Genomic DNA, 144,179 nt, shown 5'->3' with positions numbered 1-144,179 from the left:
TAAGGAAAGGTACTTGGAATGCAAAAACTTAGAGAGCAAAACTAGCACGAGAGATTAGGAGAAGGTATATTTTAACCAAACAATTGGGCACTGCTCCAGTAGAAGCAACAAGCAGGTATAAGTTAAAGCAGGCCTTCACTACCATCATTGACTTACATAAGTGATTTCTTATTTATGAAGAATTCCAAAATCAGAGTGGTACATTAACATGATGACTCTTGTAATTTAGAACTTTCTACCAGATTAAATAATTCTACCCAGTTAAAAATACACAAATTCCCCAAAAGGCATTTTGTATTACATATTCTTATGTATAATTCCCCATCTTCTCCCATCAAGAGAATTAAGCATATTGGCAGAATAAAAATTAAGGTGGCACAATTTATTATTGTTCAATATTGCTGTTTATACATATGTAAGTGACACATTTAACTCTCAGAAGCATAGGTTTGATTCATACTTACTTTACTAATTAAAGAGAATAAAAAACACAGCACTGCTCAGTCAGGAGGTCTACACCTTTTAAAATTCCTCGGACATGCCATCTTTACATTTGTCTTCATTCTGGATGGAGAAAATATTGAATATACTTATTTGCAATGCCTTAACCTAAATAAAGAGCAAACATTTCAGCTTGCATTAGAACTGCTGCCTCATTGTGCATCCATTAAGCTCTGCATTGCTACAGCTACATGAAATGGAACAGTCTGTACTCCTATGTGATCATGCAGAATGCGAAATAAAAGCTTTGCAGTTACATCAACACAAAAATCCCCAAACACCGAGGGGAAACTGCCTACAGCTAGCCCTATTTCAATGAGGAAGTAATTTTTTCCCCCAAACAACTATGAACTTGTTACTTGGGAAACTGACCCCCACCTGGCTACACGCTCCTTTCAGGCAGTTGTAGAGACTGGTAAGTTCCCCCTGATCCTCCTTTTCTCCAGGCTGAGCTCCCCCAGCTGCTCCTCACAGAACTTGTGCTCCAGACCCTTCCCCAGCTCCACTGTCCTTCTCTGGGCTCACTCCAGCCCCTCACTGTCTTTCTTGTCATGTGGGGCCCAGAACTGGACACAGCACTCGAGTTGGGACCTCACAAGTTCCCAACCCGGGGAACTGCCCTGGTCCCCCTGGCTACACTGTTTTTGATACAGGCCAGGCCACTGGCCTTCTTGGCCACCTGGGCACATGCTGGTTCTCATTTATAATATGTTGGTACTGTACATTTCAATTTTAAACAGAGCTGACAAACTGTTATAAAAAGTCAAACAATAGCTGAACCTTATTCTTACTCCACATTCAAGTGGAAAGAATGACTGAAAATAAATTAACCCTTCTTGCACTGACAAAGCTATTTATAATAAAATACAAAAACTTACCAGGCCCACCCAAGGGAAAGCAGCTGAATAAGGACTGGATGGTTACAATACACTCCTGGAAGGAAAATAAATTGTCATAAGATTGTGAAATATTTGGTCCAAAAACTGTGAGTATTAGAACAGTAGCTCATTACTCCTTCCACAACAGCATTTTAGAGAGCAAACATTCTAAGAGTAAAAGATCTAAGGATCCACAAGATACCACCCCCTTCAAATTATTTACTTGTTCACTATCTGAAAGTTGCTTTTCCTAAAGTAGAGATAAAGTATTGGCCTCTCTCACTGTCCCCTTTCTGAGCACTAAAAGCTTAGAAAAAAAAGCTCAACAGTTATTGCATTTAAGTAAAGTTAAAAGTTCTGCAGCTGAGATACTCTACACAGCTGGGAAATAGCAATTCCTTCAATCACTCCACTTCAACTTCCAAAAGCACATCTCAAATGCCTTTAAAATGAGATCTTTTGATATAATTCTTGTGGTTTGAATATAAATTTGTTGGTATAAAAGCACAAAGAGATACTAAACCCATTCAAATTAAGGCTTTCATTCTGCAAAGAATACCTGGATCACATCTTGACTCAAGCCAAACATGCTTGATTTGAATGTAAACAGAAGAAAATAAACTTTTTTTTCCACTTCCAACTTCAAATTAAAACCAGTCAATTCTTCTTACTTGAACTTTGTTATAAAAATGAAAGACTTGGGAACTCTGTTGAAGTTGTAAAGAACACACTAAGAGATGAATATATTGAACGATGAAAAAAGGTAAGATCAAAAGGTAAAAATAGCAAATTTTTAATAAAGAAAAACACTCAAAAAGTCAAAATTATCACTAAGTTGGCTGAGAGTTTAACATAGTGTGAAAGGTCTACTGAACATGAGTATGGGAGCAATTCTTTTCCTGACAAACATGTAAACCTCATCAGGGACTTGGGGAGATACTAATGTTTTAGGATGATTCATGTAACTAAATGCTTACAGGAGTAAGTAATATATTCCTTGGGGAATAAGGCATACCTATTCAGTACCAAGGACAAAATTCAGAGTATAATAAAACAGTTAACACTCTTTGATAAAGTATTTTCCCTAAAATTTACAAAAAGGAAAACAGAAAATGAAACTTAAGCCAATTCTGTGAAAAGCATATTGGTATACTTGAGAGCTTGCACCACTCAGTACACCTTTTTCAACCAATGATGTAATGCTAATTAAAAAAAAAAAGTGTTTTGTTTTTGTACAGATTGAGAACTCAGGGTGAGACTGACTCATGTAACTTTGTGAAGTCTGTTTCTAAAAAATGCTTTGTCACCTCTCTGCCTTGCAATGGAAAGCTGTTAGTCCCCATCAGAGATTCCAGAAAAAAGACTACATCCTTGCTGTGGTATTATAACACTTTCTAGCAGGAAGTAAATGTCACAGTATTGAGTATTTAAATACTTGAAATCTGGTCTGGTGAAGGGCTACTTTCTGAAGCCTTCCAATGAAGCAGGTGTATCCATTACAGTTCTATGTGTATGAAATAAAGCTTCCCATTGGAGGAGCACGCAGTATAAACAACTGTAATGTAAACATGTGAATTATTGATAATAATTTTGTTGAAGACATTTTTCTTTCAAATCCTATCTGTATGCCAAAAGTGACTAATCAAATGGAATAACACTGAACTGTAATGGATTTGATAAACCTCATCTCCAGCAGCTTTCAACCCATATCAAAGCCATAAAAGCTTTTCAAAGTGGCCTAACTCAATTGGCAATCTTTCTCAGAAGAAGAGAGAATGAAGTTTAGCCCCAGGCAAAATGATGACTTCAGGAGAGTTACGCCAGACCAATACAGAGACACAGGCCAGAAAAATAAAGTAAAAAAGATCACTAATATCTAGGTAATTTTTAGTTACTTCAAGACTTACTAAATCTGATCAACAGAAACATATCCAGAATGTGAGTAAAAGGCTCTCATTTTGAAAAATATTATCTATAAGCATCAGATACCCACCACCACCCCCAGCTGCCAAAAGGGTACTTGGCATTGCATTACTCTGTCGTTTGGTCATTGCTCACATAATTTTTAGGCACATTTAGTTAGGGATATCTTTGCAGCAAGGCAACTGCCTTTCTTGTCCTCCCTCAAGGGTATTTAACTTGTGTTTCCAACACACTAATTTAATCAAGATAGATTTATACAACTAAAGCATACCTTGACAGGTATTCCCATGGCCCCTGACTTGCTTTTTTTCCCTCCCCCTCAAACACAGCCACCAAGTTTTCAGCCAGTCTCTTTAGACTCTTGCAGTTGCTTCTCAAATTAGATAAGGAGATGCTGACACACTATGTACTGTAGCTGTTTTATCAATTTTCTATCAAAAGTCCTTCCTGAACTACAGTACTAACTTAGCTTCTACCTAATTTAAATAGATCACTTTTTCTTCTCAAGTTTTGGATGGAAAATTAAGTCCAATAATAAACTAAACACACAATCAGTTTGGCTTCATAGGCAGTTTTGAGACTCCCCTATGAGATTCCCAGTACCTGCTTATGGTTTCACATGCACAGCCTGAACCTCCACTTGCAAATAAATCCTCATGAAAATTCCCAAAGGGGAAAAAAAATAAACAAATTTTACCCATACACACGCATCACCAAAACAGATCTTTCCTGGCAAAAACTTCTCCTTTTATTGGCACGTTACTGCTTCCTTTCTCAAGTACTCTGTAAACAATGAATAGCCAGGTACTGCAAGAGTTCTGGTGCAAGTGACTCCATAAAGAATGATACTGCCATAGTTACTCGTAGCAGAAGCACTCACATAACTGCCTCTCCCTTTTTCAAGCAGTGATACATGGTCTTTCAGAATCTGTACTTTGGTCACCTGTGTGCACGCACAGACTCAGCTGTAGGACCTTTTTGATAGGGATTGTGGTTTTGAATCTGCATTCCACTGAATGCAGAACAACACAAACAAGATTGGAGAAAGCTTCTTTTCAGCTCATTCTGAAGGAGATCACAGGTGACAATTAAACATGTATAAGTGATTATCCTTTTGTATTTAAAACAAACCCAAAGACATTCCCACACTCTACAATAACCAGCATATTCCTCAACCACTGGATTTTCAACACTACACTAACATTATTACAAGTTTGCCATATCAACCTCTCAAATAATCAAAGACCCAAAGTCCTTCCAAATACTCAGAAATTACAACTACAGACAATCTCAATGATCTGTACCTGGACTGACTAGAGGCCCTTGCCCTTCTTAAACACTCCTGCTCTCAAGACAGCTGAACATAAGTTATAGAATAGTAATAGCAAAGTTTTATGCTGCTTAAGAATCAGTCCTTGCTCTCTCGGGAAGGCTTACATGAGTCTATATAGCCAAGTAATTTCTGAGGGAAAAAACTGCAAGCATAGTTTAAAATTTAGTAAGTTGGGCTACACTAATATTTTTACTTTACAAGACTTACCCTTCTCTGCTACTGCTTCAGAGTTAACTGCACAGCACATAAGTTGATTTAAAAAAACCCTTAAAATTAAGCAACTACTACCTCACTCTACCACTGCCATATCTTCCTCAAGCTGAGAAAAACAAGACTAGAACATGGCAAATATATTTCGGTTTCCTCAACTATCTAAAAGCTTGAACATTCCCAGGTTCAACACAAAAGGTCTAAAAACAACTTAAAGGCAGTTTCACCTTTTTTTCTCTCTCTGGTACACTTAATGCAAGAAAAATACTTTACCTAGTCTAAAGTCTTTATAAAGTTGCAGTCTAATCTTAATTGAAAATATGCTTTACTCCAATTTGATTTGCTTTACAAGCACAAGACTTACTCCTGAAATCTGACTGTGCAGGATTAGATACATTACATTATGCATTTCTTTCCTATGCCTGCAGCACTCCAAAACAGACCAATGTCTTCCTTGAGCCACATTAATTTTGCATTAAGTATTATTGATATGCAAGTATTGAGCGTTTTCTCTATTCAAGGAAGGCCAGTTCAGAGGTAAACTTTGTAAAATATGTCATTGGTCCAACACTCACTAGGGAGATGGACTACATTCAAACATTCCAGTTGCCTAAGTTATTAAAATTACATACCTGTGGGCCACGTTATAGGTACTGAATCACATCTGTTAGGTCTGCCCAAGTGCATGAAGTTACTTAAACTTAATTCTCAATAGCAGATGGGAGGGTAAAAACAAGTCAACTACTTTGAAGATTAAACTCTGTAATGAAGTTGCATTATAAAATTTGTATTTAAAAGTTATGTTGTGTGCTTTTTATATCATACTAGTCTAGCCCATAGAGCAATTTCAAATACAAATTCACATTCAGATACAAATACTTTGACTAGTAAAAACACTTTCTCCAGCCCTCTCCTCAAATTAAGTCCAAGGTGTTAAGGATTGTGTTCTAGCTGAAAAAGGCCACAACCTATGCTTCTAGAAAGGCCTGTACTAGTGAGGAAAAGATTCAGTTTAAACCCAAGTTTAAAAGCAAAGAGATAGGTGAGACAAACAGTTTACACAAAAACCCTACAAAATAAAATGGAGAAAAATTAGTAAGTAGGTACAAACCTAAGTTTCTGAACAAGTATGTTACAGTGTTAAATAGATAAGCCTACTAATGGTAAAAAAATACAGTAAAATGAACAGTAGACCAGCTTTTTTTTCATGTAATTGCATCACCATGATGGATCTCTTTGAGAACAAGCTGTCTACTTGTCCAGAACCTACCACTCCATTCATAGCCATGGTGCTTTCTAAGATCCCTAATGAACCAAGCAGAATCTGGACTCTAAATCAAATGTGAGCATTTCTAGTAAGCACTCTTTTGTACAGCTTTACTGTCTCAGTACTATTTCCAAGATCAGAGATGCATTTTTAAAATATATAAATTAAGGTTATAAGTTAAACTTAAGAGACATATCAGCCTCTAAAATACTGACTACAATGAATATCAACGCAAGCACCTGTTCAGAAGAGAGTGCTTTGTATTGATCATACAATAGAGACATATCTTGTTTCATCCCAATATTTAATTAATAACTTCTGACAGCTGGATCGCTTCATGCAAGTAATTTTACTTCTTTCCAACTCAAACTTCGCAACTGTAAAATCATGGTAACATTTCTGCTATTCTCTAAGAAGTATTTAAATGAAGAATATTATACAGTAATAATTTCTTACTAAGTATTTAGAGAGACTGTTCTGGATTGTACTTGGCTTCTATTAGGTTCTGAGAGCTGGAAGCACACACACTTTTCCTTTTTCTAATAGTAGTCAGACAGTTATCACCTCTGTCCAATCTCAGAAATATTAACTTGTATTTGTAGTCCTCATTCTACCTAGAATAATTCTGTTTCTAAAATATGAACAGTTATCTAGTACAATAACTTAAAATTTCATCATTTGGCCAAAAAAAGGATGCTGATGTTTTTTCAACGTTTATAGACTGCTAAGACCAAGCAGTATTGCCTCAGGATAGCAGGTGTTGAGAATGGAAACTGCAACTGAGGTTACAAAAAATATACACCAAATATATTTTGTCCCTGCAAGATAATTATTACCATGTACAAATATAGCTACAAGATTTAAGAATGGTCAAAAAATAGTCTTTTAGTTTTAAGTTTTCCTGATGCTGCATAAGATTAATGGAGAACTTTCTAGAAGGGAATATTATTACTTCCACAGACAAGAACTTAATTGCATCTAGGAAAATATAATTATCAGGGCAGCAATACAGAAACACATCTGATTTCACTCTATTAGTTCTGACATTGGAAAGCTGATTTGGATTTTCAGTAGCGGCTCATATCTCCTCTCAGAAGCGGCGGGTTTTCATCATGTTTAACAGGAAAGACAGTTACTCTTGACAGCCAGCCTGACAAGCCGAAACACTTGATTCTAGATGTTTGGTCTAAACAGCTAGAACAGAATAATGAGAACAGATAAATTTCCAATTGATATCTGATGCAAACTCAGGCACTCTTTGTATGCCAGTTCTCCTGTAACCCATCTTATTACCTTTTTAAGGAATCCCAGCCCCGCCCCCCCCCAGGTGAGAATAGAAAAAACTTGAGACTCTGGAGTCAATACAAGCCTGCTTGAAATGGAAATTGAATAGGCTTTACCAATCCTCCAGCAGAGTGCAATCTGGCTGCACAACTCCCTCAGTCTCTTAAGTCTCTTCCTATTCATATTACTCTGCATTACGGATTTACTAATAGGACAAAGCAACCAGCTACATCTTCTCTTCTTTTAACAAACGGAACGGGCTGAAAGACAAATTCCCCACTGCACATACTGGGTGACAGTGTCCCAACTGCATGCCTGAACATAACTCTACAGTTCAGAGCTGCCCATATGCATGGGATCAGGAGAGCTGAAAGCCCTGTTGTGCTTATCAGAAGCATCTCCTAGGACAACGCTAAGTTTCAGAAGCACAAACAAGTGATCAGACTTGAATTCTACAGCAAATCCACAGTAATCCTGCTTTGTTTCCTGAACAAACACCAAGTTAGTTCAGGACCTATGTTCACGCGTTGTACTTCCATCAACCCAAGTGTGCTGTGCAAGTCTCCTGCGGCGCAAAATTTCCTTTTTTGAGTAGGCTGTCTTAAGAGACCCAACAGCTGGCCTCACTAGTACAGGCCTTTCTAGAAGCATAGGTTGTGGCCTTTTTCAGCTAGAACACAATCCTTAACACCTTGGACTTAATTTGAGGAGAGGGCTGGAGAAAGTGTTTTTACTAGTCAAAGTATTTGTATCTGAATGTGAATTTGTATTTGAAATTGCTCTATGGGCTAGACTAGTATGATATAAAAATGACAGCAGCATTATCAGAAACACACTTGGGTATGAAGCCAAGTTTAAGAACTACAAAAACAAGAGTCAGGGTTTTATCATCACCTGAATCAATTAAGAACTTTGAAGTAAAAAACATCTAGCTCCATATTTGTAAGAAACTGAATCAAAATTTGAAGCAAAGCAGACACTGCTTTTAACTCCTGTTCAGTAAAGCACTTGAGTATTGACATATCCCATCTTGCTTCAATTAAGCAATAATTTTCCCAACTTTGCAGTCAGTGTTACTGCAAAGTTAGTATTTAAGCAATGTTAATGTTTAATAAAAAGTGTTTACTTGGAAAACAGTTTTCCTGTACTGCAAAGGCACTGGAAAAGTAATAATCAGTTTCACACTTGCATTGGCATGGGTTGAAAATTAAAGTTCATCTTGTAAATAATTTAAACACAGCCTAGAAACAGTTTTTAGTTAAAAATTTTCAAATTCCCTCCCGCCTTCAAATATTTTGGATTACACAACAAATGCACACCAAGATTTTGCTTTCATTCAGATGGAAAAATTAGTTCAAAGGACTAATACTTCAGCATTAAAATCACAATGTGCAATTATTAAATTTTAGCTCAGTAGATCCTCATATTTGGATGCAGATGATTTTATTTAGCTACCAGAAAGTAACTAAGTAAATACTTCACAACCTGAACTACTCACAGAATACTGATATTTTCCCCAGAAAACTAAAGCAATAATGTCTGGGAAATAAGGGGTTACATTTTCTGGGGTTTGAAATAAGAGCTCTAAAAAATCAATGTCACTTTAATTAAGCCTGAATAAACTACATGACTAGTTTTGTAGCTGTTGTGCCACAAAATTGAAACTTTGCTAACTAAAATCACAATTCAGAGTATTATCTCACAAAGAAACAAAATGTTTGTAACAATGTCTAAATTACACTAACAATAAGTAGCAACCAGATTGTGTTACTACCACATTCCTACTGGCATCACTAGACCCCTTACCAGCATTTTTAACCCGTTCAGTTTCTCACAGTCAACTAAATTCTCAGTTTCAGTATAAGAAATTGCATTCCAGTTTACAGCATCCAAATGTACTTAGAAGCTGAGATGGAAATGCAGTCACATAATTTATTTCAGTGTGTGCAAATACATTATTTTGAAACAGAACAACACCAATGAGAATTAAATTGAAAATAGTCCATAACAAGTTCTCCACAATTCGCTTCTGATTGTTGAAAGACCCTAGAATCCTCTCAGGTGTACATCAGAAGAGGGTATGTCAGCACTATACCTCAAACTGCATTTGTAACAGCTTTACTGAGAGTTGCATCATCTGCCTTCCTTCCAAGGTACTACACCACTACAAAACACAGCCTTTTCATATCAGTAAGTTTAAATCAGATAGCTGGGCAAACTACTCATAAGTATTATGACACTTTAGTTCAATACTGAATTGCAGTTTGATTTCAAGTAGCTAAAAATTAAATCCAGAACTCATTTGTAACACACTAACAACTCTTGGGGAAAATAATCCCCAAACCCATGCATAGGTACAATACACTGAAGCCCACTCACCAAGTCTGGTAAAACTCTAATTGGAATTATATAACCTATACCACTTAAACATTAAAGACAACATACGTAAACATTAGAATATTAATTCCACTTTACATTTCTCACCCTTCTACATGGCTACCTAGGATATCTGAACCAAATAGCTTCATAACCGCAGCACTGACTGCTAACTTATCTTTAAAAAGAGTAACTGCAAGAGCAACTGGCAGAATAACACCATTTACAAGACAACAGTTGAACAGCTGTTATAAGGATGCCTAAGGATAAATACAGCCCACAGGTTAGCGCTTAGAATACAGAGAGCAGTGTGAAACGTTTAGATAGGCAGCACTGAGACCCATATAAACCACACCTTATCCCCTTAGTCACATGAAACATCCATTCCTAATCCTAGCTGAGTAAAGCTTTATGGCTTTAGCAGTAGGTATTGTAAGCTGAAGTAGTATTACTGGTGCCACAGTCTCTTTTGCTACCTGTAGCGCATCAGGCAGAGCAGGCACAGCAGCAGCTAAAGCAAGACAAGATTTCCCTCCCTCTTCACCCCCCTTCAGAAATCCCTTAGAAAAATACTTGTTTGACAGTGACATACTGCTCTACGAGGTTCATTTTACAATGCTGAAATATTGATGGATGTTTCTTTAGCACTGTTGGTCCCTCTCTAAAAATTATTCAACATGCTTTCATTAACTTCAAACAACAGCTGTATTGGTAACTTGCAATAAACAAAAGGCAATTTTCTCCCCATGAAAATCTGTTTCCCTGAAAGAGGGGACAAATACAAGTCAGACCAGCAACTCCCTTCTCTCAAAAGTGTAAGGGAGCAAGCAAATTCCTAAAAGTTACATGAATCCTACTGAAGTTGAAAGTCAATTGCATTACATCAATGTAAAATTCAGTAGAATGTAATAATATGTGCTAATGTAAAACTCTGATAAACATTTTGTTATCTGACTACAACAGAATGCTTTAAACACTCCAGAAAACCCTTAAAAAAACCCCCCTGTATTATATACTAACTACTGGTTCTCTGCCATAATCATTCTCCTTTCTGCTCTCATTTCATTTCATGTCCTTTGCCCTGCTCAGGGCCACATATACTGAAGAAAAGCTCCTTAGGATAACTCTCCTATTCCCCACACTGTCAGCTGAGCTACACAGAGTAAAAAAAACACATACAATATAGATAGACAATACTTAATAAATTCTACAAGTACTGTAATATTTCACTACTTAATACTCATGGGTTTTTCCTTCACTGCTCTCTTGAAAGTTTAAGTTAAACAATACAGATCAATAAGGCCTAATTCATTGCCCCCCTGCGAGGAAGGTATGTAAGGAAAAATTCCAAGACACCTGAAATAACTGATGCCTTACCTTATCCTTTCAACAAACAAAGAAAGAAAGCTGTGAGTCAGCAGAGCTTATAGCTTAAATACTTGAAACCAGAAGTGATCACATAGCTTTTAGCTTGTTCTAGGACTACCTCACAGGTATAGTTTTGAATGACCACACTAGAGGCCAAATCAAACACAGTTTACCTTATCAGCATAATTAATAACATTCTTAATATAAAATTAAGCTTTAGGGAAGTCCACTTTAATCACTCCTACATAACTGGTCAACTGCAGCATTCACCAGGGACCCGAAGCCAGGAAAGCTGCCTGAGTTTCACCCCTGAGCAGACGGGCACAAAGTCAGCCTGACGCCACTCGCGCAACTCAGCCAGGGCGCAAAGAGAGGCTGCCACGCAAGGGGCTGCTACAAGATCAGAGCTGCTGAGACGAGAAGTGCATTGGCGAGACAGAGGAAAGGAAGACAACAACAAATAGGACGGTTCTTGTTCGATGTGCAGAACTGTCAGGCCTCAACACTGAGTTAACTCTTCTCTCCCTTGCGGGGAGGCTGGGACTTGGCTCCCGCCTGCCACTTTCTCGAGGGCAGGTGCCGCCTCCACGCCCGGGGCCGAAGGGTGACAGCTGCCGCCCGGACGGAGGAGCCCGGGGCGGGGGAAAGCGGCCCCAGGCGACCTGTAGCGCCCGGGTCACCCGAGGACACGCGCAGATATCGGTTACGCAAAGCACAGAGCGGTTTTCGCCGAGCCCCGCCCGCGGGCCCCGGGGCGGCCACAGACCCGCTCGGCGCCCCGCGCCCAGTTCCTCTCCGCCTCGGCCGGCCCGCGGGGCTACGGCAGGTGAGCGGCCCCGCTGCCGGGCGCCGCCGAGGGAAGGGGCGGCCGCCGCGCAGGCTCACCGGGCCACCGGACGAGCGGCGCCGGGCACCCCGCGAGACGGCAGCGCCCTCCCGCTCCGCTGGCGGAGGGGCAAGCCCGGGAAAAGCGGGGACGGCGAGAGCTGCCCTCGGAAAGCCCCGCTCCGTGCTGCTCCCCCTCCTTCCACCCGTCCCTCCCTCGCACGCCGGGGCCGCGGGGCACCTGTCAGCGGCAGCCGCCCCTCCCTTACCTGCCGCCGCCACCCCTGGCCCGCCCGCGCAGCGGCGCTGGGTCCGCGCAGCGGCGCTGGGTCCGCGCGCTCCGTCCGCGCGGCAGCCGGCGGCGCAGCGCGAGGCACCGGCTCCAACCGGCGCGTCTGGGGCGGGCCCCGCTGGCCGCCGGTGTCACGTTACCGCCCGCGCAGCCAATGGGGCGAGGCAGGCGGCGCCGCTGACGGGCCGGGGGCGGGGGAGCTGCGGCGGACAAAAGCGCCGCGCCCGGCTCCGGCCCAGCCCCTCTGCTCACCTGCGGAGCCGCCCCACCGGCCCTCCGGACAGCTCCCGGCACTGCAGCCGTGCCCGTCCACCTCAGAGCTCCTCGGTACGGCGCCGCGGCCGTGCCGGCTCACAGGCAGCAACCTCCCCCCCCCACCCCCCCCCTCGGGTGCCGGCGTTTAAATAACCCGAGCCGTTGGAGGAGGTGGAGGAAGTGAGAAAGCCATTAATGCTGGCTGCTAGAAAATAAAAATAGAGAAGGTGACACTTGCGAAAGGCAACTTAAACCCCACCGCAGGTTTCGGTGGGACGGGGTGCGGGTCCCGGAGTGGCCCCAACGCCCGCTGGGTCCGAGCGGAAGGAGCGGGGCTGGGGATGCTGGGGAGCGGTACCGCGCGGGTGCATTCGGGATGAGCTCCCGCCCCGCTGCGCCCCAGACTCGGCACAGCCGCTGAGAATGTCCTGCAGCAACGGGGGTCTCCTTCCGGGGCCAGGGACACCCAAAGCCCACCACCCTTTCTGACAGAAACAGGCAAAATTCTGTGCGGCAAAACTCTTCTATGGCTCTTCAATTCCACTGAAAACCTGATACAGATATAATAAAGTTCACAAATAAAAACAGTGTTGTAAAAAAACTTAATCATTGATTCATTTGACTTTCCTACTTCACCCCCTCTTTATCCAGTGGACAGCGCAACTCCCTCCTCCAGATGTCTGAAGAGGCCGGTTCTGCTGGGTAAAGGCATGAAAGCCTGAAGGAAAATTTTGATTCCTACCTAGACTTCTGCAAAGAACTGGGACAAATGGGCTCTGTCTCCCTCTTCTTAGTCGTGCAAACAGCTCAACCTATTCAAGTAATTGTCCTGACATATTTTCATTATTAGTAATTCCATTGCAAGGATCTAGTATAAACTCTATTTACGGTATAATTGCACTCCTTACACTCGCACTGTTATGGTAATGGTTATTCTTTGTCCAGTCACCAATTTTGCAGGAAAAGGGACTATTTTCAAAATATCGCTTTTCCTCCATAAAACACAAGAATCCTTTTCTTCACAGCTGTACAAAACCACCTTCATTTTAAACAGCACAGTCAGTAAATTTTGCAAAAGTTAACAATTTTCAAATTGTATTCACAATTTTCATATGTGTATTCAGTACACATTTAGCTACTAGTATTAGTTTCAATTTAAAAGAGACATTAAAATATATCATACTTTTGAGGAAGCACAAGCATTGCACTGGAGCCAAAAGTGAAAGTAATTAAAGCAAAAGGGAACCTCACTTTTTAATCCAAACATGTAGAAATACCAATGCAAACGTGTGTTGAAAAAAAAAAACAAACACCATTTGTTCTTCTAGTTTGCAGTCATGGTGGTAGCCTAGCAGAAAATTTGCTTTAGGCTGATAGTTTCTACTTAGGGTGATGTACGTTGATAGTAATCTAACCTCAGAGAAGCAGCTATTGACAGCACAAAGATGTCAACATTGTGGCATTGTCTGCAATTTCTGCTCCAAGAGTCATTGGTGAGGTTTGGTAAACAGCAGAGAGCAGGCCAGCCGCTTCCCAGGAGATGAATTCCCTTTCGTCTCGTGACCTGCCGCCTCCTTAGCTGGCTGTATCATCAAGACAAATTCTCTGCTCTATTAGGGTTTCCCTGAGGAATTATTTAATCTGTTTTACTGGGACTATTTCCCCTGTCCGTGAGCAAAATAAATAAAAGTATATCTCATAATCTTGCTTTCTACTAACTCAAAAATGAAAAGTCTGTCTCCAGGACCTGACACATTTTCTTTTGGTCAGCAATATGCTAGGAAGACAAATTAATGTTTGACTAAATTATAAAACCAAGAACTATTTGTGCTAAAAATCAAAGTATTGAATTAAGTCAGAACACAGAGGTTGATGTTCATACAGTTCATAATTGCTTGAGCAGAAGATTGCAACACAATTATCTAGGTTTAATTCTTTATTCTGATACTGAGTAGCTCCTGGGGAAGCACAAGGGGAGGACTCAACCCAGCAGTCACACCGCACCAATCTCTGAGCAATCGTATCTGAGCAAATGAAATATTTTGTTAAGCTCTTACTCAAAACCAGCACTGTTTTAGCAGTGCAGCTCCTGACTGTATACTTAGCAGATCAAGTTCATCATTAAGGTTAGCTTAGTGACAATTATTTCAGGATTAATTTCTTTCAGTCTTTTCCAAGCAACATTATCTGGAAAACGTTCTTCAAGCTCCAACACTCTAGTTGTTTGTGACAGCCATTTTTAAGATACTGAAAAACAACAGCTTGACAATACTGTGAAAGTTGAGCTTCCTTTCACACATCATGCCATCCCCTGATCTTTTTAAACTTGGTATTTAGATGTCACAAACACAACTTTGAATATGCACATAAAAATAATGATTTCAAATGTTATGCTCAGTGTGACTATTTGGTATCCAGAGCATCTGCTTCAACCCCTTCACTGGTACAGTTTTGGGAAATCTCATGAAGTAAGAAAGGGAAAGCTATATAGCAAAGTGCTGTATATTTAAAAGGGTAATACAGTCAACATTTCACTTGGAAATATTTTCTATTGAAAATTCTCTTTAATATTACAGAAATGATATTACACTTGTCTTTTAACCCTCCAACAGTGCTTGGAGTTGCAGAAGCAGCAGCATGTTGATCGGCAATCACACTGGCAGCAGTATCTGAAGCTGAGCCAGTTCTGTGATAGAGCACCCTATGACAACTTGCCTTGTGATCACCAAATGCATTTCTGACTATCTGATTCTCAAGATCCTGTCTTTTGATATGAAAGGCTACAGCTTCATAGTTAGGTGAAGCATGAACAAGCAGATCACAACTCTTTAACTCCTAAAACTCCATACTACCATTTATTCTCCTAAAGAGAATAAAAACCATGTAAGACTCATAGTTATTAATATAATTTAATTTCATTCCCTGGCACATCCTGATTATCATCTCACTTGCTCTTTCTGGAATTTGCTAAAGCTTCTTTGTCTTCTACTGAGAATTTATAAATCACATGTTCCATACGCTCTAGATCATTGATTTCCTGGTGCAATAACGTGGCTCGCAGTGACCAATAAAGGCTCCCTGCAGGGTCGGGTATTTTAGAACAACACTTCCCTCTGCCGGATCTGTGCGCAGTCACAGCTCTGCCTGCATGGAGGGACCTGCACACACCCTGCGCCTCTCGCTCCGCAAGACCCCTGCCCCTCCCAGACTGCGCGGGACAGTACGAAACTAGCAAAGCTCATACTAATTCATTAGATGAATAGGATACTCATAAAAGTTTAATCCAGTATCAACTGGACAGAAATATCAATATACTTTCTTCTCAAGACAGGAGTATCTCAGAGTCATAGATAATGTGAAAGTTGGGAGTCCCAGGGTCTGACCTTCCATATGCACTCCAAAACCCTGACAGCTTTATGTCAGATGAAATTAGAACAATATTTCAAAGCACCTTTTACCCAGATCAGCAGCCATTACTTTCTCAATAGAGTGTAAATATATACGGCCCCACAGAAAGTAAAAAGAACAGGTTTTTTTTAAGAAGAATTGCCCGCACCTCTTATGACTCTAATGAAAACTAGGATGATGCTACAGTGAATTTTAATTGAGTACTACACTTCCTACCTGGACATCTGTTCCAAACTGCTAGCAATAACCAGAGTATGACATTTTACAGGGGGCTTGATGGTAACTACCATATTCAGACACAGCTTTTGCCTTCAAGTCATTCAGTGGTTGGAACATTGTCCTCAGCTGAGGGTGAATGTTAAGAGGAAGGGGAGAGAGAACTGCAGAGACACATGAGTAAGACTGTGCTTAATTCTTGCCCCTCAGGAGGACAGTAACTGGTCCCAGTGCAGTACTACACGTGCTCCTTACTAATTTGTAAAAACACCACTGAAAAACATAATTAAGCATTTTGCTGAACGAAGATTCTGTTCACATACTCTGCTGAATGAAGGCTTTTGGTGGACTTCAAAACACAGGAAGAAAATGAATAAGCTGAAGATGGAAGAAGGGTACTAGAAAATACAGATATAATTCTAAAACAATATTCCATGTCAGTGAAATTTACTTTGAAAAGGCAGACAGAGAGACAGAGACTTTTTCTGTTCCACAGAAGAAAAGTCAAAAGATTGGATCAAGGTGGTACTCAGTGTTGAAAGGTAGAACAGGTAAGAGTGCTGAAAGCCATACTGAGGTTAATTGGAATGAGCCACCATATAAAACACGAAACAGCTAGGTGGTTCTTGATCTGTGTTCAAAACAAAGCCTGTGCTAAGTACACAGAAGTTCTAGTTAGAAAATATCATATGAGAAATATTTCACCTGAAAAAAAGTGTTTTCAAAGAGTCTGGAGAGGAAATAAAAGGCTTGAATAAAGAAACCAGAATGTCAGGATTAAGGAGGCACCCTGAGCAACAACAATAGGGAAAGGAAACAAAAAAGCAAACCCAACAGCATAAGGTGGCATTAGCAATGTTTTCCTAAGCAGGATGTTTTCCAGTCATTGCCTTGTTTTTTAATGCTGAAGAATGGGATTCTCTGTGTCATGTTGATGGTATTGCATTCTTGCCTCCTGGTGATCCTTGCATCTTGTTGATTAATTGTAAAGTCTCTGTCTGAGACTTTCCAAGGAACTTCTAAGGTGGACTCCAAGTAGACGGCATAAGATGAGTATTTGTCTTCCAAGACCTTTGAACACAAAATAAATGTTTGTTGGCTCTAGTAGCCCTACAGGCATTATCAACTCACATTTGACACTTAATAGTGCATTACTAATAATTGCTGTGTGTCTGCTAGAATGCTACTAACAAATAATAATTAAAAAAAAATTAGTGCTTTGGGATTCAAATACCATTCACTCCTATTGTTCACAAATGCCTTGACTCCACTGTACAATTCTAGTATTGCAAGTACAAGTAATAAAAATAAGCAATTAAGAATATAGCACTTGAAACACTACATCACATAATTTTCTGCAGAAAACACAGGAAATACAGTTCAGTGTATTCTTATGCAGATCCTGGTTTCTCTCAACTGTCCTAGGTCTCTTTCACTTATGCTATCTTATTTTTTACATTGCACTCACCTTGCACAGGGGTGCAAGTAAATATTTCATTAATGCCAGCTTCTGTTTCCTCAGCACTCTTGTAAAGTCTTGATTTTCTTGAATTCAGCACTTGTCTGGGGACAACTTCATGCTTGCTAGAAATGAGAAGTCCTCCAGTAGGGAATTCCTTACTGTGTTGTTTTATGTCACCACTGCTCCTTTACTTGTTAGGCCTCACACATGCAGCCATGATTTCAACTGGGACAGCTCAAGAGGGTTACTCCCTTCAAATTTTCTCCTGTTGCTGATTATAGTCCCCAGCTAATTTTTCACCAGAAGTTGCTGCTCCCTCAGAACTGCAGCCTGGTTTGTGTGTGATGTTGCTCCCCCCTTTGGGGCTACCCAGACTAACTGGATCAGTTAAACACTTTTGGTTACAGGGTTTATCTCTGCATCATTTTGAAACACCCACTTTGGGATCAACCAGTATAAGCTCTTTCCCATTTAACTTGCTCTTACAAAAAATCATCTGCTGTGCACCTTGCAGACTCGGATCCTCAGGGAAGCTGTTAGATCGAAAGACCAAAGGAAAATTATTTGTCTTACAGCACACTTTCAATCTGGATCTTTTCCTCATTCCCTTCAGTCTTCTTTCTGAATGTGTATTTTGAGGTTGGTCAGTGATTTATCTGAACAAATTATTCCCCATATCCCTCCAGAAGTGTACACATCAGTTCTTTACTATTTGTAGCCCCTGCAGAAAAAATTTCACAGAATCACTTTCTGGTAACTTGAGGAACCCATAAGAAAAAAATTGTCTCTGCTAGATCTTAACAGAAACTTGCTTTCTTTTTTCTAAAGAACATGGAAAAAATAAGACAAGAAGGTCTGTTATACCAAAGTATCTTTACCTTAATTCAAATACAAAGAAGGTACCTCTGGAATCTGTCAGAAAAGACTTCCATTGTCATACCCTCTTTCACTATTACTAATACCATGATTCTACAAGAAGAAAAACGCTAATTTTTTCCACAAACCCACACAACATAAAAATATTTAATTTTATAAAGAAGTCAAAGATACATAGACACAATTTAAGATCAGATTGGTGGTACAAAAAAAGTCCAAATAAATTAATATTAATTTGTTTATGGATACTGCTAAGAAATGCTAGAGCTTTCCAACACCTGCTTCACTCTGCAGTTGCATTCAATTTTCTTTCTCATACTTTCATTAAAAATGTATGAGGTCATTTAAAATTGGAGTCCTCTCAACACCTTCTAAGATTAGATCTTTAGAGGCAATAAAGCAGTATAATTTGAATTCCAGGATCACATTAATTGGCCGTGATGCCTTTTTTAAAACAGTGCCAAGCTTATACAGTAACTACTATCTGATAAGCAAATTGTAACAGTGCAGCCTACCAGGAAAGAAAAGAAAAACTCATTATTTTTGAATGAGAATCAAAATAAATGCTTACAGCACAGCCTGTTATGTGGAGTTCCTTGGCACACATTTGGAATGTTTAATCACAAAACAATGTAGTCAGACACGAGTCATACAGCTCACCCCACATGACTGAAAAGTCCTATGCATTTGTTTAATGCTCCATACTCTGAGTAATATAGGAAATTCTCACTGAAGTATTTCCAGCTTCCTAGACTTCCCTTATGCAATCCAGTGTTAGTCACACAGTGCGGGAGCAGAGAGTCACATCCCCTTCCCCGATCCAGATGCTGGCAGGACTCAGCCTTTAGGAATAAAGCTGGGCTTGTGAGATATTTGGGCTGTACTTCTTCATGTGTATTATCAGCATTCTTTTTAAGATGGCACACTAATTCCTCAGAACACTTCTTCAATAAAGATTTGCAAAAGACAAGATTCAGACTCTTTCTTGAGCAGGTCTTACAGCCACAACATGGTAGACTGTGAAGTGACAGCATGGCCATGGGCTAGGGGTAAGGATGGTCCCTCCCACCTGAGAGACTCCAAATTATCTATAGCTGAGTGGTGTGTGGGTGTCCTGCCTAACCTACTGCATAGGCATGAGTACAGGACACTGAACTCTGCAAGACACCAGCATGTCTTTCTGTGCTTTTGTTTGAAAAGCAGGACTTGAAAAGCAGAGCTGTGCAGTTCTGAGAGAGAAAGGAATAGAGGAAGATACTAGGAACAGGAATTGTGAGGAAAGAGATTCTCTCATCTGCTGTCCAGCAGATTTTGTGATGAGAAAAACAGGCTTTTGTCCATTTCTTGTTAGTAAACAAGTCTGTGACAAAGACTTGTATGTCCCATCAATAATTTAATGTCTTTTCTTGTTGACAAAAAAAAAAAAATCTTTAGGGCCTTAAATTCATATAAAAAGGAAATTACAACACATACCTGCCTTTTGGAACTGTCACATATAAGGTTTTATTTTTTTTGACTTGTATAATACCACTTTGGAAAGTATTGGCTATATGTCAAGGAAAAGCTGATTTAAATTTTATGTTTTTCATCTCTACTTTGATTTGACCAGGATACAGGTTTATTAGAGTCTTATCTACTGCAGCTAGGGTAGAAAATTCTGATGGATAAAACACAGCTGAAGTCAGCTGATTTTTTATGGACTGTTAATAGCGTGCTTGGGCACCCAAATTCTGCCAAGTAATTTTCTCCTCTTCAATTGAACTGCCTCACTAATGAGTTTTGAAGTGTAGAAACTCCTGACCTCCTTTCCTATTAAAAAAAAAAAAATGTAGCTGGATTATATGAAAAGAAATTAGACTAAAAATGCACTAATTCTTACTTCTAATGAATGAGAATGTGTTAAGCTGCCATGGTAGACTTTTATCAAAAATTGAGGAGGTGTTATTAAGCAGTTACAAAATGAGCGAGATGCTTCTAAACTGAACCTCAGTATGAGATACGTGGGGTGCTTAAAAAAGGTCAGATAAATTCAATCTGGGTGATGGCAAAGTTACTTTTAAAATACAGAAATAGATATTATTTTAATGTATGAAAGATAAATCTAAAAAAGCAAATACCTCACCACACCTAAATTTATTACTTTAGCTGAGCCCTGGGTTTCAGGAACAATTTAATTTTATGCAAACTGTCAAATGCTGCATTCATAAGACAGTGTATTTAATCATTAGGCTCAATGTTCCTGTTTTCCCTGCTGTGCCAGAACTTGTAAAATTCTTTTAAGTTAGTGATCTTTGAAACGTAAGTTTTGGACCTTCACACTGCTCAAAGTGTAGGAAGGCTGGACTGCTTACTCAGTTTCTCTAACACTGATGAGACAGGCCTCCTTCAAGACCTTCTGACTGATATGCAAAGTGAGGATTTCCTGCTTAAAGCACAAAATACCATTACATTAAAAAAAAATAAAAGTAATTTTGGGGGAAGAATTTGAAAAAATTGCTACTGCGCATAGGTAGCAACTACAATTTTCATAGCTGTTCACTACAGCAGACTTTGATTGTTGCAAAAGTTGGACCTCTTATATGTTTTTCATATTACTTCAGTTGAAATTTAGACCAAAACTGTTGCTCCAGATGCTACAGAATTGTAACTAAAAGAACAGACACTACTGTCTTTGCCACATTAGTCAAGCTGCATGGATCCTATTAACTCACATGCTCAAAAGATTGTTTCACCAAGAGGAGTCACAGTCTTCCAAGAGAGGAAATGTCAGTGCTAGCTAGAGCAGACAATATTCAAAACCTCCTGTATTCTTGACTGTGTCTGCTGATCTGGTAAACACTGAGCATCTCTTAGGGTAAGAACTCAAACAGTGCTTGTTTCATCATCTGAGGATGAATCAGGAGTACTTTACCAACATCCCTTCAGCTATCTGTATCACGGGCCGAGAGTAGAAGGGTGGTGCCGAAGCCCGGGAAATATCACAGTGCATGGATTACCCCATGACATCTGCTTTGTACACAAGTCTGTGAAAAATATGTGCATCAATGGAACAAAAGGCCAGTAGTAGGCTAAAATTTCTTTTTTCCCCTTTTTGAAGCTTGTCATGACACAGCAGAGGTTGGGATATGCTGCTCTCCAGCGCATGCTTGCAGAGGTCCTCTCTGCCAGAGGACTGCATTTTGAGACAAGAATTCTCAGAAAGCATTACAGAAAAAATGAAGAAAGTGTTAAATTCTTTGTGTGTCTTATTTAATATCTAAAATAATTGCTGGGACTTGTTTCTTAATTTTGCTGTTTTGTTCTGGCTTTGGCAGAGTATTTCTACATCCAAGCAGAGTGTTCTAGTTTGTTCTATGAAATTGGTTCTCTTCAATCAGCTCTTACTCTTTCATTTTCTATGAATATACACAATGATTATATACATAGCACAATACATATGGTAATAATATGCAAATAGTGTATCTATACCATTTCAGATCTGCATTCTGCCTATAATCCTTTTCTTTGTGATTCTTACTGACACATCAGAGATCCTTCTAGTATCCACATTAAAAGGAAACAATGAAGACTTGCTATAGAAAGTGTTTTCTCATTGGCTTGTACAGTTGTTTAAAAAATATTTATCTGTATTATTGAACATTTTTGAACAAGAAATGAATTTGACACAATGTCATGCCAGGCCCTTATAATATCTGATTTGTGGGTTCTTTCAGCTCTGCAGAATCACAATGGAACTTAGCATACAAAATTAATTGTACAGTCTTTCTCTTAAACAATGATGTACAATGATGTAAACAATCTGTACAATGGTGTTCCTATTAAGGCAAACCAGTTTAGTGAAGATTTATAATAGCAGGAAACGTAGGCTGCAAAGACATTTCAAATATATATACATATTTCTAACTGAATAATCAAATTTAGTGATGATGAGGAGTTGATTAAAGGGAACTTTTTCATTTACAAATGGAGTAAGTCTCTGTTCTGATTGTTAAGGGGAACCTTTAAAAGGCAGATTCTGTGAGTTTATGGAATACTTCAAGAGATCTGGAAAATCTCACTCTTTTCCTGATAAGTGGTTAACTTAGGCATGAGATAATGGTTTACGATTTTGACACTTTATTCCCTCCAGAAAGACCAAAGCCCAAAGAAGGCAACCAGCTGGCCCAGTCTACCCCAACAGAGCGCCAAGTTCTATGATACTTGGGAGATGCTACGTACATGTATGTAACTCCATACCAAGATGTCGTCGAGCACGAAAAGATGAGAAAAAAAATCGTAATTCAACTTCTGGCCCAAAAAAACCCCCAAAACCCACCACAACTTGGTATCGGGGAGACATTTCTAAGCCTTGGTTCAGCCCCGTCGCTGCGCCTCACTACGCGCCGACCTCTCTCCCTCAGCAGCTCCTCACCCGCACGGCGGGACGGGCGGGACGGGCGCTCTCCGGGCCTCGGGACTGGGGGAACAGGAGGGATGGGCGCTCTCCGCCCCTCAGAGCAGCGGGACAGGAGGGACGGGCGCTCTCTGGGCCTTGGGACTGGAAGAACTGGAGGGATGGGCGCTCTCCGCCCCTCAGAGCGGCGGGACGGGCGGCCCCGGCCCCTCCCCATCGGGAGCGATCGCGGCGGGCGGCGGAGGCGGTGTCGGGGCGGTGAGTGTGGCGGCGCCGGCCGGGGCGGAGGTGCTGCCCTCGGCGCCTCTCTCTGCCGAGCGCCTGCGGCGGAGGCGGCTCCCAGCCCGAGCTCGGGGTGGCCGCGCTTGTTGTCCCGCGGAGCGGCCGGGCCGGGCCCGAGGAACCCCCGCGCTGACCGCGGGGCCTGTGGGTGAGGGCGGGCGGTGCTGGTGCCCGGCAGCTTCCGGCCTCCCCAGCTCTGTGCTGCACACGGGAAGTGCTGCAGGCTGAAGACACGCGAGGGTGGGAGCGTAAGTGCAACACAGAGTGGCAAAATGGTAGAGCTGCTCTACGAGGGGGAAAAAAGTATGAGAAAACCCCACAACCTCGTCCCTCTCCTTAATCCATATGGTAAAATTTATTTCTCCGCACACAGTTTGCTCCATTCCTTGTAGATTATGGAAGAAGAAAGGACAAAATGTTGACTACTATGATATATCTTTCTCATACAGCAGGTTTTAAGTTTAGTGCCCTTGCCCAACTTCCCTGAGTACAGTGATTTTGACAACAGTTCTCTTGGCCCAGTAAGCCATCTGTTGCTTATAGATGGTAGGAAAAAAGTTCTGGAGAGGCCTCTACTGGTAAGCTGGCACCTTCTCTTTCTCCAAGGCTTTCATCCTCTAGACAGTAAGAGACAGTCCTTCAAAGGCTTTACAGCATTTAGCTAAGGTGTAACATTTTCCAGGTTTGCATATCCAAAAAATACTAAGCACAACACAAACATAATAGGGATTATATTTACATTATAACACTGTTGTGGTGGCAGACAGGCTTTCAGTGTTTCTAGTAAAGTTTGTCACTTGTAAAATGAGACTATTTGTTATGTGAAAAAATGCAGCAGCTTAAGCGGTCTAACCAAAAGTTGTTGAAGCTCTGTGACATGGTTTTTATAGAGATGGAATAACTGAAACTAAAAAATGAAGGAACAGCAGCATTTGGCCTTTTGTTTCAAAGGAGAATAATCAACTAATTACAAAATTTTAACATTTCATAAAATGCCCCAGAGGTTCAGCAGCATCCCAAGGTCAGAGTGCTGTATGATCAGGAGGTTGGGCAGTTGTGAAGGGAGCAGAAGAGCCTACAGCTCAGAGATTGTATCTGTGCTGGAGCAGTTATAAAGCACAGCATGAACTAAATAATTGTTAGTACAGAGATGTATTCATATACTTCCCATTACAAAGTCCAACTGTATCTTCCAGTCTAGTTTAAGTCACCAAACCTGAGTTTCAACCCCATTAGCAACCAGAATGTGTCTTCCTACTAGTCCCACTAAAAAAACATTTACTGCACTGACCTTTCTGGTAGCCTTGCTTGCTTCTCACTCCCCTAAAAATACAGAAAGCTGCAAGAGTAGTCATTTGTTATCCCTTTTCCTCTAACATGTTAATTTTCCTGTTTTCTCTACGGATATGCAAGCCTGAATCCCAGGAGGACTGACTACATGAATGCTTCAGAGCACTGAAAATTAAATGGGATGAAAAGAATTCCTAATTTAATTTCTGAGTTTAGCAGACATGACTCTTGGCCAAAAAGTTGATGTCTGGCTCCAAAACTGAAAAAAGAAACATTAATAAGACTAAGAAAGAAATTAATATTACCTTTAATTCCCCCACAAAGATCAGTGCATTTTCTGTGTTTGAGGAACCTGACAAATTTTGGAGAGTTGAAACGGGGTTTGCAGTACTTCTGTAGCTGCCCAGCATTGTGTAACTTCACTGATCTGGAAGAAACTTTGTATCCCAATGATAAAAACTTAGCTTAGGACATTATAAACCATCTCACTGATGTGCCTTACACGTACTTGGTTGTGCTAAAACACATACAGGGGTAATCATTGAGAGCGCATCCTAGAAGTAACAGGAAATAATTCTCTTTAGCCTGTGGTATGTCTTAACATGCCATATAAAATTATAGTGGGAATGTGTGTGTTTGGAAAAAATGAGTGGGCCTTGCTTCTTCTTTTTTTTTTTTTTTTTTTTTTTGAGATCAGTGTGTGGTAGAGTATCTGGTTATATTAAGGAGGCCTTTCCCTTTACATCCTAGAGTAGCTTAAGTGGAGGCACTCAGTTACAGATGAGGGAAGAGGCATTTTTAGAAATAAAAAAAAGTCATAAAAGTATTTTATAGGAGGCTTTTTCATTTAATGGCCAGTAGTCTTGTCTTTTGGTTCTGAACAAATGCTGTTCAGTTTTCACTGGAAAAGTGTCACAAAGATAGAAACGGTGGGAGAAGTGTTACATGCCAATGTCCCTTCTTACAGAGCCTGTTGAGCAAAGTCTTTTCCATTATGTTCCTCATAAAGTTTTCACAGTTTCTACATTTCTCTGGTATTAAAAGTGGTTATAATTTTTTCTTCAGGTATTTTAGGTGCTTGCAGAGATTGACCACGCCACAGTTATACAGGTCTGCTGCTGCTCATGCCGTGGGGCACTTTTGTATGATTGCCTTGTATCGAACAATGGGTCTGTTTTTCCGTGCACCATGGCGCTAATGCTGGAAATATTTACAACAGTCAATAATTTTTCTTACAAAACTTTCAAGTTAGTTTTGCATGTAAGGCTTGCAAGTTTTTTATTTAATTTTTCTATTTCTCAATACAAAATGAAACAGGCAAAGATATGCATATTTGTCTCTCTCAGCTAAATAACTACTGCAAGTGTTCAGAGCGGGCTGCAAGAGTAATGCTGTCGTTGGTCTGACCCTGGGGAATAGCACCATTGTCATGGTCATGTTTTAAGATAGTATCATTATGTTACACAAGTAGTTTTTGTAAGCTTAAACAAGGAGAGAAATAGAGACCTTCATAATCTTCTTGATTTTGCATAGTTGTTCCCAAAGATAACCTTGAATATGCTAAGTGGTATTATTAGAAGTCACTTAAACTGGATTTTCAGGTCTTTTAAAAACACATGTGTTTCTTCTATGTCTTTCAGAGTATCTGCTGATTAGTGTCAAAGATTTAATTGTTGTTTACTTTTGTTAGTCCTCAGCCTAGCAGAGTTTCTTCTTGTAAATGAACATCAACTGTTTACTTGCAGATTGCTAAATACTGTGGGATTATGGGGGTATTTTTGAAGGTCTAATTGAGTTAGCCACAACTCAGTACTGTGTGAGAAAGACCCTAATTTCAGAAGTGAGACTGAGTTTGTAGCACTGGATTAAGAGAAAGGCAAACTCAGCAGACTTTTAAAACTTATTCAATGAGGCATCTTTGGCCATTTCTATTAATTAATAAGTGTAAAAGACACTTTCTTGTTGGACTAAAAGCATTCTTAATGAAAACATAATATTTTATTGTGGTATTAATTTAACTTTTTTCTTTCTGTTTGCGAGGCTTGCATGGTATTATTTTAAGAGACAATGTCATTCCTTTGTTTCTAATAAAAATAGTATTTTTCTGTTGTTCTCTTCTTCTTCTCAGGTAGTCAAATCAGGGTGGAACAGGAGTTATATAGCCTTTAATGAGTAAACTATGGAAAACAAAGTTAATAATTATAATGCTATGGCTACTGTGTTTCTGACCTAGATTTGTGAGTTACAGATTTCTAACACACTCCAGTCATTGTGGCAATGTCATCTAATATTTATGTTTTAAAATGTCTTCTGGAAATAGTTGCCTGAAGTACCAATTCTTACTTCTTTTTTTATAGTTATTAATTAACAGGACACATTTTCTCCAGTCAGTGAATGATCTGTTACTCTACAGAGAATGTATTTTCTAGCTGTTTTCAGCCATGGGAGATATTTAATGTTTGCCAAGGCACTGTGACAAAACTTAGTGCAGTTACATAATGTGCATAGGCCTCCCTCTCCAGTGTGACTGGTGATCTTAATTATCCTGATTTCAGCATACCTGATTTGAAATGACTTGGAAATGGAGACCAGTTTTAAAGATGTGTAACTTCTTAAAAATTCATCTCTTTTTCTATTCTGTCTATATTGGCAAGTTTAATAGCAATTTTTATTACACAAACACATTTTCACTAGAATTCTAACAGACTTTGAAGCTTGAATTTCATTTAGTCTTAGTTGCTATTCAAAGAAAAGAAGATCAGTGTTGTCAAATAAAGAAACCTTCCTTTGAGATGACATTCAGAAACATCTTGCAGCCCTGTCAGTTAGAGAGCATCATCCTCTATGCTTACAGCTGTGCTGAGGTAGTAATTTACTAGCGCTTACTTAATTGGAACAAAATCACTGGAGGGAAGAGGAGAGGATCTTATCTTAAAATTGCTTAGTGATGTGTAGGAACTCATTCCTAGAATCTGTAAGGTTTTTCAGGTCACTTATTTATTATGCAGGCATGTTTCTTGCTTCACGAAACTTCTGTTGCCGTGGCATTAGAACATGCCAGCTAAGAACAGATTTGCTTTCCAGATCCATCAAACATTCAGCCTCTGCAGTAAGTATTCCTTCAGCTTCATAGAGAAAACCATTTCATGCAGTATTTTAGAGATGCACTAATTTTGCAATGTTGCAAATATATATGCATTAGCTGTGTTTTCTTTATTCCTTGTTATAGATAAAAACATTTACTATTAAAAACAAAATAAGATATTTGAATCAGTCAAATATTAACCACACTAGCGTAACAGAATTTGGTGATTATTGCTTTGTGTATACTTTTCAGTCTTTAAAGCCACATCTAGCACATATCACATCAGAAAGATTGCCTAGCTTTTAGAGAGAAGCTTGAGATACAGGAGACAGGTTCAGTCTCAGCTTTATCACAGGCTTTTGGTAAGACAATTTATTTCTTTTTACCTCAGTTTTCCTTTAATGATATGAGAGTAATGTTGCTTCTTGATGCTGCAATAACAAGGGGTCTATAAGTACCTCAAACTTAATTTTATATATAGAATCTTCTCAGTTTCCCATCTTAACTGCTTGTAAGATTGTGTAACTTCATTTTAAGTCGTCCAGTTTTGTTGAGAGAAAACAGCTTTGAAACATGGCAGGCAGTTGGAGGTGACGCTCTGCGTTCCATATAGAACACTGGAATGTAAATTGTGTTCCCAGTTCATCTAGTCAGCAAATTGGGTCAACTAAGGCACATACCAGATCCTTCAGAACAGATGCTTGAATCATTGTACTGGACAGTTGTAACATATTTTGTCCATATGAAAAGTTTCTTTTAGTGTGCAAGCCACTTTGCAGGTCAGCTTTGCCTGAGTCAGTTTTTCATATGCTGTATGTATTTCTATTGTATTTAATTGAGTTGGATATTCACATTAAATGTCCTCAAATGTGTTTTGATTTTTTTTAATTTTTATTTTTCTTAAGATGTTGGCTTAAGTTGTAGCTTTTGACATTGAATTCTACAATTTATTTATGTACCATGTAAGAGTATTTGCTTCCAATATTATTAAACTTATTGCCATTCAATTTCATTACAAGTTTCTCTGTATTAAGCATAAAGATAAATACAAGCAGCACCTGGCTTTCTATCAGGTGCTTCCCTTGTTAGGAAGTGTTAGGGAAAGCAGAAGGTCAGTTAGAGCTTGATGAAGACCTAGCTCTCCTGCGTAACACCCATCTTTGACTCATGGAAATCCTAGCCCTGCACCTAGAGATTATCAGGTGATGACATAACTGGGCTGAAAGAAAAAAAAACTTTTAACATTTGTCATGACCTTCTGGGAAAAAGAAGGCCATTGAAGGTTTCATTTTAAAATCTCAGTTAATTAGTTGGCTTCCCCAAAGTAGTGAGGTTCACCTGAACCCCACTGTAAACTGAATCTGTGAAAACCTGAAAACTAAAGTAGGTCCTGCTATTCTGTTTTAAAACTAGTTCCAAGGCACAAGAAAGAAAGAAACAGAAAGACTTGTATTGTTGAATATTTAAACTTATATAGTATGGAACAGTAAGGCGAAGGCTTATTCTATTGTCAATACATTTTTAGCTAGGGAAGGTTACTCAGTGCAGTTAAGATTTATATTATAGTTAATTATAAAAGTCCTGCAGTTGATAAGCCTTTAGCTTTTAGCAAATTGAAGCAATTTAAGAAGAAGTAGTCCATGGAACAAATTTACTCATGGCAGCATACAGAATTCTCATTGTTAATTAGCAGGATTCAAGGTGAGTCTTACTCCTTCCACTACAAGAAGTAGTGTAGCATGTAAAAAAAGATGTGTGTGTGTGTGTCTTAGTGTAAGTAGTACTGTGTTGTTTGTATTTTTAAAAGTACAGCCAAACATTAATCGTATTTACCAAGACATCCACTGTAAAACTGGGTTACTCTTCTAAAAAATATGTGTGTTTAAAAACAAATGCAATACAGATTACCTAGTCAGGATTTTCCCTTAACTCCCTCTTGTTCTATGTTAAAAAATCTGACTTGACCTGTCTAGTTATCTTAAATGTTTTCTTCCTGAGGACAAATAAGAGGTGTCCTGGTTTTGATTCCTCTGGTGTTCATGTCACACAGATGAGGTCAGAATCAGATCTGTTGAGAAGACATAGGAGCAGAGAAGTATCTGTATAATTTTATAGCTTCCCATTCTTCCTATCACAATGTATGTGGTGGCTTCATAACTGTAAGCAGGTTGAGTGCAAACATGGACCTGCTGCATACTGCGTCTAATGGAAGTCATTTCCATGGACTCAAAGTTGAAACTTGAGTGTAATGGTAATGCAGACATTTTCTTGGAGTGTGGTGGCTAGAATATGGTTTTTTAATCTTTCTGGTAGTAATACCACAGCTGGCAGTGGTTAAAGTAACTACAAATCAGTAGCTTGACTCAAAGAAACAGGAGTGTCTGGGGTGCTGAGTGACTATGTAATTTCTATGTAATTTTTTTTGGTATCAAGCTAGTTTGCAAAGATAGATATGAACTTACACTTTTTTTGTTTGCACATAGAAATAAATTTGGTTTTCTTTTTCCTAACTTCCTTTCCATTTTTAGCTTAAAAATATCACAATTGTCAGTAGGTTTTTCTCTGCCTCTGTATAGAGTAGTCATTGCAAACCTATTTTACAGAAGTTTTCCAATACCTTAATTGAAGGTCTGAATATACAGCAAAAATATGTTCTGATGTGGTTTTGGTGTGCTCTAAGGTAGATACTTTAAAGTTTTAAAAATCTGAATGAAAATAGGAAATGTCTGTGCTATTTTCCTCTTATGCATGAATTTAACAAATAAAATTACATTGCAAATGCATGCTTTCCAAACTGGATTGAGCAGGAATTGGACTAGAAATAGCACAGTCTTTAAGCTGTTAGCGTATCATAGAAAAGAAAAAGAAAGTATGTACGCTGTTTTTTTTTTTTTAAGGTCATCTTTTAAAGTTTTTGAGCTAAATTATGCCCCTCCTCCATCCTTGCTAAAAGTTTAGTGGATTTAGATAATGATGAATGAGAATTTAGGACGTTTTTGTGTATTTTCTTGTTAGTCTGAATTCAAGCTATTATGGAAGCTTTAATGAAAGAACATGTCTATAATTTTGTGTAACTACTGAATTCAGCTAGCAACAGTATATTTGAGAAAGCATGAATGAGGTTTTTCATGCAGAATCCAACAATATCATACATTGTCTTTCTTAACAAAACCCTTCTGTCTATATTTTGATCTTGCAGACAATGCCATTCAGACACAAAAATACAAGACGAATTGAAGGCCTTGATAGCAATGTGTGGTAAGTAAGAGGAAAATATCTTCAAATTTCAGAAAAATGTCCTTGGCTGATGTATTTTCTTTCAAGAAGATAATTATTGCCAATAATAAGATGCATGGCAGTTGCTATCTCTGCTGGAATATATTTGGCACCTGTTCAGAAGCAGCGAATGAAATTCAATTAAAGGTATGATTAGTTGTTATTTTTGAGCTCTAAGTATTAGGCTTGGGCTTCTCTTCATCTATTAAACCACATAAGACAAGTTTAACTCATGGGTGGTAGTATAGCTGATTTTCAAATTTAAATGGTAATTCTGTTGAGTAATGTATTTCAGTTACACCTGATTTGTGCTTACCAAGCAAGTCAGATTTTTTTTTAAAAGCCATTATACTTGTCTTTGTAATTTAGCTCATTATTTTTAATACATCTTTTTCTAGGTATTGGTCTTAAAGCACTGTTGCCATCACTGATAAATATGGAATTTTCTTAGTTGGTGAAAACATTATTTTGGGCTTACATTAGTTGTTTATGTGTGTTGTATTAGTTGTGTGTACATGTATACAAGGTGTTTTGATTATTCAGCCTCAAGCTAATTTTTAGCAATTTGTATTCATTTTTGACAGAACTGTGATGCTATGTGGGGAGGGTTATGATGGGGGGAGGGTTGTTTTGTTTTTTAAATCCTGTTAACATTTTGGTAGGGAGGAAAGAGTAAAATGTAAAGCTGACCTGTGAAGGGAGGAAGGAAAAATTGTTCAAGGATCCTGCAGGCTACTAGGAACAGTTAATAAGCAGCTGGAAACAGTCTGTTGCCTAAAATTACTTAAAAATAGCACTCCAAGGTGACTGGGTAGTTTAAATGACACCTTCAGATGGCTGAATTTAACCTTTAAGACATTTAATGTGCCTGGTATTCCGTTTCTGCCTATATCCAGAGTAACTGTGTATGCATGTGCACATCTGAGCACACTTCTGCTGGCAGAAAAGTTATTCTGTAGATGCAGAACATAAACCTTTTCTTGGGTGCCCTCTGACTCCTGTGGTCACTTACCATTATTTCAGCCCTCAGCTCTCCACGTGAGCACTCTACTTAAACCCGTTCCCACTGCTGTAAATTTGGCAAACTGAAATACTTTTTTTTGCCTTTTAATGATAATGAATTAAAAGATAATTTTATCTGGTATGTTAACTTTAAGATGTTTTTCCCTCCAGGGTTGAATTTACAAAAGTGGCAGCAGATCCCTCAATTGTTAATCTCGGTCAAGGCCTTCCTGATATATCCCCTCCCAGCTACGTTAAAGAAGAGCTGGCAAAGGTAGCAGCAGTTGACAGACTGAACCAATACACCCGAGGCTTTGTAAGTATTGTGGAACTCGAGAGCCAAGTTCAGTGGAAAATGTGCTACAGGGAAAAAAAATTGACTTTAAGTTAGTTTTATCTGTAGATCATAGTGTTATATCCCAAATTAAGTTGATCTTAGTAGCCTTATCTGTTACTATTGAAATTCCTCTGTGTAGGCTTCTTCAAGGCAGAATCCTTCAGCAAGAGCAAAATGGTAGAGCAGATGTGGGATAGACTGTCTCTGAGGAGTTGATTCTGTTTAAAGAGTGTAGGTTATACATTTACCTCTGATTTTGGTCAGTGTAAACATGAATCAGACAGTACAATGGGAGAATGAGAAAGAAATACTTGATACCACTTGGGACAGCACCTCTAGGATCAAGAAGAGATTCACCAACAGAACTTAGTAAGTTTCAGTGGAAACTAGGAAGGGATGAAAACAGGAAGTTTTTGCCCCTGGAATATATTCATTACCCATTCTGTAAGCTGGCTTGTAGAGTTTGTGTCTTGAGCCAGGTGTGAATATGTGGCATTTATCATTGTCCAGTGCAGGGTATTCCAGTGGACTATCACTGTTTCAGTATGACCACTTCCTTGTTTAGTTTGTCTGTATTCTGTTTTGTGATAAACTGTATTGCCCAAATGAGAATCATGTCAGGACTGCTACATGACCCTAAGGACTCTATCTAATATTTTTCTAGCTGACCATGTTATGCAACAGGGGCAAAAGAGCACAGTAGGCCAGCACCTGTGTTGGTAGTTCTGGCACCACTGTGTGCATATTCCAACATAACTTTTTGCCTGTTCTCTGAGAGTCTGCATGCATTAGAAGTGGCAGGGAGCAGTGGTGGCCAGCCCTTTCCTAAAGGACAAGCTCTCGCAGTGAGCAGAGTGGAAGTCTGGGCAGCCAGGCCCCAGGGAGCAAGGCATGCCCAGAGGTACTGGCTGAGGCAGCCCAGCTCACCTGAGATCAAGCCAGGAGTCAATCCACAGGTCAGACCCAGCAATGCTAACCACAGCCAGACATGACCCAGTCATCACTGGGCAGCTCCAGGGTGACACGGCAGGTCTGAGGTTAAGCTACAAAATCAACAGGGACCTTTAGCTATGTACAAAGAGTCTCTGCAAGTGTGAGATACGTACATAGAGATAGACAAACACATAATAAAAGAATAAAGCAATTATTTTATGTCAGATACACACAAAGGATATCCTGAATTAAGTGAACTTCTGGGCTAAGCATTAGTATGTTTATCACCCACAATAAGATATCTGAAAAGTCTTTTCTCACCAAGCAGACAAGGTTTTGGAGGAGCCTTGGCACAGTGGAAAAGGTTACAGATAACATAGGCTGCAGTCTTGTCTGGCTGCTGTACTTTAACAGACTTTACCAGCTACTGAGAAGAACATTAACTCTATCTCAGCTGAAACCAGGTCAAGTCTACCTTCTGAGAAATATTTACAGACTGATTCTCTAAAACTATTTGCAAATCAAGCATAAATATAATTTTCCTAACACATGCAATTATTCAGTATTTATTCCTGTCATTTTGTTCTTTATATCTAAATGGTTTGATAATTCCCATGATAATTATTAATGTTGACAGATATATTATACTGCAGATAGTAATTAAAGAGGAATTTTTACTAATGTTCCCATCTTCAACCTTTGTACTTCGTATTTGTGGTAGCACACGTGGGAGGGATGAGAATGAATGATGCCGATCCATCTGATAATTGAGCCATTGTCTCAGCTAACTTGGAGCTCTCAATGACTGTAGGGCTGTAGAGTGGCCTGATGTGGCTTGGGTGCTGCAGCATTCCTGTCTTGCTGACGGGCTCATGGCAAGAAATGGCTGTCATTTGAATCAGCAATGACTTGTAAGCCTTAATTTATGGTAATGTTTTTGTTTACAGAAGATGCACGATTTAATGCCTTGTGTGTTGAGGTATAATGTTCAATATTTGAGAGGATTTTTGTTACATAGTTACATTTTCTCAAGGAGCTGTTTTCTATTTCGACCAGGTATCCCAAAAGAAAAAGATCTTTAAAGTAAGAATCCTGCAGTTTTCCTGAATAAACAGAATTTTGCCTTCTTATTTCCATATTGTATATGATCTTTGTTGCACGTTTGTTTTCTTGTTCTTTGCACATTTTGAGGAGAGTATGTTAACTGCCATGTCCCTGGAGGGGACTCTGAGATTTGGGGTGTGACTATATGAATAAATATTTTGATCACAAGTGCTGTTTATCAGCCATATATAAATAAAATAAAAAGATCTCCCTTGCACCAAATACTTTTAGTTGAAAGATAAGGAAGGAAACAAAAGGAGCCGAAAGAGACTCAGAAGGAGGTGAGGGTGAATTGGTGTCAGAGTATTCCCGTCTCTCCTCCTGTTTCTTGTCCTTGCTCTGCTATAGGCTACCTGGACCTACTCCGAGATGTGATAATACAAAAGAAATTAAAAAGCACCAGATAGAAAAATAATTTCCTAGTAGATACAAATAAATTGAAAACACTCTCCTAGTGTGCAAAAGTTCAAGCCCTGATACCTGTTAACAGCCATTAACACTGTTGTATTTTTGTATTTCACAATATAATAGTTTGATACATGTGGAAAAAAGTCGAAACACAGGCTTTATACATTGTCAGGAACACACCAATCAGTTACTTTTTTTTTGTTTTGAACAGGGACATCCATCACTGGTGAAAGCCTTGTCTCAAGTGTACGAGCGGGTTTGTGGAAGAAAGATAGATCCTCTCACAGATATCCTGGTGACTGTGGGAGCTTATGGATCTCTCTTTAGTACAATACAGGCACTAATTGAAGAGGGAGATGAAGTAAGTTATTATTGGAAGTATTCACATATACTCGCAGACATGAGACTCTTTCTCTTTTTCTTACTTGTCCACTTCTAAATATAAGTTAATGTTGGGGCTTCTTTCTGTCCCCATTAGTTTGATTTTTTATAGTTGTACATCTAATTTATGGTTTCTGAAGCTGTGATTAGGAGACTATCCTTTGGATGTCTTCCTATCATTCATCAACTTACAAATACGTTTTTTTCCACATGTAGGATATCTGTGGCAGTTTCTTTATCGCTGTTACTGTTAGGTGACACAATACACACTAATTTCTTATTTGAGAAAATGTGGGCTGTTGTCTGCAACAGACAACTAAGGGTGGCACAAAGAATTGTTGGTGTTTGGGTAACCATTGTGTATCAGGCTCTGTTTTGGGCCATTGCATGGTAGCAGCATGAATAGCAGAAAGGCTTGTTAGTTTACTGTACTAGCTGTGATGACTCAGCCCATCACTATGTCCGCCTTTTTGACAATGATAATAAAAGTCATTTTACAGAAATATTTCTGTCCATAGTGGACAAAACCTTTTTGTATTTTGCTTTCAGTGTTTTGTTTGTTTCACTTGTATATTGTATTCTCATCTTGCTTTTCTATTGCTCTGATAGTCACTTCTCTTTTGTTTGGAATAGTTCTATTAGCCTTTGTTTTTGGTGGGGTTTTTTGTTTGTTTTATTTTCCTATTGTCTAGCCTTTTTGCAGTTTTTATTGAATTTGTCCTCTTTCTTTACCTGAGAATTTTTGTCTGATAAAATTTGAGGACTTAACTGTTCTTCTGAGATTTCTAGATACTTGGAAATCTTGGCATTTCATGGGCAGAATTAGAGCAGCTCTGCTGTGGTTCAGTAATTTGCCATTGCTATTTCCCATCTTTGCATCTTTACCTTGCACCTTCAAATCTGTGTGTAGGACTCAAACATTCTTCTTATTATAACTCAACAGTTGTAATGTGAAACTATAGAAGAACAGCCTGTGTATGTTGTCAAAAATGCGTAGTGCTTATCATACTTAGCCTGAGGGCATTATTGTGTTATACTCTGAAAGGAGGAATATTCTGCAATGTTATAACATTACATCTGGAGTGCCAGAAACATTATCAAGTTATACCACCAAGGTAAATGTAGAAATATGATGGTATCATGCATGGTAAACTCTTTGTTTCTGATACTGATGATTTTCATTTCAGGTAATAATAATAGAGCCATTTTATGACTGTTATGAGCCAATGGTAAAGATGGCGGGTGCAAAGCCTGTTTTTATCCCACTAAGATGTGTGAGTAACTTTTAAAAAACTACTGATTATATAAACTTTCTCATCCATATTCAGTACAGTTTAATGAACACCTTCTATGTGATGCTTTTCTGTATTGTTTTTCATCATTTCAAATTACGTAAAAATGAGATCGATTGCTATAGTGCAAGTCTGAGACAATGATAATCCAAAACAGATTATTTTATTAGTGTTGGAGAAGGTGCAACAATATTTCTTATTTGCTTTAATTTGTGCATTCTGAAAGCTGATTAAAATTGCTTTCTTCAGTTTTCAGTGGAAATTATGGAAGGGGGATCACATATCAGTTCAATTCTTCTGTCAGTCGGTTTTCAAAAGATTTGGTTTCTGATCCCTTCAGCAGAATGACAGAATACAGTTTCTTTTCCAAAATATGCTTGCTAAATAAGGACTGATCGTGCAGTAGACATATTTGCTATACATACAAGAATCACTGTTTCCTTTATTGTTAAAAAGGCTGCGAGTTGTGAACTTGTACAGCTGGCATTATGCCCACAGCTTGCAAGGATTGTTCTGGATGCAAACTGTGCCTTGTGCAACTGGCAGCCTTGCTTGGGAAGGGCTCTTTGGGCAGGACTATTGTAGGAATGTGTCGTGGTTTGAAGCTGGCTAAGTGCAAGGCACCCACGAAAAAACTATCTACTTATTTTCTTTTGCTATAGCTGAGCAGAGGAGGGGGAATTGAAAACTTCATTTTCATGAGTTGAGATAAAGATTATTGAAAAAAAAACCCCACCCACTTTAAGGCAAAACAGGTTCAAAACTTAAACAGTATAAAGAAGATTATTAACAGAATTAAAAGTAAAAAGGGTAATGAGAACCAAAGCAAATCTTCAGAACACCTTTCTTTCCCAGTCCCTCCCTCTTTTCCCTTACCGTGCAAGGGAAAAAACATGGGGTTTTGGTCAGTATTTCACTTCTTAAAAATCTTTCTTCAGTATGCTTAAGGAAAAGAGTTTCTTCCACTGTGCCGTGGGATCCTTCCCATGGGAGATAGTTCTCTGTGAACTTTTCTAGCATGGTTTTAGCTTCCACAAGCAGCAGTCCCACCTGAACCTGCTGCAATGTGAATTCTTCCCACAGGCCAAGCAGTCTTCCCTTAACTGCCTAGCGTGGGTCATTTTAGTTCATGAGGTTTAGTCTTTTAAGGATGAGCTGTTCTAGTTTGGAAGCGAAGGCTCTCTTCCTCTATCTCTAAAAGCAAGGGTCATCTCTCCCTGTTTGAGTTCCTCACTAGATTACAGCTTTTCAGCATCCACGCACTCCAGCGTGAGTACTCTTCTTCACGGGCTGCGCATGGATCTCTGCACCCCTCCACGCACCTCATGAATTATAGGGAAACAGTTTGTTGTATTATCATCCTCACCATGGCTTGCAGGAGAATCTCAGCTCCGGTGCTTGGAGCACCTCCTCCCTCTCCTTTTTTTCACTGGCCACGGTGCTGCCATGTTGGTTTTCCTCACGTGTCCTCACTTTTCCTTTCTCTCTGACTTGGAAGAAAGTTGGTGTCTGTAAGTTGTAGTTGAGAGGTTGATCTCATCTGGGCTCCGCATTGGGGAATTGCTCGCCACGTCTCTCGCTGCTGCCCATGTGGTCCCTGCCGGCACCACCAGAGTGGCTCTGGCCTCAGAAGGGCCCTGGCCATGTGGTCCCGGCCCTCGGAGGGCCCCAGCCGTGCGGTCCAGGCCTCAGGAAAGCCCCAGCTGCACAGCCCCTGCCGGGATGGGTCCTGGCAGCTGCCTCACCACCCCTCAGGAAAAGAAAAGAGAGCTTCCCATGGTTTTTCCTTTCTTAAATATGTCATCACAGAAGCGTTACCAACTTGTCTAATTCGGCTAGTAACCTGCCCATTGTCAGAGCCTTCAGCAACCGGCTCTGTGCCAGACATAGAAGTTTCAAGCAGCTTTTTGTCCGTCCCCACCAAAAACCAGGCTATGTTAAACCAACACAGAACACCATGAAATCAGAATGACACAGAGTGACAAAACCTCCGGGGCTATAGTGGGACTAGGTGAGACTGTTCCTCTGGATGCCCACCTTCTAGGGATGTTTTGAATGACAGGGCACCTCCAAGTATTTTCTGTTTCACACCCGTGTTTTCAGTCTGGCCCTCTCCCAGTCATTGCAGGTGTCAGAAGGGTAGTGTAGCCATGCTCCCGTGTTCTCTGTACCACTGGCCCAAACTTCTTCTCCATTCATAATACCTCAGGGACACTTGTGCTGTGTAGTATATAAATCCCAAAGCCTCAGTCGTGCAGATTTTTAACTCTTTGGCCATTTTCATTAGTTCAAGGAGGAGGAAAAGACCTTGAATCTCCAGTGGTGATCAGTCTTTCCAGTCAACCAGGCACACACTTGCTCTACTGTCTGGCAAGGCTGTAAACTCTCCTGACCTTGTGACTGGGCTTTCTGCATTACACGCTGTAATAATCAGCAGGTGTGCAGTGAGATCCTGGAAACCAATTCCTGCTGGGGCCTTAAGACAGTCAGTGGCCAGGAGAAGACAGCCACTGTCATAACAGTTTACCTTGCTCTTAGCCTCCCTGCCTGTTCCTAGCAAGACAAATTGGATAGGTTGTCACATATGTTTATGAAAGTGTTGAAGGGTGGTAAGTTGAGCACCTCTCTTTAGGCTGCAACATGTATTAAAGTAATGTATAAACTTATTGTAGTTTTGGGGTTTGTGTTTTCTTTTTTTAGAAAAATGATGGAAACTCTGCATCTAGTGCTGATTGGGTCTTAGATCCTGCTGAACTTGCAAATAAATTTAATTCCAAAACAAAAGCAATTATTCTGAATACCCCACACAACCCTATAGGCAAGGTAAGAGTCCTGCTTTAACACCACTTTAATTTCAAAGATTGCCTTAAATCCTGTGATTAATGCATTGTCCCTTACTTTTTCTGTATCCCAGGTGTTTACCCGAGAAGAGCTCCAAGTAATAGCTGATCTCTGTATTAAACATGACGCCCTGTGCATCAGCGATGAGGTGTATGAATGGCTGGTGTATAAAGGGAATAACCACATTAAAATAGGTACTGATTTTTTGTGGCATCTTAGAAGTGGTTGTGGAATGATGCTGTGAATTTGTCTCCCAAGGATAATGCTTGCTGGAAGAACCTCAAAATTCAAGCTTTGAGTATTTTTCAGTGTTCGGGTTCTAAGGATGAGAGCCTTAGAACTGAACTAAAAAAGTCCAAAACTTTTTTAAAAAGTACTTTAAAGAATAATTTCCAAATAGAATTTCCAAAGCTCTTAAGTGACTTTGGAGCAGATATCCATAGAAACCAGTGGGAGTGATGCTTGTAAGTCAGTTATGATCATATAAATTTGCCATCCCTATTCAGTTACTTTGTTGGCCATGACAAGTATAGCTGCTGGTACTGTATGTGTATTGGACAGTGCTTTGCTGAAGAGCTAGTAGAAGGAACAGGAATTAGAACTTCCTTCTCAAAGCTTTGTAGAGATAATCAGTGAGGGAAATGAACAACAGGGAACACAATTATTTTTGCTCCACTAATTATAAAAACTAAAAAATAGTATATAGGTCATTGTGGAGATAGTGCATGAGCACTGTCCCTCTGAAGTGCAGAGACAGGGTTAAATAATGGCCATTGAATTCAGTGAAGTAAGTCACTGCAAGTGCAGTATGAAAGCCTGTTGAATCTTCAGGCAGTGTTGCTACAGGGGTAAAGCGCCACTGCAAGAAAAAAACAGAAAAACAAATAGTGGTGTTATGTTCCTGATCCTCTTGTTCTACTTGATCCAAGTTTCACTGAAGTTACTCTAATCACTCCCACTGTCTCAGAACAATTTAATCTGGTGCAGGTTACTGAAGTCCTTTCCTTACTTGAACACCAGTTCTATAATGTTGCAGCTGTGCATTTCTGTGAAAGTTTCTAGTGTGCTGGCCTTGAGTTGGCTCTGCTGATGTATTTGAAAAGTCCAAAACTTCCTTCTCATGTGTACAGATGTTTTGTTTCTGATGGTAGCATCTTGCATGAACTACCTGTTCTGATGTACTTACTGTTGTATTGAAGGTACATTTCAGTCGTGTGCAACAGAGGCATGTAGTTGAGATTAAACAATGAAATCAAGACGTAAGTATAAATTAGACGTGAAAGGACTTGCCTTTTTTCCTGGCTCTGCCACTGGTTGAATGCTTTTCTTCTATGCTTCAATTCCGTGTTTGTAGAGTGGCAATAAAAGAAACTATCCATTGATGGGGGCTACATTATTGTAAAAAGAGATTCTTATGAATAGAAAGAAAATTATATCTAAATGATCTTGCAATAGTTGTTAACTCAGCTGCACAGTTGCTGATCATCCAGCTGCAGTACACTGAGTCTGTTTTGAGGATGACCTAATTCCATGGCTGTTGTGGTTGCCTTGATAGTGATTCCTTCTTGAGACCTTCAGACATGGAAGAAGGAAAAGGTTTTGGGTACATTAATGTGACAGTAATCTGAGTCACTGGATCCTGACAAGTTACCTAACAGTAACTGATGTGTCCCCGTTGTAAAGTGAAGTCAGTTAAAGATTTCTACATGGGCTTAGCAGGTGTTTTGTGGCCTTAGCATTTCATACAAGGCTGTCTTCAGAATCAAAATCTCTGTGTGTGGTGTAAGGTAATCCATTTTCAGCAGCAGCAGGGCCAAACGTAGTCAGTTACTATTCATCTTATGGACAACTAGCGAATTCTTAAGATTCAGTAACTCCATTGTCATCAGCATCTTAATGCTTCAAACCAAAACATTTCCAGTAGAACAAAAGGCATTCTGTAATTTAGCATAAAATGTAAAAATACTGTATAAAGAAAAAGCAAATTAAAGCCTAAGAAGTTAATCAACTAGGTTTAGGTACATGTTCTCTAACAGATCCCATGACATTATCTTTAACTTTAGTGTTAAAAATACTCTAGAACTTTCAGGGTTAACACTATAAACAATAACATTATTTCAGTGAAAGAAACAAGACCTGGGTTTTTTTTACTTAAGTTTCTCATATTTCCTAGTATTTTTAAGTCTACAAAAAAAATCAATAAAAAATGAGTGTGTTACTTCACTATTTATAAACTCTTGTGTTTCCATAATAACCTCTACATATTCTATCCAATGCAGTGACACTTGTTTTGTGGGAGATACAAAATGGATATTGCGTCAATTTACAGGATCTGATAGTGGTTCCTTGATACAATTTAGCAGTGGTTGCTAGCCACAGATCATAAAATTAGTACAGTCTTTGTGCTGTCACTGAAGCAGTTTTCTGTAGCGTAGAACACTTCATCATATTTCTCATCATCTGACTTCTGTAAAAACGTGGACTTCCTCTGCATAATGATTAGGGTTGCACTGACAGATTTAGAGATTGCACCTCATAACTGAGGATTCTGAACAAGCCACTCAACAAGCTAAGTGCCATCCCAGGTAACAGGCTTATTATATGTGTTAGTTTGCACTTCATTAGTTTTTAAATTGTAGTCAGACTTGGTTATGGTGTCATATGATGTCATATGATGTCATATATGGTTGCCATAGGGCATAGAGAAATTACCCTCTCGATTTTTGTTTTCAAAAGCAATGGAGCTGCTTCTTTCTCTGTGCCCTTGTACTGCTGCTATTGTTTGAAATGCTGTCACATTCTATCTCCAAGGTTGAATTCCTGTGACTGTGAGGCAAAACAGACTTGCTGGAGGCCACTAGCTTTGAAAGCCAATTCTTTTTGCAGTCTGTGAGAGCTAGTTTGGGTGCCTTTAGGAAGTGACCTATATTCTTGGCCTAGCTTGGTAGAAGACACATCTGTTCAAACGCCCTTTTTCTTTTCAAGGTCACACAGTAGCTGAGTATGGGTAGGGTAATAGGAAAATCAGTTTCTTTCATGCTGTTCAGTTTTCTTCTTGGTAAGTTTGCTCAAAAAATTGCAATACATGTTTTCAAATAACTGAAAGACTTATACCATGTCTAATGCTGATAACTGCTGCAAAAACTTCCTTGTGAAGTTCAGTGGTTTCGTTTGGAAAATCTTTGTTCATTGGTCTCGCTAGAGAGAGGATTTAGCAACTGACAGATTCATTGGTAGTGGTTCTAGTATACAAATGAGGTGAAGACACATGTTGGTGACTACTGCAATTGCAACCTTGTCTAACTTTGTGTCTCAGACTTGTGTGTGTCTAGATTTATCTGTTTCTCTTGAAATTAAGTTAGAGTCCAAGTAGAGCTTTGCAGAAGCTGTATACAGAAAAATATTTGCAAACTACAGGAAGAGACCTTTGCTCTGTCATCTCCTTGGAAAAGAAACAAAGGATTTTGGTCTCCTACCAGATACAACTGCAAAGACAGAGACAGGCCTCTGTGGGTCCCTTAATACTTACAGATATTTTAGCTAACTGCTATTGTCAGTCAGTCTCAAGCCTGTTCAAATTGTACAATACAGCATAATTTATTTACTTTGCTAGTTTTCTGATGTTCTTTTGTTTGGTTCTGGGTTAGAAGTCTTAGAAGTTTTTTCTTTTTCTGATGTCTGAGACAGCCAATGACACTGAACTGGACAATTCTAGTAAGGTGGGTTGCAGTGCCTGAGTGAATGCTGTGTATAGTGCTGTTATCAGGCATCAGAAATAAACTGTCCTGAGGTGAATGGGTAGCCACTCCTTAGGTCATATCTTTCTTATGGATAATTATGCATTTTTGCTGAGGATAACTAATATGTAGTTTTCAAACTGTACCTCTTATTTTCTGTCTCTTCTTTCTCCTTTCGTTAATCTGTACCTTTTTTTTTTCATGCTAAAAAAGCACTGGCCCATATATCCTTTCTCATTTGTTACAATTGCTATCATTTTAGAATATTCTTGTTGTTTGCTTAAGATGCTGCAATGAACATACAGCTCTGAGCTAGGGACAGTGTAGTTCTTCAAACTGCATGGAATATATGAGTGCACCTGTACCAAATTAATTTTATTTTATGTACAGCTACGTTGCCAGGTATGTGGGAAAGAACAGTAACCATAGGAAGTGCTGGGAAAACATACAGTGTAACTGGCTGGAAGGTAAGGGGAATCAATATAAATGAGTTAAGTTACATAAATAAGAGAATACATTTATTACTCTAAAAATGCCTCTGTTTTTATGACCTGAGTTCTGAAAGCTTCTGGCAAATCTCCATGTCTCCAAAATGTGACAATACCATTCAGTTGGAGCAATTACCTATCTTTAACACCCATGTCTTAATTATCTTCTTGTCTCTTGCGAGCATAAATTACTAAAAAAACCACCACAGTACGATTTGTTCAAAATCAGTAAAGATTCTTGGAGAAAACATGGATATTATGATATTTTGAGTTCCCAGTTTTCCCATCTTGACTTTTAAATATGTATCAGAAAGTAAACAAAAAATATTTAACTATTTGACAACTAAATTCTTCTTCATCACTTGTGTTCAAACTAAACCACAGCATATATGATTCAGTAGTGAGCTTTTGTTTTATGTCCAAACTGGCTTTGACACAGGAGCTTAAGAGATGGAGAGGTTCTAAACTGATTAGAAATAACATTCCTAATAAATGCTCAGTTTGATTTCTAACCCTTGTTATATGAAGAGTTAAAAGTTTGCTCAGCATCCTATCATGGATAGGGATAAGGGAAACTATAACTGTTGTCTCAAATCCACATTTTTTAAAGGTATCATATACCAAACTTTGTGTAAACCAGCTCTTTTTAACATTATTTATCAAAAGAAATTCTTAAAATAGAAAAACTCGAGGCATTGGCTAATTTTTTAGGATTTTTTACCTTTTAGTAGCACCACTGCCGTAAGTATAATATATGCATGCTTTCCTCCCTTAGCTTGGTTGGTCCATTGGTCCTGAGTACCTGATTAAGCATTTGCAAGTTGTTCACCAAAATACACTATATACTTGCCCAACTCCATTACAGGTAGGTACAGATGGGGCAGAGGAGGTTGTTTTCTGGTGTAAGAAAGCTGTTGGCCTCACTGTAATAAAACAATAATCACAACAATGAATTTTTAGTTGTCCAAATACATATTCTGGGGTATAAGAAGAGGAAAAAAATTTGATCAGCTCACCAGACATTTAAAAAAACCCAACAGTCTTGCAGATTCTTTCATCTTTTGCCTACAAACTACTTCTTGCATAAAACATGACAATCTTAGTGGTTTCCTAGCAAATACAAATGAAAGTTCTGTCTACTAGTGTGTAGTATTCTATGGTACATTATTATCAAAAATTTAAATTGAACTTTAATTCAGATTGTAAACCCTTGTGTCAAGGACTCTGACTTCTGTATATGATAGGGCCTAGCAAAAGGTTGGGTGTTCTGGATGTTGCCAAAGCACAAAGTAACAAACAGATTACAGATGTAGCTTGTGTGATTTGTGTGCTGATATGCTTAATAAGGGCCAGAAGAAAAATCCACATGATTTCAGTAGGAAGTGTGTGAGTGTCTGTGAGTTTACTGAGTGTTCACAAGTACTTTGGACCTTATGTTTCCAGGAGGCTTTGGCACAAGCATTTTGGATAGACTATAAGCGCATGGATGACCCAGACTGCTATTTTTACTCACTGTCTCGAGAGCTGGAAAGCAAGCGTGATCGGATGGCTCAGCTACTGAAAGAGGCTGGACTAAAGCCTGTCATTCCAGATGGAGGATACTTTATGATTGTTGATGTTTCTACATTAAGTCAGTATAAAATTTATTAAAGAGTGTGTGGAAAGTAAATTTGATTTATCTGAAAGCACAGATTTCATTTTAAACTATATTCTCATTTCATGTGTGGATAACGTTGCCAGGTGTGCTAACTGAGATTGAAATTTTCAGTTTCACCTTAGCTGGTAAGGTGGATTTTATGAGCTTCAGCAAAGAATTTGTGATCCTAACTTCTGTCCATGTCTTGCAAAGCTTTGACAAGTTTTTAGAGAGGCTAAAGGAGGTAGATAAACATTTTTATTTTCAAAATGTCTGTGATTATGAAAATGTTTGAGAGGCAAGCACCTGGATAATATCTTGAGTTTATACCATTTGTATTTTCCTCTTTCTGGTCTTTTTTTGTTTCTTTCTTTGTTTTTCTTAATCTGAAGTCATACCCTAAAGGCTTTTTGAAGCATTCTGATCTCTAAACACTGTAAAATGCTACTACAATTTATAAGCCTTTTGAAAATTCAGGTTATGGGAACTTCAGAGGAAGAATTCCCACAGGGGAAGGTTTTTTTAGTTCCACATTTTTTCACTAACTGGTCTACATGTGACTTGTCATTCAGACAAATGTTTAAACACAGCAGGATCTCACAGTTTGATCATGTGTCAGAAAGTTTTAGGTACTCTGGTTTCACAGATGAGAAAACTGCATTTTCAGGGAGTATTGCTGTCCATGCAATAAATGCACTCTTCACTACCCTCCATAGCCCTGATCCCCCAATAGCCCAGACTTCAGGACTTCTTGGAATATTGCTTTCTTCCAAGCTGCATATCTGAATTTGCTCTGGATGGAAAACAAGTGCTCAGATCAGAATGGAAAGGTTTGATCTGTTGGCCTATTTTACCTCTTATAGTATAATTTAAAAATTAGATATTAAAATAAAAACATATATCTTCATTCTTAAGTATTAACTGTAATAAAATGCTGTTAATGAATGCCTTCCCATTGGAGTCTAGGAAATCTTACAACATACTTGTTTTAAATTTAGATGTGGATCTCTCTGATGTAAATGAGAAACAACCTTATGATTACAAATTTGTCAAATGGATGATAACATCTAAGGTAAGACATCTTAGTCATACTGTAGTTTTAGAAATGCTTTTCTATTGAAAGCAAGAGCAGTGCAACTGTAGTTATTAAATAACGTTGTAGAGATGTTTCATTCAAAATATTTGGTGTTGCTGATAATGGTATGACTAAAATATTGCTAAATATGTTGAAAATGTACGCTGTAGTTTGTGCTACATCCCAGCATTTTTCTTTCAGCACACGTGTTAGTTGTACAGAAGTACCTCTGTAATATTTTGCCTAAGAAAAGTAATTTGAATTTAGTAAGGCCTAGCTAGTGCATACAAAACTGAACCTTGTCTTTCCCTCGTGTTGGGAGGGAGAGTTCTAGAAATAGAACAGTAAAATCATCATGCTTAAACCAGATTTTTTGTACACATTTAAATAAGCAAATGCTATTTCTGTTTTATGTTTCAGAAGCTATCAGCAATTCCTCTTTCAGCATTCTGTGGTCCTGAGACAAAGAAACAGTTTGAAAAATATATACGTTTTTGCTTCATTAAGGTAAACTTGCGTTCTGAAAATCAATGCAGTACAGAAATCTGCAAGAGACTGACTTGTTACATTTTTCCTGGGATCTCTTGTATTGAACGTTTTTAGGAACAGAAAGCTTGGTGTAAAATTCAGCAATTGTGTAAAATTCTTCAATTGTCTTTTTGCTGAGAGACTTTACACCATCAGTGTGGGTGGCATGGCTGAGAAGGGCAACTGCAGAAAACAACTGGATGGGTACCCCATTTTTAATTTACTGTATTGATTTTTAAAAACATTCTTGACCAGTGGTGACAGTAAAAATTATTGAGACAGGTAAGCTGTCAATTAATGTGATATCTATAATCCAGAGCAGAGAAAACCGTATAGCAGAGTATGTGCCCCATGCCCATTCAGTGTCCAACAGCAAAAGCTCGCTTGCTTGAAAATAAAGAGTTTAACACGAGCTTCAAATTACAAAAGAAAACATGTTTTTCTGTGAATTGGCTGATTTTTGCCATTTTGTGAGCACCTTCTTTGCACATATTCTTCCCACTGTTACGTCTGTTCTTGAAAAGACTGAAAGACTTTGGGGACAGGTACATAAACTTTGATAAGCCCAAAGCTCTAAGATGTTTCCCAATTGTTCTGTGACAGAGCCAGCATAATGGAACATGTGCAAACCCTGAACTGTTCTGTGTAAAGATGAGAGCCTTAGCCTGAACCAGGCTTTTTTTTCCCTTTTGTTACTTACTTCTTTTGATGAGGTGTGAAGTCTGTGATGTAAACTGAACCAGTAACAACCAGGATGAAACTTACTGGTTGTACACGTGGCTGATAAACAGCACTAATTATTTCAAGTTAGGCTACCTTTATGACTCACCAGGCTGGAGGCAAGCTACGCAGTTTGGAGGGGTTATGTTTAAGTAGTTCACAGCATAACATGGTTGCGTGGAGATTAAAAAATCCCAACTGTACTCACAGGGATTAGGAAAGTGTGCTAGCACGTCTCCAAACCAGAGCTGCCAAATTACATCACTGCATTAATGCCACGAATTTATGTAAGTATTGCTTTCATTAAATGGGATAGTATGAATGCTGAGATGACATCTTTTAAATATATCTAATAAATACTTTCACGGAATCAGCATTGAATTCTTCGTGTAGTCCAGATTTCTACCTAGTAACTGTCAATGAAAAAGTGGCTAACAGGATATTTACAGGATGCAACTGAAACAACCAAATACTGATTTGAGATGATATAATCATGACTGACTCTTTTTAAGAAATCCATACTTGCAGTAATAGTGTTGTTCCTTGTTTTGCAGAAGGACAGCACACTAGATGCAGCTGAAGTGATCCTGAAGAACTGGAATAAACAGACAGGCTGATTTTTCTTATTAGCTTTTCCATATGGTATAACTATCTAATAGTAGGGATTTTTTACTGGAAATTTAAGAACAAATTACTTAATACAGTACAGAATTAATATGACATTGTAAATAACTTTTTGCTGCCACCTGCTGAGGAGTTAAAACGATTTACAGAAATAGGTGTAATGCAAGTCAGAGGTATTTTTCAGTCTTTTAGAAATAACTTGCTTTTCTCTTAAAGAAACCCCAATGGGATTAATTTCTTTTACTGAAAGAAAAGATTTATAGGACTCTGTGTAAAATAAATAAATAAATGATATAGGTATTTTAAAACTTACAAGTAAAAAAGGGGAGGTGTTTTTGGTATGAGATAGCATGGGAACTAGAGAGAGACTTACAAACATTGTACTTTGTGAAACCAAAAAACCTACAGTAGAGGAAGATTAAGACATGGGTCATATTAGATACTTGCAGTGACTTTCTACATACCTGTCTACCTACTCTTGTCTGCAGAAATTGCATCAGTTTAAATAAAGTGAAAAGTGCTAAGTTACATAATTACTATTTTATTTTCCACAATAGTCATGTGTGGTGTTCTGAAAGTAGTCAGTCCTCAATAAAATTATAAAAGTAGCATCTAGAATAGGAATTCTATTTACTTATGTCTACCTATATATTTATTACATGGATGGATCTACAAAGCAAACTATAGAAGACTTTGCTTTAGAGGCTCCTTTACAATCAGATGTACAGTGACATAATTAATTGCGTCATTCTTTTTCTTTCCATGTTACAACACTGGCAATTTCACAGCACACTTACTTCAAACTCTTTAGATCTAGGGGTCCATGGAGGTGAGCCTAATGCTGTTCTATGGAGCTCAACTAGCTTGATTTCAAGCACAGTAGATAAAGGAATTGTTTCAAAAGAAGTCAATATGGAGAATTCCTTTCTAGCTGCCACCTTTTTCACTTCTTTCTGCAATCTTTTAATCTGTAGATTAAAATCTGGGTTTCCAGGCAGGCGACTTTTTAAGGCTGTGTGCTTTGTCCTCCATGATCTTTCTATGTTCTTCTCACAGGCTGTCCTGGTTTCTGAGGGGATAGAGTTAATTTTCTTCTCAATACCTAGTACAGTGCTGTGTTTTGGATTCAGTGTGGGAATAATGTTGATAACTCACTGATTTTTTTGGTTGTTGCTAAGTTGCATTTATCATAAATCAAGGACTTTTTTTGTGTCTCCTGCTCTGCCAGTGAGGAGGTGCAAAAAATGAAAAAAAGCTGTGAGGGAGCATAGCTGGGACAAGTGACCCAAACCGGCCAAAGGGATATTCACACCATCGAATGACAGGCCCAGTGTATCAGCTGGGGAGTTAACAGGAAGGGGGAGCCAGTCGGGGTTCAGGGATGGCATCTGGCATCAGTCAGTGGGTGGTAAGCAACTGTGTTGTTTTTCTTTTTTTTAATCCTTTTTGTTATCATTATTATTATTTACTACTGGTATTCATTTTTACTTTGTTTCAATTTTTAAACTGTTTTTGATTCTTCTCTCCATTCCACCAGTTGGGGGTGGTGGGTGAGTGAGCAGCTGGGGGGTGCTTAGTTGCCAGCTGGGCTTAAACAACGATACAGCCTCTTACGGTGCAAAGCCTGAACAAATTCAGTAACTTGTTTTGCCGATGTTTTACTCATTCTGTGATTGCATAGCTTGGCTCTTAACTGAATTCCATTAGACTGTGACCATGGCCAGGACCTAAAAAAAAGGTATAGAAACGGGACTGGGAGAGGAGCTGCTAGTTTTTTTCATTAATACTTCTTGGGTCTGGGCTTGTGGGAGTTCAGTAGCTGGGACTTCCATAGTCTTTGTAGCTGTCTTGCACTGTCATTCCCCAAATCTCATCAGAAGATGGTTGGCTGGTATTTTTAAAGTGGTGAGTAATCTTTGTGTAGAAGAATCAATTCAGCAATTAAAATGACTTAGCTGAAATTTCAGCATTAATTTAATTTTGAAATTCCTACATTAAATTCCAGTATAAACTATTTTTTTAGACACTAAGTTTCTGTGAAACCTACACTCTGTTTTACAAGGAGTTTAAAATCTGTTGCAAGTTGCACTCGGGAGCTGTGGTGTTGCAGGAACTAAGAGATTGCAACAGGCTATTGAACTGCACAATAAATCAACAAACCATTGCAAAGGTCCTTTAGACATACAAGTAAGAACCAGTGATTTGTTTTCATTAATGTACTATTCATTGTGTTTGCAAAGGCATCTGAATATCCCATTGCATTATTGTTGAAATGATGTTGGTAGTATTAGGAATGTAAGAATTGCAATTTAATTACACACTTTTATTACTGACAGTAAGCAGCATGAGATACTTGGTGTGAAATTTTAAGAAACTCCAGAATGACCAATTAAGCAAGTTTTAAACTAGGATTATTGTTGTAACTACAGTGATGGGAAAGAACAGCTGGGGACAGGAAGGTAAACTTTGTGTAGTATTAAAATGATCTGTTGTTGACAGAGACTGTTAATAGTGATATTTCCATCTGCCACATCAACCACTTTTTGTCGGCTGCTTGTGGAAAAAGTGCTTGAAAAATTGCTGCAGACAAGGAAGAAAAGTCATGATATATCATCTATTGTATTTTTGCAACATTCCTGAGAATTACTGTCCTTCTGTGGTGAAAATTAAATTCTTTCAATTCTAACTTAATGAGAATAGGGTTAGGAGGGCTGACAGTGATTGGCAGCAGAACATCTTGTTTGTAGAACAGAATATAGAAGAAACCAAGACAAACCTGGAAAGCTTGAAGGTACTCATTGTGGTGATGGGGCACATCTGCTGCAGTCACTGCCCCGTACGCATTTTGAGGTTATGGAGAAACTTAGTATCATGTACTGTATTACACTGCCAGTTACAGTGATTTTTCATTACTCTTTCATTATTTGGGTTTACTGAGCATTTCTGAAAAAAATCATTGGAAGTGGAAAAAAAGTTTTAAATTTGTATCTCAGCATCTCTAGTCTCTAATAGTTCAGCTTTCTTATATTCCAAAAGGTTTGTATTTTTTTATCCTAAGAAATTTGTTTTCAAGTTTAAACTAGCCCATTTTCAACCAGCACACAGTACTTCAGTTAGTAAAGAAGTGTTTGGAGATTGTGTGATAATTAATTTGACTCAATATTAGCAAGTATTAGAGAACTTTTCAACTGCAGGGAATTTCTTCCTTTGAGCTGGTAAATTGAAAAATATTCTTTTTATATAGTGGAGACATGGGCTTAACTGGTGTGAAAAGTCCTGTGTATATGATTAATAAATAGATAGCAAATTTATAACTGTTGAGAGACTTCAATACTGATCACTTTGAAGCATTGAAATAATGGCACTTTCAAAGATCTATAGACACTCCTGTCCCTTCTCTTTCAGCGAGGGTAGACTCATACTAAAGGAATACTTCCCTCCCCCCCCCCCCCCCCCCCCGTTTTATAGCTTGGGCTCGAAAACCTGTTGTTGCTACTCATTATACAGACTAATTTTGCATACGGATAATCTCTTGTGGAGTGAAAGCCGGGACTCGAGTCCAGTGCTAGAGGGCTTTGGTCTTGCAATAGTTTCTGTGGTTTCCCCTCCTCTTTGGCCCGATGTTTGCTGCTAAGGTGGATCCGAGTGGGAGAGACAGAAGGGGAGCTGCTCACACCGTGCAGCTGTGTGCGGGGTAGCAAGGAAAGCCCGCACAAACCAGCGGGCTTTGCGTCTGCTTGAGTGAGCCCGAGCGTTTGGGCAGGGCCTGCTTGCACGGCCTTCCCTGGGACACAGCCGCCCGACACCTGCGGGGCCCGCCCAGAGAAGCGCCGCGTTTTTCTCGTCATTCCGCCAGCCCAGTGCCAAACCACAACAGCTGTAGCAGGCGATGGCAGCAAGCAGGAACTAAACTTTTTTTTCTCCTTCCCCTTTCAGGGAATTGGTCTCTGCTTAGTTTCAGAGCCAAGGACATGTGGTACCCCATATACGTTTGTGCAAGCTTGGGACAGTTTTGCTTACACTTGTTTTCTGTGGGAATTCAGGAAACTGCTGGAGTGCGCACAAGAGCAGCTGAACCGGAGTCACGGCCCGGGGACGGCACGGTGGGCTTTGTGCAGGGGCTCTGTGGGCTGCTGCCTGGGCCGATGGTTCCAGCCGATGTCCCACAGCTGGCGCTGCCCGCCGCGACAGGGCCTCGGCTCGGGCCCGCAGCCGCACAACGCCGCCGTGCGCCCGCCCCTGCTCCCGCCCCTTCGCGGCACCCGTAGGAGCGCTCGCGGCGCCGCCCGCCCCTCTCGGCATTTAACAACCCGGGCCGCGCCGCCCCGCAGGCTCCGGCACTGCTGCAGCGTCGCCGAGATGGCGTCCACCAGCCGGTACGGGGGCGGCCCGGGCGCAGGGGACCAAGGGAGGAGCGGGAGCGGCTCCCACATCGCTCCCGTCCGCGGCACAGGCAGAAAATGGCCGCGTTGCCCCCACTGCCGGCTGGGGACGGACCGGCGGCCATCGGCGCTCTTTCCTGGCCCCGGTGCTGCCGGTTTAGCGCGGCTCTCGGGGTGCCCGGCGCACCGGCTCCGCTCTGGTGCCCGGTCTGTCGGGGCCGCTCCGTGCGCCGCTCCTGGGGCGGCGGGAGGCCGGACTTTGGGGATCCCGCGCCTGTTTGGGCTCTGCCGGGAGGCCCCCGGCTGAGCGGCCTCTAAGGGGCCGAGCTCGCCGTCTTTGCGTCTTCGTGCTGCTTTTGCTGGGCAGCGCTCTCAGGGGACGCCGAGGTTTTTGGGGCATTTATGACCTGAGTGCGGGACTCCTCGTTAGCGACAGCGCGGTGCGAACGGTGACCCGGCCCGGTTCTTTCCCCGAGCGCGGCTCCGGCCTGGGCCTGGGGCGGTACCGAGCTCGTCCCAGCGTGTCCCTCGGGCGGGCACCGCCTGGCGCGGCCCCCCGGGTCCCTCCTGCTCTGCACCGCCTCGAGCTGAGGTGCAGCTCCCCGGCCTGGCTCCACCTTATCGGGCCTTGGAAACTGCTTTTAGCCTCCCGCCCTAAATCCGTACCGGCACCAGTTTGTGACCAGTTTCGGGCTCTGAATTCTTTTCTCCTGGAGACGTATCGAGTTTTTTCTAGTCAGGAATGAAGAAAGGCCCACGAAGTCGACTGGAGTGACTCTTAACTCCTGCTAAACCTGTCCTAGGATCTAGGAAGTGCTTCCTAGTAGTCTTGCTGCAACTCGGGAGTTATTTGCTGAGATGGGCCTTTACACACGTGCCATGCATTTTCCTTCGGTGTAGGTGGCTTAGTAAATTGAACCCATTGCAAGGAGTACGGTATATATGTCTAGATAAACCGAGGTAAAATTGGGATGGGAAGACAAATTTTTGCAATGTTTTATGAAGGTAAAGTCTGAAACAAAACACCACTGGTATTCTTTGAGGTGTCTGGATTTTTTTTTTTTTTTTTCTTTTGCTTAGTGTGTCGCTAGCCTTTTGTGTAATGCCAAATGTCAGGTGATTGTGAATGCTTTGTCAACAGTGTTGTCATATGAAACTACTGGCTGGGAATAGAGAGAAGGAAAGTAGTTTAAAGAGCTTTAAGGTAGTATTTTGAATATAATTTACATCTGAAGATCTTGTGTTGACATGTGCTTTCTGGAGGTTTTAATATGAATAGTGATGTTGATTTTCAGTTTTGGTTTCAAGTTGTAGATATTTTTTATGAACAGTGGATTGAAGTGTTTGGGTTGTTTGTATTTACACTCATCAGAAATATCTAAAAACTTAAGATGGAATGTATAGATTAGGTTGAAATAATAGTGGAAAATGGGGGAACTCAGAATAATTTTACTTGGAAATTTTTTACAATTAAAAGGACTGCAAGTTGTTTTTTGGTTTAATCAGATGGGGGTTAGTGAGAAGCTGTGATAAATTTTTTGTGATCAACTCCTGTACTCTGTGCTTTTTAGCTTGAGCGGAATGGCTTTGTGGAATACACGGATCCCAGTTGTAAACACATGTTACTCCATTTCTGAAATAATTGGTCTTAGTAGAATTACTGAACAGTTGCTAGTATGAGGTATTTACTTTTAAAACACTTGGTTAGAAACAATTTTTTGTTACTTTGGCCAGTAACTAAAAGTTGTTGTAGTAAGTAATGCTAATGCTTTATGGGAAGTTGTAATTGTTGAAGATCCATGGGTGTGAAAGAGACAGATCCCTGTTATCAGAACTTGTTGTCATATAATTGCCTTATGAGCTGATTATTTTTTGTTAAGATCTCACAGTTAATGAATTGCTTAATTAAAAATGGGATTTATTCTTCAAATAGTTGAAAATAAACCAGTGTTTGAGCTGAGAGTTTTCTAAACATACATGTTGTATGTGCACTACTTCCAGAGTTAAGGACTTGGTAAATAATACTGTTCTGATCAGAAGGAGTGAAAATGCTCATTTGGAATGAAGAAATCACCACTGACTTCTTGGGAGACTTCATTTAGCAGTAGTTTGTGAATTATGCTATGTTTAATCAAGTCTGTTACATAGATTCTTGATGTTTTGAGTTGAAGTGGTTTTGGTATAGGATACATTACAATAAAATTGGAATTTAAGGTGATGTGAAGTCTTGATTGTCAAATGTAGTGTTACAGCATTTAAATTAAAAGTGCAGCTCAGGTAATTACGTTAATATTCTATAATTTAAGTCATTAAATACTGTATTATTAAAGCATTCTTATCAGCAAGGAACTATTTTTTTTTTGATACGCAGCCTGCTTTTTTAATAATGATTGATACTTCTCATTTGTTTCTTAGTTTGGATGTACTGCCAAGAGTGACTTGCCCAAATCATCCAGATTCCATTTTAGTGGAGGATTACAGAGCTGGTGATATGATTTGTTCTGAGTGTGGGCTTGTAGTAGGTAAGTAGTTATTCATATTTTTATAAATTGCCGTATAACCCAAATGTTGTGTGTAGGTTTGCTCTCCCTTGATGCCCAAGTGTGGGTGGTAGATTTGGTGGTGTTTGTTTGGTTTCGTGAGGTTTTTTTTGGGGGGGGGTGTAGTGTTTAGGGTTTTTTTTGTGATGGTCCGTTGGCTAAAAGCTTACTGTTTTGAATAGCCTGTTTTCTGGTAACTTCTTGCACTATGAAAAGAATCAAACTCTCTTTAAAGACTGAGAATTTAAAATATGCTGTAATATGAATTAGAGTAATCGTGTTGTCCAGTATTCTGTCTTTAATCATGACTCTTCTTTCATTTAGGAAAGTATAAGAAATTTTATAAAAGTGCTCTGTGAAATAACTTGCTTACAAGAAAAAAAAAATCACAACACAAAACCAAACCCCAACCAACCTCTGTTTCCCATTAGCTAGAGGTTATCTTCTGCCCTGAAGGATTTAGATTTATATGGTTGCCAGCACCTGTGTTTGTTAATTACCTCTCCCAAGGCTTTTGAGACTGGAATTCTGTGGAGCTCTTTTACTTGGTTTGTGTAGCAGCAGTTCTACAGACTAAACTGTATTTCTAAGTGTAATGGAATATTTAACATGAAGGGCCTTTTAGGCATTGTTTTTTGTTTGAATGAGAGAGAGGAAGTTGTCATAGAACCTGCTGCATATACATTTTTATGTATCTTTTCTAGGATGAGCATCTTATGTGCACCTTATTGTCTTTATTCCTTTTATCATGGGAACCTTTCCACACTTGGATTATGATAATTCTTTAAACTTCATTGATTTCTGTTAATTTTTTGTTAGGCATGCCATTATGAGAAAAAAACCCTCCTTGAGGGTGCATGTTTGGGTGATTCATCCAGTGGTGCTAAATGTTTCAAATTGTTTATATCCCTCTCTCCTAGACTGTGGTGGTTTTGTTTTGCCTTGCTAAACTTAAAATTTTTCACAAAAAGCTGAAAGTTAAGGAATTTGTGGCAAAGGTAGTACTAATTTAGCCAAGCAACTAAAATAAAATAACATAACTTGTTAAAGTAAATGTTAAACTTGAGTACCAGTTTCCTTTAAAATTATGAAACCATTTAAAACCTAAAGGAAGGGTTAAATCTGCTTTGTTAAAAGAAGGGCTGGTTTAGATTGCATAAATTTTGATAAAGGTCAGTGAATCAGAATAAACTTGCTGGTTAAAAATTCAAATATCCACAGCAGTGTTTCCTACTGAAATATGATAGTAAGTGTCTAAGTTGCGGCTTAAAAATAGTTTGGTGCATGTTCAGCTCTTTGTGGGGTTGTCATAGAAGTTGAGCAAAAGTTTAGAAAAGCCCGTTTTGATCAGTTCATAACTTTTAAGATAGTTCTGGTATTAGGAGAAGAGGAAAAGCTTTTTCTTCATAAATGTAATTTTTAGGAGCTTGGAATTTGTCAGAAGTCTCGCTTCATGTACTTTCTGTTACAAGGTACTCTTGCCTGAAGAGTTTTATCCCTCTGGCTTTTCTGAATTAATAGCATTGGTGATTTTTTTAGTTCAAATTGTTAGCACTTTCAATGAGCAGGATCATTAGAATATTAATAGAAACTGTTGCTGAATTGAGTTTTTAATGTGTTTGTAATTGTCTTAGTGCAGTTTACAGCCAACATTACTGGTAGAATAAAATATGTTTTTTAAGTTAGCATTTCTTGTAGATTTGTCACCAAAACGCTTTAACAGCATTGTGCTGATTGTTCTCATTCTGTGTTACATTCCTTCAGCTATTTAGCTTACCTGTATGTGTCCAATTCCTTAGCTAGGGTATCCAGCAGGTAATTTGGAAAACCAGTTAAATAGGATCAAGATGAATAATTGAAGAGCACATGACCAAAGAGAAGTGTGAGCACTCAATATTTTCTCACCTGATCTGATAAGAAATTTAGAGGAGGTGTAAACCAGATCCAGTTCTTGATGCCTGTTTTTTGGAGATGCTTATGAAGTAGGGATGTTTTAAAGGAGTGAATACAAAATTTAGTTTTGATGTGTTCCAAATGCAACTTTTCTGTATTTGTTGCAGATTCGATGATACATGTTCCCCTTAGGAGAGTAACAGTTTCATTTCTTGTTTTTACATAGAAAAGTTTTGTTTCAAGGCCTACATGCGTCATGATCACAAGTGAGCAGAGCCCACTGAAAATATATTTTGGGGTGGACTAAAAGTTACTGAGATCTTTTTTAGTGAAGGGGATCATTTAGAACAGTTAAGCCCCCCACCCAAAAATCAATATACTGTGTGGCCAAAGAAGTGCTACAGGTTTCTTTAAAAATATTATGATTTTAGTGTCTGCAGAGCACTGCTGGTATATGTGGGACAGAATGGTAAATGCTGAATTTGTGCTCTTGCTTTACTACTGTAATGTACATACTGGTGTGACTTCACTGATTTTTTTTATTTATTTTTTTTGGTGTGTGTGTGTGTGTGTGCAGTTTAGCTGTAGACAGAGCTAATAGTCTTTGAGTTAACTAAGTGTATTTGCATTTGATGTTTTTCTTGCTTGCTATGGTAAAGTACTGAAGTTGCATATTTATGGAAAAAGTGTAAATTTATTATCTGTAGAACTGTGTTGTAGGATAAAATAGCTGGTGAATAGATAGTTTTCAGGTTTGTAATCGATTTTCAGGGAATAGGAGATTAAATCAGTATTGTTATTATAATAAATGATCTTGTATTTATCAGGTCTGCAGTTGAAAGGGTAAAGCAATAGAAAATTTTGGGGGAGCAGGAGGCTAGGAGAAGGGGGAGCTGATCTCTTTATCAAGTGAATTCCATATTTTAGGCAGAGCTGTATGCTGTGAGTACTGTGTTTTAAAGGGATTTTTTGAGAGATTTTTAATCAGAGTTGTTTTCTACTTGTAGGTTTTATTCTTAGTCTCAGTAAGATTGAAATTTAAGTTAAATCTAGTACGCTGGGGTTTTTTGCACAGTATTTTCCACGTGTTCTGAGCAAACTGGTGTTTTGCTGTGCAGTATTAAGTCTTGTAATGTCAGTATGACTGAGACTGGTGTTGAGTGTATTATTGTTTCAAAATACTGCTTCAGTCTCGTATAAACTCTCACCTACCTTTTCACTATTACCTTTTGTGGATTAGCTTCTGTTCTGTCTTTTCATGGTAATTATTTCCAACTTGTTAACTTTTCCCTTTGCTAATTGCTTTTTGCATGAAAGGCACTTGGAGACCTAAATTACAATTATCCATGGAATTTTGATATTAGCCTGGATTGACCTGCATTTGAGACTTTACAACTCTGTCCAGGTTTATTTGCTGTCACAAGAATTGTATTTTATTATCCCTACCTTTCTCCATTCATTCTAAGCTATGTGCTACAGTAAGGGTTCTTGGGCTGGTGGGGGAGTTCATGGGCAGAGTTCTTAGGGCTTGGAGAAGTACTTAGTACTGTGTTAATTTAAAATGTTCACCATATCTCATTCTCCAGACAGACTTGGTGGGGGGAACAGCATGTTCTTCAAGAACAGAAGGCTAGTAAATCCTCTTTCTTGACAGGTGAATATTTTGTTTACTACCTTATAGGCAGTAAAAAAGGCTGGGAATCAGCTGATGTGCCAGAAGGGGCTGAAGAAAGCAGAGTGAAAGTGGAAGACAAAGAACTGAATTTTCTTGTTGTAGCAAGGTGGTGATGTGAATTTCAGAGGAGGATAAGAACCAGTCCAGTGGCATGTACTGCTGTGTAGTATCTCAGGTATTAGGAATACCTTTCTAAGACATTCCTTAAATTTCTATATAGCTTCATTAAATGTTGTCTTAGTGTGCCAGAGTTAAGCAGCGAGGAATTTGTTTTCAGTATGTAGTAAGTGATTTTCTCTAACTTAGCACTCTGCTTTGGTAGGCAGGTGTGGCTGAGAGAGGAACAGTGCTCTTGTATGGATCTTTTTTTGGGTAGGCTTTGATAAAAAAGCAGAAGTCTGTCTCCAGCTGATGAGGATCCTTGGACACGTATCAACTTGTTAAAGCTTTGAATCAGATTATGACCAATATTCAGATACTTATGCCGTGTTCTGTGTATACCTGAGAGTTCAGTTGAAGAAATTTAGGGAAAAATATTCAATAGCCTGTGGTCGGGGTAAGGCTGTTGCAAAATTCTGTCTGCGTAGTTGTTTGGCTGATACTTCTGAAAAGTTTGAGATTGAAATGTTAGATTGTAAGTTCAAGTGTGGTCCATGAAGAATAGGTAAGATTTGACTATACTGCAGATATTTTCTTCTCAATAAAAAAGTAGGAGGGAGTTTCACAGTTGCCTCCCAACTGGCCAGTTCATTGCTCAGGATGTCTGTCATTAGGGGTAAGATTGCTTGCTTCTGTATAGCTGCTTGTTTTTTCTGAAAACCAAAGAAACCATTTTTTTCAGCTGTTTGTAGTATCCTGTAAGTGGGGAAGGTGCTTAAGTACTTCTGACTTGGATCCAGTAGAGGGCAGTTACATCCACAGGGAAAAATCTTTTAGTACTTGGGGTTGTGTTCAGGTTTACTCCTTTCTGCAAGTATTGTCAATCTTTAAAACTACAATATGAATTCTTAATTCAAAGTATTGCCTAAAATAGTAGGCAAAAGTCTTTAGATACGAATGTGTATTAGCAGCTTTTACATGCTTGGTGTCCAAACTACTAAGTTGGTCTTGCAAAAAGACTTCGCATTCAGGGGAAAGCTAATTATAGAGGATACTGATGCTTAAAGACATTCTGAATAGTTGGCTCTTGCATGAGCATTCATGGATACTTAATACAGGCAATTTATAATATGAAGAAAATACCCTACTTGCTTTTTTCAGCCAGCATTTCAAATAGTCTGTTTTAATTCTAACCCTTTTCAGCTTTAAAGGTAAGGGTGATACTTCTAGGTGTTCAGCAGTAATGCTTGTAAGAGTGGAAACAGAGTTTACATGTTAAAAGTTAGCATCCTTTGTCAGGCTTTGAAATAAGCACTGCTCTTAGCATGAAATTTCCTGGAGGGTGGAGGGGGCTTTCTAGTTGGTGGATTCTTGGCTGGCAACCAGAGGGGTTTGAGAGCCACTAGCAGTTCCATTAGGTGAAGAGCTAGGTTTTTCTACTAGAGTAACAGTAACATTTTAAATCATCCTATTTAGGGAATGGTTCTTTCCTTGCTTCCTTACCCAGCTGACAAAGTGATTTAGGCAAATAAGGACTAAAAACAATCTGAACTCCTCTGATGGAAAAAGAGTCTCTAATTCTGTGATGTAGGGTAGATCAGACACAACATTTTAAATTGAGATTCTGTAGTTTGGAGCATCCTTCACAAGTACTTGAGCTGTTAATCTTTGAAAGGCCTCAAGTCCTGGAGAGGTGTAACTTCAGCTGACCAGACTTGTCCACCTGATCATTTAACATTTCTACTCTCATTTGCTTCCTCCAAAATTATTGTGGAAGCTGATGGCTTAGGAAGCCTGTAAGTCCTTTTAGATTTGTCATCATTTTGATATGCAGGAGCTGCTGAGCCTTTGTTCTTGTAGCAGTCATTTGCCTGTGGTTCTGTACTGTCTTTTTCAATCCGTAGTTGCCTTTTGGTACTGGTGCGATGCTGTTGATGTCTGGCAACTAGTAAAAATCATCTGTGGCTTTTTTGTTTTGTTTGCTTGTGGGGTTTTTGTGTTTGTTTAGCATCTGAAAGCCTGCTTTAGTTATTTTAATTGTGTTGTGAATAGACTGGTGTTGCTGGTTGTGATGATGTGTTTGTGGTGTTGACAATTCATTGAAAACAAGATAACTTTTACAAAGAATACTACTGTCTTATAAAAGGCTGGAAATTTTGTAGAAAAAGCTGGGACTGTAAAATTGTGTGTTCATTTTTTTCCCTCCTCATGAGTTTATTTTTTGGTAACATTTTATACATTTGGTCCTTAATAGAAGTTCTAAAGCTGCAAAGTAGAAAAAAAGGTTGAGTGCTACTCAAGTATGGGGCAGTCCGTAAGCTAATAAATAGAATGTGGAGTCGATACCTGGAGTACTGTGTCTAACTCTGTCCTTGTCTGTACCAGGAAGAGAGAGACTTGCTGGAGCAAGTCCAGCAGAAGGTTGCAAAAGTGATTTGGGAGTTAGGAGAGGCTGAGAGCTGAAACTTAACCTCAGACTGTTCAGCCTGGCTCTGTGCAGTTTCATGTCTTCATGATTCTCCCTACCTTGTAATCTGCTCCTTTAGATTTTTCACTGTAGTTTGTTGCAACACCTGATTACCCTGCTTAATAAGGGGCTGACTGAAACTTAGGGTAATCCTAATATATATATATATATTTAAATTTGGCGTTGTAAAATGCTTTTAATTAAAAGTATGATATATGTGCTCACTAGATGGCAGCAGATTCCTTAACTAACTGTAAGAATGATACATTCTCTACTAACAAACTTTTAATACTGTATTTATGTTAAAATTAAAATATTAGTTAATAATACACAGAACTTAATGCAATGTACAGCTAACATTAGAGCTCCTCTGAAAAGAGCTTATGAATGTAACTTCTCAGAACTGTTTCAAGACTAGATATGCTCATGAATATTTCTTGTTTTGGTTAGACATCTTGAATTTTAAGCTATATTGTCTTCTTATAACAGATAATGCAGAACGCAGAAGGAGAAGAAAATACATATGTTTTATGAGTTATTGCAAGTGGAGTGCAATGTTAAAATAGCTGGTATTCTCTGTAAATATGTAACTGAAAATTCAGGACTTGTTGATTGAAAATATTTTCCTCTCAGAAATGACTTCATTTTTAGGTGAGGAGTAAACCTACATAAATTTTGATGTATAGATATTTCAAGCTAATTTTTGAAAACTGCTGAAAATTCTATTTTTATTTTTCAGTCTGACCTGAGTTTGCTTTTGCTTTTCTGTAACACATGCTCTTTGCATTTGTCAGTTGTGAAGAAAAGTAACCTTGGCCTGAGGTTTTCCGTTCTGAGCAGCACTTCTCCATTTTACTAAATGAGCTTTTCAGACGATGGGTAACCTGAGTCAGGGAAGTTGGCAGTCCGTGTTTGCACTGGAGCCTATGTGTTAGTCTGTTAGACTGTATTTTAAAGAGAAACTGAATACTGGAAGAGTAGTTTATGAAAAGAAATGGAGCAATGGAGAAGAATTCATCTGTTCAGAAAGATGCTTTAGTATATCAGCCTGGAGATGCATTTCGCAAGGATTTGGTCCTGTAAACTGTTGTTTTTGTATGTACTTAGAGGAGGAAGCTGAGAAGATGAACTCATCTGTTTGAGGAAAATTAAATAAAGGAGTGTCTAATGTAACTATATCTAGTAAAGCTGTTTTGTTCAAAAGGACTGCATCAAAAGGAAGTAGTGAAGGGAGTATGTGACCACTCCAATCCTTATTGCAGCTTTATAGAGTTGCCCAAAACAATACAATAATGTGAGAGAGACAACTTTATAGTGTACTGATTGGGAGCTTTTATACTCTCATGTAAGACTAAGTTTAGTGCTTTAAAGTTTTTTGCTTTGACCACTTAGGGTGGGGCTTAATTGCATCTGTACTAATATCACAGTTCCAAAGTGGTTTTTTGTATTTTGAAGAATTAAAGATAGTAAATGCCACATTTTGTGTTTTGTTTTTGTTTCTTGTTGAACACGGTAATCCAACCCATTGTACTTGTAGCTGAATATATTTTCCATCTATGGAAACCTTTGGGCTTATTTGTTCCATTTTCATTAATACTTCTAGCTTGTGTCACACTTTTGTAAAAGCCTTTTGAAAGATGGAATGTGCTGCCTAGGACCTCCGTATATTTTCAATGATACTGACAGTATACAGAAAAACTTCTTTCCTGCAGTAGCAGATTTCTTGGCAAAATGAAGGTATTTGCATACTGCATCTTAACTACACAAATGCTTTATATTCAGTGATTTGTTCTACTTAATCTTTTCTTACTCAGAAATAGTAGTCTCAATCTTCTGTTTGTAAAGTGTTTGCCAAAGCAGGCAGTGATATAGAACTTTTTTGTTAGAGCAGGAATGGTTCATAACTTACAAGAGGCAGATCCCTGAGTGAGTCATTTAGGTCATTCCCACTTGTGTGGAAAAATATTACATCATTGCTCTGTACTCAGTGTTCTATTTATACCATGCCAGAATTTTAAGTACATTTTGCTTTTTTTAGATGCTGTAAACAGTATTGGGGGTTTGTCTAAAAGTAAAGTTACTGCTAGGCCATAGAAGGAGCATTACTGAATCAAATATTTACAGAGAGTCCAGGAGCCAGAGGAGCACACTGTCTGCAAATTTAAGCTTGCCAAGGGTGTGGGGGTTGACCTTTATAGCAGAAAGAGTAAAAGGCAGCACAGATCCGTTCAGTCCTTAACCCTGTAGCTTTTAATAGTTGTTTTTTTTCTTCTCCCTTATGGCTTTTATTAGACCAGTAAAAAAAGGTGGAGCCATAGCTATGAGCATGTCTGACAGATACTGATGAGAATACCTTTAACTTAAAGTTATTATTTTTTGTTGTAGCAATTTCTTTTGGGTCATTCACAGCTTTCAATTTCAGGCATTCTCCTTGCATAATTTTATGTTAAAAATTGAGTTACTCTGTCAGAATAGATTCCGCTTATATCCCCCAGGTAATTCTGCAGTTGCACCACTCTATCCACAGCTTCTGCATTTTCTCCAGCTTCGGATCTTGTATTACCATTGTTTGCAGAGTGCTTTTTTCTATCTTGTTTGTTTTCACCAGGTTAAATCAGCCTCTGTGGTTTCATTCTAAAACTTCCATAATGGAGATTATGCAGTCAATGCTACTTGTTTTTGCAGACATTTCTTTCACAACACACTTAAACACTGATAAAGGTGGTGAATTTTTCCTTCGGTTTAGCAGAGAAGGGTGCCAATTATTCTGAAGTTTCTTCTGACATCCTACAAAGCTGTATTCTGCTTTACTGCAGAACACTAAGAAAAGTGTTCTTCTGTACCTGTATTCTTAAAAATTCCGTAGTATTGCTCTGGAGGCAACACCTTTGAGATACAGCTTTTATCAGATCTGTGAATACAGTGAACTGTGCTGCCAGCAGTGGCTTTGGGGCTGGGGTTTATGTGTTTTCTTTTGTGTTTCTTTTTTACCCACCTAAATGTCTATTGTTGTGTTTACTGTAGGGCTTTTGCCTGCATCAGAATGTTGGTGAGAATTATTTCTCAAACTGATAAGTTGCTGTAGGAAAGGTTTAGGTGAATGTGAGATTAACAGAGGACAGCAAGGAAAGTTGTTTCATTCAAAGAATGTGGTGCTTTTCCTGTTTATTCTGAATCTGTACTGAAACTCTTCCAGGTATAGCAGGGTTGATTGTGTTTAAGAAGTAGTTGAGTATGTATATTTTATCTTGATACTGTCAAGCATCTTGGAATTGGGCAGGGTCAGATCTGCCTTCAAAAACAAAAATTGATCTGCAAAATGTCAATGGTGGGTTAGAAGGTACAAAATTGAGAGTACAAAGGACCTGGAAATGATGCAACAGAAGTAATTTACTGTAGCTTAATGGGCTTGTGCATGATAGATAATTTACATGTGCACTATGAACACATGGCAAATGCGACAGAACTTGTTAAGTTACACCTGACTCATGGAGAACAATCCATAGGCAGTCCTGACTTCAGCTTGAAATTGAGGTTTTGGTTCCTTTTGTGTATTGGAAATGCCATGATACTCTTTATGGATAACTGTAATCCATAAAGATTACAGTTCCTGTGTTCTGGATGCATTTCTTTAGTTTTTTATGCCTTCTGTGCAGCTCTAGTTGCATTTTTTTTCCACTGCTTTAACTTGTAGGTCCTGAATGTTCTGGTTCATTGTCCTGCCAGTTACTGTTGTGTTTGGGAATGCCAGCAGACTGCCTTCTTACAATGCAGAGCTCAGATGTCTGACTTAATGTTTCACACAGTATTTTAAAGTGGTGTGTTAACGCAGACTTTGTGTTGCTTTCTGTGTTCTCAGGTGACCGCGTCATAGATGTGGGATCGGAGTGGAGAACATTCAGCAATGACAAAGCAACCAAAGACCCATCTCGAGTTGGGGATACTCAGAATCCTTTGCTCAGTGATGGTGACTTGAGTACAATGATTGGCAAGGTAACACTGGAAATACAAAATTTTACTAAGTTTGAGTGTTTTTATGCCAAGTACCAGATTGTATGTCCATAGAGAAACTATTCAGCATATGTATTTGTGAAGAGATTTTGCCTGAACTGAACTTGCATGTTTCAGCAGTGGTCCTTTCCTGTGAATAGAAGGAAAGGGCTAACCTTTGCAAAAAAAAAAAAAATTGCAGTACTGTGAGGTTACTTGCTACCCTTTGATATGTTGCTATAAATAGGAAAGCTGATGTTTCAATTTTTAAAGAAGTATACTTTGACTTAGCAAATGTATTTGAGGTGATTCTGAAATAACATACTTAATTTTGAGATCTCAATACCTAGTGCTGCCTGTTTTTTTGTAGTAAAATCTGTGTCAGATTCATATTGGAGACCTGGAGATCTCATGTTGTACACGTTCTTCCAGCTGATGTTAATGCACTGAATGTAGAATTCTTTCATGGTGTGAGTGCCCCAGAGGAAAATATTCAATCTATATTTGGGTTGAAATTTCGTGGTGCAATCATAATCTTGCTGTTTCCCATGAGAGGAAGCAAGACTAGTCACACAAATGCATTCTCTTTAATGAAGTAGTGACCCAGGTAAGTTTTAGTTGTTGTACTTTCTGCTTCATTTTTTACTGCAAGATCCAAATAAATTTTTGTGGATTTCCTGAATGTTTCATGAAAAGTGGTGCAGTTGTTGATAAATAACTATTAAAAATGTTTTGCTGCTTTGTGTGTTACATGCACACCAGGATTTCTCACAAGTTTTTGTCCCAGTGATGTTGCTAGGATGAAGTGCCTAAATATGTATGGCTATGTGTAGGGAAGTGTCCAACATACTTTTCATCCAAGAATTCTTCAAAGCAAAGAAGTAGACAACTTCTTCATAGAATACTGATGGGCAGCTAATGTTTCACCATTAGTGAAAAAGAAACCTTCTCTCTGAGGAATTGTCCAAGTAGATGGTTGTGTTTGGACAACTCCAAGCCTTGCTGCCTATCACATTTTAGGATTTTAGGTGGCTTTGGGAGTCCATTCAGGCAAACAGATTTCTGCACTGCTCCATTAAAAACATTGGCACTGCTAAGTGGCTCTGTGAAGCAGTCCTGTAGAAGTCACTGGAATTTTAATGCCACCTGCATAGGATCAGAAAGATTGCGGTTCAGAGGGCTTGGACTTCTGTCGCTGATTTGGTCAACTGTGATAAAGATCTATACCTTTATAGACAGATGGAGAAATGGCCTGTTTGCTCCAGGTTCATATTGTTCCTCATTTTGGGGCTGTGTAAATACGAGGTTTGTTTCTGAGAGCTCAGTTTGATTCAGTTAGTAGAATGACCTGAGCACCTTTAGAATCTGTGTGTTGGAAAAGACAAAAGATATTTTAGCTAAAGACAGATTTTTGTGTCCAGGTGATCAGTGACTTGTGCTGTTAACCCTCTTCCCTTTGGAGGCTCAGATTCTAATTTAGAATAAAGAGGGATGGCAGCCTTAGTGAGAGAATTAAAGACACAAAGAACCTTTATGAAAAGTTTGTTTGCCCATGAAAACTAAAAATTTTCGGAGATGGACATTCAACTAATGAAACAGTTTTGCTGTGAACCAGAGCATCCCAGAAGGGGCATGACCAAACGTGCTGGAGCAGAGTGCCAGTCCATGAGGACAAGATGCAGGGCTGTTAGTGTGGCGTGATTTAACTGAGGAGAACCGAGTAAAAAGTACTGGAACTGCAGATTGTGTTGGGGAATGTAGAGGGGGTAGTCAGTCCAACTGTGGATACTTTATGTGCACAGGGAGGAATTGCAGAAGAGGTGCGTTATTTTCTGTGGGAAATCGAGAGTCCCTTTGACAAACCAGGATGTTTCTGTACAAGAGTTCCTGTGTTTGTCTTGCTGGTAAGCAGGGGCTCTGGGATGTCAGTTCATTGATGTGAACTCTGTATCTGGGGCTGCTTTTTTTTTTCAGTCATTTGCAAGGAGGAGAATGGCTTTTATCAGAAGATGCTGAAGAAATCTTCTGTCAGTGCAGAAAGGGCATGAATTTTGCAGCAAAAATAACTAACTCAAGGAAGTAGTACATTTCTCAAGCAGTCATCTGAAGTCCCTGCTGGCAGTAGGCTGGGATGTGGATTGACCTAGATATGTACAGTGGTTGAACAAGGGTGAAATTGGTGTAGGCATGTAAGGGTAAGTAGTATCTGACAGGGTACAGAACAACTGTTGTGAATTCCAGAGAATGAAGCAAGGTAAGGTTATTATTTTCCCAGTTACCAACTACTCTTAGAATGGCCTGGAGTGGACCCTGTATTTGTGTGCCAGAGATAGCTTTAGCCTTTCATATGGGACAGGACCAGGGCTATTTCTTTCTGCTTGAGGTAGGACTGCTGATAATAAAATCTTTACAGCTGACCTGTTCCACCCTCCCAAAAAGACCCCCACTAGAAAAAACCCTAAAACACAACCCATATTGTGGGAAATCTGAAAGAGAGGACACTGATAATTCTCATGGCACATCATGTTAGAGATCTGTTGTCAACTCCTGGGAATGTAGGTGGAAGTGGAGTCTGAACCAGTTACAACAGTATTGCCTTGTAACAGTAGAGGAACAGGCTCAGTTCTGCTCCACAGAGTGGCTTGTCCCTCTTTCCTTTGGGAAGGCAGGAGGTGCTGCTCTGGGGCCCCTTCCTGCAAGGGGGTGTGTGGTCTGTATGTGATAGCAGCAGAGGCTGCTCTGCCCGTGTAAAGGGATTAATTCCTAATTGGTTTTAATGCTCAAGGAACCCATCTGTCTGAGGCAGCAGCAGCCTGCATTGGAACAAAGATTAATTTGCCTGTGAAGAGGAGAGTGAATAGCATAGTTGGCTGTGATGGAAGTGGTTTAAATTCCACAGGCAGGTCTTCAGGATACTGGCACAGAACTGTAACTCTGAAATTAGATACTGTGTGCTACAGTTGATCTGATTACAATGCAGATCAATTGGAGGCATGGTGAAGTCTCACGTTAATTGTGGCTTCATTGCCAGAATGTTACAGATAGTTCTAACATAAAATAAAATTTAAAAAAAATGGAACAAGCAGCTTTTAGTTTTGCTTTGATATAGGGAACTCTTTTCTATGAATCTGAAAGAAAACTGTAAGTTTTGTTTCCTATCTTGTGGAAAACATCTTTTGTCACCTTTGGTAGTTAATTGATTCCTTTCTGTAGTAACTGCAACTCCAAGAGAATTTAGATTGGTTGAAGAAAGATTTAATGCACTCTCTTGGCATAGAATTCCTATCCTTGGTTGATCAGGAAGCTGGCTGCTGTCAAACTGCATGGCCTGAATCTGGAAGTGCTACATTGATGAGCAATGAGAAGATATGAGGGGCTGATGATTCAAAAAGAAGAAAGGATCCATCAGACTGATCCACAATTCATAAAGTCAATTTAATTTCAGTTGAAACTGTGTGGCTTCTGTTTTTTTCCATGAAGGGAAAGGGACTCCTACCATGGTTGTCAAGGGCTGAAATCAACAAAGCATTGTCCCTCGGTTGAAAGCTCCAGAAGGAAAGTTAGATGGTGCATTTAAATAACAAATGCAGGGAGAATTTCTGTGGTTTATGTAAGTAATTGAGGTGGAAGAGTGTTTTCCACCCCTTTGATAGTTGAGTTGTATATTGGTGATGGCTCTTGAAGAGTGCTCATATCAGCACAGTAAAATCTTTGTCTAGTTTTACTCTACAGCACCTAATAGATGTGGGGTTTTTTGTTTTGTTTTGGTTTTTTTTTTATGTTTTTGGTTCTCCTTAATCTGTGGACCAGGGAAAGTCCCTGTGGTGAAGGGGAATACTTGCTGGCTCCAGGACAGAGCAGTATTTCCTGGTAGTAGTCTCTGACATGAAGCCTGACTAGACAAGGACTGGGGACTTGCTGTTGTTTGTGCTCACTCTTCTGGCATTTACAAGAGTTTGAGCTCATGCAGTTCCTGGAAGCATTTAAGCATAGCACTGGTGTAGGAGGCCATGATAAACACAAATGTAACACACTGCAGGGAACAGGGGGGTGAGTGATGGCCAGCAAGGAGCCTTTTGACCTGAGACTTCTGTATACTTTGGGCCAAGGGAAGTTCTGGCATTATTTTTGAATGGAAGGCCTAGCATTGCTCTTTTTGGCCTGAAGTTTGTTGTGCTTTATTCTTGTTCTTTTTTTACCTTTTTGTCATACTGGGAACCTTTGAAGAGTTGGAGGTGTTCATCCAGCCAAGGAAGTAGGATTTTCTTTGGAGCAGACCTCCGCTGTGTTGGTGCCAGGATCATGTCTGGGTGCTTATTTTGTGTGAAAGGATGTTTGAAGTAGTAGGAAAAAACCAGAATGGTTCTGGAATCTGTTGTAGAGACCTGTTGAAGGAGCTAGGGAGACTTGTGAGGGAGGGTTCTGTGCCGAAGTCCTCGGTTGCCACAGCGAATCAAGGTGTGTGAGCAGGGAGGGATCCACTGGGGCTGATGGAAATGGGATGTCATTGAGGCCTTGGGCATGGGAAGGGGAACAGTGTAAGTGAATGGTCAAGAGCGAGTGTTATTAGTGTCAGTCAGAGAAGCTGTATAAAATGCAGAAGTGCACCTCAGAGAGATGTGTTAAAATAGAAGGGCAGTCCCAAGAACATGGGTCAGGAAAGAAGAAACTGGGCAGCTCAGAAGAAGGAGGAGATGCCAGGGCGTGTTGTATCCTTTCTTCACTCTGTCTTTACCCCACTTTGTACAGCCTGGACATGTCAATACATTGCTGAATATTCAATTTGAGAACTCTGTGCAAGTGCTTAGCCAGGTTGTCAGTCAGTCACAGATCAAGACCTGCTTTATGTTTACTGGTTTTGGCAAGATGACAGTGCAGTAGTTGGTGTCCGCAGTGGCTTGTTTAAATGACTAAATCTGTCTGCAGTGAAAGTTGGATGCCCTGCCCAGGTAAATTGTTTGAAGGTACCAGCAAGGAATAAATGTTGCAGATTCAGGAAATCCAGGTTTCTACACATAATGGAATTGTGAAGAAGTGTTTTCCACTTGAAAGAGCTGGGGGGGCCCTGCATACTGTGACAGCAAACATACATGTAGACAATGTAAATTACAGACATTGCTGTTCTGAACTTACAAGATGTGTTGTTGTCATCAGCTATCACTAATCTGACATGGCATAATTTGGTAAAGACTTGTTTTGGACTGCTGGCAAATTGAAAACCTTAAACATTTTAGACCCTCTTGGCTGGGCAAATTTGTATATTTAATAGAAGTATGCAATCTGCATTATCACTTTTAAGGTACAAACAAAAGTATACCTTGGAAGCTTGTTTTGAAGTTGCCAGGTTGAGTTTGAGGCTCTTAATTCTCCGAAGGCCTCAAGCCTTTCTTTTAAGAGGCCTGTGGTTTTCCCATAAAGTCAAAATATACAAAATATTTCCATTTTCTGATTAAGGCTTGCATCCTCTAACAGGCACGGTATCAAGTTGGGTTTGACTGGTTCGTTGGTTTGGGTGTTCTCTTTGCCCAGGCCTTCACTCTGGTGGTTATCATTGTAACAACTGGTCTCCAGCCAACCATAAAATTGTTTTTCTGGCTTACTTGTCTGCCACAGATGCAGCCCAAAGGACACACAAGAGTTGCATAGAATATCATCTTGGACCTCAGCATTGGTGCCAGGAGTATTGAGATGCACACACTGGCTATATATTACCTTACTCTTTTTTACTCTGTAACTATTGTTACATGAGGAAAGAAAAAGCCCCATGTGATCTGTGGTCTTTGGAAAGCAATTCACAATTTGAGACTGGTGCAAAGTGTAGAACCTGTTGTGTGGAACAATGCTCAATTGAATGAGTTGCTTTCAGTGATGTTTCTGTGCAGACTGTTGGAACTGTTGCCTTGAATTAAAATGTATAAAGCTGGAAGATGTTTGCTCTTGAAGTGAGCAGGAAGTTGCATGTGTTATTGACAATACAAATTTTTCTTTTCAGGGCACAGGTGCAGCAAGTTTTGATGAATTTGGGAATTCAAAGTACCAAAATCGCAGAACTATGAGCAGCTCTGATCGTGCGATGATGAATGCTTTTAAAGAAATTACAAACATGGCAGACAGAATCAACCTCCCTAGAAATATAGTTGTAAGTTCATGTCTCCCTTTCTTAAATTGTTCTGGCATTGACTTAGTTAGCATAATATAATGAGCACATGAATTTTTGATATTGCTGCTAATTAAATGGCATAGAGTTAATTAAATTTTGTCTTCTTGTGTTGAAGGATCGAACAAATAATTTATTCAAGCAAGTGTATGAGCAAAAGAGCCTGAAGGGGAGAAGTAATGATGCTATTGCCTCTGCTTGTCTCTACATAGCCTGTAGGCAAGAGGGGGTTCCAAGAACATTTAAAGGTACGTTTTCAGTGATACAGATTCAATTTTGCTGTGAAGTAAAGGTTTAGTTACTGTCACTGTAGGAGGTTGGTTTTCTTATTCCTGGACTTTGTCAAATGGGTTGTTCTCAGCTGTAGCTCTCCTTTCAGGGGTGGGCAGAAGGGTCTGTGGGAATTTGTTATATTTGTGTAGTAGGCTCTTGGGCATGGGGGTTTTAGCATTTGAAAGTTACTTTGAGTGTTGGTGAAATTTAAAAGGCATTGCTTTGATTAGAGGATGGATGGGGGGGGCTGTTGTAACTGAACTTAACTGAATTTGAACCAGCAATTCTGCAGTAAATTTGTGCCACTTTTCCCTGACAGAGATGCAATTCTCTAGCATTGAGTACCAAATTTCCCTTACTAAGTGACCTGTATTAATTAGCTCCTTATGATAAATGTGCACTGACTGAAGTTTCACAAACATTCAGAGCTTATTTAGTGATGGTGGCCTTCAGGACATTGGCCATCTTTGTGGGTCTTAATATATTGAGAATCAAGTTTGATTATTTTGGGGGAGCGAATGCTGTGAAGCCTAAAATTAAATTAATACTCTTTCTTCAGAAATATGTGCAGTGTCCAGGATTTCAAAGAAGGAAATAGGCCGGTGTTTTAAACTTATTTTGAAAGCTCTGGAAACCAGTGTGGATTTGATTACAACTGGAGACTTCATGTCACGATTCTGTTCTAATCTGGGTCTTCCCAAACAAGTACAAATGGCAGCAACACATATTGCCCGTAAAGCTGTGGAATTAGATTTGGTTCCTGGAAGAAGCCCTATCTCTGTAGCAGCTGCAGCAATTTACATGGCATCACAGGCTTCTTCAGAGAAAAGGACACAAAAAGGTAAAACTTGACTTTTTTGGTCAAAAAAAAAAGCTTCCTGCTTGAAAGAAAATTCAGTGTTAGTGTAAAACTTGGATGAGGTCTGTGCAAACAGTGATAAGCTCCATTCTAACTGCATACAGCAAAGACCAAACCAGGGTCTCCCAGTCCCCAAAATGAATGTGGAGTAGTTGGCTATGCTCAGTGTAAACAGAGTTCATTTTCTTCTGGTATTAGAAGTTGGATTCTTGAATGCAGTGGACCAGTGCATTCAAATGACCATAATAATTTAAGTTCACCCATGCTAATATTTGCACATGTCCATTCTGTGGCTCTAAAATACTTCAAATGCAAACTTGGGGGCAGTTACAGGGAGCACTTGGGCTTTGGGATTACACTGAGTCTTCAATCACTCCTACAGCCAGGAAATCACCTGCATTAGTACATGGTCCTTGACTTACTGTGAGCCTGTAGTTAGGACAGAAAATATGGCATTGCAGGGTTTGTTGTGGATCAGCTGGAGCAGATTCCCTGCTGGTAGGGTAGCCCCTGGGGAGCCAGTAAGGAGTTCAGGGCTCTTGAGCCTCAGGGCAGCATGGATCGGCCTCTGGAGCTCAAGGGAATGAGGCCTACAGGGTAGCAATGCCTGGAGAAAGAAGTGTGCTAAGACTGCAGGGGATAGAACTTGATGTGAGAAATAGATCCAAGTGCTCCACTGAGTTGTCCAGTTCAGATCAGAAATGTTAAAAATGTAGCAGTTTCTGAGTGGAGAGTTCCTTTTGGATAAAGAATAGCTTTTATCTGTCAGGTTCTGGTGTTTTGTTCTGCATTTGTAACTGCTTATGTCCCTGGAGCATCCATCATATTGGCACTTTCCTGGGCCTGTGAGTGATCTGGAGCCAAAGAAGTTCAGTGCCTTCATCCTTGCTCGTTGTGAGCTATGGGATTGTATCTCTTAAGAGTGAGTGTTAAAATACAGCTGCCTGCCATGGACACCATGGCTCCACACTGTTCCAGTGTTCTCAGACAATGCTGAAGGTTCTCATGCAGTTCAAGGTTTAAATCCTAACTTGACTAAATCTTGAATAAATTTAAGTTTCTGTGCATCTTAAACAAGTGTTCCCTTGGCTTGTTAGACAGTTCTCTGTGTCTCTGCCTTATTTCTTGGTGCATTTTAAGGTTAATGTATTTAATCTTTAATTGAAGGTATCACTTTTTGTCTGTGACTCAGTTTTTTGTTTGCTTTTGCTTATATTTCATCAAAGCATAAAAATGAAGATCCAGAAGTTGATGATGATTTGTTATAATATTGGTGGTCATATATAGAGCTTGCAGTAGATGTTTCTAATGACTTTTGCACTCTTAGCCCTCTGCCAATTTGAAATTGATGTTATTCCAAGATTGATAGGTTAAGTTGAACTGTGGTACATGAGAAGACAGATTTACACATGCAAAATATTAATCTCCACAGTTAAAACCATTTCTAGCAGGCTTTTGGGAGAGTTGCAAATGAAGCAAGTGTCTAGTGCCTCTTGATAAGTTATGCTTGCTGGTTTCTTCAATTCAAATGGCAAAAGTAAAAACTAATCACTTCTCTGCTTTTTGTTGTAGAAATTGGAGATATTGCTGGTGTGGCTGATGTTACGATTAGACAGTCATACAGGCTGATCTATCCTCGAGCTCCTGATCTTTTCCCAGCAGACTTCAAGTTTGATACCCCAGTAGACAAGCTACCACAGCTGTGAGATTGCAGAGGGTTAATTTCTGCTAACCCCCTCCCCCCAAAAAACCAACAAAAACAAACTCTTTATTTTTGCCTATAATAAAGGATGTACAAAGTGTTAATATTGGGTCTTCGTGTTGTGGAACTGGAGGATATGGAGATGGAGCATAACTGCTGGAAGGCAGCACACATTCCAAGGGTAAAGAAGCTCATTGTGTGGCATTTCGTATGTATATATTAGTGGAAGTAAATATTTAATAACTGTTGCAACAAATTTAATTTCATATCATTGTACTTATTTAGATTTCTTTTGTAGGGATCCAGTAAGATGTATTTTGGAGAATTTAAAATATTGTGTAATTCCCAAATAAACTGTTTTCCAAAAACACCATCTTGTGGGTATGACTGCAATGTGACATGCATGTACTGTTGTACATGCTGAGAACTGGAATGCAGTCCATGGAATGGTGGAGTGAGCTTCATGATTGTGGGCTTGGTCACAAGGCTGCTTAAATGCTCACTTTCTGGACAATTTCTGATCTCTAGAGTGGTTTAGTAGTTGTAGGGAGCTGTAGTGCAGGTGCTTGCACCCAGACTGTAAACAGTTGCTGAAAAGCTGTTCCAAGTTTTGCACAACTGCTGCAGGATATTTCTAAACTGGTTGTGAAATGATTAATCCCATCCTTGGCACAGTCTCCCTGATTCTCACTGATGTCTCTGCTTTTCTTCTGTGAATTTGACATAATGACAAAGCAGCTAAAGAGAAGCATGAGGACTCACTCTAGTTGAATTCCTGGTAACTTCATGATGCTTAGTACTGTACAGAGAAAAGTAGAAAGTATTTCTAGGGTAAGTTTCTGTTAAATTTCTGACCTGCCAGCCCTCCCTGCAGTCTGGCCTGCGGTTATGTTCTCAGTGAGCACTTGCTGTTTGAAATGGTGTGCCAGGTGCTGAGTGAAGGCCCAAAGTTGTTCAGCCCTGCCCAGACTAAGAACTTTGAACACTGGTTGCCTCCTGACAGCGTCCCTTTATGTACAAAGCAACAAATGTGCTTAACTGGGAGTCTTCTGGTTCCTGAGTTCATTTTGTATCACAGGTGCAAATTCAGTTTAACCATACAAATGAACAGCTGAGGGGTCAGCTTGCTGCACATCTGTTCCTAAGCCATCCAGAGGGACGGCTACGTGCAGTGCTAATAGCACTAATTGCCAGTAGCCCTCACTGTTTTCTTGCTAGTTGAGCTTTAATCCTCTTCTGCCAGTAGACTGGAAATATGACAACTGAACATTTTTTAATGCAAACAAGTAACAAAGGTTGTACAGTCCTGTTGCACCACAGGAGCTGTTGGTTGCAGAAATATTCTGGTGTCAGTGTTAGAAGGGGTATGACCAGTAGTTTGGAGGGTATGGATTCAGCGTCTGAGGTATTGCCTTTGACTTTGTTGCAACATTTTCTGTTACCTGGCTATTCCCGGTCTTGGTCTGAGCTACTCTGCCTGCCTCCTCTGTGGGTAAAGGTGGGATGTGTTGAATGGGATGGGCCTGACCTTTAATGCTCTGTTACATCTTGGGAATGCAAAGGTGGAAATTGCTTTTTCTGTGAGTGCTGCTTTCCAGTATAGATTCGTGGGTTAAATCTACCCCATGAAGGTTAGAAGTGACTGACATGTACATTGCCCATAATGCTCATACTTAAATCCTTTCAGGCATTAGGCATGAGCACTTGACAGGTGAGGGGTGAGTGTCTGCAGCTGAAATTGTTGCATACAACAAAGGCTGTCTGGACAGGAATTTAAGTGTATCTTTGCAAAGCTCTGAAGTGCAGCAGATGGAGGCAGGGATGTGCAATCCTGCCTTGACCCTGCAGTTCCACAAGCAGTTCCTGTGTCTGCCAGGCTGTGGAGCTGGCAGTAACTGTGCAGCACAAAGAGGCAGAACTGAGAATCTGCTTGATGGGGCAGGTATATTCTGAAGGCCACTTACTACTGGCTGCAGTAGACTGTAGTTAATGTGAAGCATTCCAGGAAAAAAAAAGGCCTAGCTCTGAATTGTTTTTTAGGCAGCTCTGACCCCTTTGGTAGCTCCTGCCCTGCCTGTGTCAGCCAGGCCCGGGGGCAGGGTCCGGGGGCAGGGCCCAGGGTGGCAGCGTTTGCCCGGGAGCAGGGCCTGCAGTGCCGGCAGTGGCTGCCCTCAGGCTGGGGGGCTCTGCTCACGGATCGGTGTGAGGGAGGTGGCTCGAAGCCAGCCTGGGAGAAGGCAGGAGGCTGAAGGGTTGCATTCCCCACACACAAGTGCAAGGGCAGAGCATCTTCAAGCACCTCCTCTGTTAATTCAACGGCAGTTTCAGACTAGATCCTTGAAACTCAGGAGCCTTGAAAACTCTGGAACAATTTTGTTTAGGCAGGTATGAAGTGTCTGTCTCTGGGCAAAATGGCGTCATGTGAAATTCCATGTGGCTCTTAAGAGTAAAGAATTCTGTTCTAAATGCACTCAGAAAAGAAAGCTTCATCCTCTGTCTAAAGAATGAGCTCAGTGTGGGGTAGGTAGGTATAGATTGTGGTTTGGTTACACAGCTTGCTATGGAATGGTGGGTAGGAAAGAGACTGTAATGAAGCAGTACCCAGGAGTGGGGGTGAGAGTTGTGTCCCCCCTGCCCTCAGAGGAAGCCTGTGAGGGAGAATGCTGAGTCAAGCAGGCCAGACTCCAGCTAACAAGGTCTGCTCCTGTCAGCACTGCTCCAAGCCAGAGACTGCTTTCCTTCAGAAAGAAGGGATGCCGGGAACCAGTTTGTAATGTTCTTAAAAAAAAAAAAAATGGAAGCACACTGAGCTCCCACCAAAAGACTGGGTCCCCTCCTGATGGTAAGTTCTTTTCTGAAGTTACCTGTGGAGAAAACATGACCAGCCACTTCAAGAAACAGCAAAATCATGTTTGCGACACAATTTACAAATTATTCTATTTAGAACTTTAATTTGTGATATTAATGACTGCAAAACACTTAGAATGACATTTGTTAAAGGCACATTTCATTTTAATGCATAGTGTACCATTCTAAAATATCCTAATTTCCTTACAAAGTGCTTGAGCAGCCACATACAGATAAAGTATAGCAAAATATATTTACAATCTAGGGTTTAAATCTTAATCTGCCTAAAAATATTTAAAAAACTACAGAGATAAAATTAGTGCTTTTTTCAGCTTAACTGGGTGAACATACCCTCTAATTTTTTCTAATTTTTTTTTTTTTTTTTTTAGTGATTTGCTTAGATTAAAAAAAGATTTCTGTACAAGATGTAGTTACAAAAAGGTATGTTTGAGGATACTTTTGTAAGTATTAAGCACCCTGTGAGATGCTTGTATATATATATTTGGGAACCAAAAAGGGTGAGCTGACTGTACCTCAAAACTATTGGTTTCAGCTAGATACAGGAACATAATGTTTCTTGTCAATATAGAACCTGGAAACAAGGAATGCTGAGGAGTTGACCCACTCTGCCCAACGTGATTTGTAGCACTGGGGAAGGTGCCTGCCCCACTCCTGTGGGGGACTGGCCTGATTTACACCTAGTAACCATTATTTTATTTTTTTCTCCCTTAAGCTGCTCCCCTGCCTGACCCTGCAGGTCTGTCCAGCATCGTGATTTTAAACCACCACCTTAGTATTGCATACTCCAGTGGTTTGTGTTTCTCTGAATTAATAAAATTACCAGTTTTTAATTCATTTGAGTGCGATGCTCACTGCCTTAGCCCATGAACAGCAAACTCTGGCCAGGATGAACCTGTGAGGTTCCAGTGCTGAATAGTGCTCGAGGTAAGGACCACGTGGGAAATTTATTTTCCAAGAGTTAATGTCTGCCCACAGAACAGCAAATGCCAAAAATAGGTCTTGGTTTGCAAATACACACAGTGTTTGGTCTAAATTACTTCTCAGCTTTTGAGGTACAGCTTTTAGTGTTAAGGGGTTTATAAAATATACACTGTTTTTATCAAAAATATTCATACATTCTGTTACAACATATTGCTTTTTACCCTCAGTAACTGCCAATCCAGGGGCTGGAGGTCAGTGGCCTACATGGATACGTTTTTTTGTTCACTTGGCCACTATGCAACATTGGTGAAGTGGTACAGTTAAATTACTTGCCTGGAGGTAAGAATACATTACAACTTCCAAATATACATGTTCACAGCATGTATACATTGAAAATCCTTGAAGTTTTCTAAGTGATATGATCTTGTACAGCAGACAGAGGAGGTTGGAGGGGGTTAGATAGGGACTGGGAACTTCTCTGCCCCCTCAGGGCACTAGAAAGGCTCGAGGTGAGTATGGAAGGGGCCGGGCCTGGGCCTTTGCAGCTGCTCCGCTCTGGGGCTACACTGAGCAACGTCCTCCTTACATTCCTCATCCCAACCAGGGCCTTAAGCTGTGCTCAAGGAGCTTGAAGGCAAAACTGTTTGGCAAGTGACTTTGGTAAACTTTCCGGATTTTTCTGGATTTTTCTTTGTAATGGAAGCACTTACACAGTTGTTATCTCAAAGGCAAGGTCTTTAACATTTTTCCTAATAAATACCATAGAAAATTTACAAAACAAGGCATATCTGTTCTCAATACCATTATTTTAAGAACACAAGATGAAGGTGTAGAAATGTGTAGTTTTCAAGACTGCGCAATATTTAGCTGAAATCATTTGCCTTCTCCGACTAGAACCGTATTCTGTGTGAGTGTCACCAATATCCCAACTTATTTCAATGTGGCTGAGTGGAGATTACCTAGCTCAAAGTCTGCTTTTCCCTCTTAAGGCAGATACTTTAAAAAGCGGTATTATCTGCTGTGGAAGAGTGAGAGAAACTGTACAGATCCATGTGTGCCCATGTGCGGGAAGTTCAGCACAGCCTGGGTTCTCCAACTCAGCTTAGGAACGCCACAGACCTGCTTTCCAGTGCTCAGATAAAAAACAATATACAAAGAGGCCACTCTTCACAAGAGTGTTAAAACAGTACTTAAAAGGATCTTCATGTGATTTAAAAAAACCCAGAAGCTACAGGTGGCACAGAAAGCAATTGAAGGGTCGGTACTCTTCCGAGAGAGGCATTCTCGTAAGCCAGTCAGCTGGGGCTTCACAGTGTGTGTAAATTAACACCAATCAGCAATGTAATCAAAATCTCTGAACATTTCCTGCTCTTCTTCTGAAAGTATCCTTGGTTCCCGAGGTGGAGTGAGGATAGGTGCTTCAGAGGTAAATTCATCATCAAAATTACTAACATCTTCTCGTCCTCTAATGGTGGGTACGAAAGGAGGCTTGACTTTCTTGGCTAGTAAAGCGTGCCAATCTATTTGCTGTAAAATAAATGAACTGATGTTTAGTTTCCCATCTCTACTCTCTTTGTGTCCTTAGAAATAATACTAGTTTGTACTTACCCTAAAAAAGTGATGCTTTTTCACATCCTCAGCATCTTTCTCTCCAGCTCCAAGACGCCGCTCTGGATTTCTTCGTAGCAGCTGACAAAACATGCAAGGTTTCAGTGGAGAAAATCAGGGAGAGGGATAGGAAGGAGGAAGGATGAGTGTTACTATGTAAGAGGCAACACCAAGATGAGGTGGACAGTGAAATTCATACTGCCTGACCTATGGCCAATCCTTGCCCCTTGAAGAAAGGGACTGACAAAGCTTTAGCTTTTAGCAGTGCTCTTTCAGCCTGCCAGCACAGTTCCAGCAGCAGCTGAGCCAGCACCAGTGCCAGAGCAGACTCATCTGTCTCCCTGCAGAGCTGTGCTGCCATGTCTTGGTACTGGAGGTGATCTGGGACAAGGGCTCAGTACGAAGCTCAGAGTGTGAAGTTCCTCTTTGCTGTGAGGGTACAGATTTACATAAGCCAGTGGTTCTTGCTCGGCTCAGAGAAGAGATTACTCTGCTGTCTCAGTGCTCAGCTCCTTCACAGCAGCTGATTTACCATGAGAGGGTTCAAGCTGCTTCATACACTCAGCCAAAGGAAAGGGTTTCTTAACTAACTCCGGGAGCTTGATGCTCCCACTTGTGAATTGTACTGCTCTGAGCAGTCCCCTGTGCCAGGCAGGGCCCAGTAACAGGGTGAGTTGATATTCATGATGCAGCCATCAAAAAATAATGTCTACTATATTGTGTATGAAATTCTGTGATGGAAAGAGCATGCACAGAGCTCCAACTAGTAAAGTGCCAGTACAAAGTTCCTGGTACACATATTGTGGGTGCAGTGAAGCAGCACCCTGTCCCCTGTGGATACTGACATGACTTTTCACAGCAAAAATACCTTCCCCAGGTACTGCCTTAAAACTGTACTCTGCCTTCTTTAGGCAAACACTCCCTGGGGCTAAGCAATTGTTTTAAGTTACTGAATATTTATGCTATTACTCAGATAGTTATGTCACGGTTACTGTGCTATAGCACATTGCTGAAATGGGTGCTAAACTGATACTCAGCATCAGACATTTACGTGGAGAGGCTGATTCCAAAGGCTTTGGAACTACCTCTCCAGTATTGCCTTTCTATCAGCTGTGGTAAGGTGCTAACTTAGGTTCAACTGCCTGCCTTTGATAAGCAGGCACATCTCACTAAGGAATAGCACAAATAACAACCATAACCAAAATCAGCTGTTCCTTGCCAAGAATGGGACTGCAGATGCCATGTGTAGAGTGTTCCCTGCCGCAGTTGGAATGAAACCAAAAAGATTTAGAAGTCTTTGAATTAAAATATTCATGTGACAATGTTAATCTACCAAATAGGTCAATGCAGCAGTGTTCAGCTAGGAAAAGAGAGCTGAACGGCTCAAGTTAGGTAAAACTAGGAAACTTAGTTCAGAGAGAAAATAGAGCCTCAAGTGTTTTACATTTTAAAAAGAAAAACTTGTTCCTAATAAAGTGGAATGGCATAGACAATTTCCATTTAAGGTGACAGGCAGCATGGCACAGAATAAATGAAGCAAGTCAAAAAAAAATATACAAAGTGCAGGTTCCTGAAGTATTTTGTTCCTCACAAAAGTAATTGTTGGAAGCAGGGCAAGAGGGTGATACTGTAATATTAATTATTAAAATGTTCTTACCCGTCTCATTATTGAGATGGCTTCTGTAGACAGAAATCGTGGATATCTCACTTCATCATTTACAATGCTGTCAAACACCTCTTCTTCATCATCTCCAGGGAAGGGAGACTATAATGAAAATAATCTTAAAAATACTATAAACAGGCTTAAAATCACAATTGAAAACAACATAAACTCAGCTGAATGTTTGGAAATGAAGTCCTCCTTCCCAGAAACAGATACATGGCTTTCCATAACAAAGAGAGAAAAGGCAAGCTGGTATTATCCCATAATTCCTACTGAAGGACTGTGCTTTAAAAATGTGCTTTTACATGTAGAAACACCTTAAACTGGGATCTTCTTTGAACTCAGGGTGTACAGGGAACATGGAAAGTATCTCTCAGCTCTTCTTTGGGGTAGCTATCATTCACAAATAGTGTGGTCAAGACTAATGTGTTTTTGTAAAATCTTTAGCATGTTGCAGCTCAAGGGTTTTTAAACTGTTTTGAAGTGGCCAGACAGATGTATGTGACACTGTACAAACTTTCTGTCCTTTTTTACCTGAAAGGAAGTAAGCTGAATGATCATCTTTTTTTGAAAAAGAACAAAATTATGAATTTTTAGCATGTGAGCTATCACTGTGCCACCTGGGAGATACTGTTACAAAACAGACCAGAAGGTAGAGCACTATATGCAATGGCAAATAAACTTCTCAATAGTGATTTATTTATACCAGCTCATTTACATGGAACTGGGGCTTCCTGTTTTAGTGTCTTTGGCATAATCTTTCACTGCTATCCAGTTTTATGTGTTAAAGTTCACCTCCATTCAAACTACAGGAGTTAAGAAGCTTATTTTTTCCTCAAAAGTATTTGAAAGCAGAACACTGGTATTGCTGTGGACATCCAGACTTGGTAACAGATGTATCCTGGAAACTTAGCTCCCCCAAACTGTATGTATAGCTGTACTGTACTCTTACTTAGAGACACAGCTATTAATGTGCCATACTGGAATTTGATTTAAGACATAATGATATAATTAAAAATAAAGCAAAGATTTAGAGGTTAAGTCTTTGACCAGTTACAACTCATTGGCTTTTACAATTGCTGGTAATTCAAGCTTCAGACATGACTTGCCAACTTCTCCAGTGTTACAGCAGCCAATATCAGGTGAGTAGCTGCTCAGTATTTCACACTTCTCTTCCTTGATGACACACATTAAGATGCTCACTGTAAATCTGGGTATGCCTATGCATGCTGCATAATGAATACTGATACTGTGGCAGATACAGGGCATATGAAATGTTGACAGGCTGGTACCTTGAGTTTTGTAACCTTTCAAACATTGCTTAGTTTTATGACTCCACTGTACCTTACTAGAACTTACCTCACCCACTAGCATCTCATAGATAAGAACACCAAGACCCCACCAGTCTACAGCTCTTGTATAGGACGTTTCTGTCAGCACCTCTGGAGCCAGAAATTCCGGTGTGCCACAGAATGTGCTTGTTCTGTCTCCAAATCCCATTCCTGAAAGTTACAGATAATGAAAAGCAAGCAGTATTTTCTGCCATTCCACAACCTATTCCTCCAAGCAGAACCTCTCTCCAGAGCAACTCCAACTGATACTGTAGATCCAGGGCCTGTGTCCTGAAGGCTCAGGCCAATGGGGTAAAACATTCCCTCCTTCTTCCTCCCTATGCCTTTGTTTCATACATGCTTCTGTTCAAATTTTTCTTTCCCTCACTATATGCAGTGAGCCAGATTAAGCTTCCAGTTACACCTCTGTCACCCACTTACCTTTGGAAAGAAACAATCTTACTCTCCATTTCTATCAGTTAGCAAAAGAAAATGCAGTACCCACTAGTTTAGTCAAACATGCTCCTCTAGATGCTTCTGTAGTGCAAACTACATATAGTAAAGTAAAACATGGAGTGTAGTGAAAGAACCTGGAGCAAAATAAGCCCTGTGGATTAGCCAGCGGGGCAGAGTTTTGGACATCAGCACCACCAGGCCTGATGTGACATGACAAGGGGAGCTGCTGCAGAAAACTTGAGAAAACCATTTATTGTAGCAGTCAGTGAAGGAAAGAGCTTTCCTTCTCATTTTGTTTTGCCATTTACAGAACTTATTTGTAGCTATAGTCACAGGACTTGCCCTGGCACTCACGTTTGAAGACCTACTGAATTTATCCAATTCCCCCTTAGGCTACCTAAAAGGAAAAGATATGGAAGACAAGCTACGCAAAATGAAAAAGGAACTTTGCCCACACAATGGGGTTTTGAGAAAAACACTGTAATAGCTACCTCTATTTGGTAGGTACCAGTAGTGAGATGCTTGGAAGTAACTTTCTAGGCCTCCCTTTTGGGATAATATCTCAATTTTAGCTATAGTGTACTTTGCACATCATTTCCATATACTTAGAGTTGCAACTATTTCTGAGCTAAAAAAATAGATAATGAATTTGTCAAAAAGTAAGAGCTTGGCCTGGATTATAATAGCACTTGATTTTGTTGTACAGTGTCAACATGTTTAGAATGAGGAAACCACCTAAGGCTTTTTCTACTCACTTGTAAAATGTGCAGTGTGCCTTGTTAACAAGCAGAGATGTGATCAAGTAAGAGTCAGAATAGGTGATGCTCACAACCGACAAAAAATAAATAAAAAGAACAGGGCAATGCTCAGGTGCTCCTCATACTTCCCTACTAAGGAACTTCCTCCTATCTCCACATTTGTACAATCAGAGATATATTTTTTTTCCTTCAAATGACATGGTAGATAGACCCTCTACACATCTGGCAGTCCAAAACTCTCAAGGAACAGTCAAGAGTAGGACAGACTATGGAATTCCCCTAGAAAGAAAATTTAACGGCCATTACCTTCTTTGCAAAGACCAAAGTCAGCAATTTTCACAAAGCCTTCTGTGTCCAGCAATAAGTTATCCAACTTCAAATCTCTAAATGAACATTTAAGAACAAAATTGCATCACTTGATGTTTCTTCAGTCCTGTTCAGAACAGCTGAAATTCATCTGCTGGAAATGACTACTTACCTGTACACTATCTTGTGCTCATGTAAATACTGAAGTCCAAGAACCACACATGCAGCATAAAATCTGTTGAAAAAGTTAAAATTTCAATGGAATTTCATCGTGATTTTCAGACTGTGAAGTCCATTATTATTGATTTTTTTTTTTTAATGAGCCATCCTTTGAAGATTAACAACTGCTTTTTTTGGCACGGATTAGTTTTATGCAAGGCCAGAGTTTTAAAGTCAGATGGCAAAAATGCTCAAACTTGTAGCCTTCAAACTGCAGTATGTTTGCTTGGGCTGGAGGATAAATTTTCTGTAGTGTTCACTGCCATAGTATTGAAGGTTTTCTAAATAGGCTTATTCTTTCCTTTTTAGCCTTGTCTGCTATTTTAACTCTTCATTCAGCTTTTCTATGTAATGTTAAAAAAAGTATCATAAAAATTAAGTATTTGTATATAGATTTTGAATTCAGTGTAGATTCAGACACATTAAACCTGCATGTCTTTTTCTACCAAAATCAGTTAGAATCGCCAACCCTTTTAAAAACTTAAGCAGCATTTACTGAAGTGACATAATGTGGTGGCATGTGGTGATAAAGCCCTTAGTTCTTATCCACTGAGCAAAGTGCCCTTCACTTAATGCCACAGGAAGGGAAGATACTCACACTGCTCTGGGTTCAGAGAAGACATCAGTATGAATGTGCATCATCAGGTCCCCACCAGCAGCATATTCCATTACAAAGCATACGTGATCTTTGGTTTGGAAACAAGCAAAAAGGTTCACCAAGAAGGGATGTCTTACACTATTCACAGTTTCAAATATTCGCTTTTCACACATCAAGCTGCAAACAAAATCAGGAACAATTTAAAACTGAGTGCTGAACCACAGTTTTTCAATTCTCAGAAATTACTGGTATTTTATATTTTATGTTTTTTGCTCTATTCCTCAAGATAAGATAAGAACTTTTTATTTTGTTTCGAGAGAGATTTTAATACAAGGATTTCATGCATTTATATTTAGCTTTCTCAAATGAAAAGAGGAAACCTAGCAGTCCATGAAAATTGTGCCCTGACAATTTTCCTTCCAAATACTCAGATTGCATTAACTGTGCATTGATATAACGTGACATTCATTTCAATGAATTTTTATTTTAATTGTTTACAAGACATAAAGTAGAAAACCAGTGACAGTATTATAGACATCTATCTCTAGTAATTCCTGGTTATTTTTCCTTAAACCAATTGTTTAAGTTGTAGGTTATTGTTCATATAGCTATCCTTCTTCCTGCAAATGAATACAGTCACTCTTAAACAGTTGTAAAAACACCTTCTTGGACTAAAACCAAACAGTTTTGTAATGGTCCCTTCCCTTCCAAGCAAATTTAAAAAAAAAAATCTGATTTTTGGGTCAAAAAGATTGAAAAACACCCAACAGTAGAGTATACAAAGGGAAAATATGATGGACAGAGCATGACAGTATGTTACAGGCTGAGAAACAGCAACATAGGTTCTGCCAGTAAAGAAAACAGTCACTGTTATCCCCTAATGTGATTGAAGTAATTAGAATAAATAATTGCAAGAGAACCCGAAAATCAAAAAGAGGATCAGCTTTAAGTCAGAGCTGTAGTTCAGGCATAAGAAGGGCACTAAAACAAACCAGAGGTTACTCTGCTCCCTCCTTGCCCCAGAACAAGACTACAGCAGCCAACTATGCAGGGAGATGCCAACTGACTTTGCTCTTCCATTCAATTCATCAACTGCCTGGTAGAGCACACAACTGATTTATGGAATCCACGTGTTATATTGTACAAACTGACCTGTCTACTTCATCACGAGCCACAATATCTCCTTTCTTTAAGGCTTTAATAGCAAACATCTCGTTTGTGTTTTTGTATTCTGCCAACAGCACCTAAAACAGAAGGGATAAATTTAAGAGCTGTATCCAGTTTTTGATAAAGCCTTGACACTTGATACAGCCTTTTGACGTTTACCTTTCCAAAATGTCCTCTGCCCAATACAGCGCAGCATCTGAAATCCTTCAGACTGAACTGAAATCTTTGTTGTGATCTATGTAAATAAAAAAAGTCACAAAGTTTCTAGTTTGTTAGCTGTAAGAAATATTATTCAGATCAAAACAGCAAAACCACTGCTTTTTCACCTTCTATCTTCAGGCTCTCTGGTGTTGGTGTATTTCATGTCTGCATGGGGAACATCAGACTCACAGATTATTTCAGGCTGGAGTTTTGGAACAATACTATTTCTGCCATTTTCAAAATCAAAAGTTGTTACTTCATCCTGTGAAGAACAAGAAACCTGAAAATTCAGAACTGATTGTGAAGGCAGATGAATGCAGAAATTTTACTATAAGCATGTGAAATTCTTCATACACCCAACACCTGGGCTAAAATGGCAAACTTTCAGATGATACAGGTAAGTAAGATCTTAACAGACTGATGAAACCTATTGCTCCAGTTCTTTCTGTTCTTTCTTAATAAAACCATTTTATCCTGAATACTCTAATAGTTTTGGAGCTCTGTTTCTTTTTCTGTGGTGAAACCAATGACAGGGAGTGTTAAACACACCAACCACAGAGAAAGTTTGCTACCAAGAGCAATCAGAGCATTCTATTGAGACAAATCTGTGTGTGGAAGTTAAGGGAGCATGTGCTGATATATAAAGGAAGAAATCCATTATAAAGATGCCAATATTAAAACCTTGTTAAACTGTATAACCAGAGATTCTTAAAAGTTACTTGCCTGAGAAGGCACATCAGGAGCCTTTATCTCAGAGGAAGATTCACATATTTCCCCAAGGGAAGATGCACGGGGTGGAGCAGGTGGAGGCTCAGGCTCAAGTTCAAAGTCCAATTTGGCTACAGGAGAGTCACTGACAAGAAAATAAATAACTCCTCAGTGTATAGCAAAGACTATTTTACTATCTGTAGATTTCTCCTAAACCAAACCTTGTGTGTGTGGATCAAGCTATAAAATAGTTTTCCACAACTAAAACATGGACAGTCTGCAGCCTTGCAGGACAACCAGACTCTGCACACATTGTGTACATTAGGGCAGAAGCATCTCACTGCTCCCTCCTGCGCTCAGGGGCACTGCAAAGCTGCAGGGGTGACCTACCCAGCTGGCAGGGTCAGTTCAGCGAGCTGGGCATCCACCACTGGCCCTGTGGCAGGCACTGGTGCTTGGGGGCTGAAGGTGCCAGAGTGATTCACTGTCGGAATAGCTCTTCTTACCAGCCTTCCCCAAGTGGCAATATTAATATTCATCTGAGGAGCTCTGAGAAATGTTTTGCCTATAGATATTGTGAAAAAAGAAAACAGAGTGCAAGTAATTTCCTTACTCATTACCGAAACCAATAATTATAAAAAAGCCCATATTAATTAGTTTATAGTTCATGAAGAACAAACTGAATTTGTCATACTCCTTAGCAATTTCTAATTATTCACAATTAAATGCTAATGCATAATAAGGAATTCAAATACAAAAGATTTCTAAGTGCAATGCCAAATCCTTCATTATCAACAGCATTATCTGCAGGCAAACATTAGACCTCTGTATAAGAAGTATCACAGATCTATACAATTTTTAAGCTTTAAATTTTATATTGAACAATCACCTTGCTGTTTCGAAAAAATTTTCTTCTGCCTCTGGAGTTTTGGTCTTCTTTCAATAACTGGATTAAAAAACGTAACCTGCAGTTCAAATAACGTGTGTTATAATTCAAGTTTCGCGACAAAATGCATTCTTAAAAGTTTAAGGAAAACTTGCTAAACTATTCTGCAATGTAATACTTGCAAGGATGTTCAAGTGCTTCAAAGAAACAGTCTTACCTCTGCAAACAGAGTGCCCTGGGGTTCAAGATAGAGACACATGCCATGCCGCTGGTTATCCAGGAAATCTTCTAACCTCAGAAACTTTACTGCACACAGAGATCTCCAGTCACGCCAATAAACTGAGATTTCTAATTCACGTGACTATGACAGGAAACACAGACACAGGAAATCACTTATTAGTAATTGTTCTGCAAGAGTTACCACAGTACAACTGTTAAGATCAAGCAACTCAAGGATCAAGATGCAGAGCAGTTACTTTAACTGGCTGTCAGAGCTAACCAGTCAGACTGAACAAGCTCTCATTAGGGTGATCACAGCATTTCACTTCAGTTCAGATGTGATCTCCAGTGTACAAATACAAGCATAGGTGTAAAATTTCCCCTGAGAGTAGAAGCAGAAAGCCACAGTCACCAGACTTTTTGGGTCAGTCTAACAACACTGCTTGATTGAGATGTATTAGCTCAAGCTCTGACAACAAAGTCTAACTTGTGTTCAGAAACCCCAATTTTAGTAGTTTCCACATTACTTGCAAGTATCAACTTAATGTCATGCCTGCAGACATTTTAGTACCTGCATGTACACAATGATGAAAAACCATATAGAGTATCTCTAGAAACGCATACACTTTTTGTAACATGGTTATGAAGAGGGACCAAAAACTTTAAACTAACAGGACCTACTGCTGTATCTTGCTAATGTGATTTATGTATTCTTAGGGTGTCTTATATGTGTGTTAAAAAAACCTGTCCCAGAAGTGAAGAATCCTGCAATACAATGTAGCAGCAGCATTGTATGTTACTAGTTTAATTGCATCTTGATACATCAGTTTACTGTCTACCACAGTTATGATACATTTTAAAAGAAGTAGAAGTCAGGAAGAAGCACCAGATGAAACAATAACGGGGCTTGGATTGTGCATTTCAAGTACATAAGGATTCACAGAATATTCTGAGTTGGAAGAGACCCACATGGATCATCAAGTCCAACTCTTAAGTGAATGATCCATATGGGATTGAACCCCCACCTTGGTGTTACCAGCACCATGCTTTGTCCTGCTGAGCCAGTCTCAGGATATGTGGCCAGGAACAGCAGAAGCAAAGTCCTTTTCTGGCACCAAAAAGCCGAGCTCTTAAACAGAGACCATGACTCATAGGAGGCTGGCAGGAGCAGCTACTACACCAAGTAGTTTAAGTCTTAATCTGAGAATAATTGAGGCTTCAGGGCTCCACAGCTGCTTGGTTTTTTTCTGCATTACTCCTACCTGTAACCTGAATTTCTCTACCTGCAAGTCTGAAGTTGCTTTCTTCCTAGACGGAAGGAATCTGGATTGGGGCTCAGCGGGAAAAAAGCAAAAACAGGAAAGCGGCTTTTATTTTTTCTCATGTGAGAAGCATGTACTGGAGTAAGCATGTACTGGAGATAACATTTAAGCTCCTAAAATATAGTGTAACTTTCAGTCTATATTTAACACTGACAGAAAAAAAAAAATCTTTGTACCTTAAAATACTAGGACTATCAGGTATCTAAAAAAAATGCTTGATTAAATATATATAACATAAATTCTACTTCCAGAGTATCAATTCAATACTTGTGCCCTCCAAGTAACATTTAAAGTTATAAGAAAGAACTATTAATGAATTTATTATTCCTGAAGAATTGACCAGCTGCAGATGAGAACACTTCTATAAAAACACTGTAAAAATTCTATGACATGGTTTTACCAAAACACCCAAACTGTACTTGATATCGCAATTTACTGATAAATAAATAAAAGCTGATGATCCAAATAAGAATGTAAACCCCATCTATCACAATCTAAAAACCCACTAAGGGTTAGATCTTGGCAAAAATATTACATCAGTTTGTAAGTTGGAAAAGATTTCTAGAATGCTGGCCCAGCACAACAGCCTGACCCCAGGGAGCTCACTCTAGTAAAGATGGGAATACTGCACTTACGGAATTTGAACAAAATGACAGCAACGGGGGAGAAAAAAAGCAACACAAAATTAATACAAAGAATCAACTACAGCTGTCAATGAAATCAGGCCACATTTTTACCCTGTCCAGCTCCAGTGTAAATTTCTGATCCCATGACTGATTGGAAATCGGTTTCCAGCTAGTTTGACCAACCACAGTGTTATCCAGCTTCAGTACAGCACAGACTTCATCTGTAAGTAAAGTACACAAACTCAGCTTAAATCTTTAAGAGGATTTTACACAAACAAAAAATTCTCCAGTAAGTTTCTCTTAGAAATATAATCTCATATTTAATTGGTTCTTATGGGCATAATAGTGTTGTTGTGCATTTGCTTTTGTTAACAGCTTAACAGGTGAAGAAACATTTACGTTTAAAGCTTGAATCAATTTAGTATTTTAAATTACAGAACACATCATGCCCATGAAAATTTAAATAAAAGATATGCATAAAAATAAGAGAAGTAAGGGTATACTGAACTGGACAAGTCATCAGTTTTCAGAAGGTTTCTACTACTTCCACTTTTACTTTTACTGGGTCTGCTTATGAAAGATGATCGGGCTTCATTTGGACTCCAACCAGGTAATGTAATTGATGTGGCTTTTGATCGACCAGGGACATTTTCCAAAATATCTTGGCAGCCCATGAGCCTCACTTCCAGGGTACCTAGAAGAAGATGGACAATGATTTATGAAAGACTTCTGCTCTTAAGTAAACCAAGTGAATGACTAACGACTGATTGATGGCAATAGCTCACATTCTGACTCCCACAGGGTATAACAGAAATATCAGATGAAATCAAAAGACAAATCCAAGACACACATATATATTGAAAATAAAAGCATTAAAAGTCAACTATGTGGGACTCAACCTTCTAGAAAAGAGCAACAGTTCACCAAGGTAACATAAAATAAATTTTTGTTCTGTGTCTCAGAAGTTTCTTTGTTTTCTTCACTTGGGACCTAACTGACTTGGGTTCAAGTTGTTAGCAATGTCACTTTTTAAGACTGACAAATTTCAAGTTTCTTATTAAAACAATGAATCTTGCAGATGGAGCAATAAGAATTTTTAATGAGTTTTATATAGCTAATTAATATTGGATAAAATTAACAAACTATTGAGACTACAGATTTGCGTAAGAAATTGCACACTAAGAAATCACATTTGCCTGCTGCATGCTGAAGTCAAATTTGAGTTAGTATGTAATTTAAAATCATTGAATTGTTCCAAGTTGACTGAATTTGGATTTACAAAAGCTGAGACAAGAAGCTATTCTTCAACAAGCTATTCTTCCAAATCTTCTACATCTTTAACCAAATGAGGTATAGAGGCTGCTGTTCAAATTGAAAAGAGTTTCCTCCAGCAGCACAAAAAACATCTGAATACCACAGATGGTACAAGAATGGTAGGCTGGCTTCATCCTGTACAAGACAACGTCTCAAACTGTGACACCACCGACTGGCAAAATCAACTGCTAGAAGTGGTGAAATCAGCCAGTTCATAATCAGTGTCAGCTAGAAATGCAGCTCTGAAATGCAGTCTTCTTTTGATAGCAAATGTATTTAACCATGAAACTTAAAAGTACTCTTCTGTAACAGAAACTTAAGTCAGACTTAACCTAGAAATGATCTGGCAACATCATAGCCCACAGAACAGACACCAAGAAACCAGTCTAAGAAGAAATCCCAACCTGTAGGAAGCTAACAGCCGTAAGTGACAGCTAAGCATTAGGCTATGAAGACAAAGAGATGCTATTGGCTTCCGAAACAGGTTAAAAGGTAAAAGAATACTTCATTCCCAAACTCTGTTTAGAAAAAAAAAAGATATTAATAAGCAGAAAAGCTATACTCTTGTATAAGGAATGGATGCAAATCAGAAAGTTATGTTGATGCACGTTAAGAAGTATGACAGTAGCACTGCTCTATTTTTCACAAAGCATTAGAGGCAAAACACAGAGACACTGTTCATTTAAATCCAGCTCAATACAAAAGCTCTTTGTATGGGCAATATGAAAGTGAAACTACTAAGAACTTCACAAGCATGTAGCTTTGTTTTGTCAATTTCTGTTAAAAACTTTTCATATGTATCAGTAAATCACCTGTAAAGAGAAACTGTGACTATAATGGATCTGATCCTTGATTACGTATTACAGGAAAAGAAAAAAATAGCAAGCTGTTTTATACTCAAGGCATGATACTTTCTGCCTACAGTCACTGATCATTTGAGATTTCATTTGATGAGAAAAGTTCCTCTTACCACACGACCTTACAAGGACTCTTGGCTGAGGTACTGATAAACCACAATGCAAGAGAAATAGACTTGCTCCATTTTTTTCTTATTCTTATTCTTATTCTTCTTCTTATTCTTCTTATTATTGTAGGTTAGCAGAAGACTTCCTCTTTTTGTTTTAAAATATAACCCTACTGTACTTCAAAACTAAATTCTGGTTTCAGTTATACATGTATAACCTTAGTAACATTTGAATTACAGGTGGGTTTTTTTGTAATAAACTTACTATGTTAATAGTAGGCTTAATAGTTACACGCAAAATGTGTTAGGAAACAAAGCACAAAATCAAACCTATCTGTTCTAGGAATTCTCATGTGACCATTTACTAAATAAATTTCAAACAGCAACATACCCCCAAGCAGTCAAAAGCATGTTTTTCTTTAAGAACACTGTGAGGCAAATATTCAAGACCTTTGTTAAACTATCGTTCATCTCTTGAAACTTTACTTTCAAATGAAGGACAATTCCAGGTCAACCCAAACTATGAGAAGTTCCTAAGTCACATTTATATATAAATGTACTGGTCCCTCACAAGAGGCTAAGTCTCTCAAAAAAAAAAAAAAAAAAAAAAAAAAATCACCCCCATCTTATTAACAAGGAAAACGACTGACACCAACAAACAAGAGTCTTCAACGGTTTCATGCATGTTTGTTAGGAGCTCCTTCTCTGGATTACAAAGGTAATGCATGATTTGGTAGTATAAATCTCACCTTCCAGAAATCCAGTGAGATCCAGTGGGTAAAACAGGAACTGGGAGAAAAGCTGGGTGCCTATCTCCAGCTCTGTCACCTACTTGTTGTACGATCAGGGCAACTCACCGAACCCTGCTGCAACTTTATTTTTCTATCTGTAGAATGGGGATAATGATACTTATCCACCTTGATGATAAGTACTTGATAATCTAAAGATGAAAGGCATTTGGTAAACGCTAGCAATATAATTCCATAGGGACCTATTTAAGGCCAGAACTTCACATTTTCAGTAGGATTATAAAAAGGTCAACAAATAAATCAAAGAAACTTATCTGCATTTTTTTCAGTGCATAGACACTTGGAAACTCTAAATGCCTTTTTCTAGGAAAAGAACAACAATTAAATATGTCCAGTAAGAAATATAGTTGTCACTAAAGGCTCGTTTTAAACTATTAATTAAGATCAAAAAAAGAAAAAGAAAAAAGCTCTTTAAGTCATACCTGTTAAAGCTGCTGGTTTGGACAGTGTACTATACTGGTTTTGAGTAGATATTACACTTTGACGAGGACTTAATGTGGGTGAAGAGACTAATGAAAGCTCTTCTATAATAATACTGCTTTTGGGATGGTTTTTAGGAAGTTCATTCAATCTCTGTTCCAGTGAATACTTCAAGAGGTCCAGCTTCTGGCTTGATTCATTAAATCTTGCTTGTGCCTTTTTAAAATAAAAAGAAATTTGAAATAGTTCAGTTTTTTTTCCTTAAAGAACCTTTAAAACAAAGTATCAGAAATTGTAATGACATAAATTACTTCTGAAAGTGCCTTTCTGTCGGTAACTTTCCCAGATCCAAGTAATTTCATCACATTTTTTGCACCTTCTGCTACAGCATACTCTATCCTAAAATGATGCCGTAATTCTTCCATTCGGAGTTCAAGAGGGCTTATCACAGGTTTTGCTGCGAAGAGATATAAACAAACAACCTTCATTGAAGATAACAACCAGGTTTAATTTCTTTAATATCAACCCCTTCTCCATATAAACAGAGAAGAAAAAGGAAAAAACCAGGAGAGATGCATATTTGGTAGCCCAAAGAGAAGCTTGAAATATGTCGTAAAAGTGACATTTTAAGCATCTGCATTTGAATGAAGAAATAACTGATCAGAGCCTCAATTCAATAAACAGCTCCTACTCCCTGAAGAGCTATAATTGCTAGAGGATGTGAGAAAAAGAATATGTCTTCAGGGAAGTTAAAGGGAATAAACCCAAATATCCCAAATATTCAACTGGCAAGGAGGTTTTGAGACTTCAACACTTGTCAACTACACTGTGAGCATTTATCTTTTAAACTACTCTGTAGCCAAGTAGATCCCTGATCAGTTTCTGATAATCCCCCTGCTTCACTTGAAATCCCATGGAATCTGGCTTCTGCCAGCAGAGAAATGTAAGAGATTCCATACACTGCCTTTGCCAAATGGTCTGGGTTAACCATTCCAATGTCCACATGTTACAGTGCTTAGATATCCTAAACAGAATATTTCCTGGATATATTCATTTATGTTTAAAGCCCTAAGAGTAGTAAAAACACAAAAAGGCATTTGAAAGCCCTTTCTAGCTTGAATTTCCTTTTCTTTTTAACAAATGATATACATAACCCATGTGCTAAAATGCGGTGTTAAGAAGTGGTGTGTAAAAACAGAGAAACCAAACACCTCTTACACCACAAAACAGAACACACACATACACATTTTTCATTATCTAGGATATATCCAGGCCCTGACTACAAGCACTGTCATACAACATCAATATTCAGAAATGCACACAAATAAAGTTCAATGGAGATATACCCATATGCCCATAAGTTTCTAGTACACTCATGCTATTAGAGCTCAGGGGTAGTTTTTTTGTTATTTGAAGATTTTCAACGAAATCCAAGTTTAAAAATACTTCAGAAATGCAGCATGAATATTTCAAGCCAGGTAATTTTAAAAACACTTTTTTTGATGTTTTAAATATAGTTGTTTAGCACTCAATCTAGCCTAAATACCTCCAAAACCAGGAAAAATTCTCCGTCTGTGCTCCCACTAGGAATAATAAGGTCAATCTATTTAAGTATGACAAGCAGGCTTTGTAGTGGCATCAGATTTTTTTTTGGCATCATAATATAAAGACTATATGCTTTAAAGAAAATCACTAATTATTAAGACAAAAGAAAGCATTCATGAAGGGAAAAGGTAGACCACAAAGTAAAAATGGACTGCATAAGGCATAAAAACGATGCTAAAGAGAGATTGTATTTCTCTTCATTACGACAAAGGTATTTTCCTTCCAATCAGATGCATCTGGCACCCCAATGCACACAAAGTTTTGCCTAGTCTCTGATTATTTTTGGTTCATGCAAGCTTTATCAAACACTCCTAATAGAAATTTATGGTAAGTCTGTGTGCATATGGGTATATATCTATACGGTATTCTGACATTAATGACTTGTATTTCCTTTCTACACCATCACCATTATCAAAAGCCAATTCATTGGTCTGGACTGCCTGAAGAATCTGCATCCTTATAACTTCTATTTTTGTCTTGCTGTCCTGAAGCATCTGCTGAGCTGTTGCAAGAAGTTTTCGATCCTATTAAAACAAACAGACAAGTTGAAATCATAAACTTCTTCATGGAACAAGACACATTGAAAGTTTCAAAATACACATACTTAGGAACAAGAACTAAATCTGTGCATTTCCTTTGGTATAGCATTAGGCAAACTAACCACATTAGGATTTTAGTGGAAATTAAGTTAGGACAGAGGCATTGGTTGATTAAAGACTGTAAGCCACTCCCAGGGAAACAGTATGTGTTTCAAGGTGAGTAAAGGAGGCACGATCTAGAAACATTACATGTGTAGATTAATGTTTTGTAAGCTGCTACTAAAGAAAGGAGAAGTTATTAAGTGCAAAATACCTCTGAAACTATGTAGAATGTCTCCAATTTTCTTTGAGTATGGTAGGAACTCTTGTAATAGACAAATTTGCTAGACTAAGCCCACATAAAAGTAATTGTACTATTTAATCTGAGCTGATTTCCAATAGTGAAATTAGAAATATGAAGTTGCTTACATAGCACATTATGTCTGCAGTACATTTTTCTGAACATATGAAAGCTGAAGATTTTTCATATTAATAAATACATAACAAACAAGGGTTACTTCATAAGCTGTTTCCTCAGCAACCTAAGTACTTTTTAATCTAAATAAACTAAGATAACCAAGTTTTGTTTTCAAAAGCAGTATCACAAGACGCCGTTTAGAAGAGAACATTCCTGAAGACGAGCTTTCATAAACCTCTATGGCTGCCATGTGGCTCACTCTCTGTGTTCTGGGAATTACCAGACAGCTTAAAGGTGATCTGACTTGCAAGTAAGAACAACAACACAAAAAAAGGTATAAGAAAATTTAAGGCGGTGTATTTGTCCTGTCCATGCAGTACCGATCAATCAGAGTAATTAACAGCAGTCAGTGCAGATGTGTACCACCCTTGTCACAGCCCAAAGCGCATTTTGGTTAACTCATTTTGTAGCCGCTCTATAACCTCGCTAATAAGTTACTTTCCCATGGACATGGTTTATACTTGTATTTTTAATTTTATAATGAAGCTATCAATTATTTAAGAAGTTAATGAAATTAAATTCTTCTCTTGCCATAACCAAGACAAAGAACTGCACTAAAGCTCCCAGAGCTGGAAATACTGGCACCATGAAGCATACTGTAAAAAAAATCTGTATGCTGAGAAATTTACCTTCACAGAGCTCCTCTATGACCTTGCACCGAACGTATTACTCACTCAGATATTTTAATGCTGCCCTACATTCTGCAGGGTAGATACACCAGGATCTACACATAAGAAGACTCTGGTTGCATGAAAAGAAATTGTGCCCCCTCTGCATACCATAGTGTCATAACTCTTGATTTTAAGTTTTAGTATTAATCAACATTTCAGAGAGATGAAAACCACTAGTTTTCATATTTTAAGATTCCATGTTACCTATCCAATTAATGATCACACTGACTTTCCTAAATCAATAGTTTCTCAAATACAGATGTAAAATTTTGAAATAATCACTGACTTTAGCAGAGTGTAAGATTTAAGTAACAGATTACAAGTCACTCTAGAATGCTGTATTAAACCTTATCCATGCATCACTCTGATGTATAAATATGCTGTAAGTGTTTCTTTGTCTGTATCTTCCCTTTTATCTTATTTTGGATCTTGCTGCTCTTGATTATTGCTCCTAGTCTCTTACTGGAATAGATTTGCTTGCTCAGGAGCAACATTAGCCCTTCAATGTGTAGAATGGAGGCAATCCAGCATTACAGAGATATCCTTATGTTTCAAAGAGACAGAAGATCCCATCTTCAGAACCAAAATGTATGTGTAATGCTCAGCAGCTCTTCTAGTGTTGGAGCCTGAATACAAAGTATTTCAATGCATCTTCTGAGTACAGAAGAAATGACACTGCCTGTAAAACTGATCTGCAAAGCTGTCATGGGATCTCAGAGAACCTACACACGACCAAGCAAAGATGATCGTTATCTCTGAAATGTTTAAGTCCAAATAGGTTGACCTGAATGTTACTGCAGCAAGTAAAGTACAAAGGGAAAAGCCTCCCATGAGATGATGGGCTTATTAACAGACTGCTTTTTCATTTTTAGAAAACAGATTACAACCTCCCTCCATTAAATTTAGGTCCGAAAATAATACAACGGATTTGAAATTAGATCATATAGTACACTTGTAGAAAGGTCACAAATGAGTCTAATATGTTTAAAGATGGTCCTATGACTACTTTTTAAAGAACTACTGGATAACTGGGACTGGATTAAAACTGGGGATTTTCTGCCCCTTCTGCCCATCCCATCCAGACACTTGGATTCTTTTAAGCTCTGCTTTTTAGAAACATAATCAGCATGCTCAAGCCTACAGTTCAAACTTGCCAAACTAACTCACTACTGAGCACAAAAAAAAAAAGAGAGAATGAATACCCACCATTTCCATCCTGTTTGTTGAAGTGGCTGGCAATGCTTTTGTGCTTTCCAGTTTGCTCTCTCCAGCCCAGTTACTATATACTCCCAATCTGGTAGGCTCATTTAAGCATTTACCAATTGCAAATACAAGATTCAATCATAAATTTTAATTACATGCCTCAATCTAAAGCAAACCAGAATTTATCTTCTCTACCTAGTCTGATCAAAGTCTCCTAACAATGTCTAATATTACAGCCTGAGTGTTTAGTTAAGTTTTTCAGCCTGTTATAAGGTGACTTACCAAGGGTTTATTAGAAACCTAATTTATGTATGTCTTTTGATCCATTTGGGTCAGCTGATTATTAGATTTAAGTGTACCTGATGTTAAGTACATGGCCCCAGAGGATGTAGACTCCAAGGGTTTTCAGGAGCTGAGGGACTGTGGTGGATGGACAGCATTCCCAGGACCTTAGTCATAATGTGCACTCCAGATATTTCTTCTATTTGCCCCCAGCTAGTACATTTACAGGTCACTTTCAGATAAGGCTACCTGGGACAGAAGGAACTTGATGGCACCTCTGGTCCATTGAGTCTAAACTCATTTTCTGGGAGAAAGCAATGCTCCCTGCTATCTTTTCAAGGTATAAGGAATTCATACAGTAGGCAGATACAAAATTATCTGCCTCTTCACCAACACCTAGCCCAAATTCAGTCAAAACCATGAAGTTCCTTTCCAACACTTTCTGGTTAAAATCAGTTATAAAGGGGAGCAATGTAATTCCCAGATGCCTACTCTTCAAGCCAAACCTTCCTTTTAGTAACTTCACTGACCCAGGTAAGTGTTGGCTCAGCTAAGATCTTAAAACATTTCGATTTTACTACTGTCTGGACACAAAAACATCTAACCAAGCTACTCCATGCTATTTGTTAGAGCTACTCTTGTGTTTACTCTTAGTTTGGAAATTAATCTCCTTAATGATTTAGTAAAAGTAAATGGAAAGAACGGCTAATGAGTAATGAATGAAAGGTGAAGGGGCAGGGAAGTAGAGGATCTTCCCCTCCCTTTTTTCTAATTTGAGAACTACGACTGCCTTATACTCAACAAAATGTGTTGTGGGGAGGGGTTTGTTAGTTTCTGGATTTGGTTTTGTTGACTTTTTTGATTTTGTTTTGTTTTCTTTCATTTAAAAGGTTTGGATGTTTCACTTGAATTAAGGGATTCTTAGAGTATGTATTTTATTACACAGGAAAGAGTATGTAATAAGTTGAACTCATTTAGAGGTTAGCAAACACTTTCCCTCTACCTCCTTGGAAAAATTCTGGCGCTATCGAGAGAGTGAGTGCAAGTACTTAAAATTCAGATATAAGAATAAGTGTGGCTTTATTTTTAATTTCACTTTATTCTATCAGTTGCTACTGCTAGATTACACTTTCATAAAGAAAAATTTCCATGTGTTTCTTATGTGTATGTATACCAATGCAGGTTATGATAACTCTATCAGAATACTACACACATCTTATTGAAGCATTTGGCACAGATCTTTTTACTGCTAACTAGAACTAGATGACCAGTTCAGAACATACTTGGCAATCCTGCCTTTTTTGAAATTATCATGCACATTAAAATGTTAAACTAATGGATCTACCTTTTTGAGTGGAGCTAGGAAAAACATCAGACACCAGTCAGTGTCCTACCAAGCTTTGCTGCTAAGTGAATCCCACATGGTCAAAGATTACTAGATGTACTAAATTTAGTAAGCCGGATTTATTATTTAGGTTGAGCTGCATCTGCACAAACTGATAAAACAATCACTTCAGTGGGTATCAAACCACAACAAAAAATTGTATAGTAATTTGTAGTAGATTTGATGTAACTATTTAACAAAAATATAACCCAAACTAAAAATACTGAAATTGCATACTGTTTATACATTGTACAGTCACATTACAGCAATATGAAAATCCACAGTCATTTAATGATCTATAGGCATTCCAAAGCCTTACCTTTGAAGAGCCATTTGAGTACATCTGTATCATATTTTCTGCTCCCTGTTTTACCTTCAGTTCTATATCCAACTGCTTCTTTAAGGCCATCAATCTGTTGTTCGTAGAAAACCGAGGATCGCTATTTGGAGTATCAGGAGTGCTAGGGCAATCTGTGAATTAAAGGTGAGATATAAGTGTGCAGGAAAAAAAACAGGAAGAAAACACCCAAACCACTCCCCAAAACCCACCTTATACTCTATTCTATGAAGTTACAGATTAAACAGAATTGGAACATTGAGAATTAAAACTGACCCTCCTGTCCAGAGCTACTCTGCAACAGCACTGCAAATGCGCCTTAACATGAAAAGCCGCCTGAATGCCCTGTGACTCCTACACACGTCCTAATTCACATGAATCACTTCCGGGACTGGGCAAACAGGCAGGTTTGCAGCTAAGTCTATTTTTATTTCAAAGAAGACTTATTTCTTCTAGAATGTCTTGAGTCAATTAAAAATGAAGTTTTCCATTAAGCTTTCTTATACCCTTGATTTTAAATCTAAGTGTTTTAAAAACAAACTTGGATAACAGTAGTAGATTCTAATGAGCACTGTCTGAATACAGCTCTTGAGTAGCACCTCATCAATTTCAGTGTGAATACTGCAGACAGTGTTTATGTCAAAATTAGGAACAGATAAAATAAGCCTTTTTCTTATTGTAAAGCTGAATGCTTTCTGCTCTGGAGTCGTAACAGAATTCTGGGACAACTGGATATATAGGCAGACAGATTATTGAACAACTGACTGATTTGTGGGAAGGATAAATCTTTTTCATTTGACAATATTACTGTGTTTGGGTCTCCATCTTGTTGGATTAATTTAATGGAATGCAAGTTAGTTTTATCAATGAAATTATAAAGTCCAACTCCTTAACTTTTCATAACCAGTCTATTATATAACTTCAATTTCAGCTCTTGCAACATGAACTGTTAGCAAACTGAAAAAGAAGTGGCCACTGGACTATTTCCAACACACCTGTCCTTAGAGCTAACTATCTTCCCTAACATTTCCAATGATTTTTCTTCCAACCTTTTGATAAAAGAGGACCAATTATTTCCACCGTAATAATTTTTAAAAATTTTTGTTTCTTCTACCCCAACAACTGAGAGAACACCTTCTCTATGGACAAATGACACTGGTCTCCTGGAAGACAGTATTTACTCAATATGAACAGTAAAATCTTTTCCCCAATTGTAAAAATCCTCCTTGTATTAAAACTAGGATGAGGAATCAAGTTCCTGAAATCCTCAATTACCAGAAAACACGGCAGTGCACTAGTAATTTACAAATTTTTACTTATGAAGTGTCATGGGGAGATGTCTTATCTGCCATTTCATATATCTTCTGTAAAAGCTTCTGATAACTACTTTTGGAGATTTAATACATTTTGCTTCCAGGTTTGCTGGGTAATTTCCTCCTAAATTGCAATCTTTGCCGAGGCTACATACAGATTTCATGTAAGGGTTTTAATTTCCTCTGCTGCTAATTCACTCTTCACTTCAAGCCACTTCAACTCTCTTACTGCATCCTCACTACTTAAAGGTAGGACAGAAAATACCAGATGTTAAAAAAAAACCCCAAAAAACAAAACAAAACCAAACCCAACAAAAAACCACCACCAAAGAAAACACCAAAAAACTGCATTACTCCTCAGCTGTTTTGTCATTGATCCTCTCCGCAATGTTTAGGCTTGGTTCCCCTGTGGAACTGCACTTGAATAGCTTTACCTTAAATCTGTTATTAGTAAAACAAAGATTAACAAAATGCTTTCCTATCACTTACGTCTTCACTTTCAACTAATCCTCACCTAATAATCTATTCAAAATGAGAACAAACATGAACTTGAAAGTCACAGTGTCAAGTCTCCTTGTAAAGTAGATTCACCGTATAAATGAATATTTACCAACTTCAGATATATGATGCAAGCCTCTACCACTTAAAGATCCTGGCCCTCTGATGATCCCTGTGAAGACTGTGGGGCTCCTTAAGTCTGTTTTCACAGCTTTTGAAGATGTACACAAGCAGCCTTCCTTTGCATTAAAACAACACTCAAGTTGCAAGTTGAGGACTAATTAGAGATACCATGTTTCAGGCTACCCAGGCAGCTGTTATTATCTGCCTTTGCATGTCTCTGCTGTGAAGGTGTAACCACATCACTTACCTAGGTCATCTCAAGAGTTGGTCTGTATTTGTGGGTGTAACCTACCCTCTACTACTTAGTTAAAATTGTTGTACTACATGCTTTGTTAGTAACTAACAGCAAAGGAAAATTTTCTGCAATATGGACTAATTGCAAGGAAGAAGTAATTTTTTGCCTTCAGGCATAATAGCTGCTCACCAAACTCCCAAATATGGAACAATATGTTTCTTAATATATCATGTTTTTAAGAAGAAAAAAAAAATTACCAATAGCTTCTCAGAGATGCTTTCCAAGGGACTCCTTCTACCATCCCCCCAACCACCCTCCCCATTACTACTCAGTAAGCAGCTCGAGGCAGCTTCTTATAGAATTCATATTAACTTTTAAATCAGCCAGACAAACCGGTTCTATTGCAGAAAGCACTGACAGTCTTAGCAGCGACACTACAAGCTACATTTGTATTAGCTGTTTCCTTCTCTTTGTTCTGTAAGGTTGTAATGACTTTGCATGGCTAGCTATCTCAGATTTATTTGTGTAAAGCACTATACAGAGGGGGGTCAAATCTCCTCTGAAGGCATTTAGTTATCTTCATAGTACAAATAAGTAATAAATTCATCCAGGCAATTGAAATCAATGGGATTGATGTATATGGTTGAAGTTAAACAAGAGTTAAGTACTAACACCAAACTGGTATTTCACTCAAAGTAGGGACTGAGGAACAGAAGAGGTTCTCCAGTTTGCCCCATTTTTTGGTCAATAAGGGCAGTACCAGACTTGCCGTTTTGGATACATTCAAGTACGGCTTTGCATCAGACAGCAAGGGCTTTGCTGGGGTACAGGTTCGGGCTTCTAGGCCCAAATATTCTTGACAGTGAATATCAAGTGAAGTAATAGATGCATTTCAAGTGAACTTGACTTCAACAAGCAGGCATGCTATTATGCTGAAGAACTATGAATGCTTTTGCTTAACACTACTGAGTTTTTTGCAGCTTGTTAGCACACATCCAGGATGCTGGAAGAGCTGCAGTGCTGCTTCCCCAGCACCTGAAATATACTGTTTTCATAAAAATATACTCATCAGACCTAAAATAACTTAATAGGGATGGTTTAACTGATTTTTTTTTTTAATATTTGGATTACATGAGGACAATGGCAGTTTCCAGTCTGAAATGCTTATCTGAACTGCGATCTTTGCTCTTCTGAAAACCTTTTCAGTTTGAGTTTGTACACACTCAACCAGCAAAACCTTCTTGCTTCTAAACTGCCTTTTACCATCACTGCCATCTAAATTATATTTATAAAGAGTAGTTACGTAACTCTACTCTTCTGAGACTGCTGCTCATTCCTTTGGGATCTCCTCCCCAGATGCTACATATGCTATTTCTTCAGTAAGCTCAGTGTGAAATCTAGGATCCCACATAACTTTCTGAATTTGGGTTCCCAGATGGTACTGCAGCATGCTGCTTAAGTACTCAATTAGCAGCAAGTACCCTTTGGTAAATAGTTAATTTTAATCTTATCTGAGGATATTTCATTGCTGTTAGCCTCATCAGTGTCATACCCAACAGAAATACCTGCAATGCATTTAGGCATTGCTGAAGGGAGGAAGAAAGATGCATTATCAGGCTATTCTCAGGGAGACAGAAGGGTGAATCAGCACGTGAACTAAGCCATCAGTAGGTCCAAGGCAGCAGTGGACATTCTGCACTCAGAAAACATCCAGTGCTGACCTCCTGGAAACTTCTGAGGTTCACTTGTTATTTCCATTAGGTAATAGCTAATTTTAGCTACAAAAAAGTGTCAGGACATTGTTTCAAATTGCATCAATAATGTTACCCTACATTGAGGTTCCCAAAAGTTATCATGAAATTCTCATGGATATGAGCTTTGTATGTGGAGTCTGCTGTCTAAAACGTCACTACCTATACCAGTTTGGTTGCTACCTCTACCAGTTTCCATTAATTGGTCTTATGTGGACACTTTGGTGTCTAACAGGTTAACTTAGTCATTCACAAGAACAAAGAAATCCCCCAAACAGTCAGCTAATCATATTCTTAAACAAAACAATTTGTTTTCTTTGCAACACCTACAGCTAAATCTGATGTAAAGTGGATAGCTTCCATGCTAGTTAGGAGAACGGAAGAAAAGGCATGAACTTGTCTTTGAGTTTATTTTCTCCATGTTTTATCCAGTTTTATCAATTCGTTCAAAGGTTTTTCTATCATTGCACCTCTCTATCCACCTTAACTTCAGCTCTATGAAACAGACTAATTTCCCAATTTATAGATTTTCTATGTATTAGCTATATGTCTAATTAAATCAGTAACTTGCTATATGTAAGCAATTTCAGTCTTAAACCTCCCAGAGTTATATTAGAAACCACCATCTGTACTGCTACTTTTTGCACAAACACAAAAATACCCATTTAATCTCTGCTACTGTGTAGAAGCATGTTTTCAAGACAAACTTTCCTCATCTCTAAAATAGAAGTAATCATCCCCATGTGACACCTTACATCTCTCAGACTTTCAGCAGTAATGGTCACTAGGCTTGTTCTACTCATTTTATATTGCTGGATTCTGCTTCACTTTTGAGTGCTGACCTATGCATTTTTAAATTCCCCATCTTTGTATGACTAATACACTGCACAGCAAGGGCAGACTTGGGTACAAAGTCCCACTTCTAAAACAAGCTTAGATTCATCGGCAACCCCTATAAGGTAAAGTACACCTATGTTATGCTAAAAGTTGTTTCTGCATCTCATACCCACTGTCAGATCTACCCTCACATGCAGTAATATAGCTGTTTGACTAAACTGCAAAGTTTAGTACCAATTCTTCAAATAATTGTGAGCTTTCAGCTCTAGGCAAACTACCATAAAAACATCTAAACTTGCTTGGAACAGAATGCTATTAAAACACATTTTTCTACATTAGATTTGTTAACACTACATTTAATGGTTTTAACATATATTGATTACACTGTGATGATTACAAAACAGTTACACTAAAAATTAGTGGCTTGTTAAAAAGTAATAGATGTTACTGCTTGATACCATAAGCAACAGAAAGAGTCACAACTGCCTGCGTAACACTTTTCAGCTCTAAATTAGGAGCACTTTACAAACATATGTTCACACCCACTTTTCAGATACAGGAACAAGGAAAGATTAAATGACTGTTCTGAGTTACCAAAATGATCTTTCAGCCAGTCAACAAAACAGTCAAAAAATCTTTAGAGTTCAGGCCTGACAAGTCAAAAGGATCAGCTCAATGAATCTCAATCCTGACTTTGCTACTTAGAACCCAAAAAAACCTACACAATATATTCTGTTAGACAGGGAAAAGCACAGGGCTTTAATACTGAAAAGTATTAAAGTTCACAAAGAGAACACAGACCTTGACTGCCATAGCTCTTGAACCCTCTTTACCTTATTTTCAGCATTCATGATCTGTGGAGACGAAAAATTTCGCATATATTTCCTTCTCTCTTTTAAATAACTTGTTACTAAGTGACCAGAAGAAGGTCAAACACAAGCTAAAGTGAAAAGCAGCAACCACGATTAAAGATAACCTGTGGAAACAATGCACTTATTTGGGGAGCTCCCATATTCACCAGTAAATGGTTATTAAATTCACTGCATATTCTTGCAAACACAAGAATTCTCAAAGTGAGATATCTGTGACCTGTCCACATGGCAGCGACCTTTAGGGTTATGTATCTACATACTTCCTCAATATTCCTTAATATTATGTGTGTGTGTATATATATATACACAGGCACACATGCACAGTTGGCACATCATAATTTTTGTATTACCAATATCATTTTGCAAATGCGAAGCTCACTAATAACTTACTTCAAGCCCAAGATTTCAGTATTAAAAATCAGAATATCACCAAGACGACTTGCAGCCATTAGTCTCAAGACAGACAGAACATTTACTGATAGTGCTCCCCCTCCATGAACTACTGACCATGAATGAGGAAGGAGACAAGAACTTAAATTACAAGGCAAACAGTAAAAAAACCTCAAGCATTTCAACTTTGGAGGGTGGACGCTTGCAAATTTTTGATCTAAAAAGAGATATTAACGGAATTAAAGATTGCATTTTTTTTTTCCCTCAAGAACATTATGCAAAATATTCTATTAAAATGGGTCTTGCATAGGAATACCTGATGTGATATTTTGCAGAGAAGATTAAGATCTCATCAGAACTAATAAGTATTTTCTTGCATATTTCCATGATTAAGACTATACGACCTATCTACCAATAACACCTAGAACAGAGTGGAATTTAAAAACACAGTCGTAAGAAGTTTAGCATGCATCAAAAGCATGTAGAAGCACCTAACATCAACCCTGATCTTTTATCCTTTGAATGTCTCCTGCATTTCCTGAGACACGCACATGACAATATTGCTCATTAACACATTATGATAAGGCTTTTAAAACTGCTACACTTGGAAAGGAGCATTCCAACAAGAGCATTCTGTGCTCATACACTTCTCAAGTTCTACTACTAGATGGATTTTGCAAATTTATTCTGCACAGATTTTTAATATTTGGTCTATACAGTTTGTATACAATTCCCTTTCTGTTCCACTCTTCCTGTTCTTTTAAAAGCCACACTCCTGGCAACACCGAAGCCCATTTTCATAAATCTTGGCTGACATGGAACAGAATGCTTCCTGCCTACCAAAAGCCCAATGGCTATCTAGAAGCATATATTATTGTATACATTTTCATTTCATGCTGCAGCAAACACTTTGCCTTACTAGTTCCAGCTGTGTCCTTGCTTCACCTCTTGTATCTTGCACAGATAAAAAGCAAAAAAGAGCAGGGAATCCAGAGAATACTGCACAGGCCACTACAGATACTTGAGCATCTTTGCAGTATGTCATTGGGCCAGACTATGAATTGCTGACATCACCTGCCAGTATTTTCCTAAATTCTCACTGTAACCAAACTTTCATTACAAGGATGATGCAGACTTCTATTCTACTGCCCAAGCTTCCTCAGGCTTGGCATTCACTTCACATGAACCTTCAATGGCTTGTGCACATTCATTAACTTTTTGCCAAGAGGAGTCTGTGCAATGTGAAATCACCAGGCTGGCAGTTATCTCCCAGGTCATTCCACAAAGCTGAAAGAGGACTGTTTACTTTCACAACATTCCATCTTAAAATACCAACCCTGGTATTTTTAAAAAATAACATTCAAAATTAGTATTGACTCACTGCCATGCCACAAAAAATACTAATTAAAACCATTAACTACAGCCATTCTCTGAAAACAATTTCAAATTGTCTTTAAAATGGTAGCTTTGCTGTGGAAAAGGCCAGAGACTTAACAAACTGTAAAAAATGTCACTGTAAGAAATGTTTGATAATAACAGCATAACAGAAAAACATTTTCTAATATAAGACTTAAGTTAAAAAAACCAAAAACCAACAAAAATTTTAAGTATAAATGTTGTAATATTTTCCCCATTGAATAAAGAGGTGCATTAGTGCTGATGACTACAGTATAATTCAGAGAAAGTCACTGGAAGAGTTCATGAAATTTACTTTCATACGGTGAGAAAAGCTATTAGGAAACATTACAGTGACTGAGAAAATATTTTAATATACTAAGAACTGAAAGTAAGGAACTCATAGTCCATAAAATACAGTGTTCCCTAGAAAACAGTTTAAAACTCAAAGGTACTAGATACTGATTTGTGAATCAAAACAAAGGGACACATGTAAGTAACAAGCTCACCAGCTACAGATTTGCTTGTTCACAGAGCAATTTTTTCAAGTGAAATGGGGAGAGCTTATCTCAGCTACAAAGAAAAACTGGTTTCACAGCAACGCATGGTACCTGCAACATCTTCAAGATCCGTTACAACAATGTGTGCATTTAGCTCCTGTAACTTATGATGCAAGTCTTCTAACTTCTTATTCGATTTTTTCAAAATGTTGTCCACATATGCCAAGTTCTTTTTATCCGTTGTGACCCTCCTGAGGTTCTCTGCTCCCTCCTTGATTTTAAGTTCCTTTCTTATTTCTCGCTTGATTTGGTCCTTTATTTCATCCAGCTTCTGCTGTACCATTGTATCTGAGAAGTCCAACTTCTGGCCAGTACTCACATTCTCAGAAGTTACGAGACCTTTGGCATCCCCCTAGGAAGAAAAACAGTAATATAATCACCAGGCAACACTGTTTCTGACAACACACACTTAAAGTGACCAGGACTCAGGTCCTTGTACGTTAACTCTGTAAGGCCATTCACTAACCACAAGTTACACTCCCACTGACCTAAAGCAACAATATCACAAGATATGACATGTTAACTGGAGTTATATTTTACAACAGATTTCTTTTAAATTTAATGACATCTTTACTATGCCTATTTTTAACACCAAGAAATTCAAATACTTTTGGATTTGTCATGGCTGCTTGCCTGGCATTTATATGCCTCAGAGCTAATAAGTCATGTTTGTAATTTATAGGTTCGTGTTTTAATAGACAAGATGGATAGAGGAAAAAAGACTAACTTTTAATAATTACAATCTATGATGAATTTTTATACATTCATTAGAATAGGTTCCTTTTAAAGATTGTTAAAAAAAAAAGATTATAAAACCATACTGATGTTTGCAGTTGTTTAAAGAAATACTGGCATCTTTATGAAGATTGTCAAGTTGTTACTGGAAATACATTTGCTAGGTCTTTTTATGTTTTTAATCCTTCAAGTAAAGCCTTTCACTTTAAAAAGTAATAATGATTAAAAAAATCAAACCTTACTTTTTTGTGCAGGCAAGCTAGGCTGAAATGAAAAAAAACGTTGCAGTGATGGAACAGGAGTTGGTGTAGTGAGGGAGCGGGGGATGAAAAGTCTTCAGACCCTCAGTACACAGAAGGCCACCACTGTGCCTACTATACATTTGCATATCACTGAGAAGTAAGAGCACAAAGGGTGCGCTATAGAACCGACATCAGCAAAGTCCACATACAATTAATTACATACGTCATAAGATTTCTGTGCCTTACACACAGACCCTGGACAATGAGGAGATGTTACGTCCTACCCAAAAAAATCTCAGCTAGAGCTAAATGAGTGCAGATCAAAGAAGGGTACTACTGGACTTAGAATTTGATCCCGTTCTAATTCAGAATTTACTTAATAAATGTCTGGCCTGATTTGCACATATATACCCAAAACACCAAAATTCCAGCAAATTTTCCTGAACACAATGACAAAATTGTCTAGACTTCTGCAAAATGGAGTGGACAAAAAGGTATTTTAAAGCATAATTAAAATGTTGAAAGTTTTTGGTGTAGAACTAGTTGTCATCACCATTTGCTGTTGGAAAAAACAACGATACAGCAGAGTAAACAGTAGAAGAAAACATTCAGGAGGGAGTTCAAGGAGCACAGAACACAAAACCACTAGAGATACTCCACAGTAACTTGTAATACAAAAGAATTTGGATCACGAAGGTTGTGCCTGGGCCCTACATGTCAACAGATAATGTTGGTCAAGCTATTTCAATCTGTGCATATTCCAGCAATACTGCCTTCCATAAGCAAGATCCAATCTACTAGTCCTCAACTATAACTTTACAGGTTTCCTGAATCTCTCATTAAAACATTTCTACCCATAGCTTCTACTTTTAGTACAAGAAGTTAATAACTCAAAGATTCTTAAGTATTTAAAGTAGTCAGAAGCCCAATCTTGCTGCAGAATTTGACTATCAGTTAAAAAGAGAACAAGTAAGCAATTTAGAAATGACAAACTAAGTAAGAAATGAAAGGGAAAAAAACCCATGCAAATTTACTTTAAGTGCACTTGTGAGTGCTTTTCTGTCAGTGCAGATTAAAATAAATAATTATGCATATGTAGAGAGGCTATTAATAGCTGTACTGGGAAATACATGGCATTGTTTCCATATATAGGCATATAAAATAGAATCAATTTTTTTTTTTTGAATAGAATAATCAATAGCAAAAAGCAACTAGTACAAAGGTTCATATCCATAATGAAGGAAATGAATGCATACAAATTGAGTGTTTTGTTTTGAGAAAACGGAAACTGAAAATAAATTGATATAACAACTGTATGGCAAACTATTTAAGTAGTAAGTATATCTAAATCAGATTAAGATCTTTGACTTCCCTGTCTAACACATAAAAATTAAGGATGTCAAAAAAGAGCATCAAGATTAGTATAATACTATTCGGCCTTTAAAAAAAGAGACGTAAAAAAAGTCTGCAAATAAAAAGCATGCATTTTTACAGCACAATTATTCATGCCTGCTCTACAAGCTTTCTAGAAATAAACTTCCTTAAAGCACGATGCTACACTTTTTAAAGTTCAAAGGAGAAAGACAAATGAGAAGTGTAAAAAAAGCCAAATCAAGTAACAAAAACACCAAAACCCACCCTAAACCCAAAAGAAAACCTTTATTTTATGCTGTAATAGCACCCAAAGTTTGCTAAAATTATGCCAAGTATGTACACTTCTCAAACAGAACAATGTAATTAAGAGATAAATAATTCAGAAATATTATTCACTGTGGTTTACTAAAGAGACTTCAGTTAATTGTTCATCCATTGAACAATAATGTATTTTGTTACAGGGGAGGTTTTCATCCCTCTACAAACCCTATATTCCATCTGTTAAAGTCATGTTACGTTCTCCCATAAACAGGTTTTTGGAGACCTTGTTCCAGATAGAGTTCTTAGTAAGTCTTCAATGAAATTAAATCTCCATGATCATTAGTAATTTGCCTTCCAAATTTTCAGTAATTGAGTTAAAGTTCTCCTCAGCCTGAGCAGTCTCAGCAGCATCTTTGTCCCTGGATTTAAGGGTTTCAGAATAGAGTTGCTTTCTTCAATCTGCTTTTGAGACAGTAGAGAGTTCAATAGTGTGGATACTACCACTGAAAGCTGGTGACACTGCCTGTACATTTAAAAATTCTTTTTTAAATCCCCCCAAAAGCCACATACGATACTTCTTCTGTCTGTCCTGTCATCCAGAGGTAATTATACTTTTGAGCAAAAAGTATTCCCTCACCTAGTTATCCAGATATGTCACCTGGCACAAAGGTCACTGTGAAATAAATTCTTCCAAGGAGCCAACTGTGCACTCAGTGACCCTTGAAGGTCACCGTGAATGCAGAGCAAGAGTGTGTTCTGCAAGTGAAGCTGCTCTGGTCCTGCACTAATGTGTTTTGCTGCTGGGATGCAGCAAAGGTTTGAGACAGATGCTCATGCTGCAAAGATGAGCAGCCTCAAAAGTGTTCCAGTTAAAGATGAAGATAATAATCATAATAGCACAACAGAACAGAACGTCCAATAGTTAAATCAGAGAAATGAGGTAGGATTTTTTCTTTAAGAAAAGCACCTCCCAAATGCCAAACTCAAAACTATACTTTTAAACTGAAGTAACTTAAAATACAGGATATTCCAGCATTATTAGATGACATCCTATTACAAGTCTCTGCTTAGAGTTGAATGTTCTTTCAAAAAACAATTTTTCTCATTTGGATAAACTCCTTCCCAGGATGAACTTCACATCCTTTAGGCTGTAGGTGTTCTGTCCACTCAACCTGAAAATTAAGACTGTTAAAAGAAACAACTGTTAGAGGCAGGGCCCAAGTCCTTTCCCTTGCACTGCTCAAGCAGGCAGAGTGCAAAGACAGAAGAAATCATTCACCTTTCTATGCCAAGAAGCCATCAATGAATTTTGCACAACTCTTCCCTTTACTCTCCCTATTCAAATCACTTAAAATATCTTAAGAGTGGAACTGCTCTGAAGCGGATAATGACTAAACCATTCCTGCTGCAAAACAGAGAACAGACCCCACTGCTTTAAAATCCAAGGCAAAAGAATGGGCAGCCAGTTACTGATTCTCAGTTTCTTTTTAAATTCTGGTAGTGTTTTGGCTGCTGGTTAAAAGAGAGGGGCCAATCTTTGCTGGGTGGTCCCAGTACTGGACAGCTCAGCACAGCATCCTTCTGCCTTGTGCCACAGCAAACTGCCGGGGACCTGGTTCTTGGCCCGAGCAGCGGCAAAGGGCAGCGTCACCCACTCACCGTGGGAGGTGTGGACAGCAATGACAGGCAGCACTGCACAGCTCTTTGCAGTACCAAAATACATGTTTGGGAGTCACACTGCAGATTTCTGAAACAATTCAGTGTGCAATGAAACTGAAGGTAAGTTTACTATCAAGGACCACAAATTAGATACTACTGCTTAATAAAAAAAAAAAGGAAGAAGGAAAAAAGGAGTCCACTTACACAGCCTTCCCACTGCAACAGACTCAACCTCACTTTGATTGCTGGCTCAAAGACTATCTATTTACATAGATTAATTCAAGATGCCAGACTTCGACTTCTGTACTTCTGGGATGTTTTAAGTATAGTTGCTGAAAATAATGAGTAGTGGTCTGAGCATGTCTTTTAATAATACAGACTATTCTGGCTGACGTGGTGAAAGAAAGTAGTAATACTGTTTATGAAAACCCATGCGGGTTTTTCAAAAGCGCACTTTTGCTTTAGATCAATTCTGAACCAAGTAACTGGTGAAGCAGGTGCCTTGACATACTGCATTTATCACCAAAATCCCATTTAAGAATAAAACATATAAACTGCATGGCAGTGGCAATGGTACTGCTGAAGAGAGTGTCATGAAGCTGAACATATCAGAGAACCTGCTTAAGTTGTGTAAACTGAATGGCTTTGAATTCTAAATGACATTCTCAAACTGCCCCCACTTAGAAGATAACACTAAAACTCTGGGCATTAATAACTCCTGAAGACTTGCTCCTAAGAGCACAGTACAACTTCACTGTGCTATATCATATATTCATTATAGAGAATATTGATTAGAGCAAGAACTCAGATTCCTCATTTCTATTAGAAGCTATTATAGAAAGGTAAGTGGAGCCTTAAACTACACCATGCTTAACAGCTGGTGAGTGCTCATGCACAATATTATTCACATTTCACATTCACATGCTACTAGCACACACTAAGCCTGCCTTTAGAAAAAATCCCAAACCAGACCTTATCGAAACTCACAGTAAAACAGCCTATGTTTTTTCCTAAAGGTATTAGCATTTCTTTTCATATGCTCTTGACTTTTGGTAAGCATTTCAATAGACATTTAGACAATAAAAAAACCTGTTTGACAAATATAGTAAAAAATGCTTGGCTATTTAATATAAGCATACCTGTTTCAAATATAAAAATAGGACTTTCATCTTATGTATGATTTAAAAAAAAATCATAACCCAGAAAGACAAATATTAACTTGTAATTTAATTTTGAAGAGCTACAAGTACAGATTTGGAACTAGCAAGTATCTTAATATAATAATTTTCTGAGTAATTTGGGGGGGGGGGGGGGGGGAAGTTGCTTTTCTGAGCTAGCTGCCAAGATCCCCGAAGTTCTCTACAGTAATTCCTGAAACTAGAGTAAGTCTTTGATTTTAGGAACAATGTTAATCAATTGCAAACTTCCCCTCCCCCCGAAGTCATTCATGAAACCAGATGTGACGGCTTGTCTGTATTACTGGAACTACATGGACTATTTCCTCCTGCTCAGAAGCAAATGTGATTACGGTCAAGATCTCAGCACTCACCCAATGTCAAGAACTAAAAAACAAAAAAAAAAACAAAAAAACACCAACTTGGAGGCTTAATAGATTTTGGCATTAGTTCGCTGTGCTAACATGTCACAAATCAGGATTTAAATTTAATCTAAGTCACAGCTTTCTGCTTTGTAACAACAGGCTGTTTAAGGGAGAAATATCCATAGTCCACTACATTATACGTGGATGAATTCAAGCAGGCACTGATTAAATGGGGTTCAGTTCCTGTGCACAAGCAGTGAGCGCCCAACTGCACCTTTACAAGACGAAATAGATTTTAAAAAAAGGAAAAAAGTGTTCCTTAAAATACGGAGATCCTCAATCAGCTGGTGCCCTCTGCCACTTTCTCCCAGTTTGAGCTGTTGTCCTGATGAATACTTCAGGAGGAATGTTTGGTTTTACCCACACAATAGCTGCTGGGCTGCAGCACTTGGTCCTACAGCTCCTGTATGAAAAACTGTGTGGCCTGACTCAGCCAGAGCTCCTCATCTAAACAGGTAATAAAATTCCCTGGGGAGTCCTTGCTAACATCTAGCTTTCAGCACCAACAATCCCCGATTCTGCCAGAATTTTCTAACATATAGAGCGTGGCCACTAAAAGGTGCTCCAACAGCAGTAAAGACTTGCTTACAGAACTAGAAGTGGTGTCCACGCAGTGCTGTGCCAACATTGAGTAGAGAAAGGGGCGTAAGAGAGAGATTTCTTTGCTACAGAAGGGAAAGAAAACATTTTAAGAAATGCTGCCTTCAGCTGCTTCTCGTTGTAGCAGCTCCTGAAGATTTTATGCTAGAAGAGCCTGCAAGGAGGCTTGCAAAGAAACATGGCAATGAAAGAAAATCCTCATGCTGACCTTTCTCACAATCACAAGAACTCGATGGAGGCACAACACAGGTGATGAGTACCCAAATGGGAGATCAGCAAATGGCTACAGTATCCAAGAGGCATGACTAGATATTCTAGCAAAAGGCGTGCTACAAACACTTTAGCAGTTTCCAAACTTTTATCTGTAGTTCCTACTCCAAGCCAAAAAAATTCCAGTAGAGTCCAGCACAATGGAAACAAAACTCACCCTCTCTAGTTTCAGACGTGTAAAAGAAACAGCAAAATCCCAGTTCTCATTAATAGGGACTGCTGTTACAACCTTTGTTAACATGTGCCCAAGAAGAAGATCAGTATATGAAATTATGCCTATAACGATGCCTCTCCTCCATTCTCTATGAGACCTTGCTGTCTTAGTTTTCATTTAGCTTCTCATCATATATGAGAATAATATACTCAGAAGAAAACGACATTTTACATAAATAGTATGGTTTCAAGCAGACCACAAATGGTAGGTGAAGCTCTATTAAATGCCAAAATATAAACAATCCCTTTCAAGATACAGGGAAAAAGATTTTATGAAATATTAATACCATATTGCATGCTGAAAATATGGCCAATAATGATGTATCATAGAACTGTGCCAAGAAGACTGAAGTAATTCCCCTAAAACGCAGCCTCACCAAGATGCATGCAGTCAAAGCACCGAAATGATAATTTCTCATCTAATTCCTGTAACATTATCATGGCATGTATTAATAATGTGGTTAATATACCCACTCTCCTTGAAAAGATGAGGAAAATGGGTGGATTAAATGATAGTTCAATAAATAAAAGAAAAGCAAGTTCAAAGAAACACAAAATATTACAAGACTAAGTCCCTTAGTCACAAATCCTGAACTGGAGTTGAACACTTACTGTACTGGACCGGGCAGAGAAAACAGACGGTATCTGTGTCCTACTTCCTCCCACTGCCAACACAGGAACCTCATGCACAAACTTGTTTTGCATTTTCTAAATTTGAACAACAAAATTTAGTGTTCTTTTGACACATGTCTTGGTGAAAAAAATTTCAAGATTCCATAAAAATATGAAGACTGGTAAAGAGCAGAGAAATGAGTATTTCTCTGTCTGTTTGACAGTTTGAGGCTTCTTTAAAATAAAAATCCCTTAAATTTTAAAACAGATAGAAAAAATATGTATTGTGAGGGACTTAGGTATCCGTGAATTTTGGTTTTTTTGCTTGTTACCTGAAACACTTTCAAAAAAAACATAGAAGTTACTGTTTTCTTCATGAGAACAAATACAATTTTTTGTACCATATAAATATATAAACAACTTCATTCTAGTGGCCTAAAATTATTTCTTGAATATATACAGCATGTACTTTTAAAACACAGTGTATTTTAATACACTTGCCAAACCCTACATAAGGGTACCCACGGTATCCATTTCTTTTAGAAATTTATACACTCATTTTGAATTACTGCTAGAGACTGAAACAAGGAAGGAGGCTTGAGAGAAATTCTTATCACTAGACTTGTATCAGTTGACTTGACTGACTTCTCTGTAGTTATAATAAGCTAAAGTTTGGTGCAAGAAGTTGTTTTAATGCTTTGAAGTGCTTGAAGTCTAACCTAAGTTACTCAGGAAAACAGAATTATTTCAGATAAAGGTAAGGTCATGCAAATGTTGTGTGGCAAATTTGCCTCTAAGTACTAGTAATACAGAAACTAATCCGTCCACCAGGGAGAAACACTCTCCCCCTTCCCCATATTACTTCCACTATAACTAGTAAGATATCTATTGAAGTGTATGTTAAAGCAAAAACCTAAACTCAAGAATTTCTGCTGCTACTGAAAGTTAGTATAATTTTGCTTTATGTCACCCCAATATAAATACTTTTATTGCAGTTTTTTCATATAAAACATTTACCTGATTTTGTCTAACATTCTGAGCAGAGTAACATTATACATGTAGCTCAAGATGAAAAAATAATGTCACTACATTATCCAAACTACAGGATGCGATATTTAATTTGGTAGAAGAGATTTTCAAAGATGAAAAGGTCAAGTCAACAGACATGAGTCACAATCATGTCTTCTGACTTTGATAACTCGTCCTCAAACTCAATGTACATTGTACAAAGGTGATAATTTGTTGCGCATGCATCCAAAAATATACTTTCTTTAAAGTGAAGTTAACATTGCAACTACACATTTTCAACAGCTGTAATGCTAACATTAAGATAAACATATGTGATTAAATTTCTGCTTGTGAAGGAGTTTTAGTTACTACAGAAATATAAAAATAAAACCTCATGGAACCCAAACCCTAATTTATTGATAGTTACTGACAATAAGGTCCAATCCCATTGGTAAGGTATTTTTCTTGTATTATGATAAAAATGAATCAGAAAATAGCTACCACTAAAATGGTATTATTATCTGTCTCAGGTAATGCAAGAGATTGACCATTCTGCTCATCCACAAATCACAGTATCAGCTGTTGCCACATCTGTTAACTAGTGGTACTTCAGTGTAACACACTTCAACTAAACTGCAAGAGAAGAATGCTAAAATGCCTTAGTATAGAAACAAATCACTACAACTGGAACTCCTCTGTTCTTTCAGTGCAGGTTAAAAATCTTAAACATTAAAATGATGCAAAAGAAATCCTCAGATAATAAACAGGAATTTCTCAATAACACATGCAAGTATCAGGACATTGTTAAAGACCAATACATTGAATTTCTTTAATCTGAAAAGTACAATGAAGTGGTCCATGTATGAGAATCTTCATTTCTGTAATGGATAACTAGCAATTGAAAAGAAAAACCCTCTAAACTACTTTGTTTCTGGCAATTCCAACTTTCAGCACAGACAACGGATACATTAGTCCATTTAACTTTACTATATTTTACAAGAGCTATTTTTAGCCATTGCAAAACTAATGGAAGAGTTGAGAGTCTACATTCCACTCTAATTAAGCCATCATCTTTAGCAGCCAACTATTTAGTACATTATAAATGCAGCAATACATATCAGAGATAGTACTAACATCTGTTTTATAAGGCAAGAGGCCAAGTGGCTAAATAGTAGATCCTGGTGAAGGAACCAGATTTTTTGCCTTCTAGGACTGCGTGCAACAGTGGCTTCACCAGAGCTTACGGGTTTCCTAACTTGGTAGCTGAATCTGTTACTACAGGAAAGGGATGTATGTTTGTATTTACACCAAAGATCTATGTCTTTATACTCCAGGATTGAGAACTCTTTCACAGTAGCTTGGGTTGTTATATCTGAAGTTACTGAAGTTCACAGCCTACACTCCAACCAGCTGGAAATCCTGCTCCTGCTTTCACCTCCAGCAGTAAAAGAAGGATGGGAAAGTATCCTTAAATCCTTTCCTCATCCTTTACAGGTGGTCAAGAGAAAAGATCAGTTTTCCCTATTGGGCCTGCCACACCCAAAATTCCACTTGCAGAGATGCAGGCATCTCATTCCATATCCTTCCAGTAAAAGTTCACGTATGAACAGAGGGTTATTTATAGAAGCATTACTTCACATCCCCATTTATCTGAGACTTTACAGAGCATCACTGATGCACATTGTGATACATTTGAATAGTGTTTTTGCAATCCTTCTTTCTCTGACCCTTAAAATATGGAAGAAAGATTCTCACTGGCTCTTAATGTCCATTTTCTACTTAAAAATTCCGTAGGCATTATAGAATAATGAAGAAATAGAATCCTGTCTTAATCTACAACAGAAGTCAGAAGAAAATTGCCTGACTTAACTGCTTTACATGCAACAACAATGAAAAAGAGGCAGGTGATTTCACTTACTACTATATGGATTACAAAAAAATTTTAATACATTTCTAAATACAAATCTGCCTAAAGCTTTGGTTTTAAAACCTCTCTACATTTTCCTAGTTTTTAGGAGCTCTGATTCCCCAATGACTGCAATTACTCTAAGTAAATCTACTTTCTTATGACCTAAAATGAACATATGACTTACATGCGGAGTTTGCAGTGAGAAGTGTAGAATAAAAGCCTAGGATTTTAGCAAAGGATTTCTTAATGCATATTGAACAAGTTTTACTTTTTATGTTCAGTCTCAGCACCATCTCCCAAGTAAGCTGTTTCCTGTTTTGCACACCTACTTGCATAGGACTCTCTTCCATCTAGCTCTTGTTACCAGCACAGTTCAGTATCAGTTAAATAGAAAATGGGAAGCATTAGTTTCAAAATAACCAATGCACCAGTGAGACCTGTAACATAACAGAAACAAAGCAGAACAAAACAACAGCTTTTCAATGCATCATGTATAGGCGTACCTATAAAACTAAATATTAAAGGGTATCCTATAAACCCAAGTATACATTACAATGGCAAAACGGTCTCACCTTACAACTGCATTAGATTAGGAGAATGATGGTTTTTTTTATACTGCTGAGTATTTAGAAAATCCACAATGAGATGTGCTTGTTAGTGATTTCAATACCCTTCCTCTTTCAGAGTGGGTAAGGTTACACATGCATTCTATGAGTTTTCCAGTAGCAATCATGTGAACGGAACCTTGAATGTGGTATGTAACCTCTGTTTATCTTAAACTGACCCATTTTTAATATTAAAAGCTTCACCCTATTTTACAGGGCACATAGAAGTTTTCATAAACACAATTTCAAAAAACATCCTAGGAGTACTTGTTGTCAATGTGAATCTGATTTTGGTATGCTCATAACTTTTGCGGCATTCTTCTTCAAGACTAAAAGTTTTCCACTTCGTTCTAGTTCAGGAGCATTTCAGTTAGCAGCCTGAGAAAAACCTACAGGTACTACTAGAAACTGTAGCATGAAAAATACGTTAAGCAAATGTACAATATTCTGTTTTATTAATAACTAAGAACTACTAGATATGACATTCAGCAGAACCTTCATGAAGAAGTGCCCTAAGCTAAGGAAAGAAAGTACTGCAGTCAGAAGCTATTTATGGTTGAAGTTTAACCTGCTGCATTCCCAAGAGTATCTACAATGTATTCCTCTACAATGACCTGTCTAATCTAAAGCATGTCACCTTTAGGAGACAAAAATACACAAATTAACTTTTGACAGAAAAATACCAGCAGGAAGATGACTCCAACTTGATGAAAGAGACCTGCATATTCTGAAATTTAAATATTACGGGGTTGTGGCTATTTCCTAACTGTATTTGCAAGGGGGCGATTGTGAGTGAGTGGGGTGTGGTTTTTTGATGCTCTCTCAAATATTCTATTAAAGATGTCAAGAGTCACAGGAGAAAAATAGAAATCAGTCTCTACAATAAAAAAAGAAATTAAACTACAGAAATAAAGTACGGTCCCAATCTGTCTACACTGTTTTCCAAACTAAGCTAAACTACTATATTTAGCTCAGGCTACCATCCCCTCAACTCTAAACATCTCTGACCTCTCTAAGCATTACTGGTTTCTTTTTCATGCCCTTCGCACAGTTTTACCCAGCCAGGACACAATGAACTAGCATTATTATAAACATTATGGGGTACAGCCAATGCTTCTGACTAGGCACAGGTTCTCCCCATTTGCTGAAGATGCCAGAACCACAGCCAGCCCTTCCTTTTGCTAACCCTGAGTGAGGAAGAGGCAGCTCTGTTCACTCCCAGTATATGCCTCTAAAATGCTCACTGCTTTTGTATCTCAGGCTTGCAGGAATTCCCAGTAGTTGGACTTCATTATGTACTAAGCTTCAAGTATATTCATTGCAATAAAGAAACATATATCTTTCAGGACAGTAGACAGATTATTTTATAACAGTGGAAAAATTAATAAAAGTAATTAGAAACATCTGACATTTTCAATGTACATTGTTGGCAAAGTGCAAGACAAAAATTAGTGGAAGAATTTTCAGAAAAAACTACATGCCAGATAGAAATGAAGAAGAAAATAATTCATCTCCATAGTTCAGAAAATGTATGTGAATCAATTCAGAATACGGGTATCTGCAGTTAAGTTTCAAAAATCTGTTTACTTGAAGTACTGTATAAACCCTTAATTGACAGTGAACTAATTAAAGTAGATGCAACAGATGGGAAGGGAGGCAAATGCATAAGCAAGGAAATGCTACTTTTGAGCTCATAAAATAGTATAATCTATTGTTGAAAGAAAAAAAAAATTACAAAAATGGGAGACCATTAGCAGAACTTGGATCTCCCTCGCTTTTCTTTCATACCCAAGGTCACCTGGTTCAAGAATGCCACTGGAGCTAAAGAAATCAATTTCCATATGCACAGAAACTGCTGCCCTGACAGTGTCACTGAGTTACTCCCATCAAAAAGAAACACTTCAAATTAGTGCTGGCTGCTAACCTGAAAAATAGATGATGATACTGGATACCCCTCTACAGCAGGCCATCATTCTTTTTCCTCCTGCACTTAAGAAAATGCTAGGGATTTTTTAAAAAAATCTGTTAGAATTAGTTTAATTAAAACTTGAGAATATATTCTCTTGCTCTCTTGTATGGCATCTAATACAGATGAAGACCAATTTCTAAAGCAATTAAATTAACAATTGTAAATTGTTTCTGCATTATGTAGTATGCTACAACTAAAGGCAGAATTCAAGAAAGGAGTTTGCCCCCAAAACAAAAATTAACTGCTGATGAATGCCACGTACTTTGCCATACGTAAGTATTTTATTTGAAAAATGCATATACAAAATGAAAAGGAAGAAAGTCACATTGAGATGTTACTTTGTGAAGTGGCCTGCTTGCATGCTGAGGAATCATATTTGAACCAGCTTGATAAAAATGAATAGTTAAAACTAAAATCTTTGCCCAACAGAAGAATACTTAGTTTGACTCACATTAACTTGCATGAATAAAGAAGTAGAGTAAATTAAAAAACCTTCTGAAAGAAATTATTTTGTTCTAATATTGAAGCACTATCTGTTTGAAATTTCAAAATGTCATGTTCCCATCTCTTCAGGAGAGGAGAAACCAAAGACACAAATCATAACTACTTGAAGAAAATTCCCTAAATAATGAGTTAAGTTTCAGTAACAAAATTTAAATAAACTTTCTGAGGACCTCTAGTTATAGATATAATTTGCAGATCATAACTTTTGGCATCCAGGCATTCTCAGCCTAAAACAACGGCTTCATATGAGCTTATAAATAAGCTACAAACAAACTCAAATATTGAAGAAAACATGCTTCCATTAAAGGAGATTGCAGAGTCCCAAATGGGCAGCAGTTCAAGAATGCTACATGAGTAGTCAGGCATGTACGATTTACACTACTTTTACTTTCCTACTGCTGCCACTAAGTTTAGAATATGTCTACAAAAAGGCCTTGCTGATTTTAAAATGTTCTGTAGATCTGTATGCTTATTTGTGTATTTTTCAGTACAAGTCTTTGAAACTTTGTCTTCTATAATCTTTTGCTAGAATCTGGTTTACTGTATTGGCTCTCCCCATCCGATCATGACCATGTAATTCCCTGCATGGTCTGCATGGGTTGCAGGCAGCATACACCCTTACAACTTTAGAGGTTAATAATATTTTTCAGAAAAGCTGACACTTCTTTGTCATCATTTATCTTATAATTTTAGCTTACAAAATTTGAGTATTAGGAAAGAATTTTGCCATGTCATATGGAGATCTATCTATAAAGGAAACATCCTCTTAAAAGACATTCCACTTAATTGCTTTTGCAGTGTCTTCCCATATAAATAAATATATGAAATTGAAAAGCAGTGGATGGTTTTACATATTGTGCTTGTAAAAAGCAACAGGCCACACAGTCAATTTGCATTCCTTCTAAATTTTCAGCAATAACTTTGGATGCTTTTGGGCTTATGTTACTCAAAAATCCAAGTGATAACATGTATCACAATGATGAAAAAGAAATTTCCATCTCATATCTAGCAACCTCAGTGATGTAAATAGGGCAAGTCCTAAAATCGCTCATAAAAGGAAGGGGTTATGTTCCTTTTCCTGCAGAAGAGAAATAAGAAAGGTAGAAACAGAGCCAAGCAAGTTTCTTCCATTTATCTAAGGACTGGCATAAAGTTTCTAGCTTACATTACAGAAATAAGCCTGTTACCAGACAGCTTTGGAACACCTGGAATCACCAAAAACAATCTCCTTGTTTAAAATAAACATAATATTTCACCTCAACAACACAAATTTAAAATAATATGCTCAGGTTTGTCAGTAAGTACAAGGAGAATGAGAAGGAATTGATAATTCTGTAATTAATTCAACATAAGAACTTTGAAAACATTTTGTTACCTCAAACTTGTTCTGCACCATATTTTTTGGCCTTTTCTCCCCCAAATTTGGCTAGACCTCTGAAACACAGCATCAGTCTTGTAAACAGTAGTTCAAAGTCCTCTAAGTAGTGCTTTAATTGATGCTCATGTGACCATTCAGAGATATTTTCTTATTGCAAACATTCAACTCATCGTTGTCAGGGGTTTTTTTCCCTACTGAATATTCAAATATTTCACAGTCATTGAGCTACTCATTAACTGACAAATGTATTCATACCAAGCTGTATATAATACCTCAGTCTCTTCATTATCTTTATGGACAGTACGTTTATAGTATTATTTGCACAGTACTTTGCCTTCACTCCAAAATTCAACCCCATCCATTTCAATTGTATATTCACTTTTTCTTCCATTTCAGTTAGAGAAATAACAAAAAGACTCAAGATTTTTCAAAACTACTTCTTGCATTGAGTGCATAAGAGGTTTAACAGCAAAGGCTTACCACTTCTGAAAGTTAGCTAATGAAGTTGGGGTTATATCCCTACACTGACCTCATGTACTGCTACAAAACCTTAACACTGTTCTCAGCCTTCAACATCAAACTAAATGTAACTACATCTTCCATCCATGCATGATGTCCAAACCAATTCTATTTTTAATGCTTTCTCAGACAAACAGGTTTTCGCCGTCACATGCATACTGTGAGACTTTCTGTGGAATGCAAAGCTAGAGAAGAATTGCCACAGACTGTGCTTGGACTGTTCATTGTCTGCCTATACACCAGCAGCAGAATCAGACTCTTCACAGTCCTTAGCGGTGAATCTGTAATCTGATAAACATTCCACTGCATGAACCACCATGGCAGGCAAAAAAAAGCACCCTAAAGAACCAGCAGTTCTGACCTCCCCTAACAGTTTGTTCCTGCCCCAGACCATTCACTCATATATACCAGTACAAATCTTTTTATGGCCACACAGTGAACTGCAATTGTGAACCTCATCTGACTGAAAACTAACGTAGGGGTGAAAAAAACTCACTAAAACAAAACAACAAAATCTGTTCACCATATAGCTGCCTGTGCAAATGTAAAGCAACACAATATGGAACATACTCTCTTTCAGCAGTGATACCAGCTGACAAAGTCTGACACTTTCTTTGAGCAACAGACTCAAGTCTGTATGGGCAAAGCTTCCAGTTCCAGCACATGACGTCATCAATGAACCAACTAGAACTCTTCCATCCTAAATTTATGTCACAGACCTGCCTTACATCTTATTGTAACAAAGAAAATCAAACTGAATATAATTTTGACAGTTTTCAAAAATACGTATGTTAAAGTTCTTAAATTCACAGGCCAACTATAGCAGCAGTGATATACTAAACCATATTACTGTTACCTGTTTAATTACACAGTTTGTGTTTGGGACTTCGAAAAAAAAAAAAATGGACATTTTTTCTGATGTTTTAATCATCAACTCTCAATTTCTCCTCAAAAGTTACATGAAGTTTATTTATAAAAATAAATATACATCCATGCAGCTGAATAGAAGAATAATTTCAGAACACCAATGTACTGCAATTACTTACAAGTACTATTTCAGGTAAATAACAATTAAACTTACTGTTACTTCTTGTTAATTTTAATAACCTATTTATTTTAATAGTCTAACAAATATGAGTACATAGGATATTGCATATATATTTATGAAATTCATGTACATGTATTTACTTTTTAAATTTCATTAGAGAAAATGAAATTTTCTCTAATCACTGGTAGTGACGTTCCAGTACTTTGAGTATTAAGAGCTAAAGAAAAAAAAAATAAATAAAAGGTGTATCAGCCCTCAAATTCCAAGAGTTGAGCAATATTCTCTGGGTTTAAGGCTCAGAAAACTATTATTGTTGTATTTATCCACAAGAAAAGTTCTCCTTTCTGACCCGATCTGCTTGCAAGTGTTTCCATCACAGTAACACAGAGCCCCACAATATTCCTGTGATTTATCTTAGAACTTGAATATAATCTATTAGTACCTTGGTATTGCAGATTCAATTATGCCTTCTCCTGGCTATAGATCTGCTGCCTATTGTATTTTGTTACATCCTAATAACAAGTGTGGAAAGTTAGTGGAAAGCTGTCTCCCTGGTTCTTCTCAATAGAAACGGAAGTGATTCTGCTACTTTCATTTTCAGGCCAACATGCTCTTGGGTTTAACGGAAACTTAAAATCTATGAACCCTACTACCATGTTGCAAGTTAACAAATGTCTGAAAACCCTGAAGAGAAAAAAAAGTTTGCTTAAGCACCAGACTCCCATACATAACACCACAGGCAGGAACCAGATATTAGAGGTTTTTGATTCAAGCTCTCTGATCTGCACTTATTTAGAGAAGAAGTCAGAAATTCTCTGTCATTTAAAAACCAATACATCTCCAGTGAGGAAAACAAGGCTTAAAGGAATGCATGGGAATTGGAGGTAGAAAAAGGTAGCTAATTTAGTCATGTCCCCATTAAGGTTTTTACCAATCCTGATTTGTACGTTGGGCCAGAGCAAGCTGTCCCTGGGTCTTTTTTTATGGCACAAAAAAAGAACAGGTAAATGCTGCGTATATTAAACTTTCACCGCCCAGCCCTTCCCAGTCATCATTTCTTATTTGTTACCTATCTGATAGCTAGCAATGTATCTACAGTAAAATAACAAAGGCTTTTAGTATAGATATACTTGGCCTAGGAAAACACACTTCTGCTAATATTCCTATTTTTTCCTGGCTGCCCAGTGGAAGCAACAAACTCCACTAATGAGAGCACAGTCTTGCCATCTCTGTGCATCTACTCCAGAAGTGCTCTGTACACCGCAGCAGCAGTAAACAGGATGTACAGCCACAGTGGGCATAATGTTGATACAGAGTATAGGAAACTGTATCTATACCCGACATCAAGAAAAATGTAAGGCGTGGCCTGCTCTTAAAAAACAATCAGCTCACCACTACACAGCTGGCAGTCCCACAACTGAGCCAGAGTAACTAATCACATGAACCCTCTCAACTTACCCTACCCAAGAAGTTAAATGCACTAGCTCATATAGCTTCCTTTCAGCCTCTTCTATTAACCAGAGTACAACAGCAGCACAATTCCCAGCAAAGCTGGTCCATTTAGCTGAACATAAGCCTACAAATGCACACTAGTATCCTGTTCATGTGAGTGTCTCCTCATCACAGAACCTCAGCTGTATCATCCTCACCAGCTACCAGAATTTGCAACAGTAAAGCTGATGGATGCCACAAAACTTCTTTGTTTGACATACAGTGATAGAATTCCTGAAAGTTTGGAAAATCATCCCACAAAATTATGAAAAAACCCAGAGAACAGTACTTTGTTCCAGAGGATGTACTCCCAGACTGCCATGCAAGTAGTTCAATTCCCTGGTGGGGTGTCAAACCGGTAACCGGTCAGCTATAAAACGGCAGTAACAAAAATGGTGTCGATTTGTGTCACTGTGACATAATTGTATTGCTGCAGTTCAAATAAACAAACATATCAGATCTACTGTAACTTGTAAGGACAGGCCTAAAGCATTTTGTTAGCTAATGGCACTATTAGTTTCTGTTTCAATACAGTACTTCTGAATCTTATCTCAAAGTAACAGAAGCCATGGGTTTGATTCTACTACATAAATCTCATTTCTTTAAAAAGAACCTCCTGCACCCACACCAAACACTAGCAAAGATGCTCTTTTGCTTGTGCCAGGAACTGCAGACCAAGCATTAATAATTAAAGCTTGAAAGTACCTTACAAATGCTTTGCCCATGCTACAGCGTGCAGTCTCGTGAGAGATGCTTCAGCTCAGCTTGTTCCTGAACCCATTCACTTAGTGGACCCATGCAGCAAAAAACCAAAACAAACAAAAAGCCTACCATCAACCAATTCATACCAGTTGTGCAAGTGATTTCTAGCAAAAGCAAAAAAAAAACAAAAAAAAAGAAAGCAGACTGAGCCCTCCACTGCACATAACACACATAAAACACATATAAGACTGTTACTCTGAATCTAAGTAGAGGTCTTAGTCTCTAATTCAGGACTGACCAAGAAATTCTTAATTCCAACATTAAATCCTTAAACCACTCTTTCCCAATGTAAAGGACACATTTATCTAGTTATCCTACTGCAGATTTTAGGTTACATTGTAATGAATGACCTTCATAATGTATAAAACTGTTCCAGAAGAGCTATTACACATGTAACTAAATACTTTTCTACTAGCCATCACTAATAATTTATCTTGAGTTAAAATAACAGATCTGGGTCCTAAAAAGACAGCTGCTCTGATAAAGGTAATTCAGTCAAATGTATACAAGTCTACATCATATACAAGTTCCCATGTTACTAGGCAGACTGACAGAATTCAAAAAATGGAAAAAAACCCAACACGAAACAAAACCAAGAACTCCACCCGTGCACCTACCAAAAGGTATTTTAAGGACTGTTTATGTTCCACTGAGAACAGGATGCATATTTTGCTAATACAAGATTTGAATAGAGGACTGTTTAAAGAATAATATACATCCACAAATGGAAAAACCCTGAAGTGCTTCTCTAAATCCACCAGTTCTGAAAGCATTTGCAGGGAACTAAGAAGTCCCAAGCAGCTGTACACACATTTTCATTTTTAAACTGCAGTTGACTAGTTCAGGATATTTTCACCTGAACGTAACATTCTCTCCCCCTGAAGAAACAAGAGTCATTCAAAATTATTTCAAGCTAATCTGTCGTAGCTGAATTATTATTTGAAGGCAGTCTTACTGCTGAGTGTTCAGCCCAATTACAATGCCTCTTCAAAACAGATTAATTAGGTTACTTGTACCTTTTTACGGTGTCCTTAGGCACTTGACCACAGCTAATAATATATACCCAGTACTTTCCAACTCCAAAAAAGCTGGCGTTGTTACCTCTATTCTAAAGATGAGAAAACTGAGACATGAGTAAGCAAAGTCATCTGCCTAATGTCACCTAGCTGAGAGCAGAGAAGCCAGGAATGAAATACAGGTCTTCAGAATCCCAGCTAGCAGTTTAGTAAGTGCAAGTGCCCAGTTTTATACACATTTATATACAAAACATAATAGTATAACCTCAGACTCAACTGTCCAATTTGTATCATGCAGACTAACAAAATACTAAGCATTGTTCAGTCACATTAATTTTACAAATATTATTGTCCTAGATATGAAATGGAAAAATAAAACAAACGACAAACTATACCGGATGTGCCATCATATAATCATAATTTACATATATTTCAGTTGTGGTACTGTTCATCACTATTTAAAAAAAAAATTTACTGTGGCCTTTAAACACGATTCTGTCAGGAAATTTATGCTTTAAGATCTCTAAGTACAGCACTGTAGGAAATTAGGTGACCAGGGCGTTAAAACAAGATATTCATTAAAAAATCCCTTTATGCTGACCAGTATAAAGACATTTTTTACAACGTTCTGTAATATTAAAAGTATGTATTATGGTTGAGTTTGAAAAGTTAAGTAGGTAGAGCCTTTAATATTTCCATTTGAAGTAACTGAGGGTTTGTTACGTGCTTATTCTTTTTGGGGCATAGACCAAGCTCTCGATCTTGACCAAACAATTTCATTTAAGCAAATTAACCCAAGTAATATACTCTTTTCCCCTGATATTAAGCAAGTATTGCTTTGCAAAACACAACTTTGAGTGAAGCAAAAATTTTTGTAATATAAATCCTGTAACATTAACAATAAAAGCCCCAAGTTTAGTACTGTCTAAAAAAGAAGCGGTAGTGAACACCTAGAAGGACAAAAGTGTAATCACTGTGGATACACAATAGTTTCATTTAAATACACTTAGCAATAATTTCTGTTAACCCAGCCATACCAACTTACTACACTGATATCTACCATTACTGCTAAGAAAGCACACACACTTAACAAAAGACCATTTTCTTTTTAATAATGGTTTGAAAAAACACAAACCAAACTTTTTTCAATAAAAAACTTACAATATTTTATTTCATGGATACCTTATTTAATAACCTACAGCACCATATGTTAGAGTTTAGTCTTATGAAGAAACAGAATTGCCACTTCCACCAGGAAGCAAAGAGTTAAAGACTGTGCAATTAACCTGAGAGCAAGCACTAGAGAGGAGAGGCTAGTTTACCTGGTGTACAAAGTTCTAAGGGATGCAAGCCCAGAGAAGGACAGCAGAATTTTGGAAGGGAAGGCAATCAGCAATACTGGTTCTTACCCAAGCTCATTCCTCCTCCTACTAAAGAACCTGTACTGGAGATAAAAGGAGGTAAAAAAGGGTAATCTGGCTTTATGTAATCTTTCAATCTTTAGTAATCTCAGGCAATTTTGCTGGTGAAGCTACCAGAACAAACTAAAGAGAGGATTTGCTTACTGCCAAGTTTACTTTGTATTTTGCATTTGCTAAGTACTGAGGAATAAGTGTTGCATTTTTCACCTTGAACAAACTTAGCTCAAAACTTGCTAAATAGCAAGATATACTTTCCACATCCCACTAACAGTCTGTAAAATGTTCAAAGTAAAATAAAATACAGAAGAATGGATACAATATTTTGTAGAAAAAGCAGGACAGAAATATCAAGTGGATATTTGCTAGCAGAAGCTTATAAGAAATTGCTCTATGAGATATGGCATCACTTTTTTAAAATGCAAAACTTTCATTGTGAGAAGTGAGATCTAGAGCCTACTTAAGGCCTGTTTAATTAAGCCTTTGAAACAAGAACATGTACCACATCTATGTTTTGCCACTTTCTTATTAGCAAGCAGTTATTTTGCTTTTTTCTTTTTCATATTTTCTCCGAATCCACTTCACATCCTGTTAGTCAGTAGGTGTGACGGTCTGCCAATCTTTCTGTCAGGAGCATTCAGTTGATTGGTAACTACTGATCCACTTTTACCAACTTCATCCCAGCCTAAGAGTTTTCTTACAGCATGCTGGAGTACACAGGCCTGTCATAACCAGGTGCACACAGCACGTAACACAGCACAAAGCAATGTGTTGTATTGATCACTGACTGATACTCACTTTAGAGTCCATGTCAGGAACAAGCTTGGCATTTACACTGGGTTTAGCTTGTTTTCAGTAAGTTTTCACATGTATTAACAAAACATCTAAACCACACATGACCCGTGATCTAGATCAACCCATGTACTTGACCCTTTAAACCTTTACTGCAACCATGAATTCTACAACTTCCTCATCTTTCTGTGCAGGATTGCAATATGCAAGCAAAAGTCCATTTCACATATAAGCACTTTTCAAGTTAGAGTTCTTATGATTGAGGAAGTTCCCTCCTGAAGAAATGTGAGTGAAATGGCGTATCTCACACTTCACTGCAGCTCCCTTTACTTTCTGACCATACCGCTAAACCAACTTTAATGCACAGGTGTATGAAGAGCAATTTGTTTTGAGGTATTCCCAAGCAAAACTATATTGATGCCTTTGCCTTTCACTGCTAATACACAGCACTGCAAACAAAACACCATCTTTACAGCAGTTCTTTCTGATATGAAAGTTCCTCTTAAAAATACCTAAAAGTTAGTAGTTCACAAAGCTTAAACCCCACTGGGATTCTCCACGTTAACTTTTTAACTTTTCTGTCTTGTGCAAGAAACTATTTATTGATACAAAAGTTACCATATATAATGGAAGAGACAGTGCAACCAAAGAATCGAATCCACCCTAGGTTTGTTGGTGGGTTGTTTTTTTTGGGTTATTTATTTTTTTAAAATTAGTATCACTGTCAGTCTTACCTTTCAAGGAAAAAAGTAACAAAACAAAACCAAAACCAACCCTTCCCATCTCCCAAAACAAAAATCTCCACTCATTTCTGTTTAAAGTAATTGGAACCCCAGTTTGGGTACTTTTACAGAAATGTTGCTTCCACTTAGCTTACTTGAAACACTACTATAGTTATTCACACAGCTCACCACTTCAAACAGGTTTACCAGCTTATATGTCATCGTATCAAGTTTATATTAACATAGTGATTCTTCCTAGGCACTTACGAGCCACTGATTAAAGTTCAGCATTTCTGATGGATTCTTAGCCTTCAGCCATCTCACGTGCTACAATATTAAGTATACTCCTACATCTGTTGTGCCTTCCCTTCCTTTGCTATTCAAGTGAGCACACCTCTAACAGTCAAAATTACAGGAGAACTTAACAGCATTTAGGAAATAAAATTTGTTTTTTTAAACATGCTTTTCTAATTTTTATTTGAGCATTAAATTCAATACTTTCCATTTATGGACTTCTTACTTGGGTTCATTGTCCAACTAATAAATTCAGAGACACATTTTCTGCGTGGGTAAACGTAACAGCTTGCATGGATTTAGTGATGTATATTAAAAAAAAAAAAGAAAGAAAAGAAAAGCAAGCTTTCCTCAGAACAAGGAAGCCGAAGAGGTAGCAGGTTGTGCTGACATTTAAAGACAAGAGCACAAAAAGTGAAGCTCCGGAATTGCACCTAACCTTGCAGCTGACAAGCAGAAAAGTAGCAGTTGCACAGGCACCCAAAACCGGTCAGATTACAGGGATGGAAACCTCTAACCCTTGAGCTTTCAACCTTTAACAGTGTTGCGGGGTCTTTTGGGATTGTTTTTTTGCAGTGACAAGAACCCTTGCCGTGTGACAAATAACGTTGATCGCACCATTTTCTCCTCTTCCCAAGCTCGGCGTTCAAGGCCTACAAGAAGGAAGCTGCTCCGGCTCCTGCGCGGTGCCATGTCCAGGGAAGAGAGAGGCTCTTTGCCTGACCCTGACGGGGGCGTGGGGTGGCCACCGGGAGCCCTTCGGGCCGGGCCCGGACGAGCGCCGTGCCCCGGGCGGCGGGGGAGGGCAAGAGCTCTGGCCCCCGTAGCGGCTCCGGGCGCGGGCAGCCTTAGGGCGGGCGGAGGGCGATCCCGGGGCGGTGGGGGCCGAGGCCGGGGCGGGGGGCGCGGCCCCGGGCAGGCCCCGCCGGAGGGACGCGGCCGCTCGGCGGGGGAAGGAGGGAGCCGAGCGCAGACAAAAGCGGGTCGCGGCCGGCGGCGGGGTGGGGCTGTGACCGGGCGGCGGCGCCTCCGCTCCCGGGGGAGAGCAGCGGGAAGAGGCCTGGGGTGGGCACGGGCTTCCGCCGGCCCCCCAGCCCGGGGTGGGCGTCCCGCGCCGTGCGGCGGGCAGGGGCGGCGGGGCGCGGCGGCTCCTCCGTCCTCCCCGCCAGGGAGGGAGGGGAGCGGGTTTGGGGCGGTGCCCCTCGCCGGTTACCTGCAGCTCGGTGAAGAGGATCTCCCTCTCGGCCGCGTTGGACGCCATTGCGCCGGGGTTTGAAGTCCGCACCTGGGCGCTGCTGCTGCCGCCGCCGCCGGCGGGGAGGGGAGCGAGGGAGGCGGGCCCGGGTCCGGGACTAAGGGCGCATCGGGGGCGGGGGGAGCGCTCCGTGCTAAGGCAGGCGGGCGGGCGTGTGCGGGGGGCCGCCGCTGCCCCCTCTACTCTCATGGGGGTCGCGGTGGGCTGTGGGGCGCGGTGCGGCGCGTTCCCCGCGGTGCGGTACGGAGCGGCGCGTTCCCCGCGGTGCGGAGCAGCGCGCTCGGAGCGGTGCGGAGCGGCGCCGTGCGCTCCCCGCCGTGCGGTGCCCGCGGTGCGCTCCCCGCCCGGGCGCGGCGCTCGGCCCTGGCAGCGCTCGGGCCGCTGCTGCGCCTGCGGCCGCCGCCGATGTCGCACCATTTGGCTGTCACCCTGTCGCAAAGGCGTCGCTGCTTTGCGGCTCCGGGAGCACGTGACTGTGCGGGGAGGAAGAGTGAGCTCCTTCGGAGGCGGCCGCCGGCGCGCGCCCGCTCGGCCCCACCTCCTCCGCGCGGGCAGAGCGGCGCGAGGCGCCGAGCGCGGGAAGGCGGGCGCGAGGCTGCTCAGCCCCCTCAGCCCCTCACTCCCCTCAGCCCCTCACTCCCCTCAGCCCCTCACTCCCCTCAGCCCCTCACTCCCCTCAGCCCCGCGGCGGCCTCTCCACCTCCTTCCCTGCACACTCCGCTGGTGGTTCTTCCCCCTCCCTTAGGCTGCAGCGCTGGGAATTCTGTCGTTTTCTCCTGTGGTGGCGGGGTTTGGGGGGCGTGTGGCATGTTCCTGGTGTTGAGGGCTGCAGGGGCTCGGCTCTCCCGGGCCCAGGAGACAGGTGAAGCTCTCTGTTGGTTAGCGAAGGCAGGTAGCTCAGGAAGGAGAGGTCACGCTTGTCTCAAGCAGCCACCTGCCGCCCTGGGGACCTGGAGCAGTGGCCCAGGAGGTTGTGGTGAGTGGGGGCTGTAAATGCCGTTTTTAATAGTTTAAAGGGCTAATCATTTGTACTTGGGGTTCTTGGTGAGTTTTTTGGGGGCTGGCACTGTTCAGTTAATCTGCAGAGTAATAAGCTTCTCAGAGCTTCCAAATCGGTTTGAGTGTCTGGGAGGAAATGGTTTTTCTTTCCTCCTGGCGCCATGTGACAAGACCATTTATTTTCAGCTTCCTGTCTGTATCGAGGGTTGGTGTTTTTTTCTCACCTATCCATAAACATGTGCTTTCTGTTGTCCACTCTATACCCACATGCATTCTCATTCCGCCTAATATTGGATGTTACATTCACCTAATTGGACTACTGCAAAATGCTCTGTGGAAGCAATTATAGCTGTTCGGTTTTTTTTTTTACTCTATGCAGCTCATGTCAAATTCATAAGCTGAGGCATTTTCAATGGATTTAACTTCATGCAAGCATCATCAGCATTTGTTCTGTGTATGCTACTGCATCTCTGTATGGCTACAGGCCAACAGTAGTCTGTTTGCTCTAGGAATGCAAGTTAAACTTTGGAGGGTTGGGTTGTTTTTTTTTTTTCGAGGAAATAGGAATGGGAAAAGTCAACAACAAATTATCACTACTATTCCTAGCAAATTTGAAACATTGTAAGTGTTCTTATACTTCCACTGTTGAGCACTAAACAAACCTGACAATCTAAAGTGCTATCATGCAGTAGGAAAGAAGTTTGTGAACATGTGCACACAGTTAGTTTCATGTAAAAGAAATATTAAGATAGTTCTGTAGTATCAATACCCATTTTTACTGAAATTACAGTTTCACTGACTTATATCTAAGTAGCTGTTTCATACAGTTCATAATCTTGTACATACTCAAATTTATGTCTAGACTTAGTCCACGTGAAGCCAGTGGCTTAATTTCTGTTCTAGGTGGCCGGTCATTTACAGGCTCAGAGGAAAACTTTACTTGCTGATCGTCTAAAAGTCACTATTTCAGAAAGACTGGAATTCAGTAAAATCTGCGCTAGCACAGCTTCAGTGTCAGTGGTATGAAGCAGTCCTATTTTAGTGGTTTCATGTCAACAGCCGTGAAATGGTGTGTGGCACATGGTGAAGTTTTGGGCACAGTGCTTACAAACGGGGTGGGGGAGATGGGGAGAGGAAGACTTTTATGCAATAATTTCTCATTTTGACCATGGTAGAATGTTTCCAAACTGTGTTAAAACTTCATTTGAACTGGTTTTAAGAACAGATGTTGAAGGATATAAAGAAGTAATCAGAAATCACTGGATTACTGTGACTTAGTGACTTCATATACTTGTCAGCATATATGTGGTCCATTACTGCAGCTCGTCTCCTTGCCTAGTCCCGTTGCAAAGGAGGAGAATCAATGTGCTTGCATGTATAGGTTACAAGACGTGGTCAGAGGGAAACACAGATGGTGCCCCAGAGAAAATTCATAGATATATGAGTGAGTGTCAGCAAAGTTAGTCAAGCTTTGAGATTCTCTCTAGAACAGGCAACTGGGTTTGGTTCATGCTTAACCTAGCCTGCCTATTAAGTGTAGCCTAGAGCATATTATTAACCCTGTCAAGACAAGGCCTGTAATGTTTTTTTGTATTCCCAATATTATTTGTCTTGGAAGGACACAGTCCTAGATTCTTTGATGGAAGTGTAGTGGCACAGGAATCTAAAGAGAAACTGGTTTGAGAAAACAATATTAGCTTAGCTAAATCTCTGATACTTAGTCGTTCTTCCTTCAGAGTCTGGAAAGCACAAGGCAGTCCTGGACAAATGTAGCTCTGCATTTAAGTACTGTGATAGTAAATTCCTGAGCAAGAGGGAACATTCCGAATGAGTCCCAAAATAGAAGGCAGTTAAGTAGCTAAGTCCGAGAATTTAGCATTATATGGAATCCTGAGTTCAGCCTGTGCCTTAAAATATGTGAATGCAATTTCTTCAGCCATTATTCTGTTAGCTCATCCCTGTTGTCCATTAAGAAGCTAGAAGAGCAACCGAACGAAGCGGATGTCAGTATTACTGGCTAAGGCCTTTAATTGTTCTTCAAGTTGTGTTATTAAAGTCCTCGTCACGAAGACCTGGAAAAGTGAATAGCTGAGACTTTCAGTGTTCCTGGTGCAAAACACACCTTGTGAACCCTTAAGCACAGTACAGAACTCTTTAGATAAATGTTCAGGACACCGTAAGCAACATCAAATGTATTTTTTAGAATAGTTCTAAGTAGTACAATATATCACCTAAGAAAGAGCTTACTTTCACTTGGTGATGCGTATAGAAATGAGCATTGACATGTGAAGAGCACCAGGTAGGTGTTAATTATATTATTATACTTACTACTGGCAAAATTCTACCAGGAAGAAAGGTAATTTCTTATTTAAGCTTCTGGTTAATCTTGCTTGTTTAAATTAGTGATGTAGGTCTAGAGGGAAAACAATGTAGAGATGTGCCTAGGGATGGGCAAAAAGAAACTCTTGAAAAGAAGAAATTGGATATGATTCTACATGTGTCCTTAGATGAGTGGGGCAGAGCAATACTAGGCCAGCTCACCACCTTTTCAAGCACAGAACAAGTTCTAAGGATTAGTGACCTTGTTAATGGGGAGGGCTAAAGGTTATTTAATTTTGCAAGTAATATTGATACCTGTTCATGATACCTTGTCTCATAAAGCGGGAATGCTAAAATTCACACTTCAAATCTACTTTGGGATAGTATTTTAGGTTCTTTCATTTAGGAATAAAGACAACTAACTATGTAAAAGAAGTGTAGCCCCAACATTAGTTTAAAAATAAAACCCCGAAGCACTACCACCACCACAACAGATTTTTAATAATGTAACCATTAGTCGTCCCTGACTTCTAGACAAAGCAGTGTTACTCTTGCATAGTTGACCTCTAAGTTGGATCCTTTGAAAATCTTATGAAATTCTGGAACTATGAGGCACAGAAAAAATGAGATGGAGAATATATCCATCTTTTGCCTTCTTTATTTGTTTACTTCAGCCTGGAGATGTTGAAAAAACAGTATATTAATGAAGAATAGTACTTTCCATTTTCCTGTTTTGCTTCACAAATAATTGTGGGAATAGGAGAAGTCTTTGTTTTGTAAAGCTTCCAATACTACATCTTCCAATAGATTTAGGAATAAATATATCTAGGTCAGGTTAAACCTTAAGAGGAAGTTAAATGTATATAATAATCTTTCTTAGACCAACAACTTGCTGGTATTTATTGAAGAAAATGCCATAAAGGAGAAAATATAAAATGGAAAAAAAAAATCAAAAGTGTGGATAATTTTCGTTTTTTTGAAAACTCACTGCTTCCATAGTAGTTCTAAGGAGTTAATCGCCTGCCTTTCACTCAGATCTCTCAAAGGGAATTCCGTGTCAGAAAAGGCTCCTGAGAGCATGCGGGCTCTCTGAGTCTCTTACTGGTGTACCAGTGGCAGTGAAGGGGACAAGTTTATGACACGTCATAAACAGAAAACTAAAATGACTACATAAGTTTATTTAGCTCTTGTGGTGCTTGCAAATTTCATGTGTACTTAAGCTATTCCTTTATTACTCTTAATTACACAACTAATCTTAGAATTTCTATGTGGATTACTGTGATGTAATCATAACCCTCCTAGCAATTGCTGCACACTTTCTGCTTAAAATTTGTCTTCTGTGTTTACATACTATTACCCAGGGCTAAGTGTAGGCAGATGTTATGAGGTGTGGAGTGCAGCAGACTTTATCTTACTATCTGTTTTATTAATTCTTGACCCTGGGAAGACTTGCAGTCAGTGAGAAAAGAGTGCTCCAGGGGAAGGAGGTTCGTTCCTGTTATGGCCTCCTGTTTTTCTTTTCCATCCTTCTCTTAGGAGGAAAAGTCAGCCTTATGCCAGTTAATGTCAGTGGAACCTTGAGGCGAGGAAAGTCCTGCCTGTGCAGAACCAGCTGTTTAGATCAGACCTCATTTCTCTAGAGGAGATCAACTTGGATTATTTGAAGTAATAACAAAATGCATTATGTCTGTACATTAAGGCTATGAGCCCACAAGTGGATCAACAGTATGGATCTCTACACCTTTGCTAAGTCCCAGTGATTCTAATTAAACTTGATTGTAGGATCCAGCTTATTATACTTGGTGTTGTTTCTGCAAATGAACTGCCCAGAAGAACTCTTGTGCTTTCATTGAGTCCACTGAAGGGAATAGGGCCTAGTGCAGCACTGGTAACATCAAGACCTTATTTTCTAACAACGTAGATGAGAGATCAGTCCAAGCAAGGTAACCTTTGGATGGTTCCTGGTCTCACTGCTTTATTTCTGTAAATTGTAAGCACGTTACTTCAAATGGTGACTAGGGGAAAGTACCTTAGCTTGCTACAAAAACAAGGCAAAATGAATTCAAGAGTGATTCAAAATATGTCATCCTGTTACGAAGAAGGCTGATTTTCTGAGGGAATGTAGGTGGCTGGCTGTGATCTAAAGTTGCTATGAGTAAACGTCAGAAAATTCAGGCTCAGGAGATAATTGAAGGACTTTCTTGTGCAGCATTAAGGTGTGCAACTTCCTATGATTCTAGGAAAATCAAGTTCCTGCAAAAGGCTTTTCAAATATAAAACAAAGTTTTGCAACTTTAGCTGAAATCCCAGTCTGCATTTGGAGGAAAGGGAAATGTATTGCAGAGGATGAGTCAGACATGGCATACCCAGAGAAATCTTTGCAAAGGAGATCTGTACTTGAAAGGCTGCTGCAGGGATATCTCTTGCATGCTTGTAATGTGGGGTTTGACTTGCCTGTGGGCAATCTGTTGCTTCCAGAAATATTAGACTGCAGATTTGCTGGCAGCTTGCAGCAGGGTGTACTGAAGTCAGAGGATTGTGTCCATTCTCCTCTGCATCATGCTATTGACAGACTGATCTCACCTTCTGTTATGGAAGGTGATGTGTGTGACTTGTGAGCTTCCGGTCGTCTTCAACCACCAATTTTGATTTGCTGTTTTGAAATCTGCAGCAAAGACTGACAAAAACAGGAAGTAAGTCCTGTGTATGACATGTCTGGTGATACAGCATCTATACATCCGTGTTTTCTTAACTCTGACATGTTCGTGGACACATAAATAACGATGTCAAATGGTCCTGAAACAGACTTCATCAGACACTCAGTCTTAGATGGTAATGATTTCTGGTCATTATCAGCTTGATGGCTGTTTTTTTTCTCCATGTCTTTATCTCTTCTCAGAGACAGTAGTCTGCATATGTAACTCTGTCAGGGAATGAAGTCCTAAGTAGTTATTAACTTGTACTTAGTATGCAATGTCTCCGAATTAAAAGGGCAGATCTATCTTCATCTAATGAACACTTAGAACAAGAGTTACCTGGCAGGTTTGTAGCTAGCTCTAATTGCATTCTTCTTGCTCTGCTGGGACTGACATCCCCAGGAGAGAAGAGAGCTTAATAACTTTCCAAGAAAATGACAATTGCATCAAACAATATCAAGAGAAAAACATTCTGATACCTAACATGTTAGTACTTCCCCCTCATTCTTCCTGTCTTAACTACCTATCTTCCCTCACCTTCAATTTTTTTGCTTTTAGGCTGTGGCAAACTTGCTGTCATGTGATTTAGTGCAACTTTACCTTGCTTTTATTTATGTTCTGCTGCTTATGAACCCTGTGGTTCAGAGATGTCTTGTTACATTGTATTCCCCTTAATTGTTATTTAAGCATAAGGGGAAGTAAGACTAGTATCTCTCTCTTTTTTTTCTTTCTTTTTTGTCTTCTTTTTTCCTTTCTTTTTCTTTCTTCTTTCTCCCCCACCCCTGGAGAGGGATGGTCTTAACATGAGCAAGCAGGGAAGTTCATGACACTTGTCACTTTTGGGATATACCTTTTTTACTAGCTGTAACTTCCACGCATTTCAGGTTCTTCAAAGGTATTTTCTCTTGTGCGAATGAATCTGCTGGCATTCTCATGTTTTCTGAAAAAAAACACAATGTAGAAAAGCTTAGGTGAGATTTCTGTACTGAAGCCTAGTTGCAAAGTTATTTGTGGAGTGACTCTTCTGACTGGAAAGTGATTAGGCATCTGTGAGACTAATTAAATTATTGTGCTTCTCTTAATTTCCTTAGATACGTAGATTTTAAAAAAAAAATTAAGATTTTTTAAAAGCCAGTGATTTTTTTTAAGTGTAAAGTGTTTTCTTGTAAGGGTTTAATGTCATGGGCTTTATGTTCTAGGGAAAACACTGGAGGTCTTAAGGACTAAGCTGAATCAGTTTGAGTTAAGTTGCTTGAAATGCATTCACTAAAATCCCACACTTCAGTCTGGCCTTGGATTTGAATTGTTTTTTATAATCACGTAATGAAATATAAAAGGCTTTCAAGTTGATTTGCTGTCTAGCAGGTAGTTTGCAGTTAGTGAACTTGTTTGTTCCTTATAGATAAGAAAAATGAGGCTAGAAGCTACTGAAAAACATGGGGAAAAATGTTTAGGAGCCTTGATCTATTTTCTGTATCTGCCCTGTCAAGGAGCAGTCAGCCAGAGGTAATCACTGAGGTGGAGTTAATGGAGGAGAGGTCTGAAGTATACTGGTTTGATATTTGAAATAAGATAATGTGGATATTCTTTATGTTCATTTATGTCTTTGCTTGCTGCAGTGTTAACATGTTAGCTTTAATGGAGGTAGCTTTTACACAAGTGCTAGAAATGTCTCTAGCTAATGCAGCATGCTCTCATTCTTTGCTTTCTTATGTTGCCTGCATACACCCCTTTTCCACCCTGGAAGTAGTGCAGTGATGGAGCAAGGCATAAAAATGAACTGTAATAATCTCAAAACAAAAAAATAAAGGTTTACCCTCCTCCCGTCCTATATGCTTTCTCTTCATTTTGAGGTCCATTGAACTGCAATGTCCTTAATGACTATTTGATTGAGATAAGAGAGTTTAGATTAATTGAACCTGTGCTAGATGTGGTCATGATAATGATGGACATGATGGGGATATATCAGTGATATATGTCTTCAGAATCTTTAGAACCATGGCTGAGTTCTGTAAGACAGAAATGCACAATTACCTCAGTAGTTGCATAAACAGCCTAATGTTTGGGGTTTGTTTATCACTAATCATGATAGATAATAGTAACAGTTGTTAGAAGAAAGCGCCACATCTAGACATTAAAAGCATGGATTTTCACTATGGACCTAAATACAACAGTAAATCCAGTTGTTATTTGCACCTGCTATGCAGGTAGAGGTTGATTTAACATTAGAAAAGTGCAATAATAAGAAGGATAATAAAATTGTATGCTGTATTATCATGTTTGCAGACTTTAGATGCTGCAGACAGTATAACTTGTTTTCATGATGCTCAGATTATCATACTTACCAATCAAAAACATGAATATTTTGTAAGTATAGTATAACAGGAGTCTTTTAAAAGAAAAAGGTGAAGCAGAGGCCAGTTGGGGATTGCTGTTCACAGGCTGTCCTTAGCTCTGCTTATTGCTTCCCCTTTTCCCAGCAAATCCAGTATTTAAGAAGGATTGTAAGACCCATGTAATCATTGAGGATTTACTTTCTTGGTGCCTCAGAGCTGCATTCAGCAACAACACCAGTGTTTTGTTTTTTAAACATACACATCACCTTCACAAGGTACAGATAGATGTCATCAGGAAGTATTTTGGATAGTAACAACTGTAAATTGTTGCTTGAAACTAACATTAGAAATATAAGTAAGCATAGGTTCAACTTTTGGTCTTACACTGACAGAAGGCACTGTAGTTCTACAGCCATCTTAGATACAACTGATGTAAATTGGGACTCAGACTAGTGAGGTCAAGCCTCTTTTCCTTTTGTGTCAGTAAAAAATATTCTTAATTCTCAGTTTGATACTAAAATACAGAAGAATTCTAAATATATAATAGTTAGGCTAAGGCTCAGGGTAGGGTAGAATAATCTCTGCTGGCAAAAAGTTCTGGTGTTGGGTGAATAGAGAGCATAATATTCTGATAAACTGCTTAATATTTCTTAATGCTTAAAAGTTTCTGAAGATTAGGGAGTGTAGATTGGTGGATTAATTAAATGAACAGTTTAATTGAAGCACTTTAGAATTGCAGTTTACCTTACACTGTTTCCAGTCTTTGCTTCAATACAGGCAAAATATAGAAACATTAGTGTTTATTCATATGCAGCTTTCCTCTTACTTGCTTAATATCCAAGGACACAGCATTTCTAAGTGTCCTTAGCATAAAAACGAAAAATAAATCGGTAATGAGAAAGGTGTATTAGTGAAAGAAGCTTTATAAATGGAAATCTTAATATTAAATTGCTCCATCTAGTGGCAATCTGCTAAAACTGCTATTTTTCTTTAGTGATTCTTATCCTTTGGTAATGATTATACCTCTTGAGAATTTAAGATTGAATTCTTTTTTTACATAGGAAGCACTCTACCAAGGGAACTGCACATGTGACAAGGGACAAACTTTGATTTTCCTTCCAGGTTCTTCTGAGGATTTTCACTGTTTCCTTAAATGGAAGCAAGCCTTATGTGTCCAAGTGTCTCAACTGCTTTTGAGATCTTGGTTTTAGCGCCTTACTATCTTTGATTCGAGTTCTTCTTGGGCCTGGGAGGGAAAACAGAGAAGCTGGATTGCATAAATAATACAATAAGGATGAAGTCTCTGATTCTTTGTCAAAGAGTTAAAATACACAGTGAATCGTGTACTAAGTCCAGCATCTCGCGTCCTAACGTGAGAGAAATTTCAGTTGCAGATTGTTTCATCCAGATGCCTTAACTGGCATTGCTGCTGTATGTTTCATAATAATAATGAACTAATCGAATGGCTCGTTAATGTCAATATACTTTGTAAGCGGTTGGAGTTCTTACTCCAATCAAGGTGAAAACACCTGTGTTTCCCAATCATATGAAAACAGGGAGAAAATTCAAAAGGAAAATGTTCAAGAAGAGCTTTAATTGAGACATCTCTGATGCCTTCTTCCTTTGAACACCTTGAAAAGACAAAAAAATAAACAAAAAAGAAGGGAGCTCTTGAGGAGACCTGCATATTTCTTGCTGCCCACTGCTGTGATCCCTTGTGCAGCTGGCTTTAAGGGGAACTGAGGTGCTTAAGAATGCAAAATCATAGAACAATGAATCACTTTCAGGGTGATTGTTTGGTATTTTTTTTCTGTTTATCAATAGAGCCCAAAACTGTGCAACCAGCAGCTGAAGTCCTGCAGAACACAAAAAATATTTAAAAATGAAAAGCAAAGAAAAGGCCCAACTGAAGTAGTCTAAACCCAAATTTTAAGTATTAGATTTTTATAAAAGAAAGCTGGCTGTTCTTGAAAATACAACAGCTGCACTGGACTTGCTGACTCCCCTGTCCTTTATTTTTGTACTAATTTTTTAGTTTTGGTTAATCTGCTACCTTTAATTTCCTGATAGATTAATTCTCTCCTCATTCCATGTCTAAATACTCCTTTAGTATTGAGAAACTGCTCTGTAAGACTGGAAGAGGTGCATTGTATTCCAAGACTGTTGTTGTTTTTATTATTCACTTGAATAATGGAACATAGACCTTTTAGTGCACTTTTCCAGACTTCCTCTTCCCAATTAGTTTGGTCACTTAAAATTGCAGATTGCTATTCCTATCTTCCTTTCCCAGGCCATTAAATATCACAATTGTGTAACTTCCCTACATGCTAAGTAAAGTTTCCTTGCAGCGTGCATTTTAACCTCAACTGTTATATTTCTGGCTGAATTTGCAAAGTTTGAAATACAAGGTATTACATCCTGATAATAGTTCATGAAGAAATATTTAATTGCTCTGAAATGGAATGGTGCTTTATCTTAAAACAGTAGAAATTTCCTTTGAATTAATTAAAAATATGTATATGGAATCTTTCTTGTTTCCTGAGGCAGAATGCCTTATGATGATTTGTACTGGTTCAGTTCTGCTCCTCTCTGGGGTTGCTTTGTTGTGTTATTGTACTGATTTTGATACTGAAAAACATCTATACCATTTTACTTCTCATCCCATCAAAAATGCCTTATTTTTCTATTTAAACATAATTGTTTTAAGCCTGAGCCAAACAGCAGCAGTCCCAGGAAACAGTCAGCATGTGCACTGAAGGAGACAATATTTAATGTATACTCCTCTATTTTTTTTCAAAATGTGCTCATCAGAACCTGGTTGTTACCCACATATAGCGTAAATAAATATTTGGCATTGACCACTTTTTCTTTAGGCTTCATCTTTGCTTCTGTAGTGCTTCCTTGGTTTCTAGCAGAGTATGTATTTTTAAAAATGTTATGGGCGGATACAAAAATGGTGGGCATGTTTATCTTTTTGCAGGTTACTGAGAGTCTGCTGATCCATCTGATCTGAGCCTTTTCTCTGAACAACTTCCATAGGACAGTTCAGGACTTGCAGAGTGGTTGGGGTTTTTAGTATTAACCTGGACTTGAAGAGCTTGCTTTTCTCCCAAATTTCTGAAGATTTTGGTCTTATGCACCATCCTATTTAGACCAATGCCATGAAGTTTTGATTCTGTCAATCTTTAAAGGGAACATTTTTGCATTTTACATTGTTTACTGTATCAGATTGCTTATTTCATAAGCTTAATGTCGGATTGTGTGACTTAACTGGGCAAATAACTTACTCTCTTTCATCGAAGAGCGAGTCTAGATCTCCAAGCATGGCTAACCTCTTTCATTTTGGATTGTAATAAAATCTGATCTTACTGATTATTCAACCCTTTTTCATCATATAGATGTTATCTCCTCCAAAGAAATAAATGCCACATTTTGTTTGTTTGTTTGTTTTCAGTACATTCTTACCATTGATGATTTTTCTAGTTCAGTCAGGTTTAACCCCTTCTTAAACTTTCTTTCATACATTTCTTATTGAGTATCATATTCTAACTTTGGTGGTGTTTCCATGGTTGGCCTTCTCTTAGCTAATTAACTGATTTTCACATCCACCTCTAATAAAAAAGTGTCTGCTATAGTGGTGTGCGCTGTGAAAAAGGAAAGCAGCATGTGACTTCTTGTCTTTACCTATTTCCATGACAGATAAAAAAGCATTCTACTCAGTTGTTCTACTCAGGTTTGGACTTTTAACCTTTGA

The 144,179-nt window shown here is 38.8% G+C and overlaps 4 protein-coding genes and 1 long non-coding RNA gene across 19 annotated transcripts in view; 2 read left to right on the top strand and 3 right to left on the bottom strand.

The window, feature by feature from the left end:
* The window catches only part of LRRC8B (leucine rich repeat containing 8 VRAC subunit B), an 18,709-nt gene extending 6,387 nt beyond the window's left edge, over positions 1-12,322 (bottom strand). Inside the window, exons 1-3 of the mRNA XM_039555986.1 lie at positions 12,235-12,322; positions 1,380-1,434; positions 465-564 (exon numbers count right to left, since the gene is read on the bottom strand). The gene's annotated coding sequence lies outside the window, so the exon portion shown is untranslated. The remainder of the gene's footprint in view (positions 1-464; positions 565-1,379; positions 1,435-12,234) is intronic.
* Positions 12,323-16,752: 4,430 nt separating this feature from the next.
* On the bottom strand, positions 16,753-18,395 carry LOC109145889. The gene is made up of 2 exons (XR_002047567.2): positions 17,605-18,395; positions 16,753-17,207 (listed from the first exon to the last, which is right to left on the bottom strand). It is a non-coding gene; the product is annotated as an uncharacterized LOC109145889 (long non-coding RNA).
* Positions 18,396-22,932: 4,537 nt separating this feature from the next.
* Positions 22,933-48,514, top strand: KYAT3 (kynurenine aminotransferase 3). Of its 10 annotated transcripts, XM_039556041.1 has the most exons (15): positions 22,933-23,125; positions 27,448-27,548; positions 30,724-30,782; positions 31,974-32,118; positions 34,796-34,945; positions 36,153-36,239; positions 38,958-39,080; positions 39,172-39,292; positions 43,226-43,302; positions 44,099-44,188; positions 44,767-44,953; positions 45,958-46,031; positions 46,455-46,541; positions 47,493-47,569; positions 47,837-48,514. In XM_039556041.1, the coding sequence occupies exons 1-14, from the start codon at positions 22,948-22,950 to the stop codon at positions 47,553-47,555; spliced, it is 1,542 nt and encodes a 513-aa protein (XP_039411975.1). In that variant the 5' UTR covers positions 22,933-22,947; the 3' UTR covers positions 47,556-47,569; positions 47,837-48,514. The 10 variants fall into 10 exon arrangements, with proteins under 10 accessions (XP_039411975.1, XP_039411974.1, XP_039411978.1 ...); XM_039556040.1 differs by lacking the exon at positions 47,493-47,569; XM_039556042.1 differs by lacking the exons at positions 27,448-27,548; positions 47,493-47,569 and adding an exon at positions 25,505-25,699 and having other exon boundaries at positions 23,102-23,125.
* A 3,660-nt stretch (positions 48,515-52,174) lies between these two features.
* Positions 52,175-74,316, top strand: GTF2B (general transcription factor IIB). 3 transcript variants are annotated; one of them, XM_039556045.1, is made up of 7 exons: positions 52,175-52,282; positions 54,704-54,810; positions 64,822-64,955; positions 70,945-71,091; positions 71,228-71,357; positions 71,942-72,223; positions 73,814-74,316. In XM_039556045.1, exons 1-7 carry the CDS (start codon positions 52,266-52,268, stop codon positions 73,945-73,947), a joined length of 951 nt encoding a protein of 316 aa, XP_039411979.1. In that variant the 5' UTR covers positions 52,175-52,265; the 3' UTR covers positions 73,948-74,316. The 3 variants fall into 3 exon arrangements, with proteins under 3 accessions (XP_039411979.1, XP_010407371.1, XP_010407373.1); XM_010409069.3 differs by lacking the exon at positions 52,175-52,282 and adding an exon at positions 52,376-53,184 and having other exon boundaries at positions 73,814-74,047; XM_010409071.3 differs by lacking the exon at positions 52,175-52,282 and adding an exon at positions 53,272-53,293 and having other exon boundaries at positions 73,814-74,047.
* A 2,550-nt stretch (positions 74,317-76,866) lies between these two features.
* PKN2 (protein kinase N2) lies at positions 76,867-132,360 on the bottom strand. 4 transcript variants are annotated; one of them, XM_039556039.1, is made up of 22 exons: positions 132,034-132,360; positions 107,871-108,171; positions 99,828-99,979; positions 95,319-95,436; positions 93,619-93,764; positions 93,310-93,523; positions 90,309-90,494; positions 89,912-90,021; positions 87,851-87,994; positions 87,637-87,712; positions 87,138-87,312; positions 86,763-86,892; positions 86,165-86,301; positions 85,998-86,073; positions 85,824-85,915; positions 84,672-84,848; positions 84,027-84,089; positions 83,855-83,931; positions 82,363-82,505; positions 80,998-81,105; positions 79,341-79,421; positions 76,867-79,259 (listed from the first exon to the last, which is right to left on the bottom strand). In XM_039556039.1, exons 1-22 carry the CDS (start codon positions 132,262-132,264, stop codon positions 79,056-79,058), a joined length of 3,141 nt encoding a protein of 1,046 aa, XP_039411973.1. In that variant the 5' UTR covers positions 132,265-132,360; the 3' UTR covers positions 76,867-79,055. The 4 variants fall into 4 exon arrangements, with proteins under 4 accessions (XP_039411973.1, XP_010407370.1, XP_019147131.1 ...); XM_010409068.4 differs by lacking the exon at positions 132,034-132,360 and adding an exon at positions 128,917-128,989; XM_019291586.3 differs by lacking the exons at positions 107,871-108,171; positions 132,034-132,360 and adding an exon at positions 100,122-100,142.
* Positions 132,361-144,179: the final 11,819 nt, after the last annotated feature.

Source organism: Corvus cornix, chromosome 8, assembly GCF_000738735.6.
Source record: "Corvus cornix cornix isolate S_Up_H32 chromosome 8, ASM73873v5, whole genome shotgun sequence".
NCBI lineage: Eukaryota > Metazoa > Chordata > Aves > Passeriformes > Corvidae > Corvus > Corvus cornix.
This window is presented reverse-complemented; position numbering and strand designations above follow the sequence as displayed.

Coding starts and splice junctions, on each gene's coding strand:
- KYAT3 (XM_039556040.1), top strand. CDS start 22,948: ATGGGCGCTCTCCGCCCCTCAGAGCAGCGGGACAGGAGGGACGGGCGC. Junction 34,946..36,152: donor TAATTGAAGAGGGAGATGAA/GTAAGTTATTAT, acceptor TTTTCATTTCAG/GTAATAATAATAGAGCCATT. Junction 46,032..46,454: donor AATGGATGATAACATCTAAG/GTAAGACATCTT, acceptor TTTATGTTTCAG/AAGCTATCAGCAATTCCTCT.
- GTF2B (XM_010409069.3), top strand. CDS start 53,147: ATGGGCCTTTACACACGTGCCATGCATTTTCCTTCGGT. Junction 64,956..70,944: donor TGAGTACAATGATTGGCAAG/GTAACACTGGAA, acceptor TTTTCTTTTCAG/GGCACAGGTGCAGCAAGTTT. Junction 71,358..71,941: donor GGTTCCAAGAACATTTAAAG/GTACGTTTTCAG, acceptor CTCTTTCTTCAG/AAATATGTGCAGTGTCCAGG.
- PKN2 (XM_039556039.1), bottom strand. CDS start 132,264: ATGAGAGTAGAGGGGGCAGCGGCGGCCCCCCGCACACGCCCGCCCGCC. Junction 84,090..84,671: donor TTCTCTGAACCCAGAGCAGT/GTGAGTATCTTC, acceptor CTTTTTCAACAG/ATTTTATGCTGCATGTGTGG. Junction 82,506..83,854: donor CTTTGGTCTTTGCAAAGAAG/GTAATGGCCGTT, acceptor TGTAACTTTCAG/GAATGGGATTTGGAGACAGA.